Source organism: Gavia stellata, chromosome 1, assembly GCF_030936135.1.
Source record: "Gavia stellata isolate bGavSte3 chromosome 1, bGavSte3.hap2, whole genome shotgun sequence".
In the NCBI taxonomy this organism is placed as follows: domain Eukaryota; kingdom Metazoa; phylum Chordata; class Aves; order Gaviiformes; family Gaviidae; genus Gavia; species Gavia stellata.
In genome coordinates, this window is record NC_082594.1 from 9316000 (window position 1) to 9460178 (window position 144179).

Here is a 144179-nt window from a genome sequence, read left to right on the forward strand (position 1 = left end):
CAGTGACTTTGCAGAGCTGCCTGTTTCATTTGCTGACCCCGGGGAGTTATAGGTTATCACTGCCAAAGAGCACAGCTTCACACCATTCCCTCACATCAAGAGCTAACTCATCACTGCTCAGCAAAAAGTTGATTCTCTCCATGAGAATACTTCAGGGAGCTTGAAACTCACTTTCTTTTTAATTTCCAGCCCATTGCATAGTTCTGCAGCACTGTATCTACTTTTCTCCTTTGTGGTTTTAATTTCAAGTCTGTGTATAACAGAGAACATGTGACATATATTAATAGCCAAAACTAAAAGATTTTTAACATGATATCCTAATGTGTATTCTGCAGCTTTCCACATATGTCTATGTATCTGTCAGTCTGTCCATCCATCTATCTATCCATCCAACTGTCTATCCATCCATCCACCTGTGATGATGGAAGCAAATACATACAACTTGCAAAGAGAAAGTTGTGTCTTTCCCACATTTACAGAATATTATTGCATTTGAATATGATTCTGACAGATCAGAGTTCAGAACAGCTCAGGATATTTCATACTGTATTACAAAAAATAGGTTATGATGTATGGCATTTTCTATGCAATATTCATACCCATATAGTCATGCATTTTTTATGTAGGGAAGGCTTTGTAATATCTTTGAAATAACAACAGTAAATGTAAAAGTAAAGACCTGAACATGTGAAGCAGAGATACAACCTGAGAATGAAAAATGAAGAAAAGAAAGAGAAGGCAGAGAAGAAAAAAGAGTTGGGAAGGAGTAATTCATGAAGAATGGAAAGAAATTTTGTAGTATTTCTTCCTCCTATTCATACTCTTAGGTTAGCAAGGTGAATCATTTATTCCAGGACCAAAATAAATTTGCTTTTCCATTGAAAAAACCACAGTCATGTACTTTCAGTTTAAATAACTTCAGATATTTTGTTCAAAGGAAACAACAGCAAAAAGAAAGATAAACATCTGCAAGAGATCACAATTACGTATTTAATTTTGTAAGCTCCTTCATGAACCCTCCTTCACACGTGAATAGCTAACGCCTAGCAATGTAAAAGGTCACTAGAAAGGGAACCAAAATACCAACTATAACTTCTTCACAGCAGCTAATGAAAAGAGTTACTTCTGACTCAATAGACTCAGGACAAGGAAGGGAATAAAAAGTGTGATACATATGGCATTGGCAAAACTGTACGTCCTTTGAAAGAGAACCACGCTAGCACAGCCAGAAAGAATGTTGCTGAAGTAGTGACCAGAAGCAATGAAAAGTAGAAATGCTATTTTGGATCCCTACCAACCTAACCAAACCATTGCTCTGGCTTTCCTTAATTGTTATAGGGCAGAGGAGAAGTTCACAGAATCACAGAATCACTAAGGTTGGAAAAGACGTGTAAGATCATCAAGTCCAACCATCAACCAACACCACCATGCCCACTAAACCATGTCCCACAATGCCACATCCACACGTTCCTTGAACACCTCCAGTGATGGTGACTCCACTACCTCCCTGGGCAGCTTATTCCAGTGTTTCACCACTCTCTCAGTAAAGAAATTTTTCCTAATACCCAGTCTGAACCATCCAGCCTGATCCATCTTCCAAAAGCTCAGATCCTTCCTTGTGTCCAGAGACCTAAGAAAGGGTAAGACAATATGCTTATCCTGTGAGACACGGAAAGCTGTTATTGGGCCTGAGATACTTTTTTGCAAGCCTCAGCAAAGTTAGGATGAGGATCTAAACTACTGCCAGCTGCTTGGATTTACTGGGGATGCTGCAATAGCCTTCAGCCATCCAAATCTAATATTATTGAAGTGCAGTATCATTATTAACTAATTATATTCTCACCATCAGCCTGTGGCATACATAAGCAGATGTGAGGGCTTTTGTTTTGTTGGAGGAAAAACAGACTGTAGGGGAGTAATCAGCAGTCACAAGTTTAGACTTTAGGGCTTTGCAGTGAGTATACCTATGTTTCTGCTCATTTACTGTTGCTGCTAAAGAAAGAGAGAAAACAAATGTTCCACCTTCAGGTCAAACAGCTCAAGGCTTTTCACAGCCCTGCTGGCACTTTCTTTCCTGCCTTGCAGCACGGTGGGGAGCTTTGGGGGGTCAGAGTCTGTCTCTGAGGCACAAAATGTCAAGTTCAGTTGTAACCCTTCAGCCAGGTGGGTTCAGAGTTTACTGGTGGTGATGACCAGCACATGTTAACAAAAACATCCTGTTGTTCCTTCCTACAGAGTTTCTTTGGTATCTAGAGAATTGTTTAAAACAACAGGAGGAAAAAAAGGCTTTTTTTACAGTTTCAGTGTTATCATGAGCACTCTGAGAACTGAGCGGACAGGGGACAAAGAGTCACTTTAGCATCAGTTTTACACTTTAGCATCAGTTTTACACTTCAGATCACTTTAGCAGTTTCTAAAGCTTTGAGAAGATTGATATTTTTAAGAAGTATTCATTTCTTCCTCTCAAATGCTGTGTTGATAAGCTTTTTAGATGAGCAGATAATGTAAAGGACTTCAAAGGCTTACGCAGGCATTCCCAGTTGGCTTCCTGAATACACCTGGGAGTCAAACTAATTGGCAGTCTGCAGTGAGGCAATTAGCCACAGGATGAAGTAAAATGGAGGCAGAGACCTAACATTATGTATGCATCATTAGCTGACTATGTGCTTTGTTTTGTGTGAGTGAAACTGCTATCACAGTATTAAGATAGTTTTAGTACACAAATAACTGGAATTCATCTGGGGGGGAGAAAGGGCTGAACCCTCCATTTTCATTCTGTAGGCAAACTGGCCTGTTAAAAACCCCTGTTTTTTAATAAGGTATATTTGCACTGCATATACTTTGTAAACTAGTACTAAAGACAGGAACTGAGGGAGGTCCTGATCTCTGTTGCACAGTAAAATGCAAAATAACACTATTGACTTCAATTATGTTGTTCTGCTTTACTTCTGAGATTAGAATCTCATTCATCTCCATTCTAATCATATCATAGTCATAAAGAAAGAGTGCTAAATAACTTTTCCTTGGGTAGATATTGGTAGTAAGATAACAGGACTGCTTCTTTCCTTTTTTCTTCCTCCGAGATCACAGGGGCTGCAGCAAATGTTCAAAGAGTAACATTCTTTTATAAATGTAAAAATGTAGTGGTGCCATTCAGTGGGGCAGATTAAAGGATTTGAAAAATGTCATAAGACTGAAAACATTTTCATGTTTTTATCAGCAACATTTATTCATCATAATTGTTCTCTGGTCTTCATGGAATTACACTGCAGTCATTTGCAGTGAGAACAAGGTCAGCACTCACTGCTCGGAGACTGGACAGCAGAGCAATTGGACTCGTTACCCTGAATCATGCAGATTCAGCAGAACAAATCATCCCCAGGAAGCAGAATCTCAACTTGAGACCATTGCAGAGGCTCAAAGGGAAATATTTTTTGACCACAAGGATTTTGTAGGAAACAGGAAACATCACTGCCATGCAGGCTGATTCTGTGGCTCCCAATTGCTTTGACTTTTCAGGAATGATGTTACCATTTATTATTAACTATTTGTATTTTCCACACAAAGAGCTCCACATTTCACTGGTAGGTGAGGTGCTTCTTGCCTATGGTATGTGCAGGGACACATCTAGGACTTTCCATGAGACAGCTAGGAGTCCGTCTATGGAGAACTTTTCCTCAAAAAGAAGGAGACATCATTGAAGCTTGGTCATTAAGTAAAAAGGCTACAAATCCAGAAAAGGAACACTGACAGTAGCTTACAGCTGGGAGTGGGAGGACTGAAGCTCTGCTCAGGGGAGTAGAAGATCAGGAGCAAGAACTCCCTACTGTCTTCTCGCTGAGTTACAAAACATATTTCCCTCTTGCTGCTTCTCTTACAACTCTGCAGTGGCTCACCTCCAAAAGGAGACGTGCTATGAGCCATATTCTGCCTGTTTAGTAAATAGAAATATGTGGCTCATTCTGTGTTTCTACGCACTGGGCTACAGTACAAAATAAGTTTGCTGCTGCTACTCTTCCCTCTCCTCCCCATCCTAAGCTGGAATGAAGTGCTTTTTTTTGACCTCTACCTTAGATCTCTTGATTTGTCAGTGTATGCTTCTAGTGTATATTCCATCTCTTCCTCTCACAAAACCCTTTGGGATTTTAATAGTATAAGTTTTCTACAAGTCTTTTTAACTATCTATCTAAAAATTGGCTGTTGCAACTAGTGGTGAATAGATTCATAGAGCTTTGCCAGTTTAGGTTTAGCAGTGGGAAAGAAATAGTACAATAAATACAATGAAATGTGGGTTGATGAGACTATGCACTACTTTATGGTGGCACGTGATGTTATGAGCGTGTCATCACCAGGAATTTAACTAGGTTTGTAAGGTATTATTCCACGTCTAGTTTGGAATTACCCTCAAGTGGCCACTGCATTCTGAAATCAAAGTGGTGTAATCCTAAAATATTCTTCTCATGAAGTGGCTTTGTAAATTTCTGAATTAATTACTTTTATTTCAAAGTAGAAAGTCTACAGGGGTTATACAGAGAGAGCCAAATTGGTTGCTTTCCACCATGTATCATTAATATCCTCATTGCATTTTTCCACCCACTTTCCCCCTTTGAATTGAATTTCATCTGTTTAACAGGGTTGCTAGGGATGATTGGGAAATCTGGTAGAGTATTGGCACAGCCTTGCTGCCAAGAATAGGAAGTCATTCTGTCAAGTTGTGGCTTGTCCCATGGGTGGACTAAATTTACCTAGAACAGGACAATTCAGGAGTAACACCGTGCTGGGGCATCTGATGTAGATGTAGTGTCATGCTCAAAAAAGAAAACTAGTTTAAAAATACAGAACTCTTTATGTATGAATGACTCCAGAAACACAAAAAATTCTTTGTAGCAGTTTATAACTTCAGATTAAATTATGTCTCTCTTGGTTGTTGTTTGAGTTTGGGACATGACCATGCAGACTGAAAGTTAAAATACTTTGGCAAAAAAAGCTATGATAAAATAACAGAAAGAGCAGACAGGCAACATTTTAATGAAACTAAACTGACACCATTGCTATGGTTCTGAGGTACCTGCCATTTAATCCTCCGGTTTTGTCATTAATCACACAAGGAAGACCTCAGCTCTGACACATAATTGGCTTTTCAACAGCAGCTTAAGGGCTCTGGTTCTCCAAGCTCAGACAGTTTTGGACTTGTAAAGGAAACTCAAGCTTTGAAACTTATCTACCTTTTCTCAAATACCACATCTTAATTACACCAAATGCAATTGCTATCCAGATTTTTCAGCCTGATGGGATGGTGAAGAATGTCATTGATAGAAAAATTCTTTATTCAACAGGTAATCTGTAATCCTCCTACATAACTGTGGTTTTTATATCAGTGAATTGGGCCATTCTAGGTTTATGATCCTCCTAAACTATCACTGCAATATGCGTACCACCAGCACATTATTATCTAAGTCAGCCCACTCTACCAGTCAGATCACTTCTCATTATGTATAACTGCATTTATTAAGAAGGCAAATATACTGTTTTCTTTGTGCCTTTGAAAATATTTTATTGCACCCTGAACACAGATATGCCATATGTGGAGTTGCACACATTAACGGTTCCAATAGTAGATTGTCCTACACTTCCCTATTTAGCTTTTTAAATATTTGTTTGGATGTTTGTTTCTGCAGTGAATAGGATTTAAAATGATATAAAACCAATAATGAAGCAATAAAGTGCTCCCCTGTGCAGAGTTCATACCGCATTTAATTGGCACAGTGGAGCAGTTTATGGCAAGTATTCTTGGATGTGTGAAAGTTTACAGTTATTGTGCTGCAGATGTTTCTAGGTAACCTTTAATAAGAGTGGGAAATATAGATCTTTGAGATTGCTGTTTGTGTTTTATGAGCATATTTTATAGAAATCTATAGAGATGAGAATGACACAAAGTAACGGTGACAGTATTGCCCAGAGCAGGGCACCATTAATGTGTCTCAATGGGAGTTCCAATAAACCCCCAGCCGTGGAGCAGCTTAGTGTGAAAATCAAGTTTGACTTTTTCAGTCATGGAGACCCGCAGAAAATCAGCAGAGGAAAAGTACAGGAAAAAACTTACAGGCAAGGCTGGAAGAAGGAATACTGAAGCTAATTCAGAGACAGGGTAAGAGAACGCATTATTTGTAATATTATTCTAAGGTATAAAGCAGTTATATATATTTATGTTTGTACACATAGAACCATAGAATCATGGAATCATAGAATGGTTTGGGTTGGAAGGGACCTTAAAGATCATCTAGTTCCAACCCCTCTGCCATGGGCAGGGACACCTTCCACTAGACCAGGTTGCTCAAATCCCCGTCCAACCTGGCCTTGAACACTTCCAGGGTTGGGGCATCCACAACTTCTCTGGGCAACCTGTTGCAGTGCCTCACCACCCTCATGGTGAAGAATTCCTTCCTTATATCTAATCTAAATCTACCTGCTTTCAGTTTAAAGCAATTACCCCTTGTTCTATCACTACATGCCTTTGTAAAAAGTCCTTCTCCAGCTTTCTTGTAGGTCCCCTTCAGGTACTGGAAGGCTGCTAGAAGGTCTCCCCAGAGCCTTCTCTTCTCCAGCCTGAACAACCCCAACTGTCTCAGCCTGTTTTCATAAGAGAAGTGCTCCAGCCCTCTGATCATCTTCGTGGCCCTCCTCTGGACTCGCTCCAACTGGTCCATGTCCTTCTTATGTTGGGGACCCCAGAGGTGGACGCAGTACTCCAGGTGGGGTCTCATGAGAGCGGAGTAGAGGGGGAGAATCACCTCCCTCAACCTGCTGGTCACGCTTCATTTGATGCAGCCCAGGATACTGTTGGCTTTCTGGGCTGCGAGCGTGCACTGCCGGCTCATGCTGAGCTTCTGGTCAAACAACACTCCCAAGTCTTTCTCCTCAGGGCTGCTCTCAATCCATTCCCTGCCCAGCTTGTATTTGTGCTTGGGATTGCCCCGACCCTTGTCCAGGACCTTGCACTTGGCCTTGTTGAACTTCATGAGGTTCACACGGGCCCACCTCTCAAGCCTGTCAAGGTCCCTCTGGATGGCATCCCTTTCTTCCAGAGCGTCGACCGCACCACATAGCTTGGTGTCATTGGCAAACTTGCTGAGGGTGCACTCAATCCCACTGCCCGCGTCATTGACAAAGATGTTAAACATATATACATATATATACACACACATATATAATGTATACATGTTATAAATACTTTCTAAGTGTGATGCCCTTGCTAGTAATGGCAGCTGCTTAAAACCAGCTCTGGGAACAACTGGGTGAAAATTTTGCAACATAACACTCTATCATTTTATTTCTGTTGTAGTTTGGTCTGAATTGTTAGCAATACCGATGTAACCTGTCTGAAGTCCCTAGAAGTCACTAAACCTGAAGTGATTAGCAATGGCTGAGATGTCAGCAGAGGAGATCTGCAAATGGAGTTGTGTCTTAGAAGAGCTGTACAGCTCTTCATGTTTTGTGGGCCTTATCTCTTCATGCTTTTTTCCTATGGTGTTACATTTCCCTGCTAGCCCTCTTTGTCATACCATTAATGAACATCTTTACCAACATGGAGTCCAGGATGGCTCACTGGGACAAGGTGCAGCAGTCTGAACTCAGGTTCAAGGATCTTCAGTACAAAGGACTGTAAACCTGGAGAATAGGTACACACGTTCTCCTAGAAAAAAAAAGATAGAAGGCATTGGGGATATTAACAACTAAAATTCGACTATTGGGTAGTAAGTCAGATATCTAAGCATAGGTATCTAGTACCCTAATATTTATGGTTGGAGTTGTGTACTTGGAAATGAGAGGGAGTGGTTTAGTTTCCTTGGTGTGAGCAGGGATTTGAGAATGGGTTTTTCATGTTCTTTGGGTACTACTGTGTGGGTAGAAGTGGAAGTGGGTTATGCACCAGTCTCTCCTTTTTTTTCCTTGAATTTTATTACAAGTGTCATAAAAAAAGAATTACTGTCAGAAAGTCAAGGCAATACATTATGGATTTCTAAAATATTTTGCCTATTTTATTTCAGCTGTACCTGCCCAGTAAATTTAACAGAAGTTTGAGAAATTCTGTGATTGTCCACAGGTTATGGAGGTTTAATATATGTGGCAAATAACTGGTTTATTATGGTGAACTTGCAGAAGAAAATTACCATCTTAGTTACATACATCCTCCTCCTGGGGGAGTTTTCCTGTAAAAATGAAGTCCACAACAAGTTTGGGTTTGGATGCATTCCCATTTGAGCTACAGAACCCCAGCAATGAAAGCACATTTAACTTTAAGTATTTCAACATTTATCATCTTATGTGATATTGCCTAAATCAAAGGCATTTTTCATTGGATCTAACAGTGACAACCATCCTTGATTGTTTTCACTGTGGGTTTGAATCAAGATGAGATACATATTTTCTGCATGACTAGAGAGAGCATTGCTTTTAAAATTCTGTCTCCCTGCAATGATATCTACATTTCTGTTCCTAATTCACTTCTGGAAAGTTGAGTTAAATTTGCTACTGAAATTGGTCACAAAGGTGTGCCAGCATCTCTTCACAGGAATTCAGGAGATGATTCACAGAATGTATCCTGAATTCCTGAATGTATCCTAAATGGTCTTAGGGGAGGTAATGAATATGGAGCCGGGCTCTTCTCCAAGGTGCACAATGAAAGACAAGGATCAATAAACACAACTTCCAACAAGGAAAATTTCAAAGTGAGGTGGTAGAATTGTCATCCTTGAAGACTTTCAAAATTTGACTAGACAAGGCCCTGAGCATCCTCCTCTAACTTTGAAATTAGACCTGCTTTGAGGAGGCAGCTGGACTAAATGGGATCCAGAGGTCACGTCCCACCTAAATTATTCCAGGTAGGAGTCCAAACCCTGACACAACAAAAATGTTTGTTTTGGCCAACATTGGGCCAGTTATTTTCTTCTTTTTGTTCCCTTCAGAGTTTCTTAGGCCTCCACAGGTATTGCAGTCTGAGAGACCTCTGTGCATGCTTTCAGCATTATCATACAACCGCCATACAGATTATTACCAAACAACCCTGTTCTGCTCACTTTTCAAAGTTGTCACAAAAATAAGTAACTTTAGTCATTACAATATTCTGTTCCTTTTCTGCAATACTGCCCAAACCCAAAGACTGTGAAAGGTTTTATACATATAGGTTGCAATCACAAATTTGAATGTACAAGTCGATTAGAAAAGGGATTGAATAGGGTTATAGGTAGTAGGAATTAAGTTTGCTTTAACGGCAACTGCAGACATCCATTCCCTCAACACATCACGTTCATGACCGAACCTCTTTCCTTCATTATTTTGGTTCTGCACGAACACGCGCTAACCAGCTAGATCAACTCGGTGCTGAATATCATGGTTTCACATTCCTCCTTTTGTGTAAAAAGTTGAAGCATGCTTTATTTCTGTCACTTAAACACTTGCAGTAGCTACCTTTAGAGAGTGAACTCGCATAGCTTCAGCAATCAGTGTTGTATTTTCTCTGATGCCTGTTTGGGTTTTATCTTGCTTTTGTCAGAGGTAAATTCATCCTCTCATGATAAAGTTTTTTTCTCCGTAAGATCTCCAATACTGACACTCATTTTTTCCCTCTAAGATCTCCAACACTTAAATCATTTCATGTATATTCATTTCCATGGGCAAAAATTAGGCATTTTTAAAAAGAAATTTGTCTAGCTTTTTTTTTGCTTTGTAAATTGGCACACCCTATATTCAGTATATTCAATGAATACACTCCATGTATTCTACCTAGAACAGCACTTCAGTCTGTCTGGCCAAGGACCGTGACTTAGAGGTAGGATCCCTGGGTGAGATTGACATTAATTGGATGTGACAGCCACCCAACACTCAGGCTCAGCGCAGACCCTGCAAGTGTCAGGAGCTCAGCACATTACAGCGGGAGCTTCGGTCTGTGACAACAGAGAGTGGTGAATACTAATCTAACATGCTTGAAAAGGAGTTTGCAATATTCATTGCTTAAAAATGATGGGAGAAGTACCATCTCATTAAGAGTGGGATTCTTTAATTATTTCTTGCATTTTTAATGTGATAAGTAATACTCTTTCCCACAGTAGAGCAAAAAAGCAGTGCGGTAATGCAGGAGTGATAAATGTCTGGCTCTGAGTGTCTGTCATACATCCAGCTATGCAGTACAGGCAAACTCAGCCAGGTGTTAAAAATGCTTGTGCAGGAACACAGATAGAAACGCCTCAGCAGGACCTGCGAGCACAGAGCACCTTCAAAGATGAACTTAGCCCTGGCCCAGCAGACCTGATTCAGTGAAGTGTTTGGGCATATGATGTCTGAGGACATCTCCAGATGAAGCGTCTGCTCTGGGTCTTCATAAAAATCACTGGGTTTTAAGCATGACTTTCAAAGTAAACATGTTTAAGGGCACTGAGAACTGGGTATGGAGGGAATGAGAGGAGGAAATGAATGTCAGAGAGTATAAAGCCTGGAATCTTGATTTAGGAGAGCACTCAAATTTAAACACAAGCCCAAAGCACTTTTCTGCAGAGGATGCGTGGGATGAATCCATGCATTGCAAAGAATGGCATAATGCTTAGTAGAGTGTGAAATTAATAAGAGAACATGACTATTAAGCACTTGAAACAAGTGTTTTAATCTTTTAATTCCAGCATTACTAATGGTCTAAAGCTTCATAGGTTGGAGTAATTTCTTGCACTCTAGACTCCTTTAGTTCCCTAACCTAAGCCAAGGAAAACAACAAGATGCCATAGGGAAGACAGCAGCACACCTTCTTCTATTAACATTGGCCAAAGCTTCTAATCTTGTGTTAACTATCCTGATCAGAGTAAACATACATGAAGAGACAAGACCAAGCAGAGGACAGCACACAGAGTGCAAAAGTCCTTCATCTTCCAACAAGTTTATTGAGTCATCTTTATATAATATTTATAAGGGGAGCAGGGCATTTTATGCTTTTCGTATGTAACATCTGGTTTTATAGTTTAGGAAAATTTAAATTTAAGAAATTTAGGAAAATTCAGTGCTGGATACTGAGGAGGGTCTTCTAGTCTGTCACAGTGGAAAGCTGCAGTTCCTTCCAGAAGGAGCTGTCATGAAGAGATGACAGTACAGAACTACTGATTGTTTTTCCATGAAGTGATGTGTGGTTAGGCAAATGGAGCCACACTGTGAAAGACTAGACATGCATCTTCCTCTGAGACAGAGAGTGGAGGATTTGATTTATTTTGAGTGGAAAAGCTCATGGTTAGGAGCAAGAGTAAAGCTGGGTATGAACAGTGTTTGCTTCCATATTGACTCCCACTTTGCTTTGGAGAGGTCTAATCAAGAAATGGTGGTTCTTTGGCAGCAAAGCTGATGTAAATTATCTCCTCTTTCCTCTTCAATTTTTATCAAATTGCCATTTTTTTTGTCTTCAAGTTAATTACAGTATTTCCCATTGAAGTTTTTAGGGGGTTTTGTGTTGGTTTGGTTTTTTTTCAACTAATGACATTTTTGTGAGAAAAATTTAATGAACTGCAGATTACTTTATATCACAAACCAGAAATGCATTTTAACAGAAACATTATGAAGTGATCAGCTTATTTTGAAAAAATCGTATAATTAGGGAAACATTTTTAAGTTGGTGGATTGCATTATTTTTCTATTGTTTCCAGGTAGACATTGCTTTTTATTCTGTGGTATAACTGGCTCATAATAGTGTCTAGATATATTCTATGAAGAAGGTCTTGTTATTTATATTATTATTAAAAATTATGATGATGATGATAATAATAGAATATGAATCTATTGTAGAAGACAACCCATGAAAAATTAATCTGCTCAGGAGCATCCTTGATAGTCATTTTCATGGCATGATATAATTTCTCTTTTTCCTCTGTTTACTTTTCTTCCCATGATATACTGGCATGAATGATACCTACACAAAATACGTACAAAGAAACGCCTTTAAAAAGACAGACCAAAATGGAGAACACTGCAATTAAACAGATGGAAGTCACTTAAGGCAACCCAGTTTGGTTCCTGAAGCATGTTATAAACCTATATTTAGACACTTGCATGCAAATGGCTTGATATTTAGAAGTTTAGTGTCATTCAGTGTCATTTTATGCTATTTCACAACCAGTAGCATCTGGCAGAGCTCATATCTATATTATTGTTCCTCTTATAAATCTCACAGAGTTTTTAGTTGTAAGAATTGTGAAATGAAAAACATATTTTATCAGCCAAGGAAGCCAATAATCTCATAATGGAGATTGATCTCCTGCAGTTTGAAGATGTTGTGCTTTATCCCCCAGACTGTTCAACAGCACACTGGGTTCATGGTTAGTAGTAGAATATGATACTTATGATACAATACTCTTACTACAATAGCAAGAGTGCCTTTAATGCCCTCTACAAAGGTTTTCCTGAAGGTTGTATCCATTATGTCAAGTAAATTCTGCACTATGGAAAAATTTTCTCTGATGATCCCTTGGCAGCAGAAGGGTTCTTTAAGGAGTCTCCAGGTGTTTTTACCAGTTTTACTTCAGAAAGTACGCTGCAATACTTTTGCTGACCGTTTCTTCATAGGCGTATAGGAGGAAGAGAAAGAACATATGTTCATGTGTGTTGTAGGAATAATCATAAAATCATAGAATAGTTTCGGTTGGAAGGGACCTTTAAAGGTCATCTAGTCCAACCCCCCCTGCAATGAGCAGGGACATCTGAGCTCCGTCCAACCTGACTTTGAAGGGATGGGGCATCTACCACCTTTCCGGGCAACCTGTGCCAGTGTTTCACCACCCTCATCGTAAAAATTTTCTTCCTTATATCTAGTCTAAATCTACGCTCTTTTAGTTTAAAACCATTACTCCTTGTCCTATTGCAACAGACCCTGCTAAAAAGTTTGTCCCCGTTTTTATTATAAGCGCCCTTCAAGTACAGAAAGGCTGCAATAAGATGTCCCCAGAGCCTTCTCTTCTCCAGGCTGAAGAACCCCAATGCTCTCAGCTTTTCTTCACAGGAGAGCTGTTCCAGCCCTCTGATCATTTTTGTGGCCCTCCTCTGGACCCACTCCAACAGGTCCATGTCTTTCTTGTACTGAAGACCCCAGAGCTGGATGCAGTATTGCAGGGGGGGTCTCACCAGAGCGCAGTAGAGGGGCAGAATCACCTCCCTCGATTACATGCAAGACATATTCTCCTGCATTTCTCCACCCAACTTAACTTGTTAGCTTCAGATGCAGATTGAGAATTTTGTCTGTTTTTTTAAACATTGCTCAAACAACTGAATGTAGGTACTACCTTTCACTCAAGACGGCTGTAAGAAATCTTTGAGCTCCTTTGTAAAGTCCCTGAAGTATTGAGAAATTCTCAATATGGACACGCCTCTCCACTCAAAACAGAAAGCAATGCAAGTTCACTGAGGAATTTTAATAATCTTGGAGGAGGTGCTAGGGGTTATTCTTGGTTCAGGGGAGAATCTCTGTGTGGATGGAAGGGAGAAGGTGTAGGGGGAACTGCACAGCCACATCAACCACAGCCACAGAAGCACAAGAAAAGGGACCTAAGAAAAAGCTCAGAGCTCAGGAACTGCCCAGCTGATTTGATTTTACCTATTTTTAAGAAAGCAGGAATTTGTACATAAAACAAAACATTCTTGTTATCATAATCTCATGCTAACCAGCACAACTCACAATATCTATATACTCACCTGGGCTTTTCAAAGGGAAAGCTCTCTGTTGGCGTTCAAGGTAATGGAGCCATCACCCAGAGAGTGTGCTAGAATAAAAGCGGTGCATGGTTAAAGAGAGAAAAGTTCCCAGTGGTGTCCTTTGTGTTGGACTACTCATCCTTGACTGCAGTCCAACCTGAAAGGTCCTAGGGCTGTTCATTGTGAAACGGTTTTTCTGCCAAACCAGATGCAAATGGAGCGTACAGGAAAATGGCTAGTAATATGCTGAGCTAGTCCTTGTCTCTGTGATGACTTGCTATTTCCTTTTTTAATTAGAAATATTGCAAGACCTGTGAATTCATGGATGACATTTTTTAAAGGGAGGAAGAGGCAAAATCTACTGGCAGAGCCAGCTATTCGGGGTTAAAGTGAGGTGGGATCTAACATACTAGGAATGAGGCCCTCTGCCAAGTCTCTGTTGCCTCTTCTGGTATTAATGACTGTATCATTAGGAGTGTCTGCTGATCTAGGCAGCTATCCTTTTCCTCAGGAAAAGCTGTCTCCAACATTTGTTTCTTTCCTGAAGGTTTATTGTCCCCCAAGATTCAAATGTAATATGCCCACAGGAAAGCTCTTGGGGCAGTGTCGGAACCCAGATAGATCTCAAAGCAGTTGCACTTCTTCCACCCCTTCCCCTGGCAGCTCAGAGACAATGCAGTACAGGGGAAAAGTATATTCAGTTCATTGTGGAAATGAAAATGTTTCACTGGTTAAAACCTGTGGTGAACGTAGGAGTGAGCTGAGCTCAATGCCACTGTATGTCCAAGAAAAATAGCTCTTGGATGCCAAAATATCCCTTCCCAGGAGTATAGGGTGAGAAAATTGAAAGAGTTGTCTTTAAGACCTCACCCTAAACAGACATGGGCGTGGTATTCTGTCATATAAAGAGATTTCTCTTTCAACTCAGTCATCTGCTCTTCATGACCTGGTGGGAGCCGGACAGAGCAAGCTGTGTGTGGGTGGACTGAGCCCCAGAGCAGGACCCTCTCCAGTTTTACAAGGGCAGAAATTAAAACCTTATGAAGTAATCAATGTGATGAATGTAATGAGAATGTCTTTAAAAAACCCCACAGTTTCTTGCTGCTAAGGCACAATGGGATTTAAAAATTAGCATTCTATTTTAGCTTTGGTAGACCATTTACAGTGTCAACATTTCTTTGTGTATGCTCTGTACCAAGATGTTTTTCTGCCACCGTGCCTTTTATCTTACTGAGAAAACCACTACATTTTACACCAGTAGGTTAGATTGTTCACTCACATAGGTGCACAAGTATTTCCAGAAACACTTTTCATAATCTTTCTGATTCACTGCACACAACATAGATGCATACAAGATATTTTATTGTCAGAAAATACACTGAACTAACATTTTAATACCATTCTTAGGATTTTTGTAGGAAGGATAATAAAACCAAATAATTTCAGAGAATTATCCACAAAACCTGCCAAATCTTTTTCCCCACTAAGAAGGCTCAAAAAATATTTTATCTAACGTGCTAAATTATTCCTTTTCTTTCAAATGCCTCTGTAAGAGTAGATCCATTATGAGACCTGCAATACAGCAAGCAGGAAGAATTGTTTATCTTAAAGACACTTATAATTGAAATAAGGCCCAACAATAAAGTAGATGTGTAAGCTTACTGCTGTCGCACTTGTGTGGCCTCATACTTCAAGTGCAGTCAGTAATTATACTGCAAGTCCTTTGAGACAAGACCTGTAACTTTTGATTAACATCTTTTAGGGCTACCTCTGTTGTGTATAGCTGAATAATAAGAGAAATTTTACCCCACCACAGCAGGCCGTTGGTCCACTTACTGAATAATACTGTTGTGTTTGTGTAAGAGCAACGCTTGGGTCTCTGAAAGACTAGTAGATTTGTGAGCTTTGAAGCTCTGTTGCAGAGAAATTCTTGAAATTACCCTAAAGAAATCAGTACTTTTACTTTTCTTTCTAATTCACTTAACATCTGACTGGTGGAGTGTGATGGTAAAAGGCTGGTTTTCACTAGTTATAACCCAGTTCTTTCCAAATCTCCCGTTAATGAGATTTGGAGAAGCCACAAAGCAGGAAGACGCTAAATCTGAGCTAAGAAATCATGTTAAAATGCAGGATAAACGCAGTGAGGTTCAGTATTGTGCTAACTTTACATTTCTGGCAGGTGCATGAAACATAAGGAACATCACGTGTCTACTCAGAGTGTAACTCATGCACCTGAGCTGATATTTATTCATGTAGTGCAAGGAGAGGATATGACTTCTGAACTAATTATGAGATTAAGTGGCACTGAGATTTTGCATTGTTCCTGTGGGAAAGAGTGCCTCCCAACTGGGATTTCCATACACACTTATCTTGGAAGGCCACGTAAATCAGGCAGCTGCAGTGCAGACCTATGCATCTGAAAGGCCATCTACCTACACAAATAAGCAGTCATTACACTAAACTGTGGCATCACTGCATATAAATTGTCACAAAGTTAAGACAGGAAAATGTTAATTTTCTTTAAATGATGTACTATTAACAAAAAAGTCCAAACAAAACAAGCCTGAATTGCCTCACATGTCCACACTGAAGACTTTTCTTTCTTGTTTCTACTCTACAGAATGAGATGAGGCAAAAAGATTTTCCAGGGTAAGGTGAAAAATGAACCCATTTTATTCATCTTGATAAATATTCCAGGTCATTATCAGCACATAGAAAAAAGGAAGAACAATGAAGCTTTTCAAGCTTGCAGGCTGTTGTTATATACTTCAGAATTGGAAAATTTACAATTCACATCATTTGACAGCTACTGTGTTCACCCCATTTGCCTATACTAAAATGAATGTTCTTTGGGCATGAAATGTGCATATAATTTGGTTTTAACCTGGTGGAAAAAAAAAGCTAAGTTGCTAGAAAATAGGAGACTGATTTCTAAAGAAAAGAAATGGATTTTGGTGGCTAAGGCTTATAGTATCATAGAATCATTTAGGTTGGAAAAGACCTTGAAGATCATCAAGTCCAACTGTTAACCTAACACGGCTAGTCCACCACTAAACCATGTCCCTAAGCACCTCATCCACACGTCTTTTAAAAACCTCCAGGGATGGTGACTCAACCAACTCCCTGGGCAGCCTGTTCCAATGCCTGACAACCCTTTCAGTGAAGAAATTTTTCCTAATATCCAATCTAAACCTTCCCTTTAGTGCCTGGTGCAGCTTGAGGCCATTTCCTCTTGTCTTATCATTTGTCACTTGGGAGAAGAGACCAACACCCACCTCTCTGCAACCCCCTTTCAGGCAATTGTAGAGAGCGATGAGGTCTCCCCTCAGCCCCCTCTTCTTCAGGCTGAACAACCCCAGTTCCCTCAGCCGCTCCTCATCAGACTTGTGCTCCAGACCCCTCACCAGCTTCGTCGCCCTTCTCTGGACACGCTCCAGCACCTCAATGTCCTTCTTGTAGTGAGGGGCCCAAAACTCAACACAGGATTCAAGGTGCTTCAGCTGAACTGATTGTTCAAAGGAGCCCGACATGTGGATATAATTTGCTAAAGGATTTCCCAGAGGGCTAATATGGTAAAAGAAGTCAGATGTGTTACATGATTAATACAGCTGCTTTGTTATCATAATTCAAATGGTCATCCACTAGATCAGTGTAAGAGGTCAACTACAAACTGTCAAAACTATACAGAACACAAAAAAGACAACAGTTGAGACAAAGAGAGGGAAAAATAGAATGCAACAAATGCAAAACTTGCATCAGTTGTGGGCTGATAGTATGTATTCTTGACTAGCTAAAACCTCACAAATGAGTTATGACAAGATTAATATGTGTATAGTCATTGGCCTGGAGGGGAACATTTACTACAGCACGAATATCAGCTAACATTAGCTAAAATCTCAGGTTGGAAAGGAAAAAGTTAATCTTCATCATCTATTACTGACTTTGACAAAAGATAAAATGCAGGAAGGTAAGATATAGCCAAGAAACAGCCAACTGACTATTAACAGAGAACAAGCACCAATAAACTGATGCCTCACTTTGTCTTGTAAAAGGGCATCAAAGAAGATGCAGGCAAGACAAACTATTTCAAATACCAAAAGAAACTAGGAACAAATGGACAAGAAAACAGAAATCTGAACTCATCTGCCTCATAGAAAATCTGTAGTTCCTGGGGAAAAATCAGAAACAATCTCAAAATACTAAAAAAAAAAAAAAAAAAAAGTGAAAATGCCCTTAGAAGTGTTACTGTTAACCTAAGATTATTAGAAGGCACAGGATTTTTTGTATGTATGTTATCTACTTTTCCAGGTTTATGCTGTACTCCTTACATTTTTAAACATTTGACAATTCAACTTTCTTAGGTTTCAGTTTCATTTGTTGTAGGCAGGTTTATTAGACCATGTGATAATGCATCTCATCCAAATTTTTGCCTAAAGCTCAGCCAACCAGTTACACTGGTCATGTATGCTTCTGCCACAGTCAATGTCAAATCATATCCAAAGACTGTTCATGACTCACTAAGATAGACACCTCCCTAAGATAGATACCTAAACAAGTGAGATCTTCTCTTGAGACATTTTTCTTCCTCTCCAGAGTCTAAAGGCAGAAAAGGAAACAAGCTTAGATTAGATGTCAACATTTTAGGAAACAGGAGTTGACTGAGATAAGTCCAACTGTTGACGAAAAGGGAAATGTAGACCATGTCAGAGACAGGTTTATAGGGTTTATGTGGCAAGATTTTGGTAGCAGGGGGCTGCAGGAGTGGCTTCTGTGAGAAGATGTCAGGAGCTGGAGCAGGCTTCTGGCAAGACCTGTGGACCTGTGAAGAGAGAGGAGCCCATGCTGGAGCAGGTTTGCTGGCAGAACTTGTGACCCTGTGGGGGACCCACGCTGGAGCAGTCTGTTCCTGAAGGACTGCACTGGAGCAGTTCATGAAGAACTGCAGCCCGTGGGAAGGACCCACATTAGAGAAGTTCATGGAGGACTATCTCCTCTGGGTGGGACCCCATGCTGGAGCAGGGGAAGAGTGTGAGGAGGAAGGAACAGAAGAGACAACATGTGATGAACTGACTGTAACACCCATTCCCCATTCCCCATTCCCCTGTGCAGCTGGGGGTGGAGAAGGTAGAGAAGTCGGGAGTGAAGTTGAGCCTGGGAAGAAGGGAGAGGTGGGGGGAAGGTGTGTTTGGTTTTGTTCTTATTTCTCACTATCCTATTCTCTTATAAACTGGCAATAAATGAAATTAATTTCCCCAAGTTGAATCTGTTCTGCCCATGAGAGTAATTGCTGGGTGACCTGCCCATCATTATCTTATAGATTGGATATTAGGGAAAATTTCTTCACTGAAAGGGTTGTCAGACATTGGAACAGGCTGCCCAGGGAAGTGGTTGAGTCACCATCCCTGGAGACATTTAAAAGATGTGTAGATGTGGCGCTTAGGGACATGGTTTAGTGGTGGAGTTGGCATTGTTAAGCTATCAGTTGGGCTCGATGATCTTAAGAGTCTTTTCAAACCTAAATGATTCTAGTTGCGCCAGGGGAGGTTTAGATCTCGACTCACAAGTTTTTTCATCATATTTTATCCCCCTGTCCTGTTGAGGAAGAGGAATGATGAAGTGGCTTGGTGGGGATCTGGCGGCCAGCCAAGGCAAACCCACCACAACATGTTTTGCAAAGGGGCATTTTACATGATGCTAGGGATTAAAATATAAATACTCAGGATGTCAAATTGCTTTGCTCCAAGTGGTTACTGAATAACAATTTTCCTAACACGTAGTGATTCTTGCAGAACACAGGCCAAAAAATTGTTACCAAATTACCCTAGCTTCCTATTGGCTTGTAGTCCCCCAAAAAGTCTACAGCTGACTTCATTTCACTTACTGCATAACATAAAAAGTGTCATCCTGAGTCAGACCAAGGGTCCATTGCCCGGTTTCCACTAATCATCAAAAGCAAAGAGGGGAGAGTGAGAAGATTGCAAGTCCTTGATATTGTCTCAGCTATCAGTTATTCTTAGCCCAAAAACATCTCAAGCTGCAAGCTTCAGTAGGTTCCACTGCCACTGATTTGTCTGGTATCTGAGTACATATAAAGTTTTCCCTGCCTCTCACACAGTCTTGCTGCCCTGAGATTCTTGCTGTGTTAGGGAAAAGATCTGAGAAAAGCTAGCAGAATGATCTGAGAAAAGCTTATTTTTGTTGTCATCATTACAAGCAAATGAAAAGGTTTCTTATTAATAACTGCAATCTTAGGCAGCCTAATGACTCAACTGATTGCAGTGATTTCTGTGGTTGCCAGGCCACCTCTGGTTTTAGTGAAGATTTCTGCGAGGCCGGTCATTCATCAGTGCCTTATACGGCACGGCAAAAACAGGCACAAGAAAAGGTGAGAAAAAGGGATTCAGCTGCTGGGTTGAAGTGTGGCCCCAGGGAGATGGAGATTTAAATACTCTACTGGAGATCTCCTAGGGAATTGGTCCATGTGCTGCATGATGGGTACAGTGGCTCAGCTGCTGAATCTTTCCCCTTAGTATTTCTATCTTCCTTACCAAGAAAAGAAAGATACACTTGGGACTTAATCTAAGAGGATGGTTTTCTTTGATCTTCACCCTATTAGGAGTATTGCTTTTGTATAACAGTCACCAAGAAATAGGAAAGAAATTGTACATCACCATTTCTGTAGCAAGCTGAGATTGATAAATCCCAAGAGACTACAATGAACTGTCCTTCCACACATTTTGTGAAGGTACTTTAATCTGTGCACTATAATGTAAAACACTACCTTCCATTGATCCACCATATATCTGCTTTTCATTTTCTGGATCTGTCCTAGTTTTCTGCCTTTACTGGTCTGTCTTTTTGACTTTAACAAGCGCAAGCTCTTGCTAAGGATTTTTAAATTTGCCACAAGAATTGTCCTACTAGAAGAAGCTAGGGAAGGGCAAAGCTTGGCTGCCTTCTGTAGTCAGTGAAAAAACAACAAGTGCTGGCCTACTGTGAGAGTACAGAGTTGGGTGCCAGGTCCACAGTATGGGTAGTGTCTGTAGAATTGGGCAGAGCAGCACGGGATGCTGGGGCAATGGGCTGTAGTAAGGGCAGCACTGAAGGAAAAGGAGAAGTAGGACGAATGAGGAAACTCTGTGATGGGAGGAAAGGTGACTAGGAGGATTAGTTGATCTGGGACTGTATTGGGTTTACGTGGCAAAGTTTTGGTAGGGGGGGGGTGGGGGGGGGGTGGGGGGTAGTGGTTTTGTGAGAAGACAGCAGAAACTGCCCCTATGCCACACACAGCCAGTTCCAGCCGGCTCCAAGATGGACCCACCACTGGCCAAAGTTGAGCCCATCAGTGATGCTGGTGGTGCCTCTGTGGTAACATATTTAAGAAAAGGTAAAAAATGCTGCACAGCAGCTGGGAGAAAGGAGTGAGAATATGTGAGAGGAATGGCTCTGCAGACCCCAAGGTCAGTGAAGAAGGAGGGGAGGAGGTGCTCCAGGCGCCGGAGCAGAGATTCCCCTGCAGCCCCTGGTGAAGACCATGGTGAGGCAGGTTGTGCCCCTGCACCCATGGAGGTCCACGGTGGAGCAGATATCCACCTGCAGCCCGTGGAGGACCCCACGCTGGAGCAGGCGGATGCCCAAAGGAGGCTGTGATCCTGTGGAAAGCCCATGCTGAAGCAGGCTCCTGGCAGGACCTGTGGACCCGTGGAGAGAGGAGCCCACGCTGGAGCAGGCTTTCTGGCAGGAACTTTCTTTCCCTTTGAAAATTTACCAGCCTACATCTACAGTTGCAGACATATCTCTAACATCTGCTATATGTTGTACTAAGCAAGCTGTATAGATAATACTGCACATAAATTATACATACTATATATATGTATAGTATTCTTCCTATAATTACTATATATATATTGGACTGCATATTGTGCTAAAGCCAATGTCTTCAGAAATGACAGTTGAATTTGGACAGTCACTCAAAGCTGCTAATTAACACAAGTTAGTGGTGATCCTTCTGCTGAGCTTTGTTAAGCTCCCAGTTTCTGGAATCACATGGATCTGTGGGAATTTTGTCTATAATTTTCTTTTTTAGAAAAAGGATTATTCTAGATCTTGTTTGATGAGAAAAGCTGGGAGGAAAATTGTATGAAGCCCTCAGTGTTCAGAAATCAGAAAAGAAGTTTTTATTTTGTTTTTAAAAGAATCTTATGACTCTGAAACCAACATGCCGTTGTCTGGGGATGGTTTTCCTCATGACCTTTGAATACGTGAAAAGCATTGCTGTTGACTTTGTATTTCCTGTGTCTCCCTTGTATAACAGTAACATACCCACTGACAGCTCAGTGGGAACTGCGGGGCTCCCATAGTTCCAGAATTCAATCTGTTTTTACTTGAATTCTTTGTTGTAGATACTTCAGTGTACCTATTCTGGGGACCTTAAGCATATACAAATCTGAGAGTTGGTCTAAATCTTTATGATTTTTGGTGCCATTTGCAATCCTGATTTCCCCTCTTATAAATATCATATGCCTGCAGTAATTTGGTATTGCTGATGCATCTTTACTCAATGTGTCACAAGAAGAGCTACAATACCTTCTTGTTTCCCTTGTGAATTTGCAATGCTGTCTTTCATTCCTGTTTAAATTGAAATAATTTTATCATGTTATTTCCTATTTTCCGTGTTTTTTCTTTAATCATCTCAACACATTGCTACACCATGTTCTTGCTGACAGCCCCATCTGTTTGACATATGCATTTATTCTGACTGGCAATTGTTTACTTAATGAGAGTATCCTTTTATGAATCTCCTTTGTAAGATTGTCTCTTATGTCGTCCTTAACAGTTAAAAGACATTTTGCATTTAATTTCTCCCTGTTTGCATTTTTTAATTTGCATTTTTTATTTTCCTCCTCAATTTCTTTATTAGGTGGTAAATCACATCACAAATGCATTTATTGTTATCAGAGCAGAAGGCTGATGTGCATCCAGATATATTTATAGCTTTTGTATCTCTTAAATCAAACCCGGCTTTACAGAAATGCAAATGCAGCTATTTCATTTCTATGCACAAAGTTTACCTGTGATGCATAAACACACAGAGGCAATACAAAAAAAATAAGAAGAGACAGCTGTTATAAAACTGCAGAGGATATTTTATAGATTTTATAGAACTTGTACTTCTAAATCTTAGGCCTCATTCTTTACTGTGTGTCTACAACAATCCCCAGATCAACAGGCCGTGGGCTTCATCAGCGCAGGTGTAAGGCTCGTAAAAGCTATGATGAAGCTCATTCACGCTCGGTCAAGCAGTTCAGGATTTATTAAGGAAGAGGAAACCTGTGGCCATGTGGCTTTGTACCATGTTGGTTATTGCATCCAGCCAAATACCAGTTCTGCTCTTTCTTTCTATTAAAAAAAACCATGGACTAAAATGCATGAAAGCGTGTGTCAGGCAGGGAAAGCAATTCAAGTCTTTGCACACTTTCCAAGTGAGTGCTTTTGCTTGCAGATTAGATAAACTTTTGACTAATTCAGTCTAAACCCTGGTCCCAGCATGGTTTATTCTAGGCAGGCAACAGTTCTATTGCTTGCTCCACCTCAGGGCAACATGAAATCGGGCTTTGAAACCCACCAGGAAGAAAAGGTTGAACATTTTAACTAGTGGGTTATTACATATAAAAGAGGGTAGCAGTAACACTTTGAAGTTATTGTTTAAAAATTCATAATGAGGAGCTGTGTAGTGGAGGAATACTGAGAATTAATTGGGTACTAAGCTGCTCGGTCTTGTCACCACAGAGGCATCCGTGAGGATGCCGGGAGGCAGAGCTGAGGCACCTGGAGCACTGCTGCTGCCAGGAGCTGGGGCACTGCAGAGCTGGACGTCTCGGGGCTGGCAGCTGCCTCTGTGTTTTGAGGACTGCAATTCTGGATTTTGAACTGTGTCCCCTATTGAGTGCTTACGTCCTCTTTTAGATCTGGCTTTCTGTTTCTGAAAGAGTTGAGTCAGTGGTGGGCAAGACTGCATCTAAACTGGTATGGGCCTGTGCTAAGAAAGCACAGGTGGGACTCCACAGGAGTTGGAAACTGCTGAGTTGTGTGACCTGTTGAACCCATTTCCATGTGCTGGCTTCATCAGGAGATAGGAGTAATGTCCTCTTCAACTCCATGCTTGAGCTGAGGTTCTGTGGCATCAGTCCTTGTTCCCACTTTCCAGGAATCCAAATCACTGCTCAGGACTTGGATTTCCCCTGAACAAACAGAGGAGATGAGCTACAGCATAGAGGATTTTCCACAACACCCTGATCTCCCTGACTATCCCCCAGACATGGTGTTTCTAGGTATGCTGCTCTGCCATCCCACACCAGACTGCAGCTTATGCTGTGAAGATGGGGGGGTGACCCAAACAAATGATGCATGTGATCTTATTGAGATGGAAATCCTAAAATGATGGTCATTTATATAAAGTTAGATGACTAAACACTGCAGGAAGAGGCATAAAAAATCACAGAATCACAGAATCACTAAGGTTGGAAAAGACCTGTAAGATCATCAAGTCCAACCATCAACTAACACCACCATGCCCATTAAACCACGTCCCACAATGCCACGTCCACACGTTCCTTGAACACCTCCAGGGATGGTGACTCCACCACCTCCCTGGGCAGCCTGTTCCAGTCTTTCACCACTTTCTCAGTAAAGAACTTTTTCCTAATATCCAGCCTGAACCTCCCCTGGCACAACTTGAGGCCTTTTCCCCTTGTTCTGTCACTTGTCACATGGGAGAAGAGACCAACACCCACCTCTCTGCAACCCCCTTTCAGGTAATTGTAGAGAGCGATGAGGTCTCCCCTCAGCCTCCTCTTCTCCAGGCTGAACAACCCCAGTTCCCTCAGCCGCTCCTCATCAGACTTGTGCTCCAGACCCCTCACCAGCTTCGTCGCCCTTCTCTGGACACGCTCCAGCACCTCCATGTCCTTCTTGTAGGGAGGGGCCCAAAACTGAACACAGCATTCGAGGTGCGGCCTCACCAGCGCCGAGTACAGGGGCACGATCCCCTCCCTGCTCCTGCTGGCCACACTGTTTCTGATACAGGCCAGGATGGCGTTGGCCTTCTTGGCCACCTGGGCACACTGCTGGCTCATCTTCAGCCGGCTGTCGACCAACACCCCCAGGTCCTTTTCTGCGGGGCAGCTTTCCAGCCACTCGTCCCCAAGCCTGTAGCGTTGCATGGGGTTGTTGTGACCCAAGTGCAGGACCCGGCACTTGGCCTTGTTGAACCTCATACAATTGGCCTCAGCCCATCGATCCAGCCTGTCCAGATCCCTCTGCAGAGCCCTCCCACCCTCCAGCAGATCAACACTCCCGCCCAACTTGGTATCATCTGCAAACTTGCTGAGGGAGCACATGATCCCCTCATCCGGATCACCGATAAAGATATTAAACAAGACTGGCCCCAAAACTGAGCCCTGGGGGACTCCGCTTGTGACCGGCCACCAGCTGGATTTCGCTCCATTCACCACGACTCTCTGGGCTCGGCCATCCAGCCAGTTTTTTACCCAGCGAAGAGTGCACCTGTCTGAGCCACGAGTAGCCAGCTTCTCCAGGAGAATGCTGTGGGAGACAGTGTCAAAGGCTTTACTAAAGTCCAGGAAGACAACATGGATGGATGCGGCGGGGAACCTTGTCGCGAAGGATGAGGAAAAGGCTGAGGTACTTAATGCCTTCTTTGCCTCAGTCTTTAACAGCCACACCGGGTATCCTCAGGGTATCCGTCCCCCTGAGCTGGATGACAGGGATGGAGGGCAAAATAGGCTCCCTGTGATCCAGGAGGAAGCAGTTAACGACCTGCTATGCCACCTGGACACTCATAAGTCTATGGGGCCTGATGGCATCCACCCAAGGGTGCTGGGGGAGCTGGCGGAAGAGCTTGCCAAGCCGCTCTCCATCATTTATCAACAGTCCTGGTCAACGGGGGAGGTCCCGGATGACTGGAGGCTTGCCAACGTGACGCCCATCTACAAGAAGGGTCGGAAGGAGGATCCGGGGAACTACAGGCCTGTCAGCCTGACCTCGGTGCCGGGGAAGGTTATGGAGAGGCTCATCTTGAGGGCGCTCACGGGACACGTGCAGGTTACCCAAGAGATCAGGCCAAGCCAGCACGGGTTCATGAAAGGCAGGTCCTGCTTGACCAACCTGATCTCCTTCTATGACCAGGTGACCCGCCTAGTGGACGAGGGGAAGGCTGTTGATGTTGTCTACCTGGACTTCAGCAAAGCCTTTGACACTGTTCCCCACAGTATTCTCCTAGAGAAGCTGGCGACCTGTGGTTTAGACAGGTACACTCTTCGCTGGGTAAAAAACTGGCTGGATGGCCGAGCCCAGAGGGTTGTGGTGAATGGGGTGAAATCCAGCTGGCGGCCGGTCACAAGCGGAGTCCCCCAGGGCTCGGTTTTGGGACCGGTCTTGTTTAATATCTTCATTGATGATCTGGATGAGGGGATAGAGTGCTCCCTCAGCAAGTTTGCAGATGACACCAAGTTGGGCGGGAGTGTTGATCTGCTTGAGGGTAGGAAGGCTCTGCAGAGGGATCTGGACAGGCTGGATCGATGGGCTGAGGCCAACCGGATGAAGTTCAATAAGGCCAAGTGCCGGGTTCTACACTTCGGCCACAACAACCCCAGGCAACGCTACAGGCTTGGGGATGAGTGGCTGGAAAGTTCCCCTGCAGAAAAGGACCTGGGGGTGTTGATCGACACCCGGCTGAATATGAGCCAGCAGTGTGCCCAGGTGGCCAAGAAGGCCAACGGCATCCTGGCTTGCATCAGAAATGGTGTGGCCAGCAGGAGCAGGGAGGTGATCATGCCTCTGTACTCGGCTCTGGTGAGGCCGCACCTCGAATCCTGTGTTCAGTTTTGGGCCCCTCACTACAAGAAGGACATTGAGGTGCTGGAGCGTGTCCAGAGAAGGGCGACGAAGCTGGTGAGGGGTCTGGAACACAAGTCTTATGAGGAGCGGCTGAGGGAGCTGGGGTTGTTTAGCCTGGAGAAGAGGAGGCTGAGGGGAGACCTTATCGCTCTCTACAACTACCTGAAAGGGGGTTGCAGAGAGGTGGGTGTTGGTCTCTTCTCCCAAGTGACTAGTGACAGGACTAGAGGAAATGGCCTCAAGTTGCGCCAGGGGAGGTTCAGGCTAGACATTAGGAAAAAGTTCTTCACTGAGAGAGTGGTGAAACACTGGAATAGGCTGCCCAGGGAGGTGGTAGAGTCACCCTCCCTGGAGGTATTCAAGGAGCGTGTGGATGTGGCATTGTGGGATGTAGCTTGATGGACATGGTGCTGTGTGGTGTTGGGTGGGTTGTGGCTTGTTATTGTTGTTGTGTGGCGTGGGTTTTGTGGTTGTGTGTGGTTTTTTTTTTTTTTCCCCCCCCCCCCCCCCCCCCCCCCCCCCCCCCAGGTTGGACTCGATGATCTTACAGGTCTTTTCCAACCGTACTGATTCTGTGATTCTGTGATTCTGTGAACATCCACAGCCTTTCCCCCATCCACTAGGTGGGTCACCTGGTCATAGAAGGATAAATAGAGAAGTAGATCTTATGTACATGATAAATATTCATCTAGCTTTATTATACTGGTCATAGAGTTCACAATATTTCCAATCACTGACGATATATTTTGGAATGTTTAGATTATAAGCCTCTTTGGGACAGGGGATTTCACTTCATTCTGTTAGTCTAACATCTACTTGGATGGACATGGGGAGAGGAGGAGGTGGTGTAGTTCTTGGCTTTGGAGACCTTAGGACATCAAAGGCATATAGTGTAATGTCAGTGATGTCAATGGTGGTTGGACTTGATGATCTTACAGGTCTTTTCCAACCTTAATGATTCTGTGATTCTGTGTGATTCTGTGATTCTTAATATTAGTAACTATGAGAACTATGAAAGGGCAGACTCGTACCCCTACTTCTGCCAATTTTCTCTATTTGTGTAGTTTTCATTAATCTCAGGGAACCCCACTCAGAAATTTCCCTGAAGGCTTTCTGCTGGCTGGATTTGTTACTGTCTGAACTACAAGAAATGAAGAGTTTTTACAATCCATTTGGGGTAACAGTTTCTAGAGACTGGTCCCTTTCCTCCTCTCAGCTCAGCTCCTTTCTGAATTTCATCAGCAAGGTCTCTGGGGGAATTCCTCCTGTTTCCATTCCACTGTGTCTGTGTGTTGAGGGTGTCCCAATTTTGCCACCTCTCCCAGGCAGTGGTTTTCCAATGTGAATCTTTTCTGATAGAGTGAAGTTGAAAAGACAAGCAGAGGCATAACCAGAGATCGCTGCTGGCACTGGGCAATCACCCAGAACCACTGATGCAAAATAAAAAATTTGATCAGATTCTGAAATTATTGTGTACACATGAAAAATGTAATGCATCAATTTCTCTGTGTGTGAATGTATATCCAGCAAAAAGTCTGATGTTACTATATTAAGTAAATGTTAAAACCTGCACTATGTTGCATATTTTTTCTTTATTTGCCCTTTATTGCCTCTTTTCTCTAACTCATTTGTGCAGTCAGATTTCCCCCAGCTCTCCTTTCTTTCCATATGCTAGTTTTCTTTCATAAAATTATAGAATAATTCAGGTCAGAAAGAACATGAGAAAGTCGTCTAGTCCAGCCTACTTTGCCTGTTCTCATTATCCTTCTCTGTCCTGCTAGACTGTCTTTTAGTTACGGCTAAACCCTGGTGTCCTTTGGGAGTCCATATCATCCCTAAGCTCCCATGTCTTACTCCTGTAATGCCATCTCCTCTCCCACTGCCTACCTCCTGCCCTACAGATGAAGGGAGCTGAATTGCCTGAAGAATCCTGACACACTCACTCTTCAAACTATCAGTATCAGATGGCATTTTCTAGCCCTACACAAGATACTTGAGAAGTGAGTCCACTGTCCTGTGTCACCATTGGACTTTTTGAAGTCTACTATCTCAATATTAGCCCAGCAAAGCACTGTTTAAGGACCTGATGAGATCATATGAGCCAAATCTGGGTTTGACCTGGACAGTGCATGTTCTGAGTCATTAGTGGCCAATCAAGATAAAATACAAACCAGACTCGGAAGTTAGGGTAGAAGGAAGCTGGAGTGCCATTCACGGAAGGGAGAGGAGGCATCCACCTGAAGAGCTGTGCTCCGTATATCCCTGTGCCTCTTTGCTCCTGGGATTAGGTGGTTCAAAAGAAGAGTTCCAGCTGGTGCTGGTAGGATCATCACTGCATCCAGACACCAAGGATGTACCAGAACTCTGTCTCATCACCTCTGCTGAAAAACAACCCTGTCAGTACCACAGTACTCATCCATGCTACTCTGAAGGAAGAATGAACCTCCATGCCACAGCGTAGTGAGGAATATAGACTAATACATAGCATTACTTTTGCCTGTCAAAGAGCTGCTGGCCAAGAACAAAACTGAATACCTTGTCCTGCTGAACCTCGGCAAAGATGCTGCACTCCCGGGAGCCTCCCAGAGCAACATTGTGACCTGGGATACAGCTGGAGGTGCCATCCTTCACCATGACCCTGACAGAAGACTGACCAGACAGTCTGTTCCCAGACTTGAACCAAACCTCTTTCCGTGCAGCCGGTGAATCTGGCGGGGCAGGTTGGCTCCCTTCGGCCATGCACACACACGCTTCCCAACTGCGTAAGCGGTAACTGCCAGTCAAGCAGACTGACAAAACAACTTCTTTTGACTTGATAATTTCTCTATTCCTTTCAGCATTTGCTTTGATTTGCTTTCCATTTAAATTCTCCCTTCATTCCAAACATGGTTGATGCTGTTTACTTTGTATGTCTAAATAGCTGATATACTGTCACAGCCTCCGAGGGCACCTTGATAAACTGTCTCATTTTAAAGTCACTTAGACCTAAACTGTGCCTGCCTAGCCTCCAGATGACCTTTGTGCAGATGGAAAACATGCTATATTATATTCTGCATTTTCAGGCTGGTTAAAAAATTGAGGAACTTTGATGTTGTGTTTCACAACAGAAGACTCATATTCTCATATGCTACTGAAAAGTTCTATTAGCATGAGGGTTTATTATTCATGCTGGCTACTTGTACAGTCCAGGGCTTAGGATTTTGTCTGCTTAGCATGCATGGATCCCCCTGCATAGTTTATGGATTATATACATCCTGTTTATAAAATATCTAAAGGGAGTGGAATGATCTCTTTGTTTATTAACCCCTCTTCCCATTGCAATACTTAGGTGGAAGATCCCTTTTCCCCTGGCCCATTTAACCAATTCAGACTATCTTTTAGGAAGAGAAATCTATTAGTCCTAGCTAAAGAAATAAGAAGTTTGTGCTTTATAAAAAGTTGTGCTTTATGAGCTAGTTGACCAAATAAGTTAATAATAAGTTTATTTAATGGAAAAAATAATAGTTTGTAACTCCGGTTCCTTTGTCATCTAGCAGATACAACTAAAGCAAAGTCTAAACTAAAGCAAAGTCTAAAGCAAAGTCTTAAACTATGTTTTCTCTCCAAAGCACAATGAGATGCCAAGGAATGGTTTACTCCACCGTGACAAGAATAAAAAACCCCCACAGCTTCCCTTTGTGTCTTCATTATAAAGGACTCCAAAATTTGAAAACTCATCCAGGCTAAAAAGCTGTGTAGTTGCTGTCATGTGCAGAGCTTCGCATTGCATAATAGGCACACAACCATCAGCAAACAGGGAAATAAGGCTCTTTAACAATCAATCAGCGGTTTGACACATCTCTCTGGGTTTCACAATATATGTTACAGCTGACTTCTCAGAGATTTACTTCTGTCTGGAAATAAGATCTTTTATGCACATGATTCCCAGGAAAGATACAGGATCCTGTCAAAAAGTCCACTTCTGTCAATATATCACTTTTGTCAGGGAAAATCGAAGAAATTTGTAAAATAACACAGTATATTTAATGCTGCTGCTTCCCCGCACACACTGGCTGCGTGCTGTGTTTTCTGACCTCTATCTACATCACCCTCAGGTGTGGAATCAAGGTTTTCCAAGATTTAAAGGTTAACCAAGAGTTAAAACCCCCAGGATGGAATTTACATACTAGCCCGGCTCAGATGAAGCCTTAGATACCTATTACCTGTACATTGCCCAGCAGTAGACATAGACTTCCAGGGGCAGCTGCCTTTGGGAGACTTCTCTTTTTAGCTACTGTCAGGTTTCTAACTTTTTTAGTTTATCCAAATGCCAGCTATGCTCAGACAAGGCACATTAGGACGCTTTTCCTGCAGACTGGTTTATGGATGGTTTAAAGTATCTTTTCTCTTTATCAGCCATGTGTTGCAGTGATATCAACTGCCAACGGTGATCAGAAACGCTAATGCCAAGAGGCCCTTGGAGGCATGATCTGGATGCAAGGTGCATAAAGAATGCAGCATGAATGAGCCTCAGTCCTAATGACTCTGGTAAAAGCTCCTCACCAAAGTGTCAAGACAAGGAGATGAGATGGCACCAAAGGCCAAAGAGAGAAAATTCCTGAAAGAAACTAGGCGTTTTTGGCAAGGTAGCCAGTAAAGAAGCAAATTTCAAGGTACACAAGGTAAAAACATAGCTCTTTGTGCCCTAGAAAATTCATAAACCTCTAAGTGATAAAAGCTTAACACTGCGACTGATTTTCACTAAGTGATTTGTGCTTCTTGCTGAGGAACTTGTTGAGCACCTTTCATTGCACCTTTCATTGAGTGCTTCTTGAATTGGTCCTGGCCCAGTCCCAGATCCATCAGTCCACCCTGATTCCAGTTGTTTTCCTTGCCTCCCGTTCATTATGTTCATCTCTTCTGCAGGACTTTGGATGTGGCTGAAGCGTCTCTGCTAAAGGAACATCTTGTAGTGGCCCTTTCCTTGCATGGTTTGTGAAAGCCAAAGGCATGAATTCACAAAACCATAAGATACATGGATAGATTAGCATGGGAGCTAGATACCCAAAATGACCTTTGATATACCTGAGAAAATATTTAGGCACCTCTGACTTTTAAACCTTTAACAAAGATGCCATTTCTGAAAGAAATTGTAGCTTGTCTTTTAAAACTACTTTAACTCTGTAGATGTCAGGTGCAAATATTACCAGTTGCTGCGGAACTGAGTTACCATGGTTTAAGTGAAAGCTTATTTCCTGGAAGAAAGCAGGCAAATATCAGACTAGAACAACTTTCTCCCGCTATTGACATGCAGAGAAGTCTACCAGGAGATGTTCATTTGCTCAGCTTCCACTCTGGGGATTCGCATGCTGTGGCTTTGCTCAGTTTATTATCTTATCGTTGTAAACTATTATTACTGCATTTGAAACATAAAAAAAGGAGCTCCCAATCTTAATTAGGCAGCTGATGCACTGCAACTGTAAAGGAGATGATTTTCAGGAAATTAATATTCCTAAATTGTGCAGTCAAAGATTTTTCTTCCTTACAAAGCTGGGACTTCATTACAAAGCTTCGTCACTAAATGCTGGGGATTTGGTTGTGGGTCTTGCAGCACCTCCAGCCACAGGGTGTGAGAATGTCAGGTTGCATTATGAAAAAAGACAAAAAAACCAGAATGTTTTGAGGTTTTTATATGGTTGCAGAAAAGCTAAAACCTGTAAAATAAACACCAGACTCAGGCTGCAAGCAAGCACCTCTCTTTCTTTTTTCTTCTTTTTTTTTTTATTAATAAAACAATCTAATATTTCTAGGGAATGATGAAAGGTCAGGCGTGTAACATTGCTGCAGGTACCAGCTTGCCCTGACAGCTGAAGACAAAAGCAGTTACTACATCCTAGACATACAGCTGCCTGATTTGCAAATGTAAGCCATTTATTACCCAGTCAGACTTCCAAGAATTGAGCGTGTGGTAAATAATGAGCACCCAAACTGATGATGCATCTAATTGTGAGCCAAAAATTCCTGCCTGTAAAATGAGACTTTGAACTGAGGTTATTTGAAGAGCTGGAGCCACAAAAACTGCATCTGGAATTGCGTAACAAATAGGACGATGAAGGGAGAAAAGGTGGAAAGTTTCTGTCTCAGATATGCAACCCTTTAATCAATGTCAAACACTAACCTGGATGGTTTAAAAGAGAGGTTGTGCAGAAAGTAAACAGCCTAAATGAAACTATTAAAATATGAATATCTATATATATAGATGGTCAAACATTGGAACAGGTTGCCCAGGGAGGTGGTGGAGTCACCATCACTGGAGGTGTTCAAAAAACACGTAGACGTGGCACTTCGGGACATGGTTTAGTGGGCATGGTGGTGTTGGTTTGATGGTTGGACTTGATGATCTTACAGGTCTTTTCCAACCTTAATGATTCTGTCATTCTGTGTGATTCTGTATATCAGAGATTGGCTACATATGAGGAAAGCTAAATTAGCTTGTGGTTACTTCTAAGTGTTTACTTTAGTTAATGAATTGATTTTACAAAACTCTCATATTCCATGTTTTGTCAGAAATACCATCTTTTATTACAATAGAACCTGCGGTCACATGCATAAATATGGGTGCAGTAAAATATATTTTCATTGATTGTTTCCTGGCAATTGACATAAAATTGCATTTCCCACATGTATTTACCAATTTCACTTCATCCAACTGGACAAGCTGTTTTAAGAAGTAAAACAAAACTGCTATTTAAACATGTACCTTCTCCCTCTCTCCCTCCCTACCCGCCTCCCTCCCTCCCTTCCCCTTTTGTAGGGTCAGGTAGGTTAAAATATAAGCCAAAAAAAAAAGTCTGAAGATAAAATATTGATGTACAACGATTCAAGCTGCATACACAAGGTACTGTTGGGAACAACTATTCCTGAATAGAAAAGTTCAATGAAAATATATGATTTTAAAAAATGGTGCATAAGAAGAACAGCACCTTATTTTCAGAGTCCAAATGGCTTTCTGTTGAAAGCTCAACTTGGTCAAATAAATTACGAACTTTCTGGAATAATAGAGTAGCATTTATCTTGTACTCTATTCATTTTCCTATCAGTAATATGTATATGCTTCCCAAGGTATTTCGCATTATGAGATTTTGTTTGTATGGAGATTCAAAGATGGAAAATGAAAGACATCCTGTCATTACTGGTGGTGTGGCTGAGTTGGTAAATGAAGCCTCGGGGTGGAGATGCTCAACCACCATTTTTCATGAGTGTTTTGGGCTGATCCCTCATGCCCAGGACCTCACCTGTGCATCTGCCTGTGGTTCTAGGTGCTGGGACACCCAGAGGGGTGTTTATGAAGAACTAGAATGAAAATGAATTTTAAATCCGCTTTGCAGTGTCTTTGCACACTTGGAAGGCAATAGAGACTTGTGTCTGCTATTAGTTATTGCAAACAGAAGGGGAAAATGTTTCATTTTGAAATGGCCAGGCAATTAAGATGCCTGGCTCCTAATGGCCCACAAAGAGGACATAGCACAGAATGTATCAATAAAAAACAAGGAAATCCAAACTGTTAGGGACTGGCACAGTATAATTAAATTTTACATTTGTTCCTGAAAGGGTTTTGGCACAAACTGAGCTCATTAATTTTAAATTAAAGCTTTTATTCTGGACTGCCTACTACAACCCCTTCTAAAAAGGCTCTGTTTTCTAGATACCCAGGTGGCATTCACACATTTATTGCATTGTAGAAAGAGACTTGACAGATTCTTATCACTTCATTACAAATAAAAATGATTATTTGGAATTATGCAACCTCCTAAGGAGGCCTGATTCGTCATGATACTGTTCTAATTCTTACAGTGTAAATATGTATGTCTTTAGAACTTATACCTCGTACAGTCTTCAGTCTAGAAATTGGCCAAATTCTGTTCACCATCTACCAGAGGTGGAAAATCTGCCCCAGAACTGTGACTGCAGTGAAACCTGACACAACAGAAACAAGGGGAACAGATGATGAGTTCATAGTTTAAAGCAGGTTTATATAACAGTGAAGCAAAAAATCAAATCTGTATGTCCTTGAAATGTTTTACTTATGTGGGTTTTTTAATTACTGTTATACCAGATCTTTAGCCATAGCTCTCAAACATTTATGAAAGTTACCCTTATGCTTAATGAATACCGGCTAGAAGCCACCAAAGACAAGGGATCTGAAGATGACTAAAACACATTAGCAACTGCTATGTTTGTTGCAAGTTGAGCACAAAATAATTTCTGGAAGAAATGACAACTTCTTCTGCTTCACCTGAGGCATCCAGATTTATAATTAAAGCATGGGGTTCAACTCATAAAAACTTAGCCCTTTAGAAGCCATCTGAATATCTAGGTGCTTGTGTTCCCCACAGTGTTGGCTCAAGGTATGAATTAAGTTTTATCCTTAACAAGGCATCCATATGACTTGACTTAAATAATGCTTTAAATCTGAAATAGCTGACCTGGCACTAGTTCTGAATTGCAGCTTTGTTGCTGAGATTATTAAACTAGTACCATGACATCTGTGCAGCCACAGTTTCTGTTTGCAACCCATCTGCAGCTAATCTAATCATCCCATGCAGTCACACGTTGCTTTATAACCACGACTAGGTTAACTGAGGTGGAATAATTGAAGCTAATTGTTGCAGCACAGACAAACCCTGGGTAGATTTAGAACATTAAGGCATTACAGCACCGTGTATTTATGCTAGAGGGCACTCATATTTCATTCTGAGCAGTAATAGAACTTGGCATTTGTATAACATGTATCTTGAAAGCATGGTGCCAACAGTAACTTTCAAGGAGTGCTGTGAGGTAGGTGTGTACATCAACTCCTATTTTACAGATGAGGAAACTGAGGCAGAAAGGTTATGGTATTTGACCCAGATCACAGCAGGAGTTAAAGGATGTTTAACACAGGTGCTAAAGGATAACACTGTGATCAAGACAACTTGAAAATTACTCTCCTCAAAAAAGGCCAGCTCATGATATATATGGATCTTTTCATCTACGTGTGTGTGCGGATTGATTCTGGATGTGGCTTTTTATTTTTAAAACTACAGACCTTGCTTTCTTTTTATAAAATTCTGTGACAAAAATAGATCAATTTAAGGCTTTAGGAAGAGCAGATAAAGAGCTATGTCTCTGTCCCTGGCTCTCCTCTGCAGTGCCTGTGTAGTAACAGATCATTCCGTAACAGGCTGGACTTTAGAGACACATGAACCTCATAGGTCTCACAGCATAAAGTCAGCTTGAGGATTATTTTTTTCATTTTTCCTACCCAACACCTATTTACTAGCCTTTGAGAGTTTTAATCCTTCATTTCCAACTAAGTATTCAGTGAAGTATTGCAGTGATGTCTGCAAACCCAAGAGGTCATGAGATTCTGCCTCCTCCCCTCCATGGTGTTACACATCTCTAAGGACAGAAACCCATCTCAGAAGACAGCTCCTGCCACTGAGACTTCACAGCTTAGGAAGGAAAAGGCTGAGTAGGAACAAGAAAATGGAAGTGATTTGTCTAAGGCAGGAGACAGGCAAAGTTTGTCTTGCAGGGGCTTGCAGCCAGATGTGAAGACTTCTTGTCTAGACACAATTTTCTGAATGACTCCACCAACCTGCGTATTTTGTGAGACTCTGAAAATTAACCATTTCATTTGCACAGTACAGCTCAACAAATTCTGCACATATTCCAGGAGTGTTTCTTAGGACTGTTTCATTTTGTTTCCTATGATCATTCATACAATTGTGTTTTTTAGAAGACTGTTCTCAGAAAGCAAATACCCTGCTATTCAACACAGATGCATTCCTGAAAAGCTAACGGTTACATTATAGTGTGGATAGTGAATTTTCCCATGAGAATCAACATAACAGAGGGATGCATGCAGGGACTTATAGAATATATGCAGTTTAAACACACAGGAACAACACCTGCGGCGTGAAGGATGGAGAGGCAGGAACGAAATCGATGAGTGCTTTTCAGAGGAGATGCTGGCTTTCTAGAATAGATAACCTCTCTGAAAACTCTCAGCCACTTCAACTATGAGACTGTACCCCTGATTCCTTGTTTTGTCACCCGTTATCCTGGACTTGTTTCATCTTGCTTCACCTGAAGACAATGCTAACAACTATAAGAATTTATCTCTTCAGAAAGGGACAGCAAAAACTACATCAGGGGGTCAGTCTCACAAGCTGCATTCTTCTGGATAACTGAATGACATGGAAGATTGCTTCATGTTCAATCCTGCCACTTCATCCAGGAGACTGAATTTACAATGGGAAAATTTCATTGTGAACATTTTTGTTGCCTCTTTCTGAACAGCTATATTTTCATTGTCATCATCATTTTCCTCGTATGAAACAAGATCATTCAGGTGTGAGGGGTGACAAAAAGGTGTAATGGTGATGATTGCATGGTCAGGGTATTGAGAAGATAGGCTGGAGGACCAGTGGACAAGTAGAGTATTACTGCAGTCACATCACAAATATGAGCTTTGAGAAACGACATTGCAAAGAAATAGGTTTTGATATCACTGTTGGTGCTACCCAACTGGGAAAACACAGCCACCACCATGAGTCTTATTTGACCAGTAGCCAAAGACAGTTTTGAATAGTTGCTATCAATGAACAGCTCATAATAAATTTTAGCTGTCAAAAATTATGGAAAAAGTTAAGTACATTTCTGAGAAAATGGCAATCTGTTTATGGACAATCTGGGCAGACTGGGTACATTGGATAAAGTATACATTGTGAATCATAGTTGTTCAGCTCTTGTAATAGTCTGGAAGTCTCTTAGGATTTAAAGCAAGCTGAACAACTGACAATCTTGGAGGAATTCAAGTGTGGTTTTATAATATCTGGTTCAATAGACTGAACTGGATCACTCTCACTAGCAATTATGTGTTTCACCAAGCATCTGGAAGCTTCATTGATGTTTATATTTTCCTGCAAGTGAAGGAGAAAGAGAAGTTGATTAGTCAATATTAATTACACCATGCTGCATATTTCCTGCACATAATTAAACTTTTCTCTGGGCAACATCAAAAGTTTGCTTTCTGTAATAAACAGCTTTTAAAAATTGACTGTATTAAATAATTCTTACTGAAGTTCTTAAGTTTGGTTTTTTATATGTTATGATTCATATCTCCTTTAAATTATACACAGAGCTCACTTTAAATTGCCCCAACCTCCTGGTGATTTGATTGCTTCAATAAACTAAACAAACAAATGCCAGAGGGATGTTAAAGACAGAGGCCTGAAGTAATGCTCCAAAGTCCATATTTTACTGCTTGAATAATGGTTATTGTGATTTTCAAATTATTAATTACCTATCAGCAATTACAGCCATCAATAGCACTTATTTTTTAAAGGCTTTTCCAGAGTTTCGGGAAGACTTCTGTATACAATGCTCACAATGAAACCTGTGATGAACCAGATTCATTGAACAAATGATAGAATCTCAAGTTATTCATGAAACAGTAAAAAAGTTCTGTATCATTCAGAGTCCTCACTTACTTTTTGTTGAGGCTGAGTTAATTCCAATGTACTGCTTCAGAAGAGCTATATGACCGTTGGTTTCCTTTGTAAGACAGAAATCCTCACTCTAGGGGTTTAGAACAAAAGGCAAAGCACGTCTTTTTCGACATGTGCCTTATTTCAACAGCAAGTTTAACTTGCAACAACCCTTACTCTGTAGAATAAGCAAAGCTGAAACAGCCTGACCAGTGAGACACAGCTCAGCACAGCATATAAAATAAGCAGTAATACTGAGTAAGGAGGGTTTTTTTAATGACAGCCACCAATATGTTTGGAATGAAAAGTCAGGCTTTCTGGCATAAAAGACACTCTTGTAGTCTAACTATTGGCATTGATTACTTATTTTATATGACAGGAGACAGAAACCTCACTGTAGCATCAATCTTCTGGGAAATCATATCACACCCCCACATAGGTACGCATAGAAATGCATACAAATATATATGTATATATTTATGTATATGCATATACTCCTCTTGCTCCATAGAGATTATGTTTTTATTTGCAATCTAAGACTGACCCAGGTTTCCAAGCTGAACCTGGAACCTGTTGTACTGAGACCATAAACACCCAGGCACACAGCGCTGTGAAGTCAGCCTTCAGTAAATGCTCAGTATCAATGCAGCATTGTTAATAAAATAACCTGTAAAACTGAACATTTTTTTTGCATGTGCACATTCAAAAAAAGTCAGATTAGATGTTTAAGTGTGAAGGTCAGCTATAAAAGAAAGAAACCAAAGTACATGTGTGTGTTTCAGTAGAGATGGCACAATTATATGAAGATCAAAAGTTAAAGTAATGGATTCTGTGAGGCTGATTTCTAATCCCCTTGAAATCAATGGCAAAGCTCCACAAACTCCATTGACCACCCCTTTGCACCACAGTAAAGAGTTGAAATCTGGGGATCTAGCTGAAGAGGTTAATTAGTGCCAAGATTTCACAGGTTTCTTCAACTACACAAGTGAACTTAAATATTTGAAATTTGACCTGCAAAGAATATCAGTTGGTTGTAAAAAACCAAATCTTTAGAGAATCATTTACATACTAACCTCTGGAAAGTAATACAGAGCTGGGAATCAGCTCTGCACTAAGATGTTAAAATGTTACTGTATCACATGGCGCTCTCAGACCAGACAAGCAAATTCCTCAAGCATGCACCAAAAGTCTTTTTCAGAACACTGTGAAATTTTATTAGAAAAAATAGACGATGAAGAATATCTCTCAGTACTGCTTAGAAAGCTGAAGACAAAACAGGATTGTTAAATGCACAAAAACACACACGTAAAAATCTTTTGCATTGTGTTTTACTTTATTAATGGACAGATAAGCATTTCATTTACCCATGTGCTGCTTCTCTCTTAGGATGGCAGCATGCATTTTTTCAATAATGTCTTAGTGACAATCTAAGATTGTGCCCAAATCAATTAATGTTCAGAGGTATTAACAGAAACCCTCTTTGTCAGGGGCTTAAGACCAGCATTTTGTAAGAGTGGGAAAGGGAGAAGGAACCCAAGCCCACAAAAGCATGAAATTGGTATAGGTGGACATCCCTCATCCCCACTGGTGATGGATGAAGTCCATGTGCTAGACCTGAGCCTAAAAATTCAGAAGGAAAAAACAATGCTGTTTTACTTCAACCAGAACTCACACCAAAGTGAAATTGGATTATTAAACTTCTTTTTAAACCTCTATAGCTTTTTTTGGGGAAGAAAGCCAAATTTGAACATGCAAATATTGTTTTGATATAAAAAGTCATAATATTTAGGTTTGGAAATATGAAAATTAAAAGCTTCTCTTTTTCTGCATTGCTCTTTCTCCTTCTTAGTGAAATGATTTAACAAATTTGCCCCATATTCTTTATGTAATTAACTGCGTTTTGGATTGAGTTTGCTGTTTCCCTGGTAGGTGTCTGCCCAGATCTACTGAATATCTGTAAAGTGGGATTACTTTACAGTAAATTATTCTTGGCTCTGGCCATTCCACTTGAAAAGGCTTCTACTTTCAGTCCATGCCCACCTTCCTCTCTGCCAGGGCACCACCCCTTCAGATGCGCCTGCCGAAGTTTGTGACTGAACTCTTACTTCTTCAAACAAAATGTGCTGGTTTGCGTGGATTCACGATTCAAAGCATTTGCACCCATGCCATTAAAATTCTGCCTTTTGCTCTGTATGAGAGGAAAGGAATAAAAAGTCCTGTCCGTAGCGTGTGTTAGATCAGAGAGGCATTTTCTTATCCTGAACAATTGTATAAACTAAGCTGTGTGGATGAAAATTTCTGCTGGGGTACAATGGGAGCAAGAGAGGAAGGGTGACCCCGGCAGACAGCACGGTTGTTTCTGAGCTTGCGTCTAGCTCCAGCCTTCTCCCATAGTTCAGAGAACAACTGGTACGTGGTACGGATGAGAAGCGACATGTTAAGTCACTCACTGCAAGGAGCCTGTGCTCATGTCAACAAAGCAACTCCTGCTGTCCCAGCTCTTATGCCTTGACCACTTGCTTTCTGATGCTACTATTGTCTTTTGTAACAACCCAAATCCTATGGTGTCTACTCTGTGTCCCAGGCCTGTGGATCAGACATGGCTGTGTTCTGGTCTGTCTAATGAAATATTGATTTCTGCACCTCTCCTCCTACAGTGTGTTTTGCAAAAAAAAAAAAAAAAAAAAATAAAAAATCAATATTCTGCTAGGCAGCGAAGCAGCTGCAGACAGTAGAAGGTCATCTGCTATCCAAACACAGACACCCTGAGACCTGGTAATTTTAGAGAGCAGGAGGTGTTGAAAGGCAATCTAGGGAAGGGAAGAGAAAAAGGAGCAGGTGAAAATCCACCCAACAAATATAAAGAAACCAACAATCAGAGCATAAGGTTGGACAGAGAGGAATAATCCCAGACACCCTACTAATTGTACTGAAACATAGAAACAGCTCCAACTATGCCTAAAAATAAAATGAATTGTGTTTCAAAAAAGTAAGAAAATACAGGTGAGACAACAGTGTGAAACGATGTCTTTCAGTGGGTCTCTACGTTGAAATGCCTTAACTGTCATCTCACTTTTTTATTTCCCCTTTCCTTTCCTTTCCTTTCCTTTCCTTTCCTTTCCTTTCCTTTCCTTTCCTTTCCTTTCCTTTCCTTTCCTTTCCTTTCCTTTCCTTTCCTTTCCTTTCCTTTCCTTTCCTTTCCTTTCCTTTCCTTTCCTTTCCTTTCCTTTCCTTTCCTTTCCTTTCCTTTCCTTTCCTTTCCTTTCCTTTCCTTTCCTTCCTCGCCTCGCCTCGCCTCGCCTCGCCTCGCCTCGCCTCGCCTCGCCTCGCCTCGCCTTGCCTTCCCTTCCCTTCCCTTCCCCTGCCTTGCCTTGCCCTGCCTTCCCTTCCCTTCCCTTCCCTTCCCTTCCCTTCCCTTCCCTTCCCTTCCCTTCCCTTCCCTTCCCTTCCCTTCCCTTCCCTTCCCTTCCCTTCCCTTCCCTTCCCTTCCCTTCCCTTCCCTTCCCTTCCCTTCCCTTCCCTTCCCTTCCCTTCCCTTCCCTTCCCTTTCCCTGCTTCTCTCTCTTCTTCTCTTCTCTTCTCTTCTCTTCTCTTCTCTTCTCTTCTCTTCTCTTCTCTTCTCTTCTCTTCTCTTCTCTTCTCTTCTCTTCTCTTCTCTTCTCTTCTCTTCTCTTCTCTTCTCTTCTCTTCTCTTCTCTTCTCTTCTCTTCTCTTCTCTTCTCTTCTCTTCTCTTCTCTTCTCTTCTCTTCTCTCCTCTCCTCTCCTCTCCTCTCCTCTCCTCTCCCCTCCCCTCCCCTCCCCTCCCCTCCCCTCCCCTCCCCTCCCCTCCTCTCCTCTCCTCTCCTCTCCTCTCCTCTCCTCTCCTCTCCTCTCCTCTCCTCTCCTCTCCTCTCCTCTCCTCTTTCTTTTTTTGTTCTTACTAACTTCCTTTCATGTTCTGAGCAAATTCTTTAGGTCATACTGAGGGGCCTACTCTGCCTCCTTGATGGAGCCACTTCTGAACATCAAGAACTTCAGGGTTATCTTGACATGGTACTAGATGCACCTGTAGTGCTGTAGCTTGTTTCCCAGTCTGCTCTGAGGGCAGTTTTACCTTCACAGTTCTCCAAACACTGGGGAAGGTCTGTCTACCTATACTACTTTTAAGGCTGCTATTACTCAGCACTGCATCTTTGATGTGTTTATCTTCACAGCACCTTTCTGTGATAGCGAAGTGCTGCTATGGCCATTTATCAAATGGAGAAAGCAGAGGAAACTGCATGAAACCTGGTCTAGCACATGGTGTCTAGTTGGAAAGTGGGAGATGGCATAGTTTGAAGTCATCTCATGATGAGGTAGGAATGCAACACCTTTCTTTCCCAAGGCTTGTGGGAGAGTTTTTACTGCAAGACCAAAAAGGAAGGATCTTACCCATATTATGGTGCCTTTGTTGCTACCAATCCTCTCTCCCTCCTTTTGCTCTACTCACACTGACATCCTGATTTAGCATGCTAGCATTTCTTAAACCTTTCCCTGTGTTGTCCCTTTGCCCTGTCCCCTGAGATGCCTAACCCATTTTTGTGACTTTTGTGCCTCAGTAAGCCCCAGCACCTGAGAGACACTATCAGAGCCAGTGATGCGAGAACTAAGTTGTGAATCCAACCCTAAGCGATTTACCCTGCATCAACCTACCAACATCTGCCAGAGCGAGGACCTCAACCCAGCTGATGTGATGATGTCTGACTACTTGAGTCTGTCTTTCTCTTGACCCCATCAGGAAGGAATGCAAAAGTGAAAACCAGCACATGCTACTCTTTATTCTATTACCAAACAAAGCAAGGCAACAAAAATAACCCTGAGCAATCTCTGAAAGCCAGAAAGGAACACTGGAACACACAAATGAAGTTACAGTTTCCTTTGTAGGTCGATCTTCAAACGTATATTTGCAAAGGGCAGTTTTAGGGAAAGGATAGCAACTTGGGGCAGGGAAATAGAGCTGCATCATTTAAAACCTTTGAACCTATTGCTATAGGAAATAATGTCATAGTCTTGAAATGCAACAATTAATGGAAGGGAAAATAAATACATTATTGAATGTGTCTCAAAGCAGTACATAAGCTCAGCAAGCTTCTTTGCATTCTGGATTGCCTTCCCCCTTATCTGTCAGCTCTAATGCAGATGCAGAACATTAACATTTAGAGCATTCCATTTCAATATATGAAATAAATCCCTTCAGACTAGACTGGCTCTTAGCTCTTTACAGAAGAAAAAAGACCTTTGCTATTTTATGAGCCTGTCTCCCTTCCAAATGAAACTTTTTTTCTTTGCCATGCAGATATCTTAGATTTGTCTGCCTGGTTGTTTTCTGGTATAAAACTGCTCCCTTTCTATATTTGGGTAGTTTCTTTCTCTGACTGAATCTGATGCTTCTGAGTCTCACCTTGAAAGTCAGGGTGAAGAACAACATGTGTGCAGGCATAGCTACCTAACATGGGCACTTGGGGAGGTTTAAGCCAGCACGGCTTAGGGACATGACCATAGACTCTACTACTGGAGTTAAAGGACATCAACTTCCCTTAAGTAAACTTTTACAAATACTGAAATATTCAGGTATTAGATGGGAACCTAGTGAGAATCACAGAGTTTCCACATTTTATTTCTATAATGCACTAAAATCCAGGAGCAGGGATATGACTTTTGAGATGGTAGGGATTCCTTTCTCATAGGCCAAAGAGCAGTGATCAGCTGCATGACTTTGCTGATCCAAACCTAGAGTAATGAAACTATGGCCCAGTATCCTTTAAACAATGGTCCATCCTGTTCCCTCTCGTTCTCTTTGAAAGTCTTTTAGATGCAGGCATTTTAAAACAATCTGTTATTCATTTGTCTCCATACAATTTTTGTGATGGTTTTGCCCTCAGGTCATAGTTTTCCGTGAATTGGTTCTTGTCCCCAGGAAATGTAGATTCACGTATATGTCAGAAATGAAGAAAAAGTAATTCTGAAGAAAACAGCCATATACAGTGTTACACATCACTGTTAAACTGGTTCCCAAATACTCGCAACCAGATATTTCATGTTATTTGTGGCCTGAAAGACAGTTAGACACATAATAGAATATTGAAAAGGGGAAGAATATGTATTTCTTGTGCAAACAAGAATAATTTGTCCTATAAGAGTAATAACCTGCACTCCCCTGGAGCAAGGAATCTGAGGGAGTGGCTCCCCATGCTCCCTTAGCAGACCTCCCTTGGAAACTGCTGGCAGCAGAGTCTTATTAAGATGTGGTGCCGTACTGCTGTGGTTGTGTTTTCCTAGAAACACAACCATACCAGTTAAAAGCCATCCAGATGCATGAACATGAAATTCTCGCATATGAACTGCTGTAACTGCAACCCTGAGAACAAGATAATTTCTGTTATTGAATTCTTAGAGCTGGTTGGATATTCTGCAACAAAATTGTTGGAGTAAATGACTTCCAGAGGTCCCTTCCACCCTCAGTTCTGTGATTCTGTAAATTTCCAGCTTTTGGCCAGCACTAAAGAACATATTCCATAAAAGTGATCCAGAGAGCTATAGGACAGCTCTAATACCTGCAGGATGATCTGAAGCAAATCCTCTTCTTTTAATCACAGGAAACAAACTCTGCAGAGGATTCTGCACAGAGTGACTGCATACCTGAACTGAAAGCTTCTGTCTTAGGTGCCAGCTTCATTTCTTGGCTTATGGCAGAAGCCGGAATATTTTCTAAGGCTCTGTGTGGTGAGATCGGTTAGACATTTTTTTGAGCGAATTAAATACACAATGTAGGGAGCTACAGTTCCCTAACTGTGTCTGGCAATCTCAAATAGATTGCTTTGGTTTCAGTTATCAGATCAGCAGATTAGCTGTAGTGTGTCAGCCTAATTCAAATACATGTGCAAACCTTGTTTGTCTTTATGGAAATCGAAAACATGTATCCTGTTCCTCTGCAAGTCTATAGTATAGCTTATTTTTTCCAACATTCATAATAATTGTCCAGGCAGAAGACCTGAATAATTTGTGATTTAAAGAAGGGATAGTAGAGCTTGGTTCGTGCACAGAGCTCGCTGGTAAGATGAGCAGAATTGCTGTCCTTGCTTTATGAAGAAGAGGTTTTAAATCATGCAACTCTATTTCCCTGCCCCAAGTTGCTATCCTTTTGCTAAAACTGCCCTTTGCAACTATATGTTTGAAGGAGAACGACCTACAAAGCAAACTGTAACTTCATTTGTGTGTTCCAGTGTTCCTTTCTGGCTTTCAGAGATTGCTCAGGGTTATTTTTGTTGCCTTGCTTTGTTTGGTAATAGAATAAAGAGTAGCATGTGCTGATTTTCACTTTTGCATTCCTTCCTGATGGGGTCAAGAGAAAGACAGACTCAAGTAGTCAGACATCATCACATCAGCTGGGTTGAGGTCCTCGCTCTGGCAGATGTTGGCAGGGACTTGATGATCTTACAGGTCTTTTCCAACCTTAGTGATTCTGTGATTCTGTGAGAGGAGAGAGTGAAGGTCACCCCATAGACCAGTGGCAAAGAGGACTCCTGACTCCTAGTCCTACGTTTGGGCACTACGACACATTGTGGACTGCCTGTCAGACAAAAGCTGGAGAAGGGACATGTTATTATTCACCTTTCCTAGAGGAGAAAAGAGTCTATGACTTTTTCCTGGTCCAAATAGGATGTGTTCAAATAGCCCAGAGACTCAGTGCTCATTCAGTCTCCAGGCCACGATGCTCAGCAGACAAGGACCTGTGCGCTTAGCCTCGTTTCGTTAGGATCTGAAAAGCACAGCTACCAGCCCTTTTGGGCAATTTAGACAAAAATGAATGTCTTTTCACCTAATTCTGTATTGCTGGCAGCAGAATTACAGCAGGGAAAAGAGGAGCTCAGATATAATCACTGCACAGCTATGGTCAGTCGTAAGGTATTTCAAGGTATTTCTGAAGTAGGTATTTTCAAGCACATTTAGTTTTGCCTGACTTGTCTGTTTTGGTGCACAAATTCTGTTTGCATTAATGATAATAAGCTTGAAATTGCTGCTTCTCTAATCCAAGCCAAAAGCTCACCTCTTTGAACTAGTAATGGTGGTGAAAACAGTTTAAAGGCTTAGAAATGTGAGTGGAGCTCTCAGTTACTCTGGCCACATGCTGGATAATTAAATGTGTGACAGGAAGGAGACATTTCCTTCCTTTAAAGAAATGCATCTTTCACAATAGTTGTGGTAATGAAATTTATTAAAGAATTTACTATTAAAGGCTATTTTGTGACTATCTGGGTATGTGTCTTTTAGACTGCCATCAATATGAACAAACCAAATAACCATAGGTAAAAGAGACGAGGATCTCCACTGGATATATGGCGATATGTGTAACTTATGAGTACACTGCACTGTGCTGTTGCCCCACAAGGCCCTTCTTAAACGTCAAACCATCACAACAAGTTCTTCTGTCTTCGTAGGGAGCAGAAGATTGGAACAAGCTGAGTATTTCCTTTGGATTAGTGTAAGAATCAAAACTAATACATGGGACTGCATCAGGTGGCTCAAATGTTTTATATTGAAAATGTTAGCCTAAGAAAACCAGCACCAGGGAATAATGTAGTGATGGTTTTTGGTGTAATCTGCCAGTGCAACAGACAAAAATTTCAAACCATTGCCAGCTTGAAATATGGTAGGTACATACATAGCATGATACTTTCTGCAAGGCAACCAGAACTAAAAGATGTATTTTTACAAATAATCACCTTTGTTTTTCCAAAGTGCATAAATCATATTTAGTTTGCTCTGAAGGCTATAACATTTCCAAGCACATCTCCAGAAAACCTCTGGAGATCTAATTATTCCAGGATACCACAAAAAAGAGTTATTACTTATTTGAACTGCTAAAACTGCTAGCTGCAATATGATGACTTCTCTGTCAGTGTTATTCTGCTTCAGAAAATAGTTTCTACTCTCTATAGCAACCATAGCTAGGTTTTTATTTTCCCCAGATCTGAGTTCAATTATTTAATATGCCCTAGGCTGAAAGAATACCAGATACATGTTACATCCAATATTTTAAAATAGTAGTAATAATAACTTTGGTTTAGGAAAAATGTGTAGCTTTTAGTTCAGAACTTGGACCAAGTGAGGAAATTATTCTGATCTAACTTAACCTAAATGTTGTGATTCTACTGTCTTTAGTGGAATTATTCTTCTCTGCATCATTTTAAAGTCAGGATCCTCCAACTCTGGGTGGAAATCAGGTGTGGAGATTTCAGAATAACAGATCCTAGCCCTTAGTCTATAGCAGCAGAGAACAGTCTGATAAGAGAGTCACATGTCCTTGACTCTCACTGTTCCCTTCACAATGGCTTTTGAAGACAAGACTTGTCATAGCTGGATTTCTTTCTATTCTTACACGATTGCACTTGTAACCTGAGGACTACTTGGGTTTCTGAGTTAAATAAAGTAAGAAAAATCTAGATATTTCCTTTATTTAAAATAACTCTTAATTCTATGTGGCTTAGAAAAACTTGGCCTGAATTTTCCTTTGTTGTGACTTTTTTAAACTTTAATTGCCCTTTACACTCCTATAGTTCTGCCAAAGACTGACTCCATCATCATGGTAAAACCCCTCTCTTGCCTTTGAAATTGTTTGTACATTCATTCTTTGCCATGACCTGCAATGGCCCTTGGCACAATAAATGTGGTTGTTCTTTTTAAGAGGTGGACAGGTGCTTGCTGGAGACTGATGTATGGAATTCATGGAACAGATTCCTTTCTCATAGGCCAAAGAGCAGTGACCAGCTGCATGACTTTGCTGATCCAAACCTAGAATAATGAAACCATGGCCCTGTATCCTTTAAACAATTGTCCATCCTGTTCCCTCTCGTTCTCTTTGAAAGTCTTTTAGATGCAGGCATTTTAAAACAATCTGTTACTCATTTCTCTCCACATAATTTTTGTGATGCTATTTTTTGAACATGTAGTTCTTGTACAAATAAGAATAATTTGTCCTATAATAACCCCCTCAACCCTCCACATCTTCTTCTTGAAGCTCCTATACCAAAGGCTTTGCTCTCTAGATTTTCTTTTTTTTGCGGAATAATTAGCTTTCTGCCATAATTATCGTGAAGAAGCTAATGTAAGAGATCTTGGCCTCTTTCTTAACCAGAAGTTTGCTTATCCTAGAGACGAACACTGGATTCTGGTGGTCTCATCCAGCACAAATCAGCAGAGAACCACAGACCTGAATTCAAACTAGGTCCTGCACATGCAGGAATGAGAAGTACCCTCTTCGTAGAGCAAGATAATTTACACACTGACCTAAACTAAAATGTCTCCCTAAAAATAACATTTTGAAGAAACAGTGACTAGTTTTGAGACACATTTGGTAGGAAAGCAAAGACACTGACCACAAAGACATCTCAGCCCAGAGCTCATGCAATGGTTGAGGCAGAGAAGGACATGCTGTTCATCACCTGTTGTTACTTCTGCTGATTACAAGCAAGACTTCTTTTAAACATTAATGCTTAAAGGAGTCAAGACCAGAGAAGTAAAATACAAGTATACACTCCAGAGGTTCTTAAGTAACTTTCATAAAGTGCTTAAAAGAAATTATACAATGGAACATTTTGGTTTTCAGTCTACTAACAATCTAGGTCAAACCAGAGCCAAACTGTTTACATTTAAAACATCCAAACGTTCCCCAGAGCTGCTAATGATGACACCAGCTTTCATAATCGGAAAATACAAAAATACAATATCCATTGAGCGGTTGTGTTCAAATCAATAATTCACATGCCAGCTCTCTAAATCTTGCATGCACTGAGATTATCTGAGAAATCCCAAATTGAAATACAGGACCATTGCACCTTGGGCCTTTATACTCTGAAAGTCCTAGTGCCCTTTCTGATTATTATCTCCGTTTTCTTATAGGCACCCAGGAATTCTGTACCAAGGCAAGGAATTGAACCTCAGAGCAGCTCATTCAGCATTTTGACCACTGAACTTTCATTCCTCCCCAGATATGTGATTTTTTTGAAAAGGCTTTTGAGAATGAGAGCTTATAACAGTAAGCATCATACAAGCACTACAGTAGACTGACTTTTTTTCTGGAATCTAACACAATAAAGCTATTGTCTCAAATCAGCATTTCTCAGGCAAAATGGTTATATAGATATTTAGAGATAATATTCACTGTTAAGAATTATAAAAAATATCCTCATATAATTCATAAGAGTTAGCTTTTGTGCCTTGCCAAAGGTCATCTTCCTCCCCAGGCTATTATGCAGTAAGTTGTTGGCCAGTTATATAGTTTACTGCTGGCCTATCGTATTAGAGCAGCTGCATTTCAGAATGTTGCATATAATTTGTTTTGCAATAAAAGGCCTAAAAGAAATAGAAATGTATTAATTTAGAAATTCACCTTTAATAAATTGAACCAAGAGAGGAGCTTTGCAAGGTACACACTTCTACCAAGTGAACTATTTTAGGAACCACTTTCTCTGTACTTGGAGAAACATTTAAAAAGAAATGGAAACATTACCTTGGCTGATGTTTCGAACCAGCCCACAAACCCATTCTCTTTGCAGAACTGATCCATCTTGATGCCGTTGTTCATAAGAACATCTATTCCCTGGTCGCATTTATTTGCTAAGAGGACTGTTGGCACAGGTTTGCCATTTGGAAGAACCAGCTTAGAGTCCAAATCCTCTTTCCATTTTGTCACCGCTTCAAATGTTGCAGGTCTTGTAACATCAAAGACAATAAATGCCCCCATGGCCTCTCTGTAATATACCCTGGTCATGTTTCCAAATCTTTCCTGACCTGTGATGAAGAAAGTAGGAGGGGAAAAAAAAACACCACCTTGTAAAAATCACTGCTTCCAATCTAGGTCAATATTTCACATAGCAGGTTTTCTGAGAGAACATTACTGAAGGTAGGACTTCATTTTGTTAGACTCTGGAAAGCTACTCTTTGTCTAAATAATGGTAAGTATCATGCTAGACTCATTTGTATGAAAATACAAAAGAGTATAGCATGAAAAAGGAGTTTTAAAGCAAACATCCAAGGACATTTAATATCTTTATGACAAGCTTGAACTTCAGCGTACAGTCTTATTAAGCTGCCAGATTTCTAGGTCTGTGGACAGTACCAAAGGTCTTGGTGTATGTTATAGGACTTTAAACAGGAGTAACAAAAAATCTAAGTACCAGATTGAAAGCTCTTTGATACTATGGTATTTTGTGAAAAACATCTGACACAATTTATCTGCTCATGCATGAAGAGGATCCTGCATATTATCATGCAAGCGATAATAATCAACAGTAACATCATTAAGCTCTGAAGCCATACCAGGCATTAGAGTCATTATGATTTTAATTTTACTAGCAAACTAAAACACAGAGGTGAGAAAGGTGAATTTAAAGCCTTACAAACATGGAAAGTGTTCTAAGAAATAGCACAGCAGTAGCAATATGAAGAGATGTATTGCTCCAGTGAAAAGATCTGCAAGGAGACATTTCACACTAGATCTGTTCAGAAGCTTTATGGTTTTATTTGCAGAATTCAAAGTGTTTTCTGGGAAGTTATTTACAGTATTTGTTGTGAGCTAACAGTATATTATTATATTCAAACATGGACATTCATAAATATCTATCATTTTGTATGATTAACAGTGTAAAGATTAACACACTTCATGTCAGGATGTGGTACATTGATCAGCTGTGAGTTTGTTAATATATACGCTGTTCTCATGGGAACTTTGAAAAAATGTTTCCAAGAATGGAAATAAATTACACAGAATTTTTCTTGAAGTGAAAAAACAGAATTTCCATTGATCTCTACTGCTGAGCTGTGATCAGAAAAAGAAGAATTAGAAATTCCTGAAACATCTCAAGACAACAGCAGTCTTTAAGCAAGACAACTCTTGTATTTAACCATATGTTTCCAGAGCTGAGAAAAGGTGCTATGAAAATAGACAACATTCAATGGAAACCTGTTTCTAGCCTTGTTCTCTCAATGTGCGTAATTTTGAGTAGGTTAGGAAGACCAGAAGATTGGCAGTCTGCCTCTGACCCTAGGAAGGTTACCTGTGGAGGTTTTATCTGATGGTGCTGTCAGATGTAAGGCTGGGTTGAGAACTGAAGAGTGCTGGTTACTGGACTTTTACACCATGCAGTTTCATTTAATGGAAATAACACTGAACACACTTATGGGGTCAACACCATCTGTTTGCGATGTTTATCTTTGGTTTTATGCACTAGCTGTTGCAGCAAGGAGAAAGTCATTCACATGATACAGAAACCAAAGTGGATGTCTGTCTTCTCCAAATTCCTGTTAGATTTTTTTTACCTTAAACAAACACTGCATGCCATTGATAAAGCAAGATAGAAGTATACCATTTCTGGGAAATAAGAGGTCATTGAAAATTCCTTATGGCTATGTTTTACTAAAATGTCTTATGATTCCTATCAGTGGGCTAATCAGATGAATGGCTAAATCATGTGCTATTCAATAATCTCCTTGTTGAGCAATTTTTTTTTCATCTGCAAGAAGGTGCCTTCAAACAAAAGTCAAGGTCAGATTAGAAATTTAACAGTGAGGCAAGCAGCAACATATACAATTAGATTGTGATGCATATTGTATTTCAGGGATACTTAATACTTCTCATGCAAAGTCCTTGAGATGCTTGCACTGTAGATGAGATGTAGATGATGTAAGAACAGCTAAACTCGGGCCTTACACATATTTATTGGGACACAGATCTCTTAGATAGGTGGGACATGTTGTCATAGAACATGAACTAAATTATTAATTTGCAGCATAAAATAATTCATCACAAACGAAGTTATTAGAGGAATAAAAGGCTATTCTGATGTGATCTTCTGGCTAGTAGTGGCCCACAAAGTTCTGACAAATGGTGTGACACTGATTCCTCCCCCTGCTTCCAGCTGCTTTTGCAGATACCTGGGTTTCACACTGCACAGAAAAGCCACTGTGTTTGTAAAAGCAGGTTTATGCAGGAGGACAGAGCTCACCAATTTCCATTATCAATCACGTCAAAGAAAGAGAAAGAATGGAGCTGCTGGCTGAATAAAGTGCCTGAACCCTTTCTGAAGTGGCCTTTTTCCCCATCAGTTGCAATTACTATATGGACATACTTGGCATAAAGACATTATGCAACTTTGAATGGAAAAAAAGGTGGTTTGTAAACCACAGACTTTTAGGTTTTTGTCATTTGCATAATGGCTTTACTTTTATTTAATTTACATTGTGAAAGAAGTGATCTCTAGTGTTTGCATTGTGCTTGGAGAGCTAAATATTGTGTCTAAGGATCCAGGAGGACTCTTTTTTCCAAACATTCTCCCTTATGTCAACAAATACCTATCTTAATAGATGAGGTTCCTAAAACTTTTCCATTTAGCAGAATTACTTATGAACATAGACACTGTTTGATGTATTAAAGGTGTCAGAATCTGGCCTTAGGTTTTCAGCAACACAATGGCTTAAGCACTAATTAGGCTAGAAAATAGATCAGCATTAGGTATTCAGTGGTATCTCACAGGCAGCCTTGAACATTAGAATCTGCTTTATTGCAAAGGAATTGGGGAAGATGGGTTTTGCTTTTCCTTGGAAGGGTCAAAAACTTGTGAAGTGTTTGTTTGATCTGGCCCATTGTACTTTACTGCATCCCTTGCAAGACCACTGGCATCTGGCATCAAACCGCATGGGTCAGATGGCCTTTGCCTGCTGGGACGGTGCTTTACGTTGGGATTCATCAGCCTTAATTCAGGTTCCAAAAAATTAACTGGGTGTATCTAAGATTAGGGTCCCTTTGTAGTCAGAAACTGAGAAGAGATATCGAGAGGGCATCTTCTCAGCAAGGACAAACATTTAAGAGTGGTCACATAAGTTTCATTATGGAGGTATTTAATCTCTACCCTCAACCCCCTGACAAGCCCAATTTGAAGTGAAGCCAGTGAGACCAAGGTGCCAAAACAAGGAGATTTCCATTAAAGAGAATCACTCTTTGTCTGAATAGCACCTGCCTGCACATTTATCCTAATCTCAGTGGCACCTCTGCAGCAGGGAAAGGTATCATTTCATGGGTTTAAAGCAATCAACAGCTGAATCTGCATAGTTTAAAAAATGCACCCCACATAAATTTGCCAGCATGACTTGTACAGAAATCTACAATTTCCATTAACCATTATCTCTGATAAAGTTATAAAAACTAATGATAAAGTACTAAAACTCAGATAATTCCCACCATCTTGCCCACAGTATCTGAAACAAAGTGCAAGATAAAAATTGATTAAAACTGCCTAATGCTGAGTTTTACAATGGGTTTTACTTCTTGCCACCATCCCTCATCCTAACAGGAAAAAGCTTCTGGGAAGACCGTGCTTTGCAGAGGGCCTTTAGCCAACACTGAGAAGCTGGAAATTGTGGAAATTTAAACATTTTTTGCCTTTCAATTCCAAATAACTTCCAGAATTTTCACCCCTGAATTCAACTCATTGTCTTTATGGATTGAAACTTAAACCAGCCTTGAGATGGTGTTCACCCCCCCAGAATATGGAAAAGCAGGCTGCCAGCAGGATCAGGCCCACGGATCCAACCACAAATCTATGCTGAAATAAACCCATAACAGCAAGGGACTTATTTCTGTTTGCAGAACAGTAATTTCAAGGTAACTCAGCCTAGAAATCACCATGACTATCTTATTTATGCATATGTACTGCAATGCTTAGCATCCACTAAAAGCCTAAACCGCTGAGGTTGTGCTGTGCCCAGCAGTAGTCAATGGTCCTTTTACTCCTTCTGGAGCATAATAGTCTTAAAAACTTTACAACTGCAGAGATATTTGCCTGTATCTGTGCAAAGACTGCTGTTTCCAAAGGTGAAAGTTGCAGGGAAAGGCAAAGAAACTCTTCTTTCACCACTGGTGTGGTGTGGATGTCTCCAATGCATTGGTCCAACTCTTTATGAGATGAGATCCAGCCTTATAAAAGCAAACCAACATATTTTTAGTAGCAATGAATAATCCAGCCCACACATACGCAGCAGGAGGGATAACGGTGATGCTGACACAGCTGTGAAAAAGTAGCAGAGGAGGGGGAAGGCTCTGAAGTGCTTCTCTCTGCCCTCCGCTGCGCTCACAGAGCTGCTCCCTGCAGTAAATCTGCAGCTGAAACTGGTCTTCAGTCTCAGGGCTGTGTGGACATGAAACACGGAGAGTGGCACTGAGAGCAGCCTTGCAGAGAAGTGAAGAGCAAATACACCCGAATACTGTCTGCAATAGTCGGTTTCTTCAAACGCGGTCCCAGCTCGCATCTGCAGGGCCACCCCCACCACAGCAGCCTTGTTCATAATATGATTAAGAGTTGCTTTTAAAGCTTTCCTTCTAACTATCTGTTCATGAATTTAAAGGACACTCACACAGAGGCAGCAGAAAAGATAAGGAAATAAAAAAAAATTGACTGATGAGCGAGATTTAAAGATGTGTGACACAGCAGTAAAGGTGATGACACACTTTAATGTGAACACCAAAACTGAGAATTTGGGACATTCAGTGCAGTAAAATGGAACTGTTGGTAGGAAATTAAAGACAAGGAGAATTTTACCATGTATATCTCCTCCCACACACAATAGTGAAAATTCAGTCACTTGAAACTTTCGTCACTTCCCTGGATCAGACATAAATTCATACATTTTAATGCCAGTGTGTTGTTACAGATATCATCATAAACCATGAAGTTTTGTCCAATTATTCCTGTTTAACACCTGTAGCTTCAGGAATAGATTATCTGTTAAAAAACCCCAAGTCTTAATGTAATAATATGTGATGCAGAACCTACCTTATCCCTGAATCATTTTTTCTAATGCTTAGTTATCCTTATTGCTCAGCGTTTATCTCTCATCTGAATAAATGCAGTTTCAGCATTTAGCTGTTAGATCTTATTATAGTTTTGCTTACCAAATTAAAGAATACAGAAAAATATGTTACAGAAATATAAACTACATTTAACTATGAAATGAGATGGTACCAGATGAACCACATTTGCTGCTTCTTCTTATGTCTGTAAGGGTAAACAAGGGTAAACTGCTTGGTCCTGCCATGGCTGGAGTGTGTCACTCCTCCCGTGAAATCACCAGGTATGTAAATACTAATAATATAGATACTAATAATATAGATACTAATAGATACTAATAATATAGATAAGCTTGATAGTAGTTTTGTTTAAAACATATTTGAGAAAATTATTTCTAGGTTATTAAACAATTTATTACCCACTGATCCACATGGTGAAGTGCAAGGAAGAGTACACATTACGCCTAGTAGTAAGTTCACTGGCTGTATAATGGAGGGGGAGGAGAGGATGTAAGAGCTAAAATGACACCTGTGTCTGACACACAGACATATATACATTTATATTCATATATAAATCCTGAGAGGAAACGTTATTGATACATTTGCAGTATTTGCTTCAATTCAAGTTCTCCTGCATGCTACGCCAACATCCTTCATCTTGGTTAGAGACCAAAAAGTTACTGCTTTACCCCCAAAAGCTGAACATAACCTAATAACAGAGATTCAACAAAAAGAGAGAGGATGTTCTGAGACCAGAGATTTTATTTTCCTCTCTCTTATCCTCACATATTTGTGTTTTGCAAGTGGTGATATATGACCAGCCTCAGCCAGGATAATGCACTTCCATTCCCTCCGTATTTCCAATCAGTTTTACTTTGCTTTCACTTTTAAACAACTTTTTTCTCACCAGCCTTATTCATGATAACTTCTAAGCCAGCACCACCCTGATCCGAATTCAGTGTGTTGCTTACAGAACTTTTCTATGTACAGCCATCAACAGCTAAAGCTCCTTACACAGAAGTCATTAAGACTGAGACAGCAACTCTTTTTATTACCAGCCACTGTCTTGACCTTCACAGAGATGCTTTGAATTGAGCAATTCATATGAAATTTAGTACTATGCTGTAATTCTCTCTGTCATGTGTGATAACTCAGAAAGCATGCTAGTCATTCAGTACTACAACTTGGTGTAATTGCTTCTGCAGCCTGACAGAAAGCTACATCATATGATCCGCCAGCACATGATTAGTGGTGTAATGAATCTCTGAAACAAGGCATGCAAATACATTCTTTAAGTCTCTGATGCACTCAGAATTTACTATTAAATGCTTTTCCTCATGCAGAAAAGTTTTGCTGGGTGTGTATGTATTTATGGTTATAATCAGTCACTGGTAAGCAATAAAAGCAATGCTTTTCCCATTATTCTAACTTCTAATTAAGAAAACTGAGCATGTATGTGTTTAATATCATAAAACCACAAGAACTATACTGACGTGTAAAAAAGCTGGGGTTCTGCATGGTTTGCATAAAGCAGTGCTGTTGCATAAGTTTTAGTCCCTTGGTGCCAAATTCAGAGCTCAGACATGAGGCAGCTAAGTGCAGAAGAAAGGCACTCCCTCCACCGATAAGAATGTCAAGAATTTTCTCATTTCGCTCGTTTTACTCAGTGCTGTTCCAGACTAGATCACTGAACCCACAGCTCAGGCCACAGGCTGGCACAGTTACCTAACAGCTGATATAATTTTCACCTCTATTCCCTACTTAACAAATGTTACTTCTTAATTTAATCAAGTTTTGAAAACGCCCTCCTTTTTGCTGTAAGCTATTGTGTTATAGATGTACTTGGCTTCCTACATACACTAAATGAAAAATGATTACTTACAGCATGTGAAATATGCCATCAAGATAAACTTATTTTGTGGCCTGAATAAAAATGATTAATTCCTAGTAACGGGGGTGGCAAAAATAAAAAGTTGTGGTTTTAATTGGAAGCCAAATATAAAAAATCTGAAGCACTGACAGCAACAATGTCAAATTCTGTGGTTTTTAATGATGTAAGCATGCAAGGATAGCTGGACTTCTTTATTCTTTTTCTCCCGGCACAGAGTAAATTATCTGTTGTTGCTTGATGTTGGAATAAGGACAAGTAAACATGAGTAAATACAGTTTTAACAACCAGGATTATTGCCAAATAGAAACACTTCTCTTTTCAAAGCATGTCAGAAGTTGTTTACATTTCATTGGGCTGGAGGAAGGAAGGTAGGCGAGAGAGGAAGGAAAGGAAGAAGGAAGGTATTTTGATAAAGTAACTCAGTGATACTTTTTCCTTATTTCTTAAACTATAAAAATAATTTTAACCATCTTATTGAATCCCTCACCTCTTGCACCAAATTAAATAGATGTAACAGGAAATTCTTGTTACTCTCCCTCCCATCACAGAGATCTGGTAGTCTAATGAGGCAAACTAAACAGCGGCAGCTGCAGGGGAAGAGTTGGGGCATTTGGAGAGAGGGACCCGTGTCCCCGCACGTGTCTAAGGGCTTGGGAGAAAAATCAGACAGGGCAGGTTTCACTCTCACACCCCTTGCTTGGGGGTCTGCTGGCTTTAGGGAAACTCCAAAATTTCAATCTGCCCTTAAAGTTTTCTCTCCTCGATCTCCTGTCCCCCACCATGTAGGCACTGGTAGTTGCCAACTTAAAGATTAGTACAAATGAATTTGGGTCTATATTTTGTATTGTCTCTGGATGAGTTATGGAGCAAAGGGTTCTCCTCTGTACTCACCCGCAATATCCCAGAGCTGCAGCCGTACCACGGTCTCAGCATCCCAGCTCAGCACCTTCAAGGCAAAGTCCACCCCGATGGTGGCCCGGTAGTGGGGGGAGAAGTTCTGGTGGACATAACGTTTGATGATGCTGGTTTTGCCCACTCCCAGGTCCCCAATCACCAGCAGCTTGTAGAGGTGCTCCTTCTGATTGTTCTTCTGCATCTTTCCTGTGGCTGCGGCTGCTCCCTGCGAACTGATTGCATGCTCTGCCCAAGGAATCTTGCCAGCCCGAGGGGGAGAGAGGGAGTGAGGAGCCGGGGAGGGAAGGAGAGAAGGTAGGTGGAGGCTCTTTCCCTTTGTATGGAAGCAGGATCACCAGATCCAGCAGGCAGTCCTGCTGGGAGATGAAGTAAGCAAGGGACTGGGGGAAGAAAGTCTCCCAGAAAGTTTTGTGCGTACGTGTGTAAATGTCAGCACGAGGTGTGTCTGGGATTAGCCTCGCTGCTAAAGACTTTGCAGGAAAACTCATGCAACAGTCCTGTTCCCTGTTTCTCTGCCCTCCACTGCACTCACAGAGCTGCTCCCTGCAGCTGGAAGGACAGTGTTTCTGTTGTGCACTGGTTTTACACACTTTTTTTTAATCCCTTTTTAATCTTCTTGGTGATAATTTATCACCCTATGCTTGTTTCCAAACGTCTTTAAAATGCCAGTCTCCTTTCAGAGGTTTCACGCCTACATTAAAGTGCAAAAATTAAACCAGTGTGACTTTAACTTTGGTGTGAGTTGCTTTTAATCAATGTAAGTCAGTGTGAATGCAGTTATATCACTAGAAGTGGCAGTTACAGCAATATAAAGCATCTTGACATGTGTCCACACTAGGAGGGCTGTATGAATTTAATTATAACAGATACATTTTTTAATTTTCATTAACATAATTGTGATTGTCTCTGTACCTATAAGCATGCTCACATCTGCTGAATGCAGCACACAGCTCATGCTTTGTTTTTTTCGTACAACTGGACTCTAAAATGCAAAAAATCCAGATTTATCCCATGACTCCAATAATCAGAAGTTATGAAAGCAAAACAGCATTCGAGCATATGAATGCCAGTGACTCAAGGGTCCTCTGTTTTCCAAAGTAAGGGATATCAAACTTGCAAACAATTGAACACATTTGAATAAATCATTCCACTGAGATGATTGACCCTGTATTTTAGACAAAGAACACAGTGACAGCTTCAACTTGCAGCTTAGCTGGAGACCCCTATCCATTGCCTAGAGGTGTTTGATACCTTTAACAGTTTTGATAGCAAACCCCCAGAATTTTAATATTGTGTGAAACTCATCATGAACGTTTTTTACATTTATTGATGATCTTGATAAAATGAAAACACATTTTACACTTATTGAAATATTATTTGATGGAGTTCTTACCCAAATGTGCACTGAAATGGCATTAAAAACTTGTCATCTATCCAAAAAGCTGGATTTTAGTAGACAAAGATTCCAGAACACTTGTTATGCAATCTTTTATAATCAGTCTTTAAACTCAAACTTTAAAGTTTGTGTATATACACACACACAAAGTGGAAATGGGTAATTTGAGGAAAAAAATGTCGTCTTTTCCTTTAAACTTTTTATTTTTAATAAGAGGCCTTTTTTCAATAAGATAAATTCTCTTTCCAAAAACAAGCTGTCATTTGTGTCCTTCTGTTTGGAGAGAAAATTTTCAAAGGCTTAGCCTTGTTAGCTATGAACATCATAAAAGACTACAATTTGAGAAGCAAACCAGTTCACTCCAATCAGTTACTATCTTTGCATATTCAAGCTTATTATTGTTGCTACTGGTAGTGTACGGTCTGTGAATCTTACCTTCACAGCACTGCTGGTTTTGGAGAGGATCCAATACCCAAGCACTTCTAAGCACTCACAATTCCCCTCTAAACTTGAAGTTTTCTCATTTTAGAGATTATAAAAAACAGGCTGAGAGGGTTTAGCAATTTAGGAAATGACAAAATTGGTGTTTTGGATGAGGTTGAAATTGCATCTGATCTTTTATCTTTCTTTGATGATGGCCAATGCTCAGAAGAAGACTATTGTGAGCAGATATTAGGTTACTAGAGGTCTTAGGCTATTAGTAGGTGTAGCTAGAGATTGGCTTACACCCAGAAGCATGAGGCTTTACCTCTCTTCCAAAGTTTTTGTTAGCATTAGCTATAATAGCTCTGGATAATCGTGTTATTTGTTTAAGTTTCCAATCTTTCTTTGAACCTGGCTAAATTCTTGGCCCCAGCAACACCCTGGTACAACGAGCTCCTCGTAGGTCTAATCAAGCTATCCCTACCAGGGATGGTGGTAGGGCTACAAGCGAGGTGTTTAGCAAGGTGTTCAGATGTGGGGTGAGCATGTAGGAGGCTTCAGTGCATTTAGAGAGATGATTCTCTGAGCTAAAGTGAGGCGTGGACTGAAGCGTCTTGCTGAGTGAAACTGTACCCAGATTTCCTAACCCCATGGTGAATTGGCTTTTATAGAAACCATCTGCTGAATGCTCCTGAGGCGGGATAAGGCCCTCAGCCCTGCCTTGCTCCACTTTTTTGGAGGACTGTTCACACGTCCTGAGCTATGTCTGTACTGGTTTGGCTTCATTGCTGTCTGAAGGCATTGGGGCAGGGAGGTGTGGACGTACTGCTCATTTGCAGCTCTGCTGCAGGAGCAGTAAGCACTGTCATGGGGGAAGGCAAATAATTTGGGCTGGTCATGCTTTTAGCGAGCACTGCAAGACTTGTCTGAGAATGCCAGCTGATCCCTTCGGGCACACAACCAGTTTACTCTGAGTCAATGATTTGCTGCAGGCAGAGGCGTCCAGGGAAGCGCACTTAGCCTGGAGCTGATGCAATGCAATCTGTCTTAGCTGAGACCACAGTTAGGGGCAGTTAATATAAACCATATTAGCTTCCATTTGCCAGCCACAGGTAGGTAATTAGCAAGCCTCAGCTGACACGGAGTAACTTGTTAAGCTGGGAGTACAAGATGGTGTCTCTGAGCCTTCATTCTGCTGCTTCAGGTCCTTCAACAATGTCTGGGCAAGAAGAGCATGTAAACATGTCATCAATTTAGTTGATATTTCAGTGTTTATATTTTGGTTGTCTGTGTTTTCTCTGGTAAAGACATACATTTTAAACTTTATTAAATCAATGTACATAATAATTGAAATTCCACATGACATTGTGTATATCTATGCTGTTTTATTTTTGTATTCCCTGCCTATCCACTATGCTGTTTTCCACAATAGTGTCATCCAATGCTCTGCTATCTCTATTTTAATACCTACACTAATATTAATAGAGTGTATTAACACTCTACTTTATTTGGCAGGAATTGATACAAACTCTACACATCTCCATTGTAAATAATAACATTTAAGAAAATTCCATCAAATTAAGGCATTACAGACTGTGTTGGCCACAGCATAAAAGTGAAACTCATTTTACAGTGATAATTTTCAGGAATTTCTCACTATTTCTCTGTCATTAGTAGAGATCTTTTTCTTTGAGAGAAGTGATAAAATTGAAGATGCAATTACATTGACAGGAATCAAGGACAGCATAACTGCATCCTGGATTTTATCACTCGTCTTTGTGTGGCATATACCACAGAAAGGGACGTCTATCCTGACTGAACACCATGGTTGTTACCAACATACCTTTTAAAAATGACAATGATGTTGTTTGAGATATTGAAACCATGAGGTAATAGTTTTTGTCCAAGGAAACACATTCAGATTATTAGAAAAGTATATACTTAAAGGATTGCCATCTAATCACCTAGGGCTTTTAGATCACAGCTATTAATGTTATACCTGGTAGCTTTGAGTGTCTTGAATGGATTTGCCTATGCCATCATATTGATCTTACTGAATATGGTATAATATAAATGACACCATAATCCAGAGAAATGCTAAATTAACATCAGTGTGTGTGTGTGTATGCATACATATGTATGCATACACACACACACACACAAATTAATATGATAGATTAGAAGATTATTTTATGTCCTGCTTTAAAAAAAATACAAAACATTGACATTCTACAGTTTTTTGCCAGACTTCTGTGTCCCAGTTAATCCTGGGGTATGGAATAAATACTAAGTTGTTCACTACGCAGAAGACTGTTCATCTTTTATTAATATATTGTCTTCCTCATTTCAGTCATAGCATATTCACTGACTTCATTATGGGAATGGTCAATCATGGCAAGAATAATCTCTTACAGAGAAATAGATTGATTTAACAAAATGGTGCGTTTTCCCCAATTTTATTTTTAGACTAGAAAGTCTTAATTAGTTTGGATTTTCCCTTCTTTCATTCCAGTGGTTCTTGTGATTAAGACATTCAGTTAAAAATTACTATTGACTCATCAAACATACCCATAGTGGAATGGTTATTGACTTGTCAAACATAGCTAGAGCTCTCTGTTGATGAAATTATGATCTTCTTAACTTATAATTAACTTAGCAGAAAATACACTTTATCAGGATAGATCCTTCAAGGAATATCTAAACAAATGCTTATGCAACCAACAGAAGTACTGGTTAGCTTTTATGGTCAGATGTCATGTTATTGTTCTGACATGAGTTATAACTCCTGCACTCAATTATTCTCACTCATTAAAAGTTCAGTCTACACCCTGGCTGAAAGCACTCTATCAATAATATAACAATATGGATTTAATGGGCATGCCCAAGTGTTACCACTTGGGAATTATGCTCTAGCTGTCACAGAATCACAGAATCACTAAGGTAATCACTAAGGTTGGAAAAGACCTGTAAGATCATCAAGTCCAACCATCAACCAACACCACCATGCCCATTAAACAATGTCCCGCAATGCCATGTCCACATGTTCCTTGAACACCTCCAGGGACGGTGACTCCACCACTTCCCTGGGCAGCCTGTTCCAGTGTTTCACCACTCTCTCAGTAAAGAAATTTTACTGAGAAATTTTAAAAGCCTGAACCTCCCCTGGCACAACTTAAGGCCATTTCCTTTTGTCCTGTCGCTAGTCACACCCACTCCTCTGCAACCCCCTTTCAGGTAGTTGTAGAGAGCGATGAGGTCTCCCCTCAGCCTCCTCTTCTCCAGACTGAACAACCCCAGTTCCCTCAGCCGCTCCTCATAAGGTCTGGTTGGCAGGAATAGTCTATGGTAGTGTCTGTTTTATCTCAGGAACTACACTTCTCAAAAACAGCTAAAACCGTACAGTTACAGCCCTGTTATAAAAGTCTTAAACAGGCATGAGTTACTGGTTGAGAATACGATTTTGCCCCCTGGAGCAATGGATCTGTTCCTAAGGTTAGAGATCCCGCAAGATCGGACCTTAAGGTAGGATTCAGGGCAGAGAAATAGTGAGAATATAGGGAAACAGATTCCAAATGTTAACAGCCCATGGGTGCAGGAATCATTGTATTTAAAGACTGAGAGTTTGTGGCTCTCACAATTACAAACCCTTAGTCTGATAAAGGGACCCAGCTTGGCTACTTATTGCACATTCCAATATACCTTCCATATCGACCAGCTGAGATGCCTCAGGGCATCTCAGATGGTTTTAGTTACCTGTGTGAGCACAGTCAGTGTTCAGATGCAAACATGTTTCTATTCCATCAGACTCAAAAAATAATAATAATTTGATGTAATTCCCTTTCTCAAGGCTGAATATTTTTTTTGGTTTTTTTATAGATCCACACAGCCTAATGAAATCCAAGTTAAGGTCTATCCTTTGGAGCCTGCAGTGAAATCTTAGATGGGTTGCAGTGCATTTTACACCAAGTGCATTTGAACAGTCACCTGGGAATACATGAACACAGTGCTACTCAAAAAGCAATAAGGGGAAGGACCAGAATGTCTGCCATGGGTAAAATCTAATAACAGGGGGTCAGTAATACTCTGGGAAAGGTAAAATGGCTTCTCCCTGAGGCCAGACAGCAGTAAAAGCATCATACAGCACAGAATTAGTCTGAAATGCACCAGTTCCAAAAGAACATTGTCGTGTCTCAGATTCAATAAGCGAAGTGTAAGAGGACTCACTGAGGTTGTAGACTGAACCATCACACTCATTGCAGGGTTGCTACTATGGAGCTACCCACAAAAGCCTGACCAAACTGACAGTGCAGCAGTTTTAACCCTCTTCAAGTACTGTGAATCACTTGTGTGATGAGGATCGAACAGTTACAGTGCTACAGATAGGTATGTCTAAATTAAGCTTGACATTTTCTGATAGTCAGTAATCCATATTATGCTCTCCTGTGAGGGTCCATATTCAATCCTCACAGCAGGAGCTTAGAGACTAGTCTACCCTGTCCTGTACAGAGAAAATCTTCTTTAAGAACAGGGCTGAATCACATCAGCAAAACTGCTGTCTGAATCAAGTAGATTTAAGTCTGATTCTTGGAAACTATCAATCTCTAATGGTGCTCACCCAGCAGCACCAACTTCATGTGCAGGGATATCTATAAGAATAGGTCCTAAATCAATATGCATTGGCTTAAGTAATTTCCATTAAGTATTGGGTCCCCAAACTGCAAATTTAAGCCATGGAACAAAACAACAAAAGATACTCCTTTTACCTGATAAAAGTTCATCAGGAGTATAGTTTGTAAGTTGTATTCACTATAATTTAATACATCACAGAATCACTGAGGTGGGAAGGTACTTCTGGAGATCATGAAGTGCAACCCCCCTGCTCAAAGCAGAGTACAGTTGAGTTTTGAATATCTTCAGGGATGGAGACTTAATCTCTCTGGGCAATTTGCTCCACTGTTTGACCACACGAACCGTAAAAAGCTTTTTTCTTATGTTTAAATAGAATTTCCATCTTTGCCCATGTTCTTGACTCACCCCACCAGATATTTATAGACATTGATAAGATCCCCATAAGCCTTCTCTTCTCCAGGCTGAAACTGTCCCAGCTCTCACGGCCTTGCCTTGATGTCCCAAGCCCTTAGTCATCTTTGTGGTCCTTTGCTGGACTCAGGCCTCCTTCTCTCTCATCCCGGGGAGCCGAGCATTGGACACAGTAATCCAGGTGTATCTCACCAGTGCTAATTAGAGGTGAAAGATCACCTCCCTCAACCTGCTGATGATGCTCTGCCTCATGCAGCCCAGGAGAATGTTGGCCTTCTTTGCTGCAAGCCTCAGGTTCAACTTATTGTCCACCAGGACCCCCGGGTCCTTCTCTGCAAAGCTCTTTCCAGCTGGTTGCCCGCCAGTGTGCACTGATGCTTGGGGTTATTCCTCTCCAGCTACAGGATTTGGCATTCCCCCTTGTTGAACATCATGAGATTCATCTCTGCCCAATCCCCCAGCCTGCCGAGGTCCCTCTGAATGGCAGCGCACCCATCTGGTGTATCAATCACCTATCATCTGGAAACTTGCCGAGGGTGTCACCTGTCCCCTTGTCTAGGTCATTAATGAAGACGTTGAACACTATTGGCCCCAGTATTGATCCCGGGGCCTAGTCAGTGGCCTCCAGCTAGGCTTTGTGCAGCTGATCACAACCCTTTGAACCTGGTCATTCAGCCAGTTTTCAATCCACCTCACTGCCCATTCACCTAACCCCCTCATACTTCATTTGTTTGTCTAGGAAGATGTTATGGAAGACAGCGTCAAAAGCCTGTCCACACCCAGTCATTTCATCACAGGTGGCTATCCATTTGGCTAGGCATGATTTCCCCTTCATAAATCTATGCTGACTACTCCAAATTACCTTCTTGTCCTTCCTATGTTTGGAAATGCCTTCCAGGAGGATTTACTCCATCACCTTTCCTGGGATCAAGGTGATACTTACCAGGCTGTAGTTCCCTGAGTTCTCCTTCTTGCTCTTCTTCAAAACAGCAGTGAAATCTGCTTTCTTTTAGTCTTCAGGAAACTCTCCTGCTTAGCATGACCTTTCAAAGATAATCAGGAGTGGTCTCACAAGGACATCAGCCATCTCCCTTGGCACTTCTGGGGACATCCTTGCACGCCTGGACAGTGAGTCTATATTCCTTCCTGGTCACCTGTTCCTGCTTCCACCTCTTGTATGTTCCTTTTTCATGTTTGAATTTAGTCAGGAGCTCCTTGTTCATCCGTGCAGATCTCCTGCTGCCTTTGCTTGATTTCCCAGACCATTCTTGAGCTTGGAAGGGGTGATTCTTGAAAATCAATCAGCTGTCTTTGACCATTCTGTCCAGGGCCTCCCAGAGAATTCTGCCAAGCAGACCCCTGAACAGACTGAAGTTTGCTCTCCTGAAGTCAAGACTTGTAACCCCGTTTTTGCTTTTTTCCCTCTTTTCAGGACCCTGAACTCCACCCTCTAATGGTCACTGCAGACAAAGCTGCCCCTAGTTTTCACATCGCCATACAGTTCTTCCTGGTTTGTAAGTATGAGGTCCAGCAAAGCATCTTCCCTCATCGGCTCCTCAATCACCTGTGTCGGGAAGTTGCCATTAATGCACTCCAGAAACCTTCTGAATTTCTTGTGTCCGACTGCGCTGTCCCTGCAGCAGATACTGGGGTGACTGAAGTCCCCCATAAGGACCAGAGTCTGTGAATCTGAGGCTTCTTCCAGATGTCTGAGGAAGGCCGTAATATGTAAGAATATTTCTAATACCAAGGAAAAAAGACATTCAGGAATAGATTCAGTTTAAGGAGCCGGTCCATCTGAGTTATTTAGGTCATTATGGATTAGGAGTCTTACAGTAGTTGCCCATTATATGAGAAATCAAGCAATTTATTCATACAGCACTGTCAGCTGCAATCCTCTTTGCCTCATTTGTCTCCTGCTGCAACTGTCTCAGAGGGGATGGTCTGCATAGCAAAGCTCCCAAGAGCTTTACTGTACTAGGATAGACTATACAATAATGTTTGGCATGAAATAATGAATACCCAGAGGGCCTGATCCTATGCGGTCCTGGCTATTTCATGGAAGGCATGAAGTATCCACAGTACCTTGCCAAGTCAGAGAAATTTAAGACCTCTGGGTATCTCAGAAGAAGAGCTCAGAGGCTTCTAATAGCTGACCAATATGCTGAATTAATCAGATTATTGGTGAATTGGGTTTATAGACTAGTCCATATTGCAGTCAAGTCATATTCATACTGTTGTCAGTACATTTTGCGTCTGAAGAGGCTGAAAAGCAGTCATGCACAAGGAGATGCTTAATTATGAGATTCCTGTTCATGGGCATGAAGGTGACCTGCGCAGTAGTGTGGGGGCTCTAAAACCCTACGGCAGGCAGGGCAGTTTATCTGTGCAAAACGTCATTATCAGCAAATGACACATGCCAAGATGGTAAGGAGTCACCTGCTGTTATGTCTGCAACAGTCCCCTTTCTCTGCTCTTTCTGACCTGTGTTTCTCTTCCTCGTATCTCTCTATGGCAGGCTACAAACAGGATTGCTAAACCCTTCAACAGCCAACAGATGACATCCTGAAGCACTCATGCATCAAGGCTTTTGTTCAGTCCAAGCGAGTCTTTCTTTTCAGAGAAAATTAAATACCCACTTGGGACTCAGGCAAGGAGAAGAAGGAAAACCGATATCCTCAGGTCTCATCTCAGCCGCAGATGCTGCTACACCCAGCATAGGTGAGCTGTGGGAAAGCGAGCAGTGACTTCAGCTAGCTTGATAAAACTCTACAACATCTAGCACTGGGTGCATTACATAGAAACTAAAGGCCAAAATGCCATCAGAGTTGCATCACTGGTGACAGGAACTTGATTGCCAAAACAAGCTTACAAGAACAGAAGTGCTGTTGGGAAGGTGTGGAGAGTTTTACAAATCCCAGAATGATCCATCTGGGGAGGGGTGGCCTTTCTGGTCCACTTCCATGATGTCTTGAGCACGCCTGGACACCATGCAATAGGCTGGGATGACCAGTGCCATCAGCTTCTTTTCCTGAGGCCTCACTGACAATTTTTGTAAGGAAACTATTGATCCAAACCAAGACATACTCAGAAGTAGAAAAAAAGGCTGACAGACTTAGGAAAATTATTATTCTAAACACCAACAAAAGGCTTTAAAAAAAAAAATACAAACAAACCCCTTAATCTTGAAAACAGCTGCAAAAGGCACAGAAGAAGTTGTGCCAAACAACCAGTGCTGATGGCAATTTTCAACATCTATCTGGAATGCTTAGAAAGTTCTGCTGCCCGTGGGTATCTGTCTACCCGAAAAGGGAGGGCAGACCCTACACTCTTACTCATAGAGACTAATGTTTTGTGGCCTGAACAGTTGCACTGAAATCAGTGACATTGCTCAGGGAGTGAGGATTTGCTCACTGTAAGTAACATTTATCTGCCCAAGAATAAAGTGCTTGAAAATTATAGATGATTTCCTGAACTTTCACCCGTTTTCTCTCTTCTAGTGACAATTTAATATTTGCAGAAATTCACTTTAGCTTATTGAAGAGTTTTCCATGGTTATTCAAGGTTCAGAATCACAGACGGACACAGTGGTACCCAGTGATCACTGATACTTACTGTGTCTTATCGGAGACCAGCCCTCAATATTTAGATACAAGAGCATAACGTGCAAGTGAAATGCAACATAAGTAATGACCCAGTTTAGAGAATTTCTAAATCAGCAGCAACCTCTCCCCCGTTACTGATTGCAGAGAGGCAGAAACACATTGAACTGCATACCTATTACCTTTCGGGCACACATCACACTGCAATTCACAGGAGCAACTGAAACATTATTATTGTTCCTTTCAAGAGAAAGGTCAAGAAAGAAAGGAATTGCTTTGTATCTGCAGAGATGAGGGTTGGGGTTTTTTTTTCAGAAAAAAAAGACTTTTTTTGTTCCCCTTTTTCTTGCTAAGAAGGTATAATGATTCTGGACATTTTAACACAGAAATGTATTAGTGCCTATTGTTAATAATAATAAAAAAATCATTTATTAAGGCACATTATAAATGTATTGCCACGGTATTTCACTTGCATGAGGAGCTAAGCCCAAGATCCAACTCTATGTCCATACTGTCCCCAGTTACAGCAGCTTTTATTAATGACTTAGCAAAGCCCAGAACCCTCATTTGTACTCGTTCTTAGCCAGAACCAGGATCTCATTTCTCATTAATACAATCAAAAAACATAGTGTTTCCCCAGATCTAATGTCTCCTTGCCCCACACAGACAAGGGAATGATCTGTTCTGACCGAAGAGTCCTGCTGACTTCACGTGGTGATGATGTTGCTGCGATGGCCAAATACTGCCCTCATGCAGCCCACACAAACCAATGGCAAAACATGCCATAAATGTCAAACATGGAGAAAAGCCATATGCTGTTCAGAGCAAGCATTTCTTATAAAAGCGGTGGACATTTTTGCCTGATGAAAGGTTTAACAGAGTGGTCTCTTGACCAAAGAGCCAGCTGCTCACCTGATGTATTCCAGCCAGGCTACATCAGAGTTTCTGCCCCAAAAAACTCTCTTTGCTTTCAGACGTGCAATGGCCGCAGTGGAGCAGATAGGTCTGCACGTTCCTCCAAGAGCAGGACCAGGCACTGAGCTGACAATTATGTGGGACAGGACTCCTGTGTTGGCCACATCCGTCAATGTGACTGCACCTTGGCTCAGCCCAGCAAAAGGAACTGGGATGTTAAAGGCAGGTTTTAGTACAACAGGATTTAGAACAAAGCCATGGTTTGGGGAATTCAGAGAGACAAAAATGTGCCCACCGTCTCCTTGCAGCACAGGTTCACATCCCTTTAATCTTGCTCACAGCAAGTTTTCGAGCTTTCCCCACTCTCAGCAACCTTCATGTAGACTCCTTGGGACACCAGGAGAAGACCCTTGCTGTCTGTCCTCTCTGAGGCCTGGCTGTAATGGCTATCTTTTGCCCTTTTGATCAGTCCCACCTCATCCTCCATGCTCTCCCTTTGCTGCTTCTTCCAGGGGTCTCGCCTCGCCCACCACCCTCACTCACGCTCCAGGGAAGGAGCAACTCACGTGTCCTTCCAGAAGGAGCCACTTGACCCCAAAACAGCAGCCAGAAGGCCACTTTTCTTCCTGTTGCCCAGAGAGAAGACATTGAAAAGAGGATGAAACACAATAAAAGTGTTTATAAAGACAGCGCTGGGCTTGAGCTCCTTCCACCTTCTACCGCTCGTTATTTAGTGCACTCTCGGCATGGCGCTTCAGGGCTCAACAAGAAAGGCTCCTGTGTGATGAACGCTGCTCAGACTCTGGATGGTGGCCAGGCCTGGTCCTGGAAACCTTATCTCAACAGGCAGGACAAGCAAACATTAGAGATAAGGAGGGTAAGTAACACTGTGTGGATCTCAGTCCATCTGGTGAAGGGTTTCCAGATTGGGATGTTTGGCTGTGTTCTGAACTGTAAAAAAAGAGAGAAAGAAGTCCTTTCTGTTTGTGTATGTATACATCCACACAAAACATTCCTTTCATATGTATAAAAGGAATGCCAGGACATGTTGCCAAGCAGCTGAAACTTTATATTTTTCTCAGATCTTCCCTTTTTTGTAGCTTTTTATGAACACATTAGAAAATAAGATAAAATCAGTAAGTAATTCAGAAATGCCAGAATGCGTTAGCTTTTTACATTTTTTGACAATATTTATCCTGTTTTTAGCACTCTCTTCAAACGAAAAAAAAAAACCCTACCCATTCTGGAAGTCATTTTAGCAATGAGGCAGCTGCCCTTTCCACTGGGAACCAGGCTCCCAGCTATGATTTTTGACTTGATCCATAACACAAGTAAGAGGGCCATCACCTCTCATGGCAGAGTCAGCATTTCTTCTCTTTGTGGAAGTGGGATGGCAGGGAAGGGTGTAAACAAATTACAAGGTAAACATGAGCTTTGTCATACGTGATCGTTCATAGGTTCGAAACACCACACAAATTAATGCTGAGAAAAGGAGCTGTACTTGGAGACCTGTAGTTGAACTCTTAAGCCAGAGATTTTGCAGTAATTAACATTGCTTCCCTGTAGCAGCAGCACAACAAAACTCAATGCAAGACCTATAGGGAGTGTAAGTAATTTTATTTTAAGACATACAACAACACTCTCATGCCCACCTTCTTACAAGTGCCATGTGTTCAAACAGCTTGTATACCTACACCCATGTGTATCCCAGTGCTTTGGCCAGGTTTCCTTGCAGCGACAGGACGGAAAACTATGCTGGCTACCCAGCCCCCATCATCTCCTCATCCTTAGGTTAGCCTTCAGGCACTGGTTTTAGAATCATAGAATCGTTTAGGTTGGAAAAGACCTTTAAGATCATCAAGTCCAACCGTTAACCTAACATTGCTAAGTCCACCACTAAACCATGTCCCTAAGTGTATTTGGATGAGTCTTTCTTGTACTGTTTAGGATCTGAAAATGGTCATGATCTTTTGCCTCTCCATTCTGTCCCACTTCTGTAAAGCATTAGGATTTGCTTCTTAAAATACCTAGTCTTTGTAACTAGAAGCTGCTGAAAAGGATTTGTCCTTTTCTTCTCACCATCACCTCTTATTGGCATAGGCAGGTGATCTGTCCTTTTTTTTTTCTTTTTTTTTTCTTTAGTTTGTCCCTTCTTTTAGGATGTCTCTTGCTTTAGCTTACCCTTAGTTACCTGTTCTGGATGTCCCCATGTCCTGATGGACTTCATACAGATGTGCTCGGAACTTAATATGCCGCTCATACTGCCCATCTCCTGCCATCCCTCTTGGTTCTTCCACACCCAGACAGTCCCATTCATTTTCCATTTGGAGCAGTTTTAATGCTGCTATTACAAACCTCTACAATCCTAATGGAGAAGATAGAGCTAACATCAAGTTCTGTTTTGCCAGCCTCTTTAATTAAAAAAGAAAAAAATCACCCTCTCAATGTTACAGCTGAAAAATCAGCCCCCAGCAATCAGGAAGATGCAATCACCCTATTTCTACTTCTTTCCTCAGGAGAGCACACATGGAAAATAGATAAGTTCGGTGAAAAGAAGCATTGCATTGCTTATATTTTATCACCTCACTGCTGAGTTTTATGTATTTGATTTGGCCTTTTAGTCAATTTCTTGTAATTGATTCCCCCCCCCCCCCCAATTGGATGCACTTTCCTGCAGTTATTATCCTGCTGAAATTTAAACCTGTGCATGTAATCCCAAGGTTAATAGAGGGCATCAGAAAAGGAGGCGGAAACATAACTGAGTGATAAAATTCACAGCCTCAGCAGCCTTATTAAAGTATGAGATTTAGAAGGAAATCTTTGTGTAAAGTGACAGTACAATACCGACTGCAGACTTAGTCACTCGGTCCGCAAATGTTCAGCTTTTGGACTAGTCCTACTTATGCCTAACACTTACAGGGTGAGGTGAGAGGGTCCCAAAATAGCATCAGGATTTTAAGTGGGCTCAAGAGATTTGCCAGAACTGTGACGCAGAAGTGGGGCTCACAAAGGGGCTGGGAGCAAGAAGTGGTGCAGTTGGACCAAGAGCAGAGTTAGGGAGCCGAAAGTCAGGAGACTGTTGCTTTGGGTATCCCGGTTTCCAGGTGAAGTAATGGCCTCCCAGAGGTCACGTCTGCTTTCAGGAAGATTTATCTTCTGAGATACTCAGTTTCCCTAAGTCAGTGCTAATCAGAGGAAAAATCCCATGTACAGTCCAGACCAAAAATTGTATTTATTCGGGCTAAATGCTATACAGAACAATAGAAGAGGCCATCATTTTATATTATGTCACAAGTGTTAAATAAGTAAAGAGACTAATGGAAACTGTAATTAAATAGGGCTTTAAAAAATCCACATGCTGTATATATTATATTTCCTTTGTTAAAGATAAACATAAGAATTCTGTACAGCTAGTTCACATTTTTGGAAATTTTTCCTATCTTACACAGCATCAAGGTTGGAATTGCTGGACATTTAAGAATGCAAAACGCTTTCCAAATTCCTGAAATCCTCCTAGGGCAAAGACATCACTTTTAATATCTTTGGTGCTCATGACAGTACTTAAAATTTATCACCTGTTGTATTGCTGAAGTGATACCACCCTTCTACACGGCCCTTAAAAATATTCTCTATTTAATGAGGTAAGTCAGAGGTCCCAGGGATCACTTCAAGTATAAACATGCATATATCTCTTAAAGTGCAAATAGCAGAATGTGCTTGGTGAAGAAAGAGCTAAACTATCAGCCTAGTAAGATGTTACCTTCAGAGAGAAATACTAATTTAGTTTGTGCATCTCATGCTAAATGGCATCTGCAGGATCAAGTCAGTTGATCCAAATGAAGCAATTCGGAATTATTGGCAGAAGTACATGGCAATGTCTTCCCTCTTACAGATACAGAAAAATTCTGCATATGCACATGCCTGTTTCTCTACAGCCTGTACAGAAAGGCTTCAACTTCTCCTCCTCCTGCCCCACCTGCCATTCAGAGGGAACTGATAAAAACTGATGCTCTGTTAATGTACTGCACCTGACCACCTCCTAATTTTGCGGGTCATTAATAACTTCCCAGCTGCCATTAAATGCTTCTTATTTTTTTGGAAACCTGAACATACACACACACACATGCTCACACACTGCTTCAGCCGACAGCAGATCCAGAAGCCATAGCAACCAGCAGAGAAACCTCAGCTTGTTTGAGCTGCACTCCCCGACACTTTCTTCTCATCACACAAGACACCCCGACTCTCCGCCAAACAGGGTGCGAGCCTTTTCACTTAAAACTTACTGTTCAGAAGAGGTAGCCAAGTATGTTTTATTATTTCATCCTGTAGTCAAAGCTTTCACCTTTTCTTTGGTTATTACATGCTGCCCATATCGTTCAGAATACGGAAAGTAGTTGTTGTTTTTTTAAATACACTTGGGCTCTCCTTCAAAATTTCAAATTCAAGGTTCAGACTGAGATCAATTTCTTTTAAAAGTAGCTAAAGATATGTCTACATGTATAATGCACTGCAGTGGGGGAAATCAGTTAGCCGTCAATCCGTCTGGGTACGAGAGTGTTAGCACCCACAGGCTTTCTGACCTAGCTAACACACTTTATTTTACGATCCAGGTGTTCTTTTGCTCTCAGCTGAAGTGGTGCAAATGAGGGCATTAGTAAGGCTGTGCTGTGGGACACTCAGGAGGAACAGGCACCTCTGCCCAGCGGCTCAGGCCAGCTGAGACACACAACTGGGAGGAGTGGCGGACACACGGGAAGGCTGCGCTGCCATTCAGCGTGACCTGGAGAGGCTGGAGAGTTGGGCAGAGAGGAACCTTACGAAAATCAACAAAGACAAGTGTAGGGTACTGCACCCGGGGTGGAATAACCCCATGCATCAGTACAGGTTAGGGGCTGACCTGCTGGAGAGCAGCTCTGTGGAAAGGGACCTGGGAGTCCTGGGGGACAACAGGGTGACCATGAGCCAGCAATGGGCCCTTGGGGCCAAGAAGGCCGATGGCATCCTGGGGTGCATCCAGAAGAGTGTGGCAAGCAGGTCGAGGGAGGTTATCCTCCCCCTCTACTCTGCCCTGGTGAGGCCGCATCTGGAGGACTGTGTCCAGTTCTGGGCTCCCCGGTTCAAGAAGGACAGGGAGCTGCTGGAGAGGGTACAGCAAAGGGCTACGCAGATGTTTAGGGGCCTGGAACATCTTTCTTATGAGGAAAGGCTGAGGGACTTGGGTCTTTTTAGCCTGGAGAAGAGAAGACTGAGGGGCATCTTATCAATGCTTATCAATACTGAAGGGGTGGGTGCCAGGAGGATGGGGCCAGTCTTTTTTCAGTGGTGCCCAGTGACAGGATGAGAGGTAACAGGCACAAACTTGGTCATAGGAAGTTCCATCTAAACATGAGGAGGAACTTCTTTCCTTTGAGGGTGGCAGAGCACTGGAACAGGCTGCTCAGAGAGGTTGTGGAGTCTCCTTCTCTGGAGATATTCCAAACTCGCCTGGACGCATTCCTGTGCAATCTGCTCTAGGTGAACCTGCTGTGGCGGGTTGGTTGCACTAAATGATCTCCTGAGGTCCCTTCCAACCCCTGTCATTCTGTGATTCTGTGATTCTGTGACCTGAACACCCCGCAGTCATCCCCGCCCCGTTCCTGCAACACCCCAGAGCTCCCAAAAAAGTCACCAGCAGATTGGGGCACAGACCCTCCCCAAAAACCATCTCCTTGCCCACTGCTGCACCACATCCCCAAGAGGCTCCAGGCATGATGCAGTGCTCTTTAGCACATTCTGGAGCCCACACCATTTCCTACATTATTTCAACCCAAAGTGAGACACTCCCAGTTATATCAGGTGGCTCTATCCCTGCTGATCATCTAAGGCAGAGTTAGTCAGTGATAGCTTTGATAATTTAAGGGGAATTTTAACACACCCAAAAAATGGCTTTTCTGAAGAAATTAATTATTTCTTGGAAGAAAAAGCTGTTATAGTGTTTGCAAAGGGAAGAGAAGAATGAGAAACTGAAAACTGAAAATCTTGGTAAAGGATGCTCTTTTGTAGACTGAAACCAGTGAAAAAATGCTTCCTTAGTCCATCTTCCTTTTTTTTTCTTCTAAAATAAAAAAAAAACCACCGCATTTGTCCCTTTTTAAATATAAAAATTGAGAAAAAATGTTTTTCAAAATTCCCCATTTGACATCCTTGCAAGTGTTCCATTAACAATACCTACAACCTTGTTTTAAACACACCTTGAAAGCCAAGTAGTTGAGAAATATAGCTGAATATTTTTGGAGGTCGTAGGAAGTCTGATGTTAGCAGGAGAACCTTTTAAAGCAGTCCAATGGTCTTAACTTCACTTGACAAACTGGTTCTAAGCCTCCAGCAATGGAGAGGCAAGCAATGAATGAAGTATAGGTCATTTAAAAAAAAAAAAAAAAAAGGCAGTTATCAAAGTATAATATTCTCCAGGGCTTGCTATTTTAATAAGCTCCATTGGTGCACACTGTGGTTTTCCCTGTCTTCCCAAGACCCCTGGACCAATAAAAGTCTCAATTTACCCAGTCCCAATTTCCGCAGTTTGAAGAAATCTAGGAAAAAGTCTCTGCTGTCGCTTTATATGCAGTTTACAGTGCAAAGTTAGACTGACAACTTTGGAAGCTAAAAGTCACCTTGTGCTTCAAGTTCTCAGATCACAGAGCAAGAAGGAGTCATGATGATCCGTCCAGGTCGCCTTCATAAACCAACCACAGGATTCCCTGAGCAATTCTTGTGCCAGGCAAAGTGCTCAAACTAGAAAATCACACAACTCCAACAATGGAGACTCCACCACAGCCCTTGATAGATTTTAAGGCTTTATTATGCTCACTGTTTATAGCTTATTTGTCCTCTGTATGTATTCATTTTCAAAACACCAAACTCTGTTTGCTAGGCTGATGATCAGCTCTGTTCCCTCTGTATCAGCCATGACATTATCTATTAACCTTCCTTGATAAATTAAATAGATTGGGCCCCTACTTGTTCACTGCAAGGCGTATTTGCCAAACCTGTAACTATTCTCCTGAGTGATAGCTTGTTTCCCATTTTAAGCTACTGCAGATAACTCCATCATTTATAGGTAGAAGCTATCTAAGCAAACTATAGCCTCTTAAAAAAAGGTGAATTGAAGTTGCAGAGACACATGTCTCTCTATTTTGTCGATTTTGTGGGCAGTAGTTTACTTCCAGTCTTCTGTACTCCTTACAGCCAAGTTTAGCCCCACTCCTCAGCTTCTGAGGAGCTGGAAGGATACCAGCGGGTGAAGCTGTGTCACAGCCTGCACACAGAATCACACAGAATCACACAGAATCACTAAGGTTGGAAAAGACCTGTAAGATCATCAAGTCCAACCATTACCAAAAAAAAAAAAAACAAAAGGAAAAAAAAACCAAAACCACCACACAACCCACCTACACCACACAGCACCATGCCCATCAAGCCACGTCCCACAATGCCACATCCACACGCTCCTTGAACACCTCCAGGGAGGGTGACTCCACCACCTCCCTGGGCAGCCTGTTCCAATGCTTCACTACTCTCTCAGTAAAGAACTTTTTCCTAATATCCAGTCTGAACCTCCCCTGGCGCAACTTGAGGCCTTTTCCTCTTGTCCTGTCACTCATCACTTGGGAGAAGAGACCAACACCCACCTCTCTGCAACCCCCTTTCAGGTAGTTGTAGAGAGCGATGAGGTCTCCCCTCAGCCTCCTCTTCTCCAGACTGAACAACCCCAGCTCCCTCAGCCGCTCGTCATCAGACTTGTGCTCCAGACCCCTCACCAGCTCCGTCGCCCTTCTCTGGACACGCTCCAGCACCTCAATGTCCTTCTTGTAGGGAGGGGCCCAAAACTGAACACAGGATTCGAGGTGCGGCCTCACCAGCGCCAAGTACAGGGGCACGATCCCCTCCCTGCTCCTGCTGGCCACACTGTTTCTGATACAGGCCAGGATGGCGTTGGCCTTCTTGGCCACCTGGGCACACTGCTGGCTCATCTTCAGCCAGCTGTCAATGCACCATCACGAAGTGGAGCAGTACCTTCTCACTTCTAAGGTTTACCAACTCTTGCAGTTCCATCCCTTTTGGCCTGCAGGAAGGAAATGCTCTGGCTGGTCTTCAGCCTCTGGCTCCAGAACGTGCTTTCTGTACTTGGCCCGCAATCCCAAATACAAGATGAGAATCCAAATATGTCATGCTGGCCATACACTAGCTCCATCAGGCTGACTGACGTTTCTCTGTGCAACTCTGAAATACAGAGAGCAGGGACATTCACATATCACAGTCAGCCAGAGGCAAACAAGGATGCCTGATGACAGTCGCTGGAGGTGGTGATGGTGACAGACCACTCTACTCTCCCATCCTCACGTTAGCACCAGTGCACGTGCCACACACAAGCACTGACAGATAGACACAGACACAGGCATTTCTAAGTAACACACAATCTTATTCAAAACACATGAGACTAACATGGTATGAGGCACAGTGAATAGCAAGTATTTTTATATTAGTAGTACCATAAGCATCAGCAGCAGTTTGATGATAATGAGTCGATTTCCTAAGGGGTGAAGGAGAGTAAAAATAGTAAGAAATACCTAGCTTTTATATCCTTATTCTCAGGCTACTCTCAAGTGCTACAGATGTTAAAGAAATCGAAGAACGTAGCACATCCATAAAAGCCATAACTTCATGAGAACTCCTGCTTATTAAGAACTGACACTTCCAAATGAATGGGATATTCAAAATGTATTGTATCTGCATAGTGAAACCACAGGCACTCACGGGTGGCAGGACAAGCCTGCAGATCACCTACACAAAGATGACTATCTACTGCACCTCATGAGAGTTTGTGTTGGTGTCAACATGGCTGCTTATGTATAGAGAAGCTGTCATCCAAATTAGGTCAAGCTGTGTAGCTGTAATATCAGCATAGCAGGAAGCTTGCTGCTGGCATTGCACTCCAGCCAGCATAGTCTTGTCTTCTATAATGAAAGCACAGGTGATAATTTCTTCCATCCTCAATTGTTTCAAGCAATCTTCAGCTTTTTATTACCACAATTCAAAACATTGTCTGGAAAAAGGGTAGTGGGTGACCTACTAAGAGTCGTTCATCAGCAATGAACTATCACACTGTTATTATGGCTGGTAACACAGCCGACAAACCACACACACTCACTGTCAGGGGAAAGCAGTATCGCTTCTCCCACCTCAGTAAAATGTTCCCCAAGGAAAGCACGAGTACAGGAGAAGGGGGAAGAGAGGGAGAAGTGAAAGAAAAAGAAAGGTGTTGTGGACTTGGTTCTGTATTTCAGGCAAACAGATCTGTGGGAGACTTGCAGCTGCTATCAAGGGATTAAGTCCTCATGGGACTCTCTGTTCTGGAGCAACACCAAATAATCCAAGTGGGAAGGAATAAGGTGAAAGGGCCCTGCTCTCCCCCCCCTCCAATTCTCTCAGCTAAAGTGATCCGATACACAACATAAGCTATTCTAGAGGTTCATGTTCAAATTCTACCAAAACACAAGGTCTAAATTTCCAAACATGGTTTGACAGTTTTTGGCAAGGCGTTCAAAAAAAGAACAGCCAAAGCCATGAAGCTGTTCTTCCCCTGCCCCTCCATTTGAGCAAACTAGAGTCGAGCAGTTCTTGTGAAATTCTGCTACTGAATTAAAACTTAAATAGGATATTTTGGTTATAAACAACCATTCCATTTTTCTCTATTTTATAAATTTCCCTGCACCCTAAAAAAAATCGTATTTTTATATACAAAATACAAACTACTTTGACCACATATTATTTTAACAGAATATTACCAAAGAAGTCATCTTCTACCCACGAAACTGGGACTCACCCCTAAGCCACTATTTACTCATGAAGAACAGGAAAGACCAGTGCTGCATTAACCAAGTACTGTGTTGCAGCTGACTTTCATCTAGAAAGAAATGGTTAATTCCAAGTGTTGCAATCCCCCCCCCCCCATTTCTCTACCTTGACTATTTGAAAGGAATAGGGAAACAGATTAACACAGAGGACTTAAGCAGGATTACTGGAGAATTAGCCAGTTTCCTTAATAAATTGTCTCATATCCACAGCAAGGACTACTAGACACCTGGACAACCTTGCCTGATGCTGCTGTGAGAATCTTGGCCTCAGGTGGATGATTCCTAGTTCCTCCCTAGTTCCTCCCCCCCTCATCCTTCTTCCCCATCAGTTTAGATCCTGCTACAGTAAGAAGTTCTTGACAGGAAGTTGAAAACTTAAGACAGGTCACTGAGATAAAGAACCAACTACTTCCACAGGTACAAACTCCTGGAGGAGTGGGGTAATTTTTATTGAACTTTGAGATGATCAATTGCAAAGCACAGCAATAAAATCCAGAACTGGAACATTTAGTAACAGCCTGAAATGTAGAATTGATTTTTATTGTCATAAGGGTTTGACATGCAGTTTTTGCAGGACACTTAAAGCTTTAAAATTTCCTTTTAATCAGTATAATTGCCTACTCCCTCCCCAATACACACTTATGTTCTAAATTGCAGTGACTTCCTGATTTCTGAGAAGTAAGGCACTACAGTCCTTTCAGTGTAGTTACAGATTATCATAGCAGATGCTTCCCTCTGAGATCTGAAGTTCAAGATTGTCCACAGAAGAAAATGCAACTGGTGACTGAAGATGTATATCCAGCGATGAATAACTACACCACTGTTACCAAAGCAGCCATTGCATTCTAGGTGAACTACTGTCAGACTTGAGAGGAAGCCTTCAGTGCACGGAGCAGAGCTAACAGTGTTCATCCTCTCACCGAGGGAAACGGTTCACTCTGTTCTGGAAAATTTCTTTAATGCTCCCCTGTTCAAGCTAGGGGACAGATTTTAACTGCAGTTTCGAACAATCAGTATGTTTTTATGGCTGGGGACAAGGCACTGGATGAATGAAGACCTCTGCATTTATAATTTTGGAATAGGAGTTGCAGACACTGCAATGCTTTCAATCGCACATTCATCAGTGCCACGGCGGATTCTGAAGTATCCGTCTTCTCCCCACGAGGTACCCCAGCTGTTCTTCACAATCCAGAACTTCTCACCACTTTTTGGGTCTGTACCATAGCCCACCAGCAAGACAGCATGATTGGTCAGTTCAAAAGGATTGAAGTCATCCTGCAGCCCAGTGTGATGGTAGATCCCCTCTTTGTAAAGCATGAAATCACTATAAACCTCAAAGGCAACAGCCATTGGCCCACGCAGAACAAGCTCGAGTTTCATCAGGGCTTCATTGCAGCCTCCATAGAAACCACCAACATACTGGTATTCAGAAGTGTAGTAGTGGTAACAGCTGCGCTTGAAAGTGCACGGAGAATCTTGGGCTGTGTAAGGGAAGCAGTCCTCTTCCACCACACCAAAGTCTTGGACATACTTTCCAGCAATGAGGTATGGGAAGCCACCATCACAACCTAAACAAAAACATATCTGCTTAATTCCTTGGAGAGTTATTTGAGGTGGGAGACTCTCCTAATCAAATCTTTTGGAATACTTTTAGATACAGTATTGAACACAAACTGGAGTGACCCAGACTACCCTAGTATTCCAGTTAGCTATAGCTAGCTTTCTGAAACACGCCAGACAAAGATTCTCATCAGTGGGAGCTATACTGGGAACACTAACACATGGATCACCTTCTCATCCAATTGCTCCTGACACTCCCCTCCCCATCAGGAAGATGCAGTAAAAAGACCTGTCCTAACACAGGTACTGTCCTTTAGAAAGCTTTAGTCACTGCTTTTGCTCATCTCCCCCTCCCTCTGAATATGCTTTTAGGAGGATATTTAGTTCCACTCTTTCTAGGCATGCATTGCAATTTAGCTGTATTTTTAGCCCTACTCCTTAGATATTCCCTATCTCCCAGGCAGATCTACCTAGAAATCCAACAACATCCTGAGCATGAGGCCACCTACTCCTGGTTCAATCCCATCCCTACAGTAAGGTGGGCTGACAGCTCTGGAACATTTTCTACAGTCTTTCAAAAAAAGTACTATAAAGTATAGCCTGCCAGATACTTCATGAAAAAACTAAATCACGGGTGATGGGGAAGGCATGGAAGTTTTTAATGTACAGATGCCTTCTGCAGCATTATCATTACTCATAGTCATCTTTGTCTACACCAGTGTACTTACCCTGAGAATACTGGCTGCAAGACACAACCTGCTGAGGACTAAAGATCGGTTTCTGAGTGTTGTTTGTGAGGATACGTATTCTTGCTTCCAGCATGCCCATGGAGGAAAATGCATAACAGCTGCCACATGATCCTGAAGAAAAAGGAACCACAAAGAGCAGTCAGCAACATAAACAAGGCAAGTCACCCGCATTCAGGCACAACTATTGCTGGAGTCCACTGAAAAGAGTGAAACCCTACCAAGACAGTGATTAGAACTTGAATGCTGATAGAGCAAAAACTTTAATTACACATTTAGCTTTTAAGCATGCAATTCAAAAAACAATTCTAACTTTTGAAGGAATTCTGAGCTTATTCCGGAATAAGAGACAATATATTGCTCTTCAGTGTTTTTCAGTAGTATCATTTAAAAGCTATGCTATTCCTTCAGAACGAACTTCCAGGGATGACTTTAGCAGGGCTGAGAAGGCTCATAACCTACTGCCTCAGACTATAACCCTTTATGGAGTACATATACTAAGGGGCAATGAACTATTTTAAGTGAATGGTGACAATAGTGTTCTAGATTATTTCAACCTATCAATGGATTTAATGCTGTAATTTCCAGTTGAAAAAAGTGTTCCACCTCTAGAGTTACCTCTAAAATAACTGACTTTTGAGAGTCTAGTGGTATAAGTAGCAGGTTTGACACAGTGGATTCATGCCAGCTCCCCTTACTTCCCAAGGGCATGTAAAGTATTTACGCTGGCTTTTCAGAGGCACCTTAATTTCCCTTCTGCTTCCTGGCAGAGAGTTAAATCTCCTTACTTTGCACCAAAATTTAGTATTGCTTCTAGTTTTAGGCCTCTTCACTCCCTACGAGTTTCCCGTAACACATTAAAAACCTTTGGAAGTGGAATGACAAGCATCACAGGGAAGGACAATTACTTGGATAAGGTCCTATTTTATCTACTGATTGTCACCAAGGTGCTCAATTTCCTTTTGTTTCCTGACAGTAGGAAAGTCAAATATTGCAGAGCTATGAAAAGGAGGGAGGCTTGAGGAACAAAACAAAATACTTTCTCCTGAACTGTGTAGGTGTATAAAAGCAGAGCTATTACAAAAGCAAGACTTTGTGAAATTGCACCTTCACTCAGTTAGACGTATCTGTGAAGAGAAGGGGCAAAAATCAGACTGAACGTGAAGGGTCTTTGCCCAGCAGGGCAAAATAAAGCAGTGAAAGGTGCCTCCCACACATTGTACAGTCACAGCATCCGAGATGGGCCACACTGCGGAACACTTCGTTGCATTTTGTGTGCAAAAGTGTAAAAAATACAATTAATGCAAAGATTTCAGTCCAAAGTCTGTTGGGGTGGTTGCTAAATTTTCGGCTACCACAGTGGTATTTGTGAGGCCCACAGCATGACAACCACGCTGTATCAGCAGAGAGCCAACAGAGCTGCAAGAGTAGATGCTTTTCTGAGACTTCCCACAAATTCTCTTCCAGAGTCAATTAGAGCTTCAGCCACATCAGATTGCACTCATCCTACTGCAAAGGGCTGTTACATTATGAGGAGTAAGGAGGTGACACAGCACACCTAGTGAAGAATCAGCTGACCAGGCTTTTCACCTACTTTGATCTGCAGAAAAAGCTTGCAGAAAGAAGTCAGCAAGAAATTGGAACTGCACTCTAAGGCTAATGAAATCTGTAGGTCCCCCTCTTCTGCCCCCGTAAAGTTGACAACAGGCAATGATAGGGCTATCTTCAAAGATGACATCTCTTGGCTCAAAGATGCAATTACTGCTCTATAAACAACCTGAGAACTCAACCTTTACTTTCTTGACTATAGTAAATACTAGCAGGGATGCCAACATGCTGGCAGTAAATATTACAGTCCAAGACAACTGCAGTTGCATGAAGCCTGCCATGTCTCAAGGTATTCTACAGAGAATGCACATCTTGTCCACTTCAGATGCTGTATTTTTTCTCCTTAGGTAAAGAGCAGTGACTCCACAAGCATGCGAGATCTGGGAAGCCATGATCTTGTAATTCATACAATACTCTCTGCATGTGCCAGACAACTAGCATCTTACTTGCTTGCAGCCTTCTCCCCCATGGCATCTTCTAATTAGTCATGTAATAATCTTAATGATACACAACTAAGACTTTCTAATACCCTCATTTTAATGAAGCACTGATATCCAGTGCCTCAGAAATTCATACAAATTAAGTCTCACTTATGGTAGCTTGTACGTCAGTACTATTTTGCACAAGGTCGTCTTTTGAAGGTTTTGTTTTACGCTTTTTTCTGAAAGCCAAAATTCTTATTTAATGGAGCAGAATGCATATTTCACAGAAATTTAACAAACTCAGCATGGATTCTCAGATTACAGGAAAAGTGTAGTCAGCTCTATTATTGGAAGCAACAGACTAGTTCTCATTTAGAGAAACTCTGAAGCAACACAATGGAGAAAGGGTAAGTTTGGGACCAAGCATTCAACTGTTTAGAAGGTAAAAGAGCCCTTGGGATATTCACAGTTCACACCAGGAGAAAGTACAGGACTTGCACCTACATAAGACCGCATCATTTCCTGTTGCCATCTTTCAGTGATGCCACGTGTCAGCTCGTGAGCTAGACCTCTCACAAGTCTTCCTATGCTTCTCCTGCTACCAGGAGTCCAGCTGGCTGAATTTCACAGAACTAAGCCAAAAGTGAGGGACCAGTGATTTAAGTGATCCCCACCACACTAATGTTATGTTCCCTTCCCCTTGAAGTTGCAACCAGATAGCTACCAGCAGATGCTAATTGATTTGGAAATGGCAGAGCAGGGAAGGGACACATTAACTGAGGTCAATCCTGGCCTTCAGTATGTAATGATCTAATTCTGGTATCTCACACCACAGTGCTATAAAAGTATTCCCTATAAAATAAAGATATACCAGAATAGTATCCTTTTAAGTCTACTTTGAGCTAAATACTTCCTATTCACAGGGGCAAAGAAAAAAATAGTTTTTACAAGCATTCTATATTTATCGGTGTCCACGGTTTTGATAGTGACTGACACCTCTTCTTGCAACAAGCCATTTAAGTAACTCCTAAAGTGGTAAGATTTGGAGGCAGGATAAACCATTTTCATGGTTTTATTCATTAAAACTGCATGATAATTTGCCATCAGCAGGAATGAGGGAAAGACTTAAACGTACATCAGTTCTGTCAGCGTGCAGAAAACCGTGACTGAGACTGTTTGGACAAAGCTTGACAGCTGTCTTTATGCAGGGCACTGTGGTTAATTGGCTTTCACTCCAGCAAGAGACACTACTGTTTGGATAAGCCAGTACCACCTTCTATTTTGGCACAGCGCTGTCAGCCAGGACTCCACCCAGTTTCTGCAGGTTATTCATAGTTAAGGGTGCAATCTGTCAACTGCAAGACACTAGACAAAACCTTCTTGTTAACAGCAAATTACGAAGTACATCAAAGGAGCTCTAGAGCATATCAGAGTTTTGATTATTTTTGGGTTTTTACCTTGATTCCGAACAGGGCTGACATAATTGACACCATTCACATTTCTCCAGTCCCAGGATTCTGGTAAACTTGAAACTTTTTTGAGTAACTCAGGTGTTAGAGGTGCAGGCTTCAGTCTAAAGAGAAGAAAAATCCTTCTAAGTAACACAACACTCTAGGCAAGGAAACAATCACGTAATGCTCAGTTGTCATCTTCTGGCTTCTACTAGTTGCACTTACTTCACGCTAAGCAATTTGAAATAGTCTCCGTCTAAGCTGAGTGGGTATCAATCTCAAGAGATTAGTTTCAGCAGGATGCAAGACCGACTCAAATCCCTCCCTGAGGGAACTATATTATGAACTATCCACAAGCTGGTGAGGTCAAATACTTCTGAACCAATCTGAAGTGCTGAGGTAACTCTCAGTGACCGTAGCAACACAGCTCTGGAACAGCTATTTTACATCTCTGCCATCAAAAGGTATGTAGATTATCTCACTGCAGAAGGCACCTTGCCTTGGCAGCATATGCTCACAGCAACTACAGACTGTTTAATTGCAGACACAGACATGGCTTACATCAAGACTTCAATAACAGCAGTCCCACTTGCCCCAGAGACTTCCCTGGAGCAAGTTTTTACTGTGACCGTTGAAGAAGTACTGAATGGAACTTGGCCTCATCTACCACTTGCAGCCAAGTGATGCTCATATATCAGCAAGCCAAGAGCTTCCTGCATTCAGCTTTCACATACCCTGATGCTTGTCCTGTAAGTCATGCATCAAGTGCCATTCACAAACACCAGACACTGGAGTCTGTTCTGAAAACATGAGAGGGCCAACAAAATACTGTCATGGACCTACATGGTGCAACAGGCTTCCAAATAGGTTGCTGTATTTAAGACCATCTACAAGGAGACTTCTGTCTATAGGATGAAACCATGATAATCTGCATGATACTCCCATGCAAATCAGGATTTTTATTGTATAGGAGGACATTCTACAAACATACAGTTGCCACAGTTTGGAAAAGTAAGTAGCATTCCTACCCACAGCAGTTACCAGAGTGGAAAAAGCATAAATACAAAGAAGGTAAAACAGCTGTAAAGTAGGGAATCTTCAGACCAAAGAACTCTAATTCTCAAATTCATGTAGAGGACCATGCATCCATCCCCATTACCACCCTCTGCCATGTGATCAGCAAAACCCTGAGGGCACTTGCAGGGCTACTTCATGCTTCTTCACTGAGATGCTCTACTCCTGTTACAGGATCCTGGCTGCAGGCATAGCAAATTGTCAAAGTAACCAGAGAATTCCCTCAGAAGATCATTATTCATGTTTAATAGCAGAATGCGGTTCACTGCTTTTTAATTGCAATTATTAACTAGCAGAACTTCATGACTATGGCAAGCAGCTGATGGGTAAACAGGAGAGAGATGACAACCGAGACTGTTCCCACTTCTTCCCTGCACATATGAATTCAGCAGCAAGTTACTAGCAAGGTTGAAGGGCAGATGACCCCATTTGTCTCAAGTAGTTGAGACAACAGATGCTCAGAATAATCATTCAAATGAAGAAATATGGTGGCACTCCATGAATATGAGCTGGAAGGCCTTGAAACTTGATTAAACATCTGAACTACCAGCCAAAACACAGCTAGGAAGAGTCAGGACAAATACAAGCAGATTCTTCACAGCAGTAGGGTTTATGGCAAAACAAAAGGCCTTAGTACCTTGGAGCTCTGGAATAGAGACCCCCAGCTCTTCCAGTTAGTTCTTCCAGAGCAAAGTTCTCATACTCCTTGTATCTTGTTGCTCTCCAGGACTTCTGTCGAGCATTGATAGCATTTACAAAGTCAAAGTTGTGCACATAACGTCTGCTTGAAAGTCTGCAAACAAAAGCAACCAAATAAAACAGCAGGAAAAGGACTGGGATTGAAAAGTAAATGCGTTCTCTAAACTGAATATGGAAAAGACTTTCATCAATACCTACCAGAAGACACTTCCAGAGTTGAAGAAACATGAAATTACTGAATCAAAGAAAGGCTTTTGAAATTTGAGACACTAACTAGAAGGCTACAATCACCTTCTTTAGACATGCCAATTTTGTAATTGGGCTTCACCACAGACTGAAGGAGAAAGCGTGTGATGGGACAGGCATACCCTCCTCTGTCTGTGCATTCAGGTTTATTCCCAACATTATCACTGGAATTAACTTTGCCCTCAGTCACATAATTGGTCCAAATGGTTTTATCTGAAATGTGGAGCACAGTTACCAATTGTTTTATTCCAGTAAAAGGTCACTTATCTGTTGCTTACCTTCCTCTGGGCTTCCGGAGAGGTAGATCATTTATGTGAACATCTGAGGAAGATGAAGAAATCTTCTGTCCACTGAAACAAGCCCAATTGTGCCCAAGTACATCATGTACCCATCCTGGTAGAGTCTCATTACAGTAGCTGGTTACATTCTGGCCTTCCTTTTTGTACTGTAACGTGAAGAGGTTATGCATGTGAAGAGGTAATGCTTGTTTTGAGTAGATGCATTTGTTAGCACAGCAGTAGTCCCTACCCACCCAGCTGGTTTTTGCCTGTGTTTCAGAGGAAGCGGATGACATATATTCCAGATCAACCAGCATCATGTTTGATTTCAAGACAAAGAAGCATCAAGAAAAGGTTAAGTAGATGAAAGAAACTGATCTTTATCAAATTGCTAGAGGAAGACAAACAGGTTATGACTTGCACTTTTAACAACAATATCAATATCAACTAACAGGTGTTAGTTGTTTGGGTTCAACAGTTACTTTCTAGGAAAAATCTAAAAGACCTCTTAGTACTTATCCTTCTCTTCAAGGCCCTGTGGTTTCTTGCACCAAATATGTAACTAGTCAAACCAAACCTGGGCTTCTGCAAAAGTTTCATCTCAAACTAAGACTCATGACAGCCTGAAAAGTAAACACAGGGAGGATGGCAAGTTTCTCACCCAGTAACCTCTCAGGAAGAGCTGTGCTACAGCATTTCTGTTTTAGAAGTCAGAACCGAAGATGAGACTTCATGCAACTGCTTTAAGTTTGAGCTGTGGTGGAAGAGCATCAAGAAACAATTTCACCTAAACTATCAAAATGAGACAATAAGAAATTATGATCCATTGAGAGCAATTCATTTGAAGTTGGCAGTGAGGGGAACGTTACTAAAGCCTCAAGTCCCAAGTCCTAATAATTCCTTATTCAGCCACACAAGTCTTCATTTTACCACTGAAGTGGAGTAGTAAGTTAATCTATTCGGTAAAATGTGTCTTCATACAACAGTTAGCACTTTGCCCAGCTGCATGTAAGTTTCCCAGATTAGCAATTCTTTGACAGCAGATGTCCTGGGCAGGGGGGATCTTTACTCATCTCTTAAGATTAAAGTCTGTTTTGTATAAGCTACACAGGAGCCTTAAAACCCCATGCAACAAAAGCTTTCACTTGACTCTTCTAATCACACAAATCACTTAAATGGAATCCAAGTTTCCTAGTCCAAGAACACTTTATTAAACCCATCCCATTTGAGTTGCACATGTACAAAGCTACAAAATCCCTGTACTAATGCTTCAACAAAATGCTTGCTCAGCCTCTTCACTGAAGAAGGTGGTGACTTCCAGTGATGGAAATGCCTCAAGATGGAAAACAGTAAATAAAGAGACTGGGAGGTTTGTGACTGTGTCAAGGCTCTGTGGGGAATCTGAAGGAAAACAAATGGTGAAATACTTAAGTTTCTCAGTCAGAAGGATAAAATTAAAGGTTAATCCTCTGACTGTTTTAGAACAATGGGAATTTGCATTGTCCCCAGTTCAGAGGTTGCAGAGGCATCACATCTACACCCTTGGTTGTCTAGCAAGGCAAACGTGTTTGCTGACTGGTGCAGGATGGGGGCAGTAGAAGGTTGATCTGTTACCTTGTTCTATTCATCCTACCTTACTGTGCAAGATTGTGCAATATGGGAAATAACTACCCTTGCCCAAATACCAAGGGCAAGGTCCAGAGATAGCTTTGGAGACACACCTGCTTCAGAACAGCATTGCTAGAAATCCAGACGCTACCAAAAGCAACAAGTTATTGACTTTACATCAATAAGTTACTGTAAGAGTGCTTTATTTGGCTCTGCATGATAGTGTAAATTAATACCTACCTGTCTTGTCTATCTAAAAGCTGCCACAGATCAAAACAAGACTAAGCATGACCATTCTTGGTAAGTACAGGCCTTCAAACTGAATACTTGGAAGAATATTCAAGGAGAAGGCCTGCTTCCTGCAATGTTCAGATGTAGGTCTTGCCTAGCATGGAGAATTATATTGAATTGTAACAAGTGGAACAGATTTGGGACTTATCTCCACAGAAAAAAGGTAATGAGTTATCTGCTAATTAGCAAATTGAAATGACAACTTGCCTTTTTTGGTTGTTTGTTTCCCCTAGAAATCCCTCTCCCTTTTTTGGAGACTACATCTTAAAAAAAGCAATAAATTTAGATAACCAGAATAGTATTCACACCATTTGTGCAACTTATTTTTCAGGGAAGTGAATTTAACAAGTTTGATGTGGTTCTCTCAGTTCAAACATACCAACAAAACTAAGAAGAGGGTGTGGGGACAGTCAGTGGCAATGTTTCAAGATAGACAAGAGACAAAAAAACAGTTTCAGACAGTCTGTGTAGAAGCCTAAAATTAAGCAATTCAAGTCCTCTGCAGCTATCTTTTTGTAGACTGGCAGATAATGTACTACTTCTGAAGTGGCTTTAAAAAGGGGACATGGAGACTTTGAGACTATAGCCTATTAGTGGCATCTGGATAAAGGGAATTTGAACTCCAAAAGCCATTTTCAGCTAGGAAATGGAAATATACCCATAAGGTCCCAATTTGCTTTTCCCCTTCGTCTGACTTCTAATTGACAACCACTGATGTAGAGAAGTGGCTGAGAAACCTTTAAAAAACCCAATACTTATGCTTAATTTCTACAACCTAGTTAACTCCCCAATGGGCCACATGTTAGAGGAACTAAAATGTGATAGCAAAGGCATCAGTGCTGTGACAATGACACCCACTGCTTACTACCAGAAGGTACATCGTCCAATCAATATTTCATTGCTAAACCCACATGCAGCATTCCTTACTGAGACCGGAGAAGGGCTCTGACTCATTAGATCTAGCAAATCTGACTGTACCAGTTTTAAAGGCCCTACTATGAGTATGCCTGCCCAACCAACAGTCATACAGGGGTGTGGCACCATTGCATGAACAACCACTGGCTCAGGTGGATGCGAATTACAATGCCAGACTCAACTGCAGCTGCCAGCACAGTACCCAGCACATCTGCAGAACCCAGGACAGCATCCTCCATGGAGGGCAACAGCCACACAACTGTTACCACCAGCAACTGCTGGACAACTGCTGCATGCATTTCCTCTGCAGACTTAAGATGTTAATAAAAAAAGACCACTGCAGCCATGCCACATGTGATAATTTCAGCCAATGCTCACATCTGCAGCATTAAGTAAACTCCATCCAGTGATCTGACCAACCTGGAACAACTCCTGTAGAAAGGCACCCAAACTATATTCACAGTTCGAATTCTGAGGTTTGAAAATATTAAGCTTTAATTCTATTTCAAATGTATATTCTTCTCAAGTCTGACAACTCATGTAACTTTGCCTGATGCCAGAATTTAGCCAAGAAACTCCAACATTAACCTTAAAAGGCTTCATGTAGCTAAGTTTCAAGGCTTGCCATTAGATACCTAAACCTAGGTAAGCTTTTTGGTACAGTATACTTTTAGTAAAGTCTTTTCTGTGTTGATCATCATGACATAATCTAATCACACGTTCAATTCTAGTCCTGGTAAAAATTGTAATTGTCTAAAGCTTTCTTTAAAAATTTAATCTCCCTAAGAGGAAAGCAAGAAAGGATGGAGACCTTATTTGGCACAGCATTTTAAGAGAAATTCAGCAGTGCTATGTACACAGGCTGCCATCCTATCTCTTTTACATCTGCTGTTCTCAATTCAAGCAATGTTCAGGCAGTAAGCCAACTCGAGTTCCAGGAGGCAGGACTACCCTATACATTAAGCCTGGTGAAAAGACTTACCACTCATCTGTCATCAAATTTACAAGTGTGCCTATGCATTTTAATATGGGAAGCACGTGCTTAATTAGAACAGGATTGCAGACTTGCAGATGCCCTACTGTACAAAAATACAGACGATGGTATTATCAGAACAAACGACTGCATCTTGCTACCCAATACAAAACGCAGTCAAATATCAGCTACAGATGCATCTTCTTTCCTCTAGGGAACATTCTGCAATTCAGAGATTTATGCTTTCAGATTACACTTTAGGGAAGCAGCAGCAGCAGTTAAGTAAACCCAACTAAGATAGGTTAGAAATTAACTTTCAATTGATTTGCAGGATGATTAAATAGCATTAGCAACTCTAACACTTGTATTTTAGCAACATGGAATAAAATGCATTCAGATATTTTTTAATATTCTGAAATTTAAACATTAACCACTGTCACTTTTCTAGGCTGGCTATTTCAGAACAGAAGTCCTTGGTTTTACCCAAATTTGGGAGCATTGGGGAAGAGAGGGTAAGAGATGTCACCAAGTCAGTCTGGAAAAAATTAATAACTTGAGTAGTAGAATATTCTATAATCTATTTCTTTCTTTTTACTGAAGTAGTGCTAATGTTTTAATATTAAAAATGCCAGACTTCTGGTTTTTGCTAAAGGACATCTCAAAAGTCAGAAGTAGTACCACTTAACTTACAGGCCAAACAGCAAGAATCTTATGAGACTGCCTGCCTCCAAAGTGGTAGTCTTAAAGTTAAATAAACACTACAAAGATATCAAACCTCAACCTTCCTTTCAGCCTCACTCTAGCTTTTTATGTTGTTATACTGTTCCTATTTCTTTTGCCATCCCTTGAGGAAAAAAAAAAATCTTTAAAGCCTTATATCTTGCATAGCCCTACAGAATCCTTACATCATCCAGCAGAAGCACATGCTTAAGCTTCTGCCAAGACTCAGTACACTAACTTCACATCCAAGTTCAGTATAGGGACATGTCAGCAGCATACACTAAATAAGGAACAAGAGCATTCCCATAAAATCCAACAAGTTATTTTGTGCTGCCAACGAACACCAGGCAGAGTAACTACGACTTGTGAGAAGCAGAATACAAGAATGCAGTAGGATGCTGCATTTAACTTGGCAAGCCTTGAAAGACAAGTCTATGTACAACAATAGTTAGAAATAAAACACTTAGAGCTTCTTTACTTAAGCTATTAAAGCAAACTGAGGAAAAAATATATATTTTTATTGATAAGCTCACCCAACCCACTTCTTTGGTGTAGAAAGTAATTTCCCCATGGTCCCCAGGTGAAAGAACAAATACCTTAAAGGTAGTGAGGCCCTACAAAAATTTTAGTGGGTGTCTGTTTAGTAAGCCACAGGAACAAAAGGCTATTAAAAACCTCACTGAAACATGCATCATTAAACAGGCTGTGTCTATATTCACAGTACAGTAGCTCTGATAAAGCCACCATTTAGACAAGCCCACAGCATTTTTATTAGTAATTAATAGCTTCATTCTTTAACATTAAGTAGAAATACACTGCAAGTTCCATTAGCACCAGTTGCACTTCTATGCTTGAAACACGTGAAGTACTGTATTGACTTAAATACTGACTTCATTTTGCCTAGCAACTCCATCCTCTCTGTTCAGCGGCAAAATATGAAGAAAGTGTTAAAGCATCATAGTAGGTAAATCAGGATGCTTTATCTGCCCTGTCACCATGATGGTGTTTTTGCCACATAATTTAACTTTAGCACAACATAAACAGAACTTGAAATTTATGAGCATCCTGTAAGGAAGGAATATTTTCCTGACAAGCCCAAACCCACAGCCATGGAAAGAGATGTGCAAGGATTTCTGTGTTATGGCTGCTCCACCACCACAAACTGCTCCATGAACCAAAAAGTTATTCCACAATCAAGCGGTAACTCCAGAACAGTGTTCACATTGGAAGGTTATTTCAGAGTGAAACTGAGTAATTTTACCAATTAGTAAAAACAATAGCAAATTACTCCATATTAAGCCTGTACCTTCTTGCTGCAAAGCAAGAGGCTGCCAAAGATTATTCTTCCTTTCTGTGAATTCCAAAGGGACTTTGTCTAATGACTTTCCACATGCTCAATAGCAATCAAGGCTAAGCAATATTCCAAGAGATTGCTTTTATGCTTTCCTCTTGCTGCATTTCCAGGGATGAAGGCCCTCACCAATTAGTGTTCTAGTTTACCCTATTTTCTCCAAGGGCTTCTAGATTATGACCAACACTAAGCAAATGAAGCCTCCTATGTTTACATTACTTTCAGGTGCAAATGGTGGGAATGTTTTAAACAATAGGCAATCATTCTTCAAAAACCTCTAAACATGCATTGAGCTGAATGTATTACTTGTCCCCTAGAAGCTTTACAGTAGAAGATGATGGACTAGGTCCTAAAAGAGCATTAGCTGCATTTCATAGAAGAAACCACATTTTTCATTTATACCAGGACTAGATATTTTTTATTTCTATTTCATATGTAATGCAATATTTATGGATTTAAAAGTAAACAGATACTCATATGTAAATATGTCACAAGGTCGAGCAGTTTGTAAGGAACCACTTCTTCCCCTCAAGTCGCCACTGAGAATTGTAAAATAACAGTTTTGCAGATAGACATATTGCAAGTTGTTGCCTAACAAAGTCAACTAGTTGTCTGCAGCAAAACAAATGCATTTACTAAGTGCTGTGGTATTTCCTTGTGCTTCTCGGCCATTATACTTGCATCTTTGTAATCTGTTGTTTCCTTTACACTCTCTATAATTTTGCTGCTGTAACTGAACTGGGCTCTAGTTCTCTCTGTAATATTTAAGGAAAGAAGTCTTTAATTTAAGCATGTCTTGCTGATGGATTTCCTACTACCGAACAATGAGCCAAACAAGCTTGCTATTTCTCAATACCAAAAGCAACTGCAAAACTACCAATTAATCCATTTGCCTGCAAAGGACTAAGATACATTCATGACCATGAAATGCAAGCCACTGTGCATTGCTACAGCTCAGGTGTATATTCAACTTACTATGTTTTGAGCAGCAAGTTGGCTCAGATGACCTCCAGAAGTTCCTTCCGGCCTAAATTATTCTATAACACAGTTTTGGTACATTGTTTAAGAGTACTCTTGCAAATCAATTCATTTACATTTTCATAAGCACAGAGGAATACAGGAGAGCATTTACCAGTCACTTGACTTAGTGCTCAACTTCCAGGGAGGTATTTCACAAGGTATAGATAGCAGCAGTAGAGCCTTCAGTAACTCTGAACTCTCAACTGCCTAACAGCTCCATTTACATTCCGGAGCAGGCCACTCACTGTTTCTATAATTAAATTTCTCACATTCAGGGATTAGTTTGATAATCAAGACTTGTTTCAACTGCTGGCTTGCAAAGCAACTCTGCATTTAAGTGTTAAATACCAGCCTAAGGATTCCCAGTCCACTAGTTCAACTATTTTTCTCCTCAGATGAGTCCACCAAGGCCAGCAATGACTGCTGAATTCCACCTGCCAGAGACGGCACCTCAAGCCTGAGTTCATAGACTATACTACAACATACAGTGCTCCACTGTCCTCAGGGAGGCAGCAATTCCTGCCACTTTTGAGGCAGGCCATGCCACTGTAGGGAAGCTTGCAGAGGTGTCCCTGTCTGAGAAGTTTCAGAGTAATTCTGCCCAGTTAGAATACTCTTCAGTGTCTGTAGTTTTTGCTGTATCACCTGCCAAACCTATAAGGAGTGCACATCATGGCAATTTAGTGTCACTACCTTATACAGATGAGAGAATGTCAATCAGGTATTTCTCTCTCACACTTTGCTTTTGCTCAAGTGTAAGACCCTATCTTATGCAGAAGCATTCCTACTTTAAAAATTCACAGTTGTAAGAGCGCACTAGTTTTGGCAGATAGTTAATTTTAGTTACTGCTGAGCAGTGCTTACAGAGTGTCAAGGCCTCCTCTACTCCTCAGACAGCTCCGCCAGCAAGTAGGCTGAGGCTGCACAAGAAATTGGGAGGGGACACAGCTGAGATAGCTGACCCCAACTGACCAAAGGGATATTCCATACCATAGAACATCATGCTCAGCAATAAAAGCTGAGGAAAGGAGGAGAAATGCAGACCATTCAGAATTGTGGCATCTGCCTTCCTAACTAACAGTTATGCATGATGAAGCCCTGGAAATTGTTAAACACCTGCCTGCTGGTGGCAACCAGTGAATGAATTCCTTACTTTGCTTTGCTGGCATACACAGCTTTTGCTTTACCTATTAAAGTACCTTTATCTCAACCCTCGAGTTTTCCCACTTTTACCCTTCTGATTCTCTCCCCCCCATCCCACCAGTTGGACCCTGCATGGTGCTTAGCCACCTACTGGGGTTAGGCCACAACAAAGAGCATGTAAACAACCTCACCATTAGTCTTGTAAACAACCTACAAGGCCCCTTCCCTTAACTTAAAGAATTCCAATCGGCATGGAGGAAGCTGCATTAAATTGGAGCCTCATACATAATTGCTATTCAGTAAGGATTGCAGTTCTCCAGGAAGAATGGATCGCTCACTTTCATTAACATCTTAAAACACTGACTTGAAAATAGCTGCTGTGAAATATACTATCTACAATGGCTCCCAGAAAGAATTTAAATCAAAAGTCGTTTCTTCACCCTCCTTACTACTAGCCAAGGTTCAGAGATTTTTATGCTTGGACAAGGCCTGGGTGTTTACTATCAGCTCATCGGAAGCCAAACACAAGTTCATGTTTCCTCAAGCAACCAAGAAACGTGTTCACTGCTCCTGCCTAGGGCTGCACTCACCAACTGAGCAGTCTCGCTCCACAAAACAGCTGTCTCTCAGGTAGCAAAGTCATCATGCAGAGAATGCTTCAAGCCACCCTCCAGATTCATAATGCCACTCACCAGGACAGCAGGAGAGTGCTCCTTAGCAAGTGGGTTTTCTCCTGTCTACCCACAGCCTACCAGCACAGTTTTCAGCTTGATCTGAACTCATTGACAGAGGCTGGAGATAACAGTATTACTTCAAAAGAACAACTACAGGCAGCAGAAATGTTCCTTAAATATTAAAGTAACATTCTGGAATAAAATTTCAAGATCTTAGAAATCCTCCAGCAAGGAGAACAGATGGCTGTTTTAAAGTTTTCATGCATTTGAGAACATATTTAAGGAAAGATAAAAGCAATCATGTTTGCTATTTCACTTGGATCCATGTTGTCTGAAAAAACCTGAAAAAAATTTCCAGGCTACCAGGAGAGTTAGCTTCATGAAGGCCTTCAATTGCTTTAAGCATCCCCAGAAAGGAAAGCAGCAGCATCTGTAACAGATTTTTCAGATAATGCCCACCATGAAATATAAACACCTCTTCCCTCCCCTCTGCTCCCTACCCAAACACTGAAACCATTTCCTTATGTTAAAAAAGTCCTGTATCTGGTAATCCAGGTAAACCTTAGCGCCAAAGATAACCAAGTCCCCCTAACCGTGGCACTCGGGGACTAAAGAGAAGTCTAACTACAGGCCATTTTAGCAACAGCCAGTGATGCAGAACACACCAAGTTAACTCACCTTAAAAAATGCAAACCACTTGTAGTCATTTATCACAATTTCAAAGCCTTGATTGTAAACCAAAGTGAAGAAACCATAGTTGCCCAGACTATCCTGAGCCACAGCTACCTTCTGAAGATTCACAAGCACCTTTCTTTCCACAGGCCCTGCAAGAAATACAAACATTATTGCATGATTATTGCGGGGAAAAGCTAAAAATCAAAAATTAGTACAAAGAATGTTGTAACATTTATTTTATTCCAAAAGATGCTAAAATACACTTGTTGAATACAGTCTTCTGCAAAAAGGCATCACGCAAACACACTTCAGGGATTTCACTTACCTGTCAGTGGGTCTACATGCACATTTTTTCCCACTGCTGGTCAGTATTTGCACATATAATTAGCAGCAGCACCAAGGAGCTGCTACCAGGAAACATCAGCTTATTTAAGTGTAACTTGCTACACAGGACTCAGATGCTGTGGCACTCAGGCACTGTGTCTGCAATGACAAATCTTCCCCTAAAACATCTGGGATGAGGTATCAGCCACCCCAGGCTCCTTCACACCAGTGCTCGGACTCCCTCCACCACTCACCTCACTTCCACTGCTCCTACTGCCACTTGCCTCATCTGACCAAAAAGCAGATGATTTAGAAAAACGTGAAGTATCTACTGTTTTTTAAATAATACTGACATACAATAATTAAGTAACTCCCCACTACTACTACCCCCTCAAGTGAAGTGATCTTTCTATTTCTCCAGATGCCACCAGGGTCCCTAGGCAGCAAGCTCTCCCAGCCAGCAGCCTCCCAGGAGCTGGCTAGGTGTGACCCTGGAGCACAACCAGCTTTGCTGCTGGGAATAGCCACTTTCAGGACAGCCTGAGCTGAAGGATGGTATCTGCGGGCTGTGAGGAAGGAAGAAGCGAACCGGCATGAGCCGGTGGTGCTCACAGAGAGGCCTAGTTGAGTCCAAATCGAAACAAACAAAAAACCTCAGAAAACTGAAGTGGAAGAGTAATAGCACTGCCCGCAGCAGTCACCCAGAGCCAGACTAACACGAGTGCTTCACGCTGCTTAATTCAAATTAGCCTTTTTCTGCCTTAAGCCCGGCAGGGAGCTCCGCAGGAAAGCCGGCAGCGCAGGTCCCACCCGCTGCTGGGGGGGCCCGCTACAACCGAGGCGGGCACCCGCTTCCCCGCTATGTTTCGGTTTTAGTGCCTCACGGCACGGAGCAGCCGCTCCCCGCCCCACTCCTCCCTCAGGCTCACAGGGACACACACCCCCCCACACACACCCCCCGCAGCGAGGCCGGGCAGGGCCGACGCCGGGGCTCCGCGGGCCCTGGGGAAGGGGAACAGAGCAGGGCCGCCGCGGTCTCACCCGCCTGCGAGCAGTTGCCGTGGCGGCCGCCGCCCCGCCAGACGCGGAGCTCCCAGGCGCCCAGCAGGTCGGCGAAGGAGCAGTTGGCCGGCGTGTCGGCCCGCAGCGCCGCGGGCAGCGCCGCCAGCAGCACCAGCGCCGCGGCCCACAGCGCCCACCCAGCCATAGCGCCGCTCCCGCCGCTCGCCGCCGCCGCCGCTGAAATGGGCCCGCGCGCCGCGGCCTCCCCGCCCCGCCGCCTCCCCGCCCCCGCGCCCGGGCCCGCCCCGAGACGGCCGCGCTGCGCCGGGAGGGGCCGGGCCTCCGCGCCTGCCCCCGCTGAGCTTCCCGGGGCGGGCTGTGGGGCCGTGGGGAGAAGGCTGGGGTGTGACCGTGTGTCTGTGTGTCTGTATGTCCCAGCTCCAGCGGAGGTGGGGCATGCTCCCCGCTGTGGAAGGCGGTAGCCCCCCCTGAGGGCCGTGACAAGGAGATGGGCCCTCACCCAGCTCGCAAGGACGCCCTCCTCCCCAAAGGGTGTCCTCCCCAAAGGGTGTCCTCCCCAGAGGGTGTCCTCCCCAGAGGGTGTCCTTCCCAGAGGACATCCTCTCCTGCAAAGGGCACCCACCTCCCCAAAGGGCATCCTCCCCCCGCAAAGGCCATCCTCTTCAGGGAAAGGCATCGCCCACCCCAAAAAGTGTGCTCGTCAAAGGGAGTCCTCCTCCCCAAAGGGTATCCTCTTCCCCAAAGTGCCTCCTCCCCAAGGGGTGTCCTTCTCCCCAAAGGGTGTCCTCCCCAAAGGACATCCTCTCCTGCAACGGGCACGCTCCTCCCCAGCGGGCATCTTCCTCACGGGAAGGCATCCCTCACCTCAACAGATACCCTTCACTCCAAGGGGAGTCCTCCTCCCCAAAGGGCATCCTCTCCCCCGAAGCCCATCTACCTCCCCAAAGGGCATCCTTCCCTGCAAAGGGCAGCCTCCTTCCCGGGGCCCTGCCCCGCTACCCAGCCCCAGGCCTCCGCACTCAGGTTTGGTCCCCGGTGTTACTTCAGGCGAGGGCCTTGCAGCTCTGGAGCACTCATCCACCACGGGTTTTAGCGGCAGAAAGTGACTCAGAGTTCCCACAGCAGCCACGCATCATGACCGAGAAACTACACGGCACTGGTCCTGCACGAGGTGTGGGCCCCAAAAACCTGTGCCCCCTTTGACCCCCCTGTACACAGTGGCGGTCTGCAAAAAGTGCAGAAAATTCCCCCCGAAAGTGGAAGTGACATGCAAAAGCTTGCACGTCCAGCAACCAGACTGTTTGCAGAGGACAGGTGCTGTCGAAGGGTAGAGGTGTCTCCACTGAACTGTGAGCCTCTGAGTGCAGCCCAGTGCACAGCTGAGTGTGCAGGGAAGTGGTGCTTGTTCTGCTGCCTCTCCAGATTCACAATGTGCATGCTTTCACATCCGCAAAGTTATATATACAATCAAGAAGGCTGAAAGACTTACTAATGAGTAAATATACCCTCATTTTTAAAAAAAGTTATCTAAAAAATAACCCCTTTCACGGGAACAATAAATGCATGTAGTACTATGTTGGCTATGAGAATGATGCACTAGCTTAACTATGGATATAAATCTAAAATAATTTTGTTAAACTGGTATAAATCTCCATGTACTCTTATTACTGATTTCAACAGTTCAGCTTTTACTAACTCAGTTATGAGCTAAACTAGGCTTAAACTACAAGTGTCCTAATTCCTTTTTATATTGATTTAGCTCAGGACATTAGGAGTTATATCAGCAAATTTTAGCTGTTTTAAGAAATACGTTATTTTATCACCATCATTTTGCTTTTACTCCATCATGTCAACCTTTTGGGGAAAGATTAATTTGATATTTTGTTGCTGATTCTTAGGACAACCAGCTAATAGATGCCCTTACTCCGTCCGACAAAGACATAAAAACATATTGCGCTTGTCTTGGGGCAGTCTTTTAAGGATCCTGAAACACTGACTTGGCAGGAAAAGCAGAATTTCCTCCATGTTACAGACAAGAAAATAAATGCTGTTTCAGTTCACTAAGACTGAGTTAGCCAATAGTGTTTCTACGGGCATTAAAAAAAGAGCTCTAGGGTTTTTTTTTCCAAAGGCAGCTACTTTTTGCTGCACTTGTCATATGAATGCCTGTGCCTTGCCATTCCTGATCGAGCCTGTCTAACGAGATGTGGCTACACAGCATCATCCTGTCTCCTTTCTTTACCAACGAGAGGTTTTTTTGGCTCCACACTTTCCAAAAGCAACCCAAAAGCTCTTCACGTTTTATATGCAGAAGCAGAAAAGGTCTGTGGTATCTTCATGATGCTGGTTGGGTGATCCTACCTCTTTGCGTTTGTACTGTGCTTTGAACCTCAATTTTCAGTTTCAGTCTGTAGCCTCTGCAGGCTGTCACTGCACAAATACATATGGGTTTCTCTTTAATTGACTTGGAGTCACAATAGATTATTGCAGATACGGTGCATCTTACATAATGGAGATGTAAAATCATTTCTGACACCAGGTAGTGGCGGTTTAAGTTCGGCCTGGCCTGTTGAGTTCACTCCAATCCTGCTCTTGAGCTGTAGTTTATTTTGCCTGTTTGAGCAAGGTAAAAACTCCCTGTGCCTTGTCTCCAATAGTAATTCTGAGTTAATTACTTTCCATGGAAAAAAAGCACTGACATACCTGGGTTTGTCAGTGAAATACAGCCTTAAATTAGTCCCACTATGTGTGTGAGACACATGGGACATCTTCTGTGTTTGGTGACAGACTTGTCCTTTATTTTTACACTCAGGTAAGTTATTACCTGCTCTCTTGAAGCCAAAATGTTATCAAATGTCTTATAAGACCTCCCTACACTGTGTTTTATCAGTGTTTTACAAAACTCCTCAGACTGAGGGCAAAGTCACACAAGGAGGAGCCGAGTCAATGAGGTTGTTCATTGTCCCCAAGGGGAGTGGTTGGGCTAGTAACCTCCTGATAGCTATAGTATGACTGGTCTCTTTTGTAAGGTAATTGAAGTCACTATCTTGGGGGGGGGGGGGGGCGGGGAGAATCCTCAAAAATAAACAGTCAAAATCCTCCAGAAAGTGAATAGCTTTCTGCTGGGTTTGTGAGTTGAATCAGCTCAGCAAAGGATCCAGCGCGCACAGGAGCTAGCTCAGGGATCGGCACAGCCAGCAGCAATTGCGCGGGGAAAAAGGGAGATTTTCCTTCGGTGACAATAGATGTGAAGATTAGCTGTTGAATGCTTATAATCAGGATTTTGGCAAATGATGCCAAATAAAGTATTTCTTCCTAGCCTGTCCCAATCCTGGCCACTTTGACCTGTCACTGCCTGTACAAGTAGAAGTGTTGCATGACTATGGTGAAGTCATACGAGGAAATGATCTGGCTGAAAAAAATTTTGGGAGCAAAAACCCCAGAGTGGTTGTTATTCTGTCAGGTCAGTTCCCCAGTCTGGGAGCTAACCATGACCGGAGTGGTAATGAGCCATCCACAACTTTAGAGAGAACACAAAGATTACGTGCCTGGAGTGCTTCACAAAAAGCTAATTTTAGGGAAAGCTGAACTGCAAAAAGGATCCTTGTGCACAAAAGCTATATACTTATTCAACTGTATCTGTCTAATAAAAAAATGGTATCTCCTTACAAACCCTGCTGCACTTTCATCGGTGTATCATCACCCCTACCGCTGATGAAGCTCTTAGCACAGTATAATGGAACTAATTTTAAAAAATACAGAACCTAAACATAACTGAGGACTGCCTTTGCTTTTGTCTGTTTTGGAAAGGTGCAAGAATACAAGTTTTCTGATAGTCCTGTGTAGGCTCTGAAGTTAACTCCTTATTGAGGCAGTTGTTGCTGTTCTGCAGATGGCTCTCTGCAAAAGCAATGTCCTAATTACATGCCTTTAAAAAGTGAAAAGCTGTAGTCAAAGGCTTACTTTTCAGAGGATTAATTCATACATGATAATTATCTCGCTATAAAATTTGACCATTTTTTTTACTGCAGGGTACTTAAGCCAGCTTAGCACTATATGCTTTTATGCATGATTGAACTCATCCAGTGAAACTGCAGAGCCTTGCTTCTGGAGGTTTTTAGGAGGGGGGAGGCTAGTACGTATTCATTTGTTGCACCTATAAACATGGGGTTCTTTAAAGGACGACACTTGCTACATGGAACAATTCAAACAGTTGCTAGCAATTATGGGAATTAATTTTGTGAACAGAATGAGCAGGATGGTTTCTCAAGTGTGTCTATACAGCTCGATGTACAGCGCTTTGTGTAGGAGATCTAAATTCACAGCTGAGGCTTGTAGCTGTCTGGGAAAGAACTACTGTTTTTCAGAAAGTTGGTTTTGGTTTTTGTTTTTTGGGAGTTCATGATTTATTCCAATGCAGAAATTAATAACAAAGCAAACAAAAGCAATGTGGAAGAATTCTATTTAAATTATTCTTTTTAGAAACAGCCAGTGTATTTACTCAGAATCTTTCAGTGTTATTTTATGATTTTCTTTTTTGTCTCCAGTGGTCAAAAAGGTGGCCTTCTAAAGTGCTGCCACTGTCCAAAGCCTAGATAATAATAATTACAGCAATAATAAATAGCAGTAGAGTGGGATTTAAGCACAGTCTGAGCCTGTGTTTTAATGATCTGGTGGGTTCTCTGACCAAGAGCATCATTCCTCCCAGGTACGCTAACACACCTATCCACCTGTCTGCAGTGCAGCATAGAAAATGACCTGGGAAAATGATACAGCTGAATAAAAAACCTACAAAAAAAGAGGGGGAGAAAGGGGAATGGGAAGATAAAAAATGATACAGCTGAATAAAAAACCTACAAAAAAAGAGGGGGAGAAAGGGGAATGGGAAGATAACTTTAACTTAGATCAGTTCACCGAGATGGGTCTTAGCACGTCTCCAAAACAGTTGTGTTGGTCCACCTGGAAGACCATCTTGCTGAAGCAAGGGGCTGGGAATAGCTGGAGCTAGGGGGAAAGAAACTCTGCTTACTGCAGTTGCTGCTGAAGCACCCAAATTGTAGAAGGATGTTGGCAGAGGCTGTTTTTTTCTACAGCACATTGCAAGGTTGGAATTCATAGTGGAATCTGATCCCATAAGTCAAATACAAATATAACCTTTCAGTTAGTTTGCCTGGCTTTTGTCCACTGATGACTTCTTTTTCCTGCCAACTTTTTCTGAAAGATGATACACACAATACTTGACTGCGTAGCCTGTGTGCATCTGTGTGTGTGTGTACAAATATAAATCCCTTGTTCCTAGAAAAACATGTCTTAATTTAAATGGTGTTGAATTTGCACTCCTATTTAGAAAGTTAGGAAATTTGGGTGGGGGCTTCCTGGAAACTGTTACTTTGGTTATTGTAATGACTATTAAAATAACAATGCTAATTCCATGTTGATTAAGACACTATTAGAATATACAGCTAATGTTCCAGTTAGGGTGGAATAAAAGGAAATATTGCTGTAATTAAAAACAACATGAAAATCCCATTATCTTCAAAACTGCCAGGACCTCAGTAAGTTTTAATATAGAGAAACTCAACAATTAATCTTCTTTCTTTCAGGTATTTAAATCTGTAGAATATTACAGCATCAAGGAATCAAGGAGGTGTCAGTTGGATCATTGGGTCCAGTTTGGTGTAGCCACTCCTAGAACGGTATGGCGAGCTGCTGACAGTCCAAAAACATCTCCCCAGAGCATATCCAGGCCTGTACTGGAAGACATAAGTTGGTACTGAGTGGATGGTGATATCTTGGAGAGCACTCCAGCCCTGTCATTCAATGAAAGAAGGTCAAGAAAGTCATAAAATTAAAATTACCTTCTACGAGTTGCCTTCACTGAAGGGAAATGCCATTTTTCAGAACCATCACATCTCATATACAGCTTTTCTGTCTGAGTGCACGGCACATAGAATCATAGAATCGTTTAGGTTGGAAAAGACCTTTAAGATCATCCAGTCCAACCGTTAACCTAACCCTGCTAAGTCCTCCGCTAAACCATGTCCCTAAGTGCCACATCCACGCGTCTTTTAAATACCTCCAGGGATAGTGACTCAACCGCCTCCCTGAGCAGCCTGTTCCAATGTCTGACAACACTTTCGGTGAAGAGATTTTTCCTAATATCCAGCCTAAACTTCCCCTGGCACAACTTGAGGCCATTTCCGCTTGTCCTATCACTTGTCACTTGGGAGAAGAGACAAACACCCACCTCTCTGCAACCCCCTTTCAGGTAGTTGTAGATAGTGATAAGGTCTCCCCTCAGCCTCCTCTTCTCCAGGCTGAACAACCGCAGTTCCCTCAGCCGCTCCTCATAAGACTTGTGCTCCAGACCCCTCACCAGCTTCGTCGCCCTTCTCTGGACACGCTCCAGCACCTCAATGTCCTTCTTGTAGGGAGGGGCCCAAAACTGAACACAGGATTTGAGGTGCAGCCTCACCAGCGCCGAGTACAGGGGCACGATCCCCTCCCTGCTCCTGCTGGCCACACTGTTTCTGATACAGGCCAGGATGGCGTTGGCCTTCTTGGCCACCTGGGCACACTGCTGGCTCATGTTCAGCCGGCTGTCGACCAACACCCCCAGGTCCTTTTCTGCGGGGCAGCTTTCCAGCCACTCGTCCCCAAGCCTGTAGCGTTGCATGGGGTTGTTGTGACCCAAGTGTAGAACCCGGCACTTGGCCTTGTTGAACCTCATACAATTGGCCTCAGCCCATCGATCCAGCCTGTCCAGATCCCTCTGCAGAGCCTTCCCACCCTCCAGCAGATCAACACTCCCGCCCAACTTGGTGTAGTCTGCAAACTTACTGAGGGAGCACTCGATCCCCTCATCCAGATCATCGACAAAGATATTAAACAAAACTGGCCCCAGTACTGAGCCCTGGGGAACAACACTTGTGACCGGCCGCCAAGTGGATTAAACTCCATTCACCACAACCCTTTGGGCCCGGCCATCCAGCCAGTTTTTTAACCCAGCAAAGAGTGCGCCCGTCCAAGCCATGAGCAGCCAGTTTCTCCAGAAGAACGCTGTGGGAAATGGTGTCAAAGGCTTTACTAAAGTCTAGGTAGCCACAGCCTTTCCCTCGTGCTCTAAGTGGGTCACTTTGTCATAGAAGGAGATCAGGTTAGTCATGCAGGACCTGCCTTTATAAACCCATGCTGACTGGGCCTGATCACCTGCTTGTCCTGTATGTGCCATGTGATGGCACTCAAGATGATCTGCTCCATAACCTTCCCCGGCACCAAGGTCAGGCTGACAGGGCTGTAGTTCCCCAGATCCTCCTTCCGGCCCTTTGTGAAGATGGGTGTCACATTTGCTAACCTCCAGTCCACTGGGGCCTTCCCAGTGAGCCAGGACTGCTGGTACATGATGGAAAGTCACTTGGTGAGCACTTCTGCCAGCTCCCTCAGTACCCTTGGGTGGATCCCATCTGGTCCCATAGACTTTTGGGTGTCTAAGTGGTGTAGCAGGTCGCTGAAGTCTGTGCGTACCAAAGAACCGTGTGTATCTGCCAAATATTCATTATTGCTTTTCCACCCTGGGTTTTGAAAACAAACACTAGATGCTTTTTCTTTTTTTTTAATTTTGTTTCTTTACTTGCTACTCCAAGCTGCCTTGTGGATTATACAAGTGATGCATTTTAAAGTGTGTCAAGAGCTTGTCAGTTTGTAGCATTCTTTCTGAAATGCTGCCAACCCAAAACATTCCATTTTTCCATCAAATCTGAAGGTTGGCAGGGAAAAAATGCAATGTCTTCTCCCAGAAAACTTTCTGTAATTGCCTTCCTGTTTATCACCAACTTCAGTCTCTAATTGGTTTTTACTCCTTCGACACCAGGGCCACAGAAAAATGGAGTCTGTCTTGGACTTTTTCACCTTGTTTTACGTATGAAATAAAAAAGCTTTTTATCTGAGGCTGTTCCTCAGCTCTTTTGAGACACAGATGCAACCAGACTTCAATCCAAATTGCAGGTTTTGCAGGTGCACATTGGTTGTCTCCATTTAAAGGAAAAAGAAGTTTATTAGCAGCTCTGCCATTCAATCCTTGCATCCAGGCAATTACGAAATACAGGACACACCATTGCTGGCTATTAACGCGCTGGGGGAGGTGACACCAGAGAGGAGGACATATGTAACCTGAAGCCAGATGGCTGCTGGCAGAGCAGCAGATGGGCACATACTGGCCAGGTCAAAATTCAGTTTGGAAATCAGAAGGTGGCTCCTAACGTGAAAGCAGCTGGGTTATCCCAGAAAAAGGTGGGAAAGTGGGAGTGCCCTTAGGGTGGAGCAGAGTGAAGGATTACAGTGTGCCTGTTTGCCACAGCCCAGACTGAGCTCAGTGACCCGGAGGCACATCTCCAGTCCTACAACTCTGCCAGAATGAGTAGGCACGCATGTAAAACGTATTAAGAATACTTTAAAGAGTCTAATTTAGACTCCTGTTCTGAATTACTCTTTGAAGGAGCCTCTTTCTGTTCCCACTGTTTCCCACAGCAGGAACCTAAAAGAAGTCGCACTAACATATGCTACCAGGTTTAAAATTGCCTGTTTTCTGAATGATGCTAAACTAAGAAAATAACAACACTAGGCTGTTCATTTCTGTTATTCAATAGCTGATCATTTTCTTTCTTCAAAAAGACCAAAGTTTCTCTTCAGAGAAAATCTTAACTGAGTTAGTGTTGGCTTTAATAGAATAAATTGAGTGTCAGAAGCTGCTACTTCTGTTTTTAGTTTATAAAGCCACTGAATTAGTTGCCTTGAGTCTATCTCATCTTTAAACATAAGACATTTAGCTATGAATACATTTGAGAAACTTGCAGCAAACCATTCAGTGCATATTCATTCATTTTTCTTAGAAAAAAAGAAAATGTTCCCATTTTGCTCTCTACAACTACCTGAAAGGGGGTTGTAGAGAGGTGGGTGTTGGTCTCTTCTCCCAAGTGACAAGTGATAGGACAAGAGGAAATGGCCTCAAGTTGTGCCAGGGGAGGTTTAGATTGGATATTAGGAAAAATTTCTTCACTGAAAGGGTTGTCAGACACTGGAACAGGCTGCCCAGGGAGGCGGTTGAGTCACCATCCCTGGAGTTATTTAAAAGATGTGTGGATGAGGCGCTTAGGGACATGGTTTAGCGGAGGACTTAGCAGGGTTAGGTTAACGGTTGGACTCGATGATCTTAGAGGTCTTTTCCAACCTAAATGATTCTATGATTCTATGATTCTATAATTTTCAGAAGTAATTTTCTAAAATATTGTTAACAAAACTGCTATGTCCAAGATGCTTGAAAGGAATTTGCACCTGTTTTGAGATGCCTTAAAACATGCCAATGCTCTGAGGTTGTGCCACAACAGTCTTTGGAACATCAGCACACAAATACATAAGATTTTTGGATATCATCCACATGAATAGGGATGCTTTGACTTCTTTTAAATGCAAAATTGCAAGAATGAGTTGTCATGTGATACTCTGAATTGGCACACCTGCATTGTATGGCATGAGATAAGTAACAGGAGGCAAAGGTGGTTTGCTTTGACTGAAGTTTTCATAAACACAAAATGCAGCAGGAAAGCACAAAAAGCCTGTCCATTAAAATCAACAGTGCTAATTAGTCGGGGGAGGAGGGCGCAATGATGGAGCAGAGCAAGCTCCAGTGCTCCAGATTTGTTCCCAACTCATGTCAAGTGCATGCCAGTTCGTGCAGGTGGAATTGGTACCATGTCGAAAGCAGAGGGACATGCCGCAAGCCCTGAGCCCTCACTTATCTGTACTGCAGCAGATGTATCTTAATCGCCACAAAACAGCTGTTATCTCCCACGCTGAATTAGACCTCTGCCTTTTTTGCATTCGCTTTTTTAGAAACAAAGGCAAAAATTATTTTTTTTATGTGTAATTTTCTGCCAGTAGTTGGAGTCACATGTCACAGCATCATCTGAGCCTTAAAAATTATAAAACTACCATCTCTATTTTTTCTCCTTCTTCTGTCCAGTTTATTTTGTTTTCTGGGTTTTTTTTATCTTGCTGTTCTCAGTTTTTCCTTTCTCATTTCCGCTTTGATTCTCCTCTGCTTGTTCCCTCTTGCAAGCAATTTTTACTTTATTGGAAGCAATATCAGACCTATTACAGAGCTGCAGGGCTCGCTTGCATTAACCTTAGGATTGCTTCACACCACTTTGGGTAAGAAGCTGAGGGCCAGTTTCTCACTATGTCTTTGTTTGTGCTCCCCATCTATTGTCTCTAGTTATTGTCTTGTCTAGCACATGGATAATCACAGGGGGACAGAGCACAAGGGTTAGGAGCTGTCTCTTCATTTTGTTTTTGTACAGGACCTACCCCGGTAGAGTCCTACAACTCCTAGGTACTGTTGCACTATAAACAATGCATTATTTAATGCATTTGGCTTATTGGATAACCTCATACAAGTTTGCAAATGCTAAAGCAATAAAAGGAGGCTTCTTTAAGACTGAAAATACACGTTTTCTCCAGCTTTTAGCCCTGCAGGCATGATTATTTTCATAGTGATAACATTCCTGTCTTGATCCACATTCAATACAGACAGACTTTGCATGGCATTACATAGCAGAAACCCCAAAGTGTCCTCTGGAGTCGTGCACACTGACGCCCTTGCAGGGAGGTTACATTTTTTTACACCAGCCATAGTTTCTAAGACAGCAGTACTGAGATGGGAGGAGAGGAATGAGGCCTGAAGCACTGAGCTGTGCCCCAGTACATTTTCTTTGCATCTAACCTCCGTTTCACATGAGTATGAACAGATGCATGAAGCTGCAATCAGGAGCAGGGTCTGGCCCATCTGTTTAAGAGACAGTATAAATCCATCTTCTCACCATGCCTCACAGTACACGGACATTTTGCATGAGAAGTTAAAAATGCAGAATACATTCATGCATCCTGAAGTAATTATCATCACAGAAACCTGGGAAAGACACCGGAGAGAACGTCTCCCAGGCTTGCATCAAATATCATTTGATTCATAGTTACCCAAAATGATGATTACTTCAAGTATGGTAATTCCAAGGCCACAACCAATTTTGGCACACACGAGTACAGCGGTGGAAAATATCACTTTCTGAACATTGACACTATTTTACAAAGCATGGGGATTTTTTGGTTTGAATACTGGTGAAACCAAGCCTTGCTTAAATGATGTTGACATCGTTTCTGGTTTTTCTTTGCGTACATCAAAATCCCCCTCTGGATTCCTGGTCACTGAAGCAGTAAGGAATCATTATAATTCTCCCCAGGTAGTCCATAATATTGCTGACAAAGCCTGCTCAGAGCATGTGAAAACAACTTCCTTTTGTGGTGCTGAATGCCTGTTGGAGGGGCACTTTCAGATTTTTATGTTATTTGGAATAATTGAGAATAAAGCAAACACTCCTCAGACTGAGAGAGAAAACCTCTTGTCTCCCTGACCTGCTAAATACTCCTCAGCACCTGCTCAAGGCAGTATGAACACCTATTCAAGGAAGTATCAACATAACAGTGCTTCACATACAGCAAAGATACCCAGGGACATGCAGCCTGGTGTGTCATCACTGTAATGGACTCCTTCTGCTTGACAGCAGCCTCAAGCCAGAACAGGGGACACGCACACAGGACACACAGACTGGCCCAGGCACAGGGCTGGCAATCACACTGCTCTGCTTGGCGCAGGTGAAGGCTGCCTTTTCACCTCTGCTCCTGTGATCTTAATCTAATCTTGCTTTTATATCAGGTGTCTGCCGTTTCTTAGCACAGCACATATACAGTAATGGGGACAATCTTTTCTAGATGGGGTAGAAAAGTTGAATGTCCTCAGGAGGTGGACTGGCTCTCTGATTGTCCAATTCAAGACAATGGCTAGAAGTTCACATCCAACAGATGTAATTTCTCCCTTAAAGTGATGTAAGGCCTGATAGGATGTATTTCAGGATTGGCCATTCAAAGCATTATTTGGGTTTTCCTCACTGGGTTTTGCACTGTTTTGATGCCAGAGTTTATGGACAAGATAATTTTAAAGAGCAGTCAAACTCTGCTCACAAATTATGTGCATACAGGGAAGCACCTGCTTGCCAAACATACGCATGTTCACCACCTCATAACAATACTTGCATTCTCATCTGTGTAAGGATGCATCTGTACTTTTTGCAGTTGTGGCCCAAAGCCCCTGCCATTTGTGCAAACAGCGAGTCTCTTTCTAGGGAAACACAGAAAACAAGGAGAGGTTATGCTTGCCTCCTTCTCTCCTTCCTTTGAAATCTTCTGTGGACATCTGCTAAAGTCACTGGCTCTAGAGGTTGTGAAGGCTTGGACTAAGTTGGCTTCTCCTTGTTCTCCCTTCCTTCCCAAATATATTGGACAAAATATATGTAAGGAGAGACTTGCTCAGCTTTCTGCTTCAACACTGTGGCCTCCACTACCTTCTTCAGGTAGAGAGGAAACTCTCTGACAGAAGGTTCCTGCAGGAGCAGGAGAAAAAGTCCCTGCACAGGGAAGCTCATCTTCCTGAGCAACAACAGTGTGGAGCAGGGAGATCTCAGGCTTTGATGAACAGCACTTGGGGACTTCTCTTCCACCCCCCTGCAAAAGAAGACGTCTGAAGTGTGTAGGATCATGGGATGATTCAGGTTGGGGAGGACTTTGGGCATCTTTACTCCAAGCTCTTGGCCAAAGCAGCATCAGCTATGAATGAGGTCAGGTTGCTGTGGGCTTTCTCCAGTTGGGTCTGGAAAAGCTGCAAGGACAGAGACTGCAGAAAATCCCTGGGCCCCTATCCTAGTGCCTGACTGTCCTCATCATGAAAAAACTTTTCCTAATACCCAGTCTGAACGTCTCCTGTTGTCTGTAATCCTTGTACCATGCGCTCCTGTGAGGACCTTGGCTCTGTTTTCATGATGACACCACACGGAAAGCCTTGCCCAACGTCTTTCTGCAAGGGGGCAATGAAACCATACTATTTTAGCCCCCAACGAACGCATGGGGCATATGATGCTTGCCTGATTTAGAACTGCAGTCAACTCTTTACACCATATCCATGGTACAGGGGTAGGTTGGACGCAGAAAGAGACTGTGAGAGGTCTTGTGAGTTTTAAACAGTCCTGAAATGGCCTGAGGACATGGGAAAGCAATTAGCTCTCCTTCGCTGGTCCGGTGCTATGGGCAGGAGAAAGTTCTCTCCAGTGCTGGGAGTGGAACCAGCACACCCCCTGACATACACCTGGGCTGCTGGCACAGCTCTCTCCCCTTTCTGGGCAGCGAGGAGTCCAGCTGACTCCTGAAGCACAGCTCTCTGGAAGGATGTAGTTGGGCTTGGGCTGGGTAAGTTGAGATTCAGCTGAAATACAGTGGCCTGTAGCTGTCAGAAAAGAGCAGAAACGTGGGGTCAGCACAAATGCCTCTGTTTTCTGGTGTGTCCTGTCAGCCTGGCAGGATTGTCTTGTGTGTGCTGCTTTGCTTTTTGGTTGGCCTGAGGCCTTGGGGTGGAGGGGACATTGTAAGGTCTGTACTGCCAGGGTTTTCTGCATGACAGTGAGTGCTAGCAGCTTTGTGCGTTTGAGAAAGGAAAGGTTAAACCTCCATGTGATACAGTTGTAAAAGGAAGAAAGAAACCCCAGCTGGGAGGTTTGTACTGAGATTAGCAGCAGCTATGAGCCTGCAGCAGTTTTGCAAACAGCACCCAGATCTCCCCCAGCTCCGGGGCAATATTTCTGCAACAAGGCTGTCCTCCCCCATTCACAAGAGAGGCAAAGTGCAGTCCCTACTCTGGACTCTCCAAAAGTCCCTACTCTGGACTCTCCAAAAGCACATTTATAGCAGAAGGGATTGAATATGGCTGTGTACTTCATGTTACAAAAATAAATGACACTTCTGTCCAAAGAAATGTCAGGCAAGTGTCAAGTGATCACATCGCTTCTTTGCTTACCTGCAAAAGGAGTCAGAAGAGTTTACCCTTCTCTTTCCCAGTGTGATGTGCCCATTCATTGCTCTCCACACTCGTTCTTGCTTTGCTACTTGTTTCCCTACCTCCTGAGTTCACAACCTCTCTCACTTACATCCTCTTCTCTTCTGGGCAATTACCTCCCTGCCCGTGGAAGAACTGCTGAATGCAGACTGAACACCGCAGCAAAGAGCTTCCGTTGCTGAGTGTGCAATGATATCAAATCCTACTGTAAACTGGAGGTTAACAGAGATACTGAAAAATATGGTGTGTGCACATGTGTGTGAAATATTAGAAGATTTAAGCAGTCAGGATTGCTTTTACAATCCTCTGATTGCTTCTTACCTAGTAGGAAGGATTTGTTAATCGTTAGCATTAAAAGCTAAAATCCGTGAAACCCAGCACTTGCCTTCATTTCAGGAAGATCATAAAGAATCTGTTAGCCATTTGGACACATACTGATTGAGCAAGAGCCTGTCTAGAAAAACAAGCATATTGTAGGCTAAGGGCTTTTTCATAACTAGTTTCGCAATATATTTAATTTGTGTTCTCCAGGATGACATTACATTTGGTGTTTTCAGTTCACTTATTTTGCAGCAGCTGGTTTTGTTCTGAATTTTGTTGTCAAGCAAGCATGAAAAACAAAATCAGAAGACACAGAAATGTATTATCAACACTGCATTAACTTCTTCTTTACTGGTCATCTGTAATTTTGCTGCCCATTAGCTTATGCTTGAGGTTTTGGGGTGGTTGGGTTGCATCTCCTGCCTAAGTTGCCCATGTAGAGATCTTAACTACATCTCTGCAGGGGAGAGCTACAGAGTCAAGGTCTGAGTGGTTGCATGAGATACAAAATGAAGAAAACCAGAAAATTCCATAAGAGCAGAACAAGAAAAACCAGCAGTTTGTTTTTAGACATAACCCTCAGAAAAGTTTGAAGATTGATTACTAGTATCTTGACAGAATCTGGAGGCTGCAGACAAACAGATGTGCCCAGATACCTCATTACCTGAAAAGACATTTGGGACAAATAACAGGTGGGAGAAGAAAGGAAAAAGGTATAATTTAGATAATTCAGACCTCTGACCGAGCTCACTGGTGTTAATGTTGCTATCTCAGCTGAGCTAGCAGGACAGAACATATACAATACGTATGTCTAGCACACATGCAATAGAGCCTTGCTAGAGCACAGCCTGGCATACCAGCTCAAGCTGAGGCTGGAGGTGCAGAGGTGGGTTACCCAAAGCAGAAGGTTTGCCACAAGCATCTGGGAGAGTGGCTGTAGGTCCATGTTTACGAACATGAACCATGGTGCTCAGACAATCCAGCTGCACATTACAATTTGCAACTCATCAGCCTTTGGGATTAGCTTAAAGTTTCCAGGAAGATGTGAATCCAAGCATGTCTCCATGGATTTAATATTTAATATAACTCTCCTTCTCAAGAAGGGGGTGCCTATGAGAGGTTTGTCATCCTAAAGCAGTCAATAAGAATGCTATACATTTTTTCCCCTTAAAAAGACAATGTAGCACTAACTAAAATGCTAAAGTGATACTGAATGATACTTGATACCTGAACTCCTGAGTTTTATGGGCAAATTGCTGAGCAGCCCTTGAGAAGCACACTGATGTTTATGTGAGCAGAGGATTCCCCATGGCTTGTGGGCTCCAGCTGAAGAGATGTTCTCCTTGCCTGACCTGGGCTGTCCTGTTGCTCCCTCCTTTGTGAGAATAGCCTGGCACATACAACACTAAAACAGAGCATGGTGCCAAGCGCTATTCAAAAGTCTCGGGCAAAGCAGAGTGCATGGGGTTTAAAATACCATCCTCTGACTGTGGAGAGAGCTGCTGCTGAAAGGGACTGAGCAACAATTAATCCTGTAACACCCACTTCTGTGTTCTTGGTTTGCAAACAGCAGCTGTCGTTACTCAGCAGCTAGGCTGGACGAAGTCTATTAGGTTAACATGAAGTTAACTTTTGCACTGTGTGTGGGTGGAAGCACAGGGGCTTGGAATCACTCATTACCACAGAGTAAAAGATCTCACTATGAGGACTAATCCTGAAAGCTTTTTCTTTTTTTCCTTTTTGTACACAGAAAAAAATAATAATTCTGAAACAATATTAATTCCAAGAATCTCTGAATTTACTTCATGTAATCTTGCCAAAAGATTTTCTACTCATACTGAATTTTGGCAGGATGTTTGATCCAATACGAACTTAGAAACGAAGCATGCAAGGAAGAAGAATCTGGGCTATTTATATTAGAGCATCTGAACTCTTTCTAGTAGTACATAAAAGCATGTAATTAACCTCTTCCTTGAATTGTTATTTCTCTTTCTAGTGATTCCCCTTCCTCTGGCATGAAGGTTAACAGTGGATATTTGTTTTGGTAGAGTGTTGTTTTATTTTATAGGGAAAAATACTGCTTGTTAGGTAAAAATATCTCGGTCTAGATGCTCCTATGCTTTTTCCTTTCACCAGTACAGAAAGAATATGAAACATCAATCCTCTGAGATTTTACACTGCTATTCACAGAATCACACAGAATCACTAAGGTTGGAAAAGACCTGTAATATCATCAAGTCCAACCATCAGCTAACACCACCATGCCCATTAAACCATGTCCCACAATGCCTCGTCCACACGTTCCTTGAACACCTCCAGTGATGGTGACTCCACCACCTCCCTGGGCAGCCTGTTCCAGTGTTTCACCACTCTCTCAGTAAAGACATTTTTCCTAATATCCAGTCTAAACCTCCCCTGGCTCAAAAGCAGAAGCAAAAGACAACATGGGTATTGGATACCTGGTGCAAACAATTAGGTGTGAAGTTTCCTGTTGCTGCCCTGCTAATTTACCTCCATTTCATTTTGGGAACAGTCAGACGACTGCATGGTTGTGGATTTCATGGACCTTGCTGAGAAGGTTTCAGTGCCCTGTTTGCTACAGGATCTTTGTCTCATGGAGCTGGAGTCAGCTCACCAGTTATGGGTCTTGCTGACTTCTGGGGTACTAACAACATGCACTAACCATTCATCCCAGGATACAACTGGGAAAGACTGGTTTCAGTTTAAATATATTTCACTGGTTTTATATCAAAAAATGAAAATGAATATAGGTTTTTCTAAAGAATGAGCTGCCAACCAAGACTTTAATGACAAAATGATCTAGTTTTCAGATAAAACATGCAGTAATGAAACACAGAGAGAGTAATTTGGGTTTTGGAAAACAAGTTGGAGACAAAACCTCAGGGGATTTCTTCCTTCTTTGAAATGCTCATGCAATTCTCATTCACAATAGTGAGAGCTACGCACACCTGGCAGGGAGATGTGTTTAACAGAGCACAGCTTCCATGGCAACTTCAGATGTAGTGAAGTCACTTAATTTGGACGGGTGGAGGAAGTGGGCAGTGGGAGAAGGAAGTCTGGCTAAGCCACAGGCTCTGCATGTGACTTTGTACAACTCATATATAAGCACCCAAGTTTGCCATCTGTGGAGCTGGGCAGTGCCTTAGCATGTTCATTCACCAGGGAAGAAACAAGAGTAATTATCAAGTAGAGATGTTCTTGTAGGTGGTCCCAAACAGGGAAAAATGATAGGGGAATGTGATCTCTCCCTATTACTTGAGAGCCAAAATCTTCTCCAAAGACATATATTAATTTATCAAAAGCATAGTCATCCAGCTGCAGTCCAGCCCATTACCTACACCTCCCAGAGATAATACCTAGCATTTATAGTGAGAGCCAAAGGGCCAAGCTGCATACATTCATGGCATGTCCACCAGCCAGCTCTGTTCAATAGTTTTAATAGATTTTCCTGAGCTGAGGCCTATTTGTTTTTCAAGCAGCATTCAGCTGTTTTCTGACTGTGCTCACGTAAAACATAATGAAATTTACTCATCCACCAATGCTTCATACATATACACGAGTCTAGCTGCACATAAAATATTTCTTGGAACCTGACAACTGCCTTCATGCATGCTGATGATCATTGTGGTGTAATAATAGAGACTGGAGAAAGGAGCAAGGGGTAAGCTTTAAGTAGGAAATAAAGAGCAGAGTTTTATTAAAGTAGCTTTGCAAAATGAGGGTTTAGTAATGAACTGGGAAAAGAGGCAAGGTAATTGCAACCAGAGAGCAAATATAATAAACAAGTTAGTGTTTCTTTTTCAGATAACTTTGTATTTTTTGTTCAAAAAAGAAAAAAATAGTGATAGAGGCATCCTACAAACCCTGCATTTACAATCAATAGATCTAATTACATTGAATATTACTCCTCAAGTCAAATGACTTTGCAATAGGCAAAGGCAGTTAGCTAACTAGCAGCCAGGATTCAGAAAAGATCTCTGAGGTGAGGCATTCAAACCACAGCTTAATGCCTTGTGACTTCAGAAGGATGATTAACTCTTGATTCACAGTTCTAAGAACACAGACAGAAGCCACTTCCTCTTGAACTGTGCTGATATATTGTTTTTATGGTTGGACTTGATGATCTTAAAGGTCTTTTCCAACCTAAATGATTCTATGATTCTACGATATTCAGTGCACTGCCTTCAGGCAGAAAGTGTATATCTTACATGCTTTCCCAGAAATTTTGCAAGTGCTTTTTTACTGTCCCTTGAACTAGTTCTGCTCATACACTTAGATTTAAGAGCTCCTTTCTTATGCTTAACATGAGACACAAAACTTGTAACACTGCTGGCAGCTGGTTGTGTATCCGCTCTAGGGAATTTGTTGCCTATAATTTTGATGAACATCTATTAGCAAAATGGGGAGATACCTATAAATTTTTTGCCAGTGTATTACTAACATGATGAATGCCAGATTGTAGGAAGCTACGAGTTTGTGTGCTTAAATGAGGTCTGCAGGTTAGTAAAGGACATTCCTACCCTTTGTCAATGGAGAAGAAACCATCAGATGGTAACTCAGATCCTAGAATTCAGAGGTCGTTATTGACTATAGTCAACCTAGGTGACCATGCGCCTAACTTGAGAGCATAATTTAAACTGTCTGTACTGCTAAATCAATTACCAGTTACTAACTCATTTTCACACTGTTTGGAGTTGGCCTTCTTTGTAGCAGATGTTTCATGGGGAGACCTATTTGGAATGGTCCAAAAAAACCCCAAGAGGAGAGAGAGCTAACCAGCAGTGCAAACCATATAGGTCCAATGCTTCAGCTTGCTTTTTGGCACTCTTTGTTTAGCAGCACAGATGTACTCTTAGATGCTTAAAGATGGGTGGGATGGATGCAGGGTTCATTACCATGTGGGTCTGTGTCATCCTTTATCTAGGTGTAGTGTTTGCAAATAGCTCCATCAAGGACCTTTTTGCTTCTCACTGAACTCTACAAATGGCACTAAAAAAATACAGGATGTTTCCATCCATCAGAGCTATTCCAGGTGTTATATTCCAGGGGGATTCCTAGGACATTCCTTTCTAATGCTGAAGTACAGTACTGGTTATTCAAGATAAGGAAATAAGGGGCCAAAAGCCCTTTAACAGCCTGTGTGGGAAATGCAGAGGTGATACAGCAATTGTGTTGCCAAACCATGAATAGCATAGGTCACCCCTGAAGGTGTGATTTAATGATTATTGATCCTGCTACTACTGGACCAGCCAGCAAAACACACTCCACACAGTCGTACTTCTGCTGAATCAACCTGAAAGCTCATTTTGACCTTTTGATGACCTTTTTTTTGATGGCTTAGTCTGTGAAAGACACGCAGTACCTGGTAACACCATGATATTAGTGATGTGGTGGACAGATGCCACTCAGAGCCTGCTGATACAAAATTATCCTACCAGTATTTTGTGAAGAAATGTGAATTGACAGAAAGAGTTTCTTCACTTCAAAGCCTGAGGCTGTGCTGGTTATCTGGTAATAGGAGTCTTATAGCTGTCTTCACATGACCTGCAACTGCAATTCAAAGAGAAGAGGAACAGAGAAGTGACACACAGTGAAAGAACAAGAGAAGTCCTAATCAGTGGTTTTACGGCCAGGTTTTAAATGATCTTATTGTTCACTCACATTTTTTTTTTCTTGCCAGTTTCCATCACGTGTTTTTGTCAGTTCTAAGTCTTCTCCCTAAAAAGGACAAAGTGCTGTTAAAATCTTATCTTCTGCTGTCAGGCAGCTTCATGACTTTGCATCAGAGTCTGTCTCATTTCGTAAGATTAACTTACCTTTGACCCTCTCAAGAGGCCCAATTAGCCCGCTTCTTGTTGCTGTCTGTTAAAAATAGTTCACCCCACTTGCTTCATTTATCTTGAGTCCAATGCCTAGAAGCTGGTAATTTTTATTAGAGGCATTTCAAGTCTTGCACCCAACAAAACCAAACAGAAAACCACCAAACATTAAAACACATCACTCTCAAGAAAGCCCCAACAAAAATGATTTACAAAGTAAACATATTTGTTGTGTTTTAACAGTGCAAAACATATTGGTAAAAATCAGTTGCAAAGTGTATTGACCTGTTTTTCTCAACAGTACAGGTACAGGTGATTCAGAGTTCAATTTAGCATGAAAAGAGTTTGCAGTTCTTGCTAGATTTCTAGCTTACTCAGCTGGAATAGTATCCTGTTGATGACATGAGATAGTCTTACCTAGTATTTGTAGCAGAGGCTACCAGATGAGAATAGAATAGGGTACCAAATGAGAATGGTGTCACCAGAACCTCACGCTGGCACATATCTTCCTGTACATTTTAGGAATGCTGAACTGGGAGGAGTGGCGGACACACGGGAAGGCTGCGCTGCCATTCAGCGTGACCTGGACAGGCTGGAGAGTTGGGCAGAGAGGAACCTTATGAAAATCAACAAAGACAAGTGCAGGGTACTGCACTTGGGGAGGAAGATCCCCATGCATCAGTACAGGTTAGGGGCTGACCTGCTGGAGAGCAGCTCTGTGGAAAGGGACCTGGGAGTCCTGGGGGACAACAGGGTGGCCATGAGCCAGCAATGGGCCCTTGGGGCCAAGAAGGCCGATGACGTCCTGGGGTGCATCCAGAGGAGTGTGGCAAGCAGGTCGAGGGAGGTTATCCTCCCCCTCTGCTCTGCCCTGGTGAGGCCGCATCTGGAGGACTGTGTCCAGTTCTGGGCTCCCCGGTTCAAGAAGGACAGGGAGCTGCTGGAGAGGGTACAGCAAAGGGCTACAAAGATGATTAGGGGCCTGGAACATCTTTCTTATGAGGAAAGGCTGAGGGACTTGGGTCTTTTGAGTCTGGAGAAGAGAAGACTGAGGGGGGGATCTTCTCAATGCTTCTAAATACTGAAGGGGTGGGTGCCAGGAGGATGGGGCCAGTCTTTTTTCAGTGGTGCCCAGTGACAGGACGAGAGGTAACGGGCACAAACTTGGTCATAGGAAGTTCCATCTAAACACGAGGAGGAACTTCTTTCCTTTGAGGGTGGCAGAGCACTGGAACAGGCTGCCCAGAGAGGTTGTGGAGTCTCCTTCTCTGGAGATATTCCAAACTGGCCTGGACGCATTCCTGTGCAACCTGCTCTAGGTGAACCTGCTCTGGGGGGATTGGACTGGATGATCTCCACAAGTCCCTTCCAACTCCTGTCATTCTGTGATTCTGTGAATGGCCAGATCAAGGCAAAACCACAGTGATTAAACACTAAGATCTTGTGGATTCGTTCCTTTCTCCCCTCCAGACCTTGCCTGTCATTGCTTCAGATTCCCATCTGTAAGATAAGGGAATAATCGCTGATTAATTGTGATGCGGTGAAGCTGTGGCTCACAAATTAATTAATTTACAAGTAATATGCTTAGATACAAAAATCTATTGTTTAAGGTGTGAAATTTTTGCCTTTTCAAATAAAAACCTTTAAAATGAGCTGGAAAAGAACGCTTAGATGGGCACACATGGCTAGGGGAAATACTTATCCACAAATCCTGAGTAAGAATTTGTCTGTCATGTTTTGCAAGGAGAAGTACAGATTTACCTTCCAGCTCTGTATATTATACATTCATATACTGTGGCCCAGAGATAGATAAGTGTTCGTGTTTGTCTGATTATCCTAAAGATAGATGCACAGACACTACTGCAAAGAAAAACCCCAGACAACACTCCCCCCCTCCCAACTTTGTGTTTGTCTGTGCTGAAAGAATTGGAGAACATGACAGTTTCTGTTGCAGGTTCTTTCTCACACAGGTTTGAACTAGACCTGTTCTGCTTTTAGCCATACATCTCACCTCTGGTTTTGTTCAATTTGCAGGTTGAATGTGTTGGTTTATTGTCTGAGAGATCTTGCAGTGCCAAAGAAAAGAGAGCCCTTTGCTAGACCGTGAAAACTGCGTCATAATAATCTTTGGGACATGAATCATGTTTCGGGCAGAGTTTGCAAAAGCTTTACTGGGGAGAGTGGCTGACTTGCGAGTTCATTTGGAAACTCTTCCAGAATGTTGGGCTGGAAAAGAGAGAAAATTCTATGACTTTTGGTATAAGAAACTTGGTTGAAAGCCCTTTCTGGCTTAATACAATTTTTCTTTCATCTGGCGTGTATTTATGAGCTTCTTTTGTAAATCAAAAGGCTAGCTGGAGAGTTTATCATAGCAATGGAGGTTAAACAAAATATTCGTGGTTTGAACCCTGAACACAGATGGCTGGAAAAGAGCAACTCCGTTCTGCAAGAAATCCTGATACTTTGAATTGTTTAAATCCAGAATTGGTACCAAAAAAATTGTTTCCATAAAATAAAAATTCTGCAATAATTAAATTTCCAAATCATTGAAGTATATAAAATAAATTAAACACTACTTTAAATATATATTTTATAAACATTAAGAAAAATAATATTTTTAGAATATAAAAGTCATCAACATAAGTCTTAGTTAAGAGGCACTTTCTAAATGTTAAGATAAAAACCACAATAAGGGACTCAATGGCCAAGTTCCTAGCTCTTTGAATATTTAATTTTGATCATGTGGAGAGTAATCAAAAGTGCTCACAGATATAATTATTTGGCCGACTTTTCATCTTTCCTGAACATCCCCCTAATGCCTATAGTCTCTAGTTGCTTTGATTACAATCTGCTTACCCTGGAGGGTCACAGCTCACTTGGGAAGAAGTAACTTCACAAGATAGAAGTTTCACTACGGGCAGATCTGCTATTTTTGTTTCATGTGTCCAAATCAAATTATTCACAGTCACCTTGTATATTATCTACAAACTCTGCATGAAGCATTTTCTATCAAGCATGGTTACCATGTTGTTACTGTAACTGATGGATTCATTTCGGTGGAGTCCTTTTAAGTTTGTAGTGCAATTCCTCTCTTTAAAGCGAGTATTACGAGGATTCCACTGTGCCAGCAGTGTGAGCATTCAAGATTTATACCAAATTATTCCTACAAGGCAAAGAATTTGAGAAAGATTTTGGGAGGGTCTTTCAAACCTGAAACAGCAATCAAATCTGGATGATGAATCATTTAACTTGAAAAACTAGTAAAGAGAAAATTACTTCTAATTAATGTTTGCACTGATTAAGATGATTAATTAGTCCTGAATACACTTAGGTTTGAATTCATTGCACCTGAGATCATCTAGATAAAGGGTATATGTCAAGCTAAGCTCCTTTCAGAGGACTAGTCAGTGCCTCTTGAGGCACTGATGATGGGATCAAATCAAATCAGAGTTGTCTGCTTTTTTTACTGCCTGTGAAGAATTTACAGGAGTTACCTGGATTTAGCCCACTTAGATGACTTATTTCTACATACTTAAATGAAATGACTATCACCCTTACTATAGTCATTTAACCTGTACACGTCAAGGTTATACAATAGTACCGTATGCAGAAGTCTACGTCCAGAGGACTCTTTGTCCAAAAAAGTGATTAATAGTGGCAAAATTAACCCTCAAAGATGGTTCTTCATGAATAAAAATGTCCCTGGCAAGGTGGGCAGGCTGATGACTAGGCCCTGGCCAGAGGCTTAGCTAGCTGCACAGACCATGACTAACTGGTGGATGGTAACAGCTTACAGGGTGAGAAGGTGACAAAAGTCATGGATAACACCATGAGGGATGGACAAATTATACAGGTGTTTAAGGGTGAATTGTGTGACAAGCAGCCAGAGCCCACCAACACCTGGAGGGGACCACTGGGGACCTCTGGGGAATTGAGGTGACAAGGCCTGGGAAACCACTTCAGCAACACCTGGTATGGCTGAGATGATCAAGGTAACAGCATCCAAAATACCAAGTTTGTGTACAAAGGTAGCAAAAGTGGGACCAAGAGGGAAAAGTAACCGGTAGGGTTGTTTATTTGGGAGGATACAGGGCCAGAAAAAGGGAGACGTTGAGATGGACTGGGAAAGAACAAGCTTGGGAAAATGGGGAGAAGGGAGAATAAAAGGAGCTCGTTATGTGTAAGCAAGTGACTGGTTAACATCTTTGTCTGGCCAAACTCTGTGCCCCACCCTTGCAGTCTACCCTATCTTGTTAAAATCTGTTCCAATTTTCTGCATGAGCACACTTTCAGTTCTGTTCGTGAGACGTTCACCAATTTCCCTAGCTGGTGAATAGGACAAGGGGTCTTGTCCTATTCTAAAGAAAATGAAGATGAGAGCCTAAAGAAAGGAAGAGGTGAGACAGTCAAGGTAAGATCTATAGGCTGCTGTCAAAAGGCAGCTGCTACTGCCTAGGGACTTTATATTACACCAGGAGGTGGCAGCCCCAGGGTGCCTGGATCATTCACCTTGTTTTCTGGAACTGAGTAGGCACTGACTCCATTTTGAGTTCCTTAAAAAATAGTTTACTACAATCTCAGTCCACTAAAAATTCAACTTTTCATTATACCTGTTCTTCAAAGTCCTGCTGTGCTTCTGAGAAAATCTCTTTTGTGAGGAAGGTCTGCAGTTTCTCATGCTTGGGCCAATTCTGATCCAACAAATAACTTCTGTAAGTTACTGGGATTTAGGAAATTGTCTGTTCTGCAAAGTAGATGAGCTCTCATGACAATAAAAGAACAACTGGAAGGAGAGCAAAGTATTTTAAAGAATGAAAGGATCTCAGTCTGGGATGAAATGTTTTTTTAAGCAAGTTCAACCATCTATCTCATTATGCAGCGCTCATTTATTTTCTTTTTTCTGGAATATTCAGTTTTCAGTCTAACCTTGAGAGAGTGAAAGAAAACCGCAGAGGAAAACATGAAAGAACACAGATAAACCTTATGAGGATACAGTGCTTCTATCCTAAGCCAGTTGTTTTCCAAGACAGTATCTCACCCTTTGCTTTCTTAAAGAAAAAAGCCTATTGCTAAAGTAAATGACATCAATAAGTTTATATATCAAGTATTTATTATCCACAGGTTTGTTTCACCAAAGGTCTTAAATATGCCTGTTTCAAAAGTACAGAAACAAGCTATCATAGCATTAGTTGAAGAGACTATTGTATACAGAAGCGCTTCTGTTTATCACCACTGTTTCCTAAAAGGTGATGTTATGCTAACTTCTATTCTAGGACTTTTAAGTTTATTCCAGCATTGTCTTCATGGTGAGAGATGGGACTGATTTTGCACTACATCCTGCATGCAGTGAGGTAGTACTTTTCAGAGGCTCCCTGTGCCCTTGCGGTCTTTAGAGAAAGAGCAGGACCTGTGGATTGTTGCTGGCGTGGGAAATTTATTTCTGTCTTGAGGAGGTAACCCACTGTGACTGAACTCTAAGCATTGACTCTAACTCATTATTGGGTCCAGCTTTTGACATATAAAATACATTCCAATTTCAGTGCACTGTGTTACCAGCACACAGGCCAGATTTACTTCACCGTAGAATTGGTTTCAGAGACTTGAGATAAAGCCTTGTAAGGACACTCCTAATTCACATCAATGATTATAGCACCACCTGAGACATAGAGGTTCAAAATGCTCCAACTGTCTTTTGACAGATATTTTTGTTGAAGCTTACAGTTAATACACCATTGAGCAAAACAAACATCAACAGCAATCACTTCCATTCAACTGAATTTATAAAAGCAAGATGGTTTCTTTTGTGTCAAGTCTACAGACCATGTGATACTGACATGTTCCAATGGGAGGAAGAAATACAAGGCATTTTCTTCCTAGTGCTTCATGTTTCAGCCGCAGACAAATCTTTTTAATTTCTTTCTTCCCCAAACTAGCAACAGATAATGCTTCTAAATCCACTCAGTTTGAAACGAAAACACAGAAGTGGAATAAAGTGATTCCAGGTCATCTTGGGGGGGAGATATCTTGTCAAGAAATTAGGAAATGTGCATAACTAAATATGAAGGACAATGGCAATTTGTGACACATTTATTCGGTCTATGATAGCTCAGGGAAATGAATCCCACCCTTTTGCCATCATTCTTAAGTTGATGGCCTATTTGGGTTTGAAAAGTCATAGTGCATAACAAGGACACACTAGAAGCTGTAAAACACAAAGTCCTGTTTGATGAATGTGGGTAGGATTTTTGCTTTGGCCCAGAGTTTTCTAATATAGGCAGCTTAATTTAAGCACATGTCCTTAAGCACTGAAATATATGAGTGATCTGATAGTCAACGCTTACTTAGAGTTCTCATCAACCTAAATGTGAGACCAAACAGACTGTCTGCATATTAGTGACAAGTTCATGCTCATTATTAACTTTAATTTTTATGTGTCTCAGTTTCCACTTGTCTGATAGGACTACTTACCCAGTTTGGTTTAACGTGTTGAATGAGTGGAGACTTTGGAGTGACTGTCTTATATGACAGATACCCAAAATTCGTGAATCCCATCTGGTGTCCAGGGCTGCTAGAATCACAGCCACTTTGATGACGCCCTGAAGAATTTACAATATGACTTGAAAAACATGTGAATGTAACAGATGGGGAGAATGCAATGTGCCAATGAGATCAGTGTATCACCTGTATTTTAGCTAAGTTAGATGCAAAATATTTCCTATGTAGAGGTGGCCTTTAGCAAAATGCTTACCGCACTTTGGGTGCTTTACAGAGAATTGACAGTAACACTTAATTAGACTTCTAAACGTCATGGTAAAATATTGACTGCTCTGCTGTATATGTTAGCTTTAGAAACCAGACTTGCAATAATCATTCAGCAAAGGCATCTGTTCACCATCAATATTTTTCTATCACATTCTGATTTCTTAATTAGTGGGATCGACTAGTAGAAGAGACAATATCTTTATATTGTTTTCTCTGAGGGCTACTTATCATCCCTTGATGACCATGTCAAACTCCCATTGGTTTTTGCGATAGCCATTTCCTATCCAAGGGTGTAATTTAGCCCAGGGAATTTATCAGCTACAAAATAGACATTAGCAGCTCAGAAGAGGCAATAACACCATATTTTAACTCATCCTGCTGTCATTATGCTTGATGAGCTATTTCTAAGTCTGTCACTAAGGGAAATGTCATTAAAACCGAAAGGCTCCAGATGTTTGGAGCTACTCTGTAAGATGACTTCAAAAAACCAAAGCAGTCTAGGCATTATAGGGTGAAATTCTGTGGTACCTAATTGAACAAAATTCTTAATGAACCCAAAGACATTTTGTGTTTTTTCCCCCCTAATTTATCTGTGAAGAAATCTCACTGCTTCTTCCTTCATCAAAGAAGAGCCTACGGCTCAGACCCTGGAGCAGGCAATGACACAGCACAGCCATTCCCCTTAAGTGCATCTGGCTGCAGTCGCTGCAAGCTCTGAGCAAAGACAGTTGAAAAGGCTAAAGCCAAACTTTTAGTCTTGCAGGTAACAAAAAGTAGAGAGCAATTTGGATATACTGCTGAGATCTAATGAACACAAAGAGAAAAATACTTCTGGAGAAGTGTTAGTAAGCTGCCTAGACAGTAGAAATGTACAGAAAATAAAGTGGATTCTCTATCAAATCATACTGAGAGTGAGAATAATTGGAGTTAAAATAATTGGTCTCTGTGAGAGAGCCAACCTCTTTGGCTTCTTGGAGGGATGAGTTCCAAAGTGCACCAAAGCCGGAAAATCTTCTACAGCTCAAAAGAGCATATCTGGTTAAAAGAAGGTGAGCAAGGTACAAGAACAATTGTGTTAGCGTAACAGACATCTATGATACATAATGAATAAAGACAGAGGTAGGAAAATATGTACAGTTCATAATCAATAGTCCCAGAAGGATGTTTTCATCTGATTTTTTATGACCAAGAGCAAGATGATACAGAGATTTTAAGGAACCTTTTGAAGGAAAAAGGAAAGAAACAAAGTTTATCCAAGCTAAATCTGGGATTAATCATTCAGTATAAAAAGCATTTTACTATATCTAAGACTTCAGGGCAGACTAAGAAAATAGAGAGTGTACAAATGATACAGTCATTAGTGAATAGTTAAATAGTGTGCAAGAGCCACACAAGCCAAATAATTCACACTTGGCTGCTCAGCGTCTGCAACACCATTTAGAAGTCTGGTCAAAAAAACCGCAGACTAGTTCCTTTCAGAAATACTAAGGTTTGTCTTTCAAGGATGTTTCACCTCAAAGCCTATGGTATAAGTGAGGGAGAAAGAGGTCTTTATGTTTTTTCTACTCTACACACCTAAAACCGTAGAACAGTTGAGATGGAAAGACATCTCTGGAGATTGCCTAGTCCAAATCCCTGCTCAAAGCAGAATCAGCTAAAGCTGGTTTACCAGGGCATTGTCTAGTTGGGTTTTGAATATCTTCAAGGATGGACACTCTACAACCTCTGTGGGCAGCCTGTGCCAGTGTTTGACCATACTCACTGTGAAAGAGTTTTGTCTTACATTTAAGTGGTATTTCCTGTATTTCAATTTATGCTGTGCTGGTTTTGGTTGGGTACAGTTAATTGTCTTCATAGTAGCTAGTATGGGGCTGTGTTTTGGATTTGTGCTGGAAACAGTGTTGATGACACAGGGATGTTTTAGTTACTGCTGAGCAGTGCTGACACAGAGTCAAGGCCTTTTCTGCTCCTCACACCGCCCCACCGGTGAGTGGGCTGGGGGTGCACAAGGGGTTGGGAGGGGACACAGCCGGGACAGCTGACCCCAACTGACCAGAGGGATATTACATATCATATGATGTCATGCTCAGCATATAAATCTGGGCGAAGAAGAAGGGGGGGGGGGCACATTTGGAGTGATGGCATTTGTCTTCCCAAGTAACTGTTACGCGTGATGGAGCCCTGCTTCCCTGGAGATGGCTGAACACCTGCCTGCCCATGGGAAGTGGTGAATGAATTCCCTGTTTTGCTTTGCTTGTGCACATGGCTTTTGCTTTGCCTATTAAACTGTCTTTATCTCAACCCGTGAATTTTCTCACTTTTACTCTTTCTGATTCTCTCCCCCATCCCACCCGGGGGCAGTGAGCGAGCGGCTGTGTGGGGCTTAGTTGCCAGCTGGGCTTAAACCATGACATATGCCCACCCCATCTTGTCCTGTCACCAGATGTTACTGAAAAGAGTTTGGCTCCATCTTTTTTTCTCCCCTCACTCCAGGTGCTTCTACACATTGACAGGATTCCCCCTGAGATTTTTCCTCTTCAGGCTGATCAGTCATAGTTCTCTCAACCTCTCCTCATATGTCACATTCTCCAAGCCCTCAGACATCTTCATGGCTCTTTCCTGGAATTCCTCCAGTATGTCCGTGTCTTTTGTACTGGGCAGCCCAGCACTGGACACAGCACAGCAGATGTGTCTGACCTCCCTCGACGTGCTGGCGACCCTCTGCCTAATTCAGCCCAGGAGGTGGTTGACCTCCTTTGCTGCAAGGGTCCATTGCTGGCTCGTGTTCAAATTGGTGTCCACCAGGACTCTCCAGTCCTTCTCTGCAAAGCTGCTTTCCAGCTGTCAGCCCCAGCTTGCCCTGGTGCCTGGGGTTATTCCTCACCTGGAGAAGGACTTGGCATTTCCCTTTCTTGGACTTCATGAGGTTCCTCTTGGCCCAATACTCCAGCCTGTAAGGTCCCTCTGAATGGCAGCACAACCCTCCGGTGCAGATATACAAAAATACCCAGTTTTGTATTGCCTGCAGACTTGCTGAGGATGCAGTCTGTCCCATCATCCAAATCCTTAATGAAGATATTAGGCAGTGTTGACCTGAGTGTGGACCCCTGGGGTACACCACTAGTGACTGGTCTCTAGCTGGGCTTTGGGCTGCTGGTCATAACCCTTTGAGTCCAGCAGTTCAGCCAATTTTCAATCCACCTCACTGTTCACTTATGTAGTCCTTACTTCATTAGTTTCTCTATAAGCATGTTATGGGAGACACGGCTGAAAGCCTTGCTAAACTCAAGGTAAACAACATCCACTGCCCTCTCCTCGTCCATTGAGCCAGCCAGTTCAGCCACCTGAATTATTTCTTTTTCCTCTGCAAAATACTGAGTCTTTCTAATTGACAATTAAATGGACTGGGATTTGCATTCAGATTTATACATTCTCAGTTCCATTCCTATAGATTCTACTGTCAGAAACAAATTTAATTCTGAGAAAGGCCACATTACCTCCCATTGAAAACTGACAGTAAAATTAATGCTGCTCACCTAATTGTAGGTGTCTAAAGATGAGCCTTCAGTCTATGCTAGTCAGATGTTTTCCCTGTTACATGGAAAGATAGAGCGCGAGACATCTCTGGACAACAGCGTTTCCTGTCCTGATGTAAATGTCTAAGGTGGGAGGATGAATTTCCTTTTGGAAGTAGTTGTCTCTTTAATTGACTATCTATGGAGTCCAAATGAAATTACATCTGTAGCTTTTATAAAAATAACTGGAATTACCCTCTCCCTTACATGAAAAATGCTTTCGTCATGCCTACATCCTTAATACGCTACTGATGTAGAACACCACCATGTTGTACCCATAGCCAGGGCAAATAGGAGAAAGGGATAAAGTATCAGTCTGTGGAGACTTGATCCCAACCACTGCCATGGACTTCTGATTTTATAAAGGAACTGTTTTCATCCAAAACTGATAATATGGGGAATAATCTCTCCACTTACACCTCTGCCCACCCCTCTGCAGTGCATGGGAACAAAGTAGCAGCAGAAAATGTCTCCTTGCAGGGCTGACTAATGGCATCTACAGCAGGGATGCTGCTAATAAAAGTGGCACCCTAGTGATGCTCCTTTGTTGACAGAGAGACATCAGACAGCCTTCATCAACAGAAATGCTCTCTATACATTTGGATCCTTATCTGCTTATTTTACTGCTTATTGCTGCCCCTTTTCTCCTCTGTCTACAGTGGTCTTACTAAATTCAGGGCCACCTCATCATAAACATGGTCTTCTCCTATGCTATTCATAGTGCATCACAATTGCACTGATTGCAGTATAATTAGCAGCAGAATTCAGCTCTGGCAGAGGAATGATAAGAGCCCTCGCTGTAGTTAGATCAATTAATCTGCAAAGAAATGCTATGAAAATGTTCTCACCCTGTGGACTGAGAGTGGAATACATTAGCACAAAAGAGTCTATAAGTTTTTGTCAATATAACATTTAATAGATCATTATTCAGAGGAACTAAAGAAAGTTTTTTACCGATTTGAATAAATCCATTTAAACGTTACATAAATGCATGAGATTGCATCTAGTGTCTGTTATAATAGGTCAGCATTATAGAAAATTTCTCCATTACAGTAAGGGTATGGCAGATCTGGAATATATTATTCTAGAATAGCCAAGACTGGAATGCATTAATTCATAAAGATGAAAGAAGCTGTAATACCTAATGTATTTCTATCTGCTGCAGAAATCTGTCTTCCATGTAAAAACCAGCAAATCATCTTTCCAGTACATCAGACTTTAACTGTCCTGCAATAGATACTTTTCACAAGAGTGTTATATGGCTGGTAGTGTATACAGCACACTCCCCCTTGTAGCAGGAGTGATTTCTGATTCTGGTATTACAATTGCTAGTTGCATTGTCTTAATTTTAAGTAATCGTAGGACTTCAATTCCACAGACATTTAAAGAGATTTTTTTTTTTTTTTTTTGCAGTTTGATTGTCCAAAGAGGACGCTTGACTCATACTTATTTTTGAGAGCACATACTCACTAGGTTCCTCTATACCATGGGCCAAACATCAATTTTGCATATTTCACATTTATCCTGAGACATTTGATAGACATACTGTTCTGTTTTTCTGTGGATTCTTGTAAACAATGATGTTTACCTTTGAAGTTTTTGCTGTCCCTTTTTGATATAAAACTCAAGGCACTGTTGGCACCACAGTACCTTTTGTAATTTTTTATCGAAATCTTTCACGATCTCCAGCCAAGTGAGTGCCTGATGATCTAAGCGTGAGATACACTGTCTCAATTACTGGTAACCATAATAGTTTTAAATGGTCCAAACCAGTGAGGCAGTCACCCCTGAGGGGTGAGATTGCTTTGCTGTTATGTGGACTTCAACTTCCACGGGGACTTACTTTTCTTATTTAATTGTTTACCTTGAAAAATATTGCTGTGAAATCATTGCCATCAGTATTGACCATTATAGTAATCTATATTCTTAATTAAAGCCAAGAAATAGAGTATAATTGCATTTATTAGCCAGACATTTTAAAAATTATTTTTCCTGACCTGACTCTACTAGGCTTTTAGCTGTCTTGTTCTACAGCCAGTCCATAGGAAGGAGAGTGTCCAATAGCTACACCAAGAGCAGTCCATGCTGTTGCTGTCCATACACAATTCAAAGTCCTTAACCGTTTTTCTGCCGTGCTGGGGATAAGTTACAGAATCACAGACAGAATCACAGAATCATTGAGGTTGGAAAAGACCTGTAAGATCAAGTCCAACCATCAACTAACACCACCATGCCCACTAAACCATGTCCCGCAATGCCACGTCCACACGTTCCTTGAACACCTTCAGTGATGGTGACTCCACCACCTCCCTGGGCAGCCTGTTCCAATGCCTGACCACTCTCTCAGTAAAGGAATTTTTCCTAATATCCAGTCTAAACCTCCCCTGGTGCAACTTGAGGCCATTTTCCTATGTATTGTTACATATGCTGTATCCATAAAGATGCATTCATTTCAAAAGAGTGAGCTACTTAAATGTTAAACTCAATAAAAGATGAAAACACATCATCTTTTCTTTTTATAATTACTATTTTAGCAACCATAAAATACCACAACTCAGTAGAAAAGAATATTCTGCGTGGCTTGCTGGCAGTTCTTACCTGAATTCACATTTCTAGAGTATTCCTAAAAATCGTTAATTTTTATTTGCAACTGGTATCTTCGTAGATTCCTAGGATGAGATAATTGGGCAGATGGCAGTACCTTGTGGCACATTCAGATTCAGGTCCTGACTGAGTTAAATAAGAATATTTCTGAAGAGTTAGGTTCTAATCCTGCTTTGATCTCAAATGAGAGTTTTTTCTGCTATGATGGAGATTTGGTCAATAGTTCATCACAAATTCTGATACAAACAGAATCTGTGCAAAGGCCTCAGATTAGAAGAGGCAAGGTGCTGTGATCTCTACAGAATTTATAAAGAAGCATTTAAAGTGGAGAAGAATATACGTTAGAGGGGACACCAGGCAGTAATCTGCATTGGCATGGCTGGAATATTGGCTGAAGCTGACTGTCTATGTAAATGGATTTCTGGCTAAAGATTCAATTTTAGTTGAAAGGCAAAAGGGAACAACTGGAAATTAATTAAGAAAATGGCATGAAGGAACTCAGCTTTATAAACATGCTGGATTTGCAGCATAAAGGTGAAAACAAAAAAAAGCAAGAACTGAACCTGTGTCATCCATGAATGAAAAATATGAAAAGAAATTAAAGAGATTAGTTAGATTCTTTTGTTTCATTGGAGAGGAAGTATGAGGAGTGAATGAGACCCTGCTGTCAAGAATAATGCATAACACGCTGGAAGCGCCACAAAAGGTGACTGATGAGTGTTGCAACACCATAGAGAATGAGGCATTAGAGAGAATTGTTTTAGAAGCCAAAAACAAGCAGCAGAAGAGAGAATACGTACTACAGTGAATAACTTCTGCATCCACATGGACCTTTGGAGGCATTGCATGTTACGTTAATAGGGCAATGCTTTGTTAAAGGCAGCATCATATGCAAGGCAGTTGGTTCCAGGTTTTAGGACATACTCTTGAGAGAAACAAATGTAGCTCCAGAGAGACCTCACCTACTACCAAGGACAGAATTTGCCCTCTGAAAGAGTGAAGACAGTAATAGTCACTAGCTGAGAACAAGTTCACAGGCCTAAGAAAAAGAACCTTTTTTGGACAGGGGCAATCACATCAAGAAGATAAATAGCACAATCCAGTTTATACATCATAGAAGTCAACAGGGAAGTGGAAGTGAAAATGCCAGTGAAGCAAATAGGGTTTGAAAAGAATCAATTAATGTCCCATTCTAAGAAAGATAGATAGAAAGAAAGAAAGAAAGAAAGAGAGAAAGAAAGAAAGGTCGAACAAACAAACCTTGCTTTCTGCACTAAGCAGCATGAGGAGAGCACTTTCAGCAAGCCTGGCAGATCCCACGGTTCTTGCTGCACTGAAGAAGGATGCTGCATTTTATGTTCTGCTTTTACATTAAAGAACAATTTATTTCCTGATAGATGGTGCAGCTAGCCATAATATCAACACACAAAAATGATAAAAGGCAATTTTAGACTGAAGAAAATGTGGCCAAGTACAGGGCATATACAACACAAGCAGTTTGAAGCTGTTAGTAAAAGAAACAAAGGGGACAAGCAATAAACATTGTTTCTTAGAGCTCACAGGAGCTGAAATGGAGGAGTACCATCAAGTGCAAAACTCATCTTCAACTTAGCTCCTTACTCAGTAAACTTTCAGCATAACTAAAATCTTGGTGTGAGAGAAGAGGGAGAAAATTCATGGTGAACTTGGTCAACATTTTAATAGAATATGTGCTTCAAGGAGGAAATTCAGAGATCAAACAAAAGTTAAAACTGCACATGCTATCCTTGAGCTCACTCACATGCACAATTCCTCTAACTTGGAGGGAAGCTTGAAGGTCACATTAATGCACTTACTGAATTTAGCACTGAGCATCGTAGGTAGCAGAGTAGCGTTGGCCAGGTTAGCTGCACTGGTGGGAAGACATTTAACATACTATATAAAAGAAGCCAGTGCTTACTGTGAGTGACTAAAGAAGTTCCACTAGATTTACCCAGGATAATAGTCATACGGTATATTGAGTGACATAAGCTTCCTACTTTTCTGAAAATCTTTGAGCAGGAATAGCTGGGTGAGAAAGTCTTTGGATCTCATCTTCAATGCAGAGGTGGTCAGCGTAAACCGAGGAACACCCTTACCTAGAGAAAATCCCAAATGCTGGGATTTTTACTGCTAGTATTTTTACCATGAGAAAAGAAATGACATGTTGCTGTGGGTTGTAGCTGGTATCAGGAAACTGAAGGCACGCACAGCAAAGCCAGGCATATCCCAGCCACCCTAATGAAGCAGTGAGTCACAGACCCTGCCATTAAACCGTTCACCACCACATGGGAACATGAGCACAAGATGTCCTGTTCTGTGTACTCACAAAACAAGGCGAAAATGGCATTGATAGTAAAGTGACTGATGGCAATGGCAACACAGATAGGAACGAAGAGAGTGTTGTCTCATCTCTTGGATTAGAAAACACAGAGACCAGTTCTGTGGTTCTCTGCTTCACATGATGGACAGTCAATTGCTGCCAAGGAGAGCTGGAGCCCCTGTGCACTGGGGATGACACCAAATTAAAACACAAAGCAAGAGCAGTCATCCAAATACTGTGGGATGCACAGCAGATGAAGCAGAAGCAAATCAGGCAACAGCAGAGACAACACTGAAGATAGTCATTTGTGTCTGAAGATAGATTTTCAGTTTTCTCAAACAAACAGAATATTGACCAAGAGGCAGAAGACGACTAGGAGTTCAGCAAGGCTACCACAGACGTGTTGGAAGGAAAGAGGCATATAAGCAAGACTAACAGTGTAACCGAAGAGCTCTGAATCTTAAGAGGGATTAGGAATCACGGTTAAGGCACTTCTCTTTGGTGGGATATGTCTTAGTGACCCTTAGCTTTAACAATTCAGCTAGTGCTTGCACTGCTAACAAATCAACCAAACTGTTAGAATAGAAAAGGCAATGATCTCTATAATATTTGGAAAGAAGGAAACAGACTACAACAAGGAACAATCTGGAGGAAGCACTAGAAAGTTTTTACATGGCTTGAAAGTAATCCTCAGTTGCAGCACTTCTGTAAACAGTTGTGTTTACAAACATCATGTTAGTTTTACGAACAGAGTATCATGATACTGTCCAGCATATCATATATGCAGTGTTGCAGATACTGCTTATGATAAATTTTGACTCATCAGCTATGTCCACTGCAGTTTTTCTGTGTTATCCTTTTCTGAGATGCCCATTACTGCAAATCTTTGGTTAAAATAATAAATAACTAATTCAAAATAGCTTATCAATTTGATCATATACTCCAGAACTGATTCTTGGCAGGTTTCTGGAGTGAAGACGTATTGCATTCATCTCACATATGTTCAGCATACATCCTTGTTGCTTGCATCACTCTGGCAATGAAAACATTTGTTGGCACAGTGTAGTGACTTCAAAAATCTTCTGAGAGAAGGTCAGAACCTCTGATTCATTCTCAGTTCAAGAAGTGGTAATTGCTGTAGACTTTATTTAGGCATTGTTTACATAGATAAGTGATTACTTGGAACAACATGATAGTTTGCAGAATATATTTTAGCCAAACTCTCATCCTTTTCCACAGGAAGAAAATGTCTTGGAGGGGGCAGTGAAAGACTAGAAGTTCTCCAGAGCATGTCCCTAGATAGAGAAAGAGAATGCATGGAGCAAGTGTGTCTAGTTTTGCAGCATACAAGGTCTTTAAACCTTTTAGATCAAAGAAAGCTCACAATGAAAGCTGTCTCAGCTTGCACCTGACTTGCTCTACACTAGCTCCCTCGCAGGGATAACCTATGTTACTTGCTAGTTCAGCTGTGGCTTCATAGCAGCCATTTGGAGATTCAGAGGGAATCCTGGAGGAGAGGACCAGAGCAAGTTAGTATTCTTCAGGAGGAACAAGTTGCCCAGAACCAGGGACTACAGACACATCCTTGCTCCAGGTCTCTGAGGATTTCCATCAACATTCATTCACAAGAAAAGAGAATCCACGTTATTTCAGACACAGGAAGAATGACACTAAAGAAGATTCACCACTTTCATTGAGCCTGAAACAGAGGGTCCTGCAGAGGGTCTGCCAATACCAAGTCATGTAAATGCTGTGCCTACACTGTGTATCTAAGCTGTGTTAAGTGAACTGTCTGTTAGTTATTTTATTGGACGTTTGATAAAGACTACACTCACAGCATCCTCACACCTACACACTCAGGGATGGGGATGAGGTCATGTTTTCCTTTGGTTGTTCCACAGTCAGGATCTGGAGTTTTGTTTTTTCTCCTCTACTTTCTCATCTTTTTTTTTCATTTTGTACTTGTATTATTACATAATTTTAGAATGAAAAATACAATCTAAATCAAGAGACAAAAATCCTCATGGATAGTCTGCAATAGAAATTTTTCTCGGAGAATGTTTTCTTCTGTGAAAGGATTCGTCTGTGCACACTAGTATCTATCTGTGTAATTTACTGTCAGCTTACACTGCTATTTTGACTATTGGATATTTCTAAATATGGCTGGCTATACATTTTAAATAGAAAAAAAGGAAAGAAAGCAAAAGAAACTTCACCAAAACCACCACTGGTACCAATGGCACCAAAAGTGCCATTTGGGCTGGACATTTTGATAGTGGTTCTCTTGGTGAGTTTGGAAATGGTCTTTTTCTGCCAGAGCAACACAAATAAAAAGAGGCAGAAACAAAAAAAGAAGGCATTTTAAAGTGAATGCAAGACAAAGCAATGAGCATGATGCTTTGGCTTTTCTGGAAAGACTTCAGTGCAGGAGTTGACTGCAGTTTAAAATTCTGACTGTGCACAGCAGGAGGTGAACAACCCCCTCACAGGAACAAAATGCCTGGCTCCATGGCTTTGGGTTTTGGTAGGGGTCCAAGGGAAGCCAGAGAATACTCAAAGCACAGAGAAAACCAAGTGCAGTCGTCACTTTTGGAGAGTCAGGCTTTGTGAGTCTTGCTCACATTTGTACACAAAAGCAGCGAGGATTAAACCTCAGTTATCTAAGCTTCCAAACCCATCTCTCACTCTCTGGATTCATACAGTCTTGTGGCATCCAGTGGGAGGATTTTGTGAAAAATTATTAGAGAAATGCTTGGAACTGTTTTACCAAGGTCTGCTAGCTAAAGGATCATACCATCTCTTGGTCACCAGCTTGGGTTGAACACGAAGAGAATCTCTAGCAGTAAATATTACGTTATTGTCAATGCCATTGATAATTCTTTGGGCCACTTTGCTTCTTTGAGTAGCACTGGAGAACCAGCTCACACAACATTATAGTAATAATTTACCAATTCATACTGATGTAAAAAAAGAGAAGACAGAGGTATGAATGAGAACATCCTGGGGTTTATTGCTGTCCACCTCACATTTTTCCTCATTTCAATCAATATGACCTTTTTTACTTGTTTCCACCAGGAATCAGTAAAAAGTACAACTATTTTGACTTTATATAGCACATACTGAAAATAAACCTAATTTTGGACTAAACAAGGCAGCTGATAAGACAATCTTGGGAACAAGGTCACTGGCTATTACATACCCTTGAAATTTTTTGAACGGTTTGGTAGTGCTATCAAGCTTTTATCACTTCACCTTTCATCAGTCAATCTCAAAATATGGGATTTCATTGAAGGATTCATTTAATTTTGCCAATCCAAAAGCCAAGCATCCTCTATGAGCGAGTTGTCGAGTTTCTTTCTGAGGGAAAGAAATAGACGCTTCCGAAGTATGATCCATCTCCATGCAGAGTGGCGTACTGAGGTGCAGAGGACTGAAGGGACTTGCTCAGAATTATCCAGCAACAGCTATGGATCATTTCTACTAATTGGAGAGTCCAGTGAAGCATTGGGCAGACCTATTCTCAGTTCCATGACGGGTTAGCAATGGGTTAGCGCTTACAGTCATTGTATAAGGTTGCCTATAACAGTGACAGAATAGTAAAATAATAGCCATTACACAATTATATTCTCAAGCATGTTGTCCTTTATGTGTATAATGTGACATACGTAAAAGCTGTCATTCTTGGTAGTGATATATATAAGTGCTTATATAAGTGTTTTCATCTTCAGAGTGTTTTCCAAACATCTTTCTAATGCCTTCTAAGGGAGGTAGATACATGATCATCCCTTATTTGGAAATGAAGACAAGAAGATTTAAAATTTAGGATTTTGAAGTTTCCCTGAAGCTGGTATTGTTTTGTGCAGAGCATTCGTCATGTTGCTTACTGTTGATTTTGTCATTAGAAAGAATTTTATGAAGTTAGGGTTCTATATGATGGACCAGTACTTGTTTAGCTGGTCCTGCCAAAGCCAAGTGCTTTTGTGTAACTTTCAACAAAAAAAAGTCTCCAAAAATCAATGTTCATGAAAATCTCTCTTCTAAAGCATCGAGTTGGAGTGTTTTCCAAACTGCTTCTCTTTCATTACTCTTCTGTGGCTCCCAAGAACATGTCACTAGTCTTTCTTACTATTGATTACATTTTATTTATAGTCTCATTGAAGCACATTTAACCCAGGAGAACATGCTCCTCATCCCTCTTCCTTTAATTGAAATCCTCAAGCAATTACATTCCCGATTCTCCTAACACCTATGAATTACTTTATGACAGCATATACTATGCAATGGAAGACCACAAATTTTCAGTTTGCTTTTGAATTACTTTATGTTTCCTCATTTGCAAGGAAGGCATTAAATAAGCAACAGCCATCTGACATCTCTCTTCACTAGATTTCCTCCTCTCTGTGAATAATTTTGATGACTGTTGTGAAAATTGTTAGTTGCCTAGTAGCTGACATGAAGAATTGCATTCTGTCTAATGGTATGAAAAAAAGCCCACAATCCAGAACCAGAAATCTGCTGCAAATGTTTTCTTGTTTAATGGACAAAATCAACTTTCTCTGCTGTACAGAAGTATTAGTGTCATGACATAAGGAAACACTTCTCAGATGGAAGGCATTAATTTCAAGGAACCAGAAAAAAGATGCAAGGATTGAGCCTTCAAGATGGCTTGAGCCTCAACTAGCGTCCTGTGTTTATAAAAACCATTTGCATTTCATACAATATACATGATAGTTGCAGAAAAAAATATATTGAAAGTTAATATTGTATCATAATCAATAGATACAATATTTGAACAGTAACTTACAGCAAATTTCCTGGCAGGTCACCACTTGGTTTCCAGCAACTAAATAAAATACGTATGTGAGCCAGCAAGTTCTGCTTGGTTCATGGATCACAGGGTATTGTCCAAAGCTAATAAAAACAGTATCTCTGTATCTGAAGTCACAGGAACTGTGATGGGGTGCATAGATTGCCTGATGATGATATACTAACTTCTGGAAATTCTGAAAAATGCAAAGGCAGTTAAGTGGGGCTCTTTCAATTTCTCTGTTAGTTTTAATAGCCATTATTATTAGAGGTCTGGGATCTACCCATGTTATTAGTCAAAACACAATTGCTTTTTTCAGGCTTCAAAGGTAAAAGTGATAGTACACGTGCAAAACAGCAGATGGAGGTAGTAAGATGTGAGATAACACACTGTCATGAATGAATTTATGCATTTGTGTTGTTCCAGGGAAAAGCAGTGACGTGGTGAAATCTTCAGCTGAAAAATTTTGGATTGCTCATATTGTGCAGGTTTTTTTGGATTATTGTGTTTAAAACAGAAAATGCAGCAGGTTAGAGAACAGTCTGCTTCTTGACATAGTGTTTGCTGTTGTGATTATGAGAGGAGATCAGTACTGGTGTTCAGGTGTCTTGTTTTGTTAAGTGAGGCAAAATCTCCTTCAGGTGAACCCATGTGGATGCAGAAAATGCATGAAATTTCCAAGTACTCACAAATCAATTTTTAAAGCTAATCAGACATCAGAGTTTGTTGCTGCGTAGGGGAAATAAAGCCCACCTTACTCTAAAGAGTTGTGCCTGTAGTTCTTGGTACCATCAGCACTGTGAGGTGCAGATACATCTGCCCTAGTCCTAGACCACCCAAGGCAGTGGTCAATACCAGATGAGCTGTGGCAATGAAAAACATGACATGAGCTGATGCCTAAGTGTTTGCTAAGGTCACAGGTAGATCCTGTGGTACCTTTGATGAACTGCTGCTAGTCCCCAGACCAGGTGGTTTAAAGCTTTCTCAGACACAGCAACACCTTAATGCTGTGAGCAGCCTGGAGCTGTAGTGCTAAATGCAGCCCTGCTTCGTGAGAGTGGACACCTCACTTCCCTGGTGTGAGCTTTCCGTTTCTCCTCCTGACTTTCCTATTTAGGTTTTACAGTCTTTTCGGCCAAGCTGGCTTAAAAGAAATGAAAGCCAAGCTGGCTTTCACTGGGGTTGTTAGCAAAATTGAGCTTACTTCCTCCTCCATTACCCAGCTGGTGTAAATCAATACAGCTCTGGTGAATTCAGTGGTACTTTATGCCAGTTGCTCTAGTTACAAACTCAATCCAGTATCTCCCTGATAGCTGTCATGGATGAGAACAAAGAATATCAACAAAACAGCATTGGTTCCTGTATTTGCCAGTGTAGAAGGTTTTCTTCTCAGCAGTTCTTTTATTTTTTTTTATTATTTTATTTTACTTTATTTTATTTTATTTTATTTTATTTTATTTTATTTTATTTTATTTTATTTCTTTGCCCCATTCTGTTGCACTCTCAGGTATTTGGAGAACACTGGTGTAATCTCTTCTTGTTACACTGGCCTTACTGCAGAGTTATCCCCTGCTACCAGAGGGGTAAAGCTAAGGAGGTTCCAGTGGCACTTGCTACTTGATAACTGCAGAGGCTTAAGTAATGGTTTTAGCCAAGAAGGAAAGAAAAGTCTCCTTGAATGCTAAATAGCTCCGTGTGGTTTGCCACCCACCCACTCTGCTGAAACATGGTCCATTAACTCAGTATGGCTGATGCAATTTGAAAAGGGGCACCAGTTCATAAAGCAGTCTGCGTCTGCCAATAATAACTTCACAGATGCTGGGAAAAAAATAAGTGGCACAACATGATGTTATGCAGGAGTACTTCTAATTCACTCTGAAAAACATCTGATACTTAGCAGTGACTTTAAGGAGCAGATGTCTTCGGAGATGAACAATTTTGAGCATGATACAAATGAAGGCCATTGTACAAAGTTTTTAAAAGTTTGATTTCCTCTCTTTGGATTTGTGGACCATTTATGTGAAACACAATAAGAGTAAATAAATGAGTAATGTTATGGATAAACAGTACATCTACCAGGATGCGATTATCCATATTTATGTCTGCATTAAGACCAGAGTATTTATTCAATTGTGAAAGGGTCATAGCAGTATTTCCAGTACATGTGCAAAAAAATCCTCTCCATAAAAAAACATATTACCAGAGCACAAAAGAAGGACTAGCATAACAAATATTTGTGGGAAGGAGTGGGTAAAAGGAGATGAATGAGGGAGGTAATAGCTGCTGATCATGAGACAGCCTTTTGCGGGGGGACTTCAGCTGTATTCCTTTGCCTAATTTAAATGGCCAGCTTTAAAAATGCATATTGGGAAAAACCAGCTCCCTTAGTGGGGCATTCAGTGATAAATTTTAGCTGGCTCCAAGCAGCCAAGAAGAGCCAGAATGTTATTGTTTAACTGGGGTGAGAGAAGAGAAGATACATGAAGGGTGTTGCCTAGAATTTGGGATGAAGTACATTCTTTGTTCTGCATAGACTTTATAGAGGATTTTGGGGAAATCACTTATGCTATAGTATCTCATTAGAGGTTTGTTTCAAAGGCAGAGAGGAGTGGCTGAAACTTAGGATCAGCTGAGCCAAATAATAAGGCATAAAAAGGAATTGAGCAGGTTGGAATGAGGTGTATCACCTCAAAATTTTCTGATATTTACAGCTTTTTCTGCTCCATAATGTTTGTGGGTTTTATTTCATTTGTCTGCCTCTTGGTTTATAGCTTTTCATTTTCTTCATCCTTATGAAGCAAGTTCAAGGAAGAAATAATAGGATTATCTCTGATTTGACAAGACAGTAAAATCCACAGAGCTGACAGCCAGCACCATTCTTGCTCCACCAAAGGGATTTCTGACATTAGGAAGCAGGGCTGTGCTAGACAGAAGAAAAACAGTGCTTAAATAACCATATTTGGAAATAAAACCCTCAGGAAGAGTTTTGCAAAGATATTTTTCCTTGCAGGCTTTTTTTGCAAATACTTTAACCAAGTGGCAGTTGAGATGGGAAGTGTAGAAATGGCTAAGCTAAGGTTCTAGCTGTAAGATTTATTGCAGTGGATCAGAATCTTTGCCTGCAGAGCCTGGGCTGAATGAAGCTGTGCTGAGGAAGTCGGATGGATGAGAAGGTTTCAGACCTTTTAAGCTTACCATTAAATCCTTCCCATAACAGAACAAGACTCTGTCTTTTTACAAGTCATAGAGATAATTAGCTAAATCCCACTGAGTACAAGGTATGAGGGGTGGTTCACAGGATGTGTTCGGGGTCAGCCTTAAATTATCCACCATGGATTGACCTCAGGTTTGCTGCACTGCATAAAAAGCTATCACTGTCCTCTCTTCACTAGGATTTTGCAATGCTGACTGTATCAGTGCAAAACAAAGTTTTATTACCATTTTTAAAAGTGGAAACACAGCTAACAGAATTAGAAGGGCAGAAGTTACATACTGCATTTTATTCATACATTTTCCCCATGTTTATATTTATTTTACAGTGGACCAAAATTCTCTTCCTTTTAGCAGACTCATTAATTGGGAACTTGGTTCCTCTTTGTCAACTAATTTTTTGACCTTCCATAATGTTGAATATTTACAGACAGACAATTTTGTTTGTTAAAGGGAATACTAGGAAGAAGGGAATTTAGCTGTTTTGGTTTTCTGGAGGGTTGTCATGTACCACTCAGCTTACTGACTTACCATCTTTTGACTGATGCATAACAGACTATGCATCTGCTTTAAACTTGTGCAAAAGTGAGGCAAAAATTCTGTAGCTTAAAGTTCAGTGAAGAATGTTTGAAAGAGTGCATTTTACCACACAGTTGCATTAGGCCAGTAACATGCATGAATTTGGGTGACCATGGCCAGCTGGCTCAGTAACTGTGTATTGACGCCAATAACGAAGAGATCTCTCAAAGGAATGAACTAAACCCATATCCATTCTATCTGTAAGACTGAGACATATTTTTAGCAAGACAAAAATACTAGAATAATACTAAAGCAATTAATTAAATATTCCTTTTAAAGTTTGTAGCACTTTGAAATAAGGGATCCACTTTTTGTGTCTCTCTACTTCTCATACAAAAATATTTATTATGAAAAGTGATTCTGATACAATATGCATGCAATTAGTCACTGAAAACACCGAACTTGGTTGTTATAGTATCACAGTGGCTTTGAATATCAGAAACCCTCTTATTGTCTGTTGAGACTAAATTGATAACTAACAAACAGGAATGTTTGAAGAATGAAGCCATGTCATACAAACTGTAAGAACATTTGACCTATTCTGTGACTTTTGCTTTGATGTGTGAGTGGAGGAAAAAATCCGGCCTTATTTCCTTGTGTAGGTAAAATACTTCAACTGTCGGGTACTGTGCAATGTGAGCTGACACGCTGCAGAAATACAGCATCAGAGGTACCAATCAGCTCTAGAAGGAAGTTGCAAAGAGAAACAGGAAAACAAAGACGATGAGCAATTAGAATATTTTTACTGCTGTCTGGTGTTAAAAAAAGTCATAAATAAAAGAAGTCAATTCTAGTGTTTGTATAAATGCCATCTTTGGACAACACAAAGTGCTGTGAGAAAGAGCAGCCGTGATTATTTGCTGAAGGCTGCATAAAATGCCACCTTGACCAGTCATGTACCAAACCCCCTAATGCAAAAAGCACATAACATACACGAAAAGTACGTGTTTATTACCTAGCCAGTGGGTATTAGGCATTAATGATGTGTGTTTAACCCAGCTAAATACCCTTCCACTGCCTGATAACTCCATTGAAACCATTGTCATGGCTGAGGAGAATGAGATTTAACTGTTGGACTGATAACTGGTGTTTGATGTCCCAGCAGCTGTAGCAAAAACTCCTTGGGGCTGGGTTTCAATACTGGTTCAGAGTTCTTCCCCTCTTCCCTGTAGGACAGAAGAGGAGATGAAACTTGGAATTTGTTAAATTCAGAAAGATTTTGACCACAGAGTGATCATTCCCTTCAGTCTTGATCCAGTTGTTACGACCTCTTAGTGTTCCACCCTGATTTTTCTCATGTTTCAAGTTTGAATAAGTCCTAAAACAGAGAACATGACTTTATAGCTAGTCTATCCTAGTAAATTTAAGATGAATGGGAACATCTTCTGGCACTGAGACTGACTGGCATGATGTAGCTTTTGACTATCCTAGTGAACTTACTCTCCCAGAAAACTAGCTTTGTATCAAAGGTAATTGGTACAGAATAAAACAGGGTATTAGTCAGGAGGAGGTCCAGCTCTAGTCAGGAGATGTATTTCTGTGAACACGCAGTCTGCAGAAAATTATCCCCCCCTTCAGCTGTTACTTACCAGGAACAGTGTCCCTGCTGATGCATATGGACTGTTGTCAGCTCCAACACAACTGGGGTTAACAATAAACTTCAAACTTACTCACTGGTTAAGTAATTCTATGGCTGAATTCCCATTGGCTTAATTAGAATGGGGATTTGTTTCTCTATGCACTCCTATATGCTTTCTTTCCTTTCCTTTGGCATTCAGCCTGTTTTAACAAAGCTGTAGACAAAGTTTTGCTGCATGGTACAAGAAATGTGCACCTTTTGGGCTGAATTCAAGCTGTCGTTGCCCCATGAGCTCCTCTTTATTTCTGTGGGTATTATTTGCAGCAGACATGACTTCTCTGTAGCTGTGTTCAGCTATGGATTTTCATCCGTGGTTAGGGGTTTTTAATTCATTGGAGACATATGTGTCTTGTTATATCTAGGCTATCTTTGTGCTTTTCCCCAGCCTGAACAGATGCTGATTGCTGTTGGAGCAGCAGTGCAACCAAGAAGCCTGGTATTTTGTAACCTGATGAAGTCATCGTTCCAAGCCTCCCAGGGCTATTTGGAAGGCAGCTGGGATAAACTGTAAGTGGCACAAGCCAAGGCACTCTGTTATATTGCTTTAAGATGGAGCTTGGTGAAGCCTGCTGTTTGGCTGAATGCTTTCTGACATTTGGTATTCATATATGGGTAATGCTTGCCAG

General features: G+C 41.7%; 2 protein-coding genes across 2 annotated transcripts; both read right to left on the bottom strand.

Annotated features, from left to right (window-relative positions):
* Positions 1-37427: 37427 nt before the first annotated feature.
* Positions 37428-60178, bottom strand: RAB38 (RAB38, member RAS oncogene family). The gene is given in 6 exon segments (XM_009819725.2): positions 37428-37580; positions 49676-49956; positions 57789-58050; position 59285; positions 60071-60112; positions 60114-60178. Coding segments are annotated over 6 exon segments (804 nt in total).
* A 19315-nt stretch (positions 60179-79493) lies between these two features.
* CTSC (cathepsin C) lies at positions 79494-98069 on the bottom strand. Its single transcript, XM_059819169.1, has 7 exons — positions 97904-98069; positions 96542-96687; positions 87169-87335; positions 86583-86738; positions 84878-84993; positions 81373-81504; positions 79494-80652 (listed from the first exon to the last, which is right to left on the bottom strand). Exons 1-7 carry the CDS (start codon positions 98067-98069, stop codon positions 80150-80152), a joined length of 1386 nt encoding a protein of 461 aa, XP_059675152.1. The 3' UTR covers positions 79494-80149.
* Between the last annotated feature and the right edge of the window lie 46110 nt (positions 98070-144179).

Bases quoted from the DNA above. Each gene is read 5' to 3' on its own strand.
- CTSC (XM_059819169.1), bottom strand. From the start codon at position 98,069: ATGGCTGGGTGGGCGCTGTGGGCCGCGGCGCTGGTGCTGCTGGCGGCG. The intron at 96,688-97,903 runs GTGAGACCGCGG...TATTTCTTGCAG, and splicing joins CGGCAACTGCTCGCAGGCGG to GGCCTGTGGAAAGAAAGGTG. The intron at 81,505-84,877 runs GTAAAAACCCAA...CTTTTTCTTCAG, and splicing joins CAGCCCTGTTCGGAATCAAG to GATCATGTGGCAGCTGTTAT.